Source organism: Lithobates pipiens, unplaced genomic scaffold (assembly GCF_037356315.1).
Source record: "Lithobates pipiens isolate NorthernLeopardFrog02 unplaced genomic scaffold, aLitPip1_a1.2 Scaffold_13, whole genome shotgun sequence".
In the NCBI taxonomy this organism is placed as follows: domain Eukaryota; kingdom Metazoa; phylum Chordata; class Amphibia; order Anura; family Ranidae; genus Lithobates; species Lithobates pipiens.
Window position 1 is genome coordinate 248504787 of NW_027507718.1, and position 121896 is coordinate 248626682.

General features: G+C 44.2%; 1 protein-coding gene across 2 annotated transcripts; it reads left to right on the forward strand.

The window, feature by feature from the left end:
* The first annotated feature begins 37076 nt into the window (after nucleotides 1-37076).
* On the forward strand, nucleotides 37077-119906 carry LOC143974771 (putative E3 ubiquitin-protein ligase HERC6). Of its 2 annotated transcripts, XM_077476490.1 has the most exons (23): nucleotides 37079-37378; nucleotides 62826-62985; nucleotides 63246-63322; nucleotides 64246-64473; nucleotides 64555-64649; nucleotides 67124-67251; nucleotides 69344-69495; nucleotides 71848-71924; nucleotides 72971-73089; nucleotides 73966-74025; nucleotides 74699-74792; nucleotides 75226-75415; nucleotides 78812-78948; nucleotides 82214-82330; nucleotides 89066-89173; nucleotides 90877-91047; nucleotides 91355-91498; nucleotides 94298-94464; nucleotides 101606-101669; nucleotides 109281-109351; nucleotides 112024-112207; nucleotides 115817-115919; nucleotides 118717-119906. In XM_077476490.1, exons 1-23 carry the CDS (start codon nucleotides 37153-37155, stop codon nucleotides 118926-118928), a joined length of 3084 nt encoding a protein of 1027 aa, XP_077332616.1. In that variant the 5' UTR covers nucleotides 37079-37152; the 3' UTR covers nucleotides 118929-119906. The 2 variants fall into 2 exon arrangements, 1 of the variants encoding a protein (XP_077332616.1); XR_013272279.1 differs by lacking the exons at nucleotides 115817-115919; nucleotides 118717-119906 and adding an exon at nucleotides 105578-105737 and having other exon boundaries at nucleotides 37077-37378; nucleotides 112024-112082.
* Nucleotides 119907-121896: the final 1990 nt, after the last annotated feature.

Genomic DNA, 121896 nt, shown 5'->3' on the forward strand with positions numbered 1-121896 from the left:
CAGGTGATGTGGCAAGTCACATGGTAAGTGGACAATCCACAACTTGTGGCAGGTGATGTGGCTGGTGACGTGGCAAGTGGACAATCCACAGCTTGTGGCAGGTGATGTAGCAAGTGATGTGGCAAGTGGACAATCCACTTGTGGCAGGTGACGTGGCAGGGGACGTGGCAAGGGACGTGGCAAGTGGACAATCCACAACTTGTGGCAGGTGACGTGGCAGGTGACGTGGAAAGTGATGTGGCAAGTGGACAATCCACAACTTGTGGCAGATGATGTGGCTGGTGACGTGGCAAGTGGACAATCCACATCTTGTGGCAGGTGACGTGGCAGGTGACGTGGAAAGTGGTGTGGCAAGTGGACAATCCACAACTTGTGGCAGGTGATGTGGCTGGTGACGTGGCAAGTGGACAATCCACAACTTGTGGCAGGTGACGTGGCAGGTGACGTGGAAAGTGATGTGGCAAGTGGACAATCCACAACTTGTGGCAGGTGATGTGGCTGGTGATGTGGCAAGTGGACAATCCACATCTTGTGGCAGGTGACGTGGCAGGTGACGTGGAAAGTGGTGTGGCAAGTGGACAATCCACAACTTGTGGCAGGTGATGTGGCTGGTGACGTGGCAAGTGGACAATCCACAACTTGTGGCAGGTGACGTGGCAGGTGATGTGGCAAGTGATGTGGCAGGTGATGTGACAAGTGGACAATCCACATCTTGTGGCAAGTGACGTGGCAGCTGACGTGGCAGGTGATGTGGCAAGTCACGTGGCAAGTGGACAATCCACAACTTGTGGCAGGTGACGTGGCAGGTGATGTGGCAAGTGATGTGGCAGGTGATGTGACAAGTGGACAATCCACATCTTGTGGCAAGTGACGTGGCAGCTGACGTGGAAAGTGGTGTGGCAAGTGGACAATCCACAACTTGTGGCAGGTGATGTGGCTGGTGACGTGGCAAGTGGACAATCCACAACTTGTGGCAGGTGACGTGGCAGGTGACGTGGAAAGTGATGTGGCAAGTGGACAATCCACAACTTGTGGCAGGTGATGTGGCTGGTGATGTGGCAAGTGGACAATCCACATCTTGTGGCAGGTGACGTGGCAGGTGACGTGGAAAGTGGTGTGGCAAGTGGACAATCCACAACTTGTGGCAGGTGATGTGGCTGGTGACGTGGCAAGTGGACAATCCACAACTTGTGGCAGGTGACGTGGCAGGTGATGTGGCAAGTGATGTGGCAGGTGATGTGACAAGTGGACAATCCACATCTTGTGGCAAGTGACGTGGCAGCTAAAGTGGCAGGTGATGTGGCTGGTGACGTGGCAAGTGGACAATCCACAACTTGTGGCAGGTGACGTGGCAGGTGATGTGGCAAGTGATGTGGCAGGTGATGTGACAAGTGGACAATCCATATCTTGTGGCAAGTGACGTGGCAGCTGATGTGGCAGGTGATGTGGCAAGTCATGTGGCAAGTGGACAATCCACAACTTGTGGCAGGTGATGTGGCAAGTGATGTGGCAGGTGATGTGACAAGTGGACAATCCACATCTTGTGGCAAGTGACGTGGCAGCTGACGTGGCAAGTGACGTGGCAAGTGGACAATCCAAAACTTGTGGCAGGTGACGTGGCAAGTGACGTGGCAGGTGACGTGGCAATTGGACAATCCACTTGTGGCAGGGGACGTGGCAAGTGACGTGGCAAGTGGACAATCCACTTGTGGCAGGGGATGTGGCAAGTGACGTGGCGAGTGGACAATCCACAACTTGTGTCAGGTGACGTGGCAAGTGGACAATCCACAACTTGTGGCAGGTGATGTGGCAAGTGATGTGGCAAGTGGACAATCCACTTGTGGCAGGTGACGTGGCAGGGGACGTGGCAAGGGACGTGGCAAGTGGACAATCCACAACTTGTGGCAGGTGACGTGGAAAGTGATGTGGCAAGTGGACAATCCACAACTTGTGGCAGGTGATGTGGCTGGTGACGTGGCAAGTGGACAATCCACATCTTGTGGCAGGTGACGCGGCAGGTGACGTGGAAAGTGGTGTGGCAAGTGGACAATCCACAACTTGTGGCAGGTGATGTGGCTGGTGATGTGGCAAGTGGACAATCCACAACTTGTGGCAGTTGGCATGGCAGGTGACGTGGAAAGTGGACAATCCACATCTTGTGGCAAGTGACGTGGCAGGTGATGTGGCAAGTGACGTGGCAAGTAGACAATCCACAACTTGTGGCAGGTGATGTGGCAAGTGACGTGGCAGGTGATGTGGCAAGTCACGTGGCAAGTGGACAATCCACAACTTGTGGCAGGTGATGTGGCTGGTGACGTGGCAAGTGGACAATCCACAGCTTGTGGCAGGTTATGTGGCAAGTGATGTGGCAAGTGGACAATCCACTTGTGGCAGGTGACGTGGCAGGGGACGTGGCAAGGGACGTGGCAAGTGGACAATCCCCAACTTGTGGCAGGTGACGTGGAAAGTGATGTGGCAAGTGGACAATCCACAACTTGTGGCAGGTGATGTGGCTGGTGACGTGGCAAGTGGACAATCCACATCTTGTGGCAGGTGACGTGGCAGGTGACGTGGAAAGTGGTGTGGCAAGTGGACAATCCACAACTTGTGGCAGGTGATGTGGCTGGTGACGTGGCAAGTGGACAATCCACAACTTGTGGCAGGTGACGTGGCAGGTGACGTGGAAAGTGATGTGGCAAGTGGACAATCCACAACTTGTGGCAGGTGATGTGGCTGGTGACGTGGCAAGTGGACAATCCACATCTTGTGGCAGGTGACGTGGCAGGTGACGTGGAAAGTGGTGTGGCAAGTGGACAATCCACAACTTGTGGCAGGTGATGTGGCTGGTGACGTGGCAAGTGGACAATCCACAACTTGTGGCAGGTGACGTGGCAGGTGATGTGGCAAGTGATGTGGCAGGTGATGTGACAAGTGGACAATCCACATCTTGTGGCAAGTGACGTGGCAGCTGACGTGGCAGGTGATGTGGCAAGTCACGTGGCAAGTGGACAATCCACAACTTGTGGCAGGTGACGTGGCAGGTGATGTGGCAAGTGATGTGGCAGGTGATGTGACAAGTGGACAATCCACATCTTGTGGCAAGTGACGTGGCAGCTGACGTGGCAAGTGACGTGGCAAGTGGACAATCCAAAACTTGTGGCAGGTGACGTGGCAAGTCACGTGGCAGGTGACGTGGCAAGTGACGTGGCAAGTGGACAATCCACAGCTTGTGGCAAGTGACATGGCAGGTGGCAAGTGATGTGGCAAGTGGACAATCCACAACTTGTGACAGGTGACGTGGCAAGTCACGTGGCAAGTGGAAATCCACAATTTGTGGCAGGTGATGTGGCTGGTGACGTGGCAAGTGGACAATCCACAACTTGTGGCAGGTGGCATGGCAGGTGACATGGAAAGTGGACAATCCACATCTTGTGGCAAGTGACGTGGCAGGTGATGTGGCAAGTGACGTGGCAAGTGGACAATCCACAACTTGTGGCAGGTGATGTGGCAAATGACGTGGCAGGTGATGTGGACAATCCCCAACTTGTGGCAGGTGACGTGGCAAGTGACGTGGCAAGTGGACAATCCACAACTTGTGGCACGTGACATGGCAGGTGACGTGGCAAGTGGACAATCCACAACTTGTGGCAGGTGATGTGGCAAATGACGTGGCAGGTGATGTGGCAAGTGACGTGGCAAGTAGACAATCCACAACTTGTGGCAGGTGATGTGGCAAGTGACGTGGCAGGTGATGTGGACAATCCCCAACTTGTGGCAGGTGGCATGGCAGATGACGTGGAAAGTGGAGAATCCACATCTCGTGGCAAGTGACGTGGCAGGTGATGTGGCAAGTGGCGTGGCAAGTGGACAATCCACAACTTGTGGCAGGTGACGTGGCACGTGATGTGGCAAGTGGACAATCCCCAACTTGTGGCAAGTGACGTGGCAAGTGACGTGGCAAGTGGACAATCCAAAACTTGTGGCAGGTGACGTGGCAAGTGACGTGGCAGGTGATGTGGCAAGTCACCTGGCAAGTGGACAATCCACAACTTGTGGCAGGTGATGTGGCAGTTGGACAATCCACAACTTGTGGCAGATGACGTGGCAAGTGACGTGGCAAGTGGACAATCCACAACTTGTGGCAGGTGCCGTGGCAAGTGACACGCTAAATACAAGTACACTGCAGCTCTCACAGCTGCTGCTACTCACTCTGGTCTTACAAAATTGCTGAAATAGTTAATAATACTGTTTTTTTGAGCTGGGGAGGGTCTATGATGTTAGCTTAACTAAACGCTTCTAGACGCAAACGCGGTAAAACGCCGCTAAATCGCGGTAAAAATCGCGGCAAAACGCGCGTTTCTAAACGCCGGTTTCAACATGTGTCCATGTGTCCAACAGCGTTTGCATCTGCGTCTCGTGTGCATGAAGCCTAAGGGTCCTTTCACACGGGGCGGATCAGTTCTGATCCGCCCCGTGGATGTCCGTTTGCTCAGCGGGGATCACTCCGCCGATCCCCGCTGAGCAGGGAGATGACAGGTCTGTCTCTGCACACTGCGCAGGGACGGACCTGTCACAGCGCCGCTCTCCCCTATGGGAGATCGGATGACGACGGACCGCAGTGCCCGTCGTCATCCGATCCGATCCGCAGACGGATGGAAAAATTGCTTTTTCCTCCGTTACACTTTTTCGGATCGGAGCGGGTCGGATGTCAGCGGACATGTCACCGCTGACATCCGACTCTCCATAGACCTCTATGGAGCACCCGTTCAGGTCCGCCTGAAAAACTGACAGGCGGGCCTGAACGGGACATCAGTGTGAAAGAGGCCTAAGGGAAATTCTCTCCTGTAACTTTATATTTTTTGTTTCACTAAAAACCCCAAATTTTCTAAATCCAATTGTCATTGGGACATAAAGTGAGGTGAAATCTTCTGAACAGGTGCGCACAGACAGCAAAACAAATTATACAGGGGTGATAACCCGTCCCTATATTTTGCAAAAAGCTTAAAAATATATTTTAAAAATGTACCAGTTCAAAATTACAAACAGATTCTACTTAAGAACAAACCTACAGTCCCTGTCTTGTTTGAACCGCCTGTATAAGGCCTGGGGGCCCCACGCCTTTCCTTTTTTTAAATTTGGGTGCAGGGTTCCTCTTAATATCCATACAAGTCTCAAAGAGCCTGGTAATGGACTGGGAGGGGGCTATCCATGCCTTTTTTTTCTCAATGATTTTCATCCATATTGCCGGGACCAGCCGCAAGCACTTTTAAAAGACTTTTATTCCTTTAGAAATGTCATTGTGTGCAGGGACAGTTCTAAACACGGGAAACACGTGCCACTTTACAGGCAAACTATAGACACCCCCCAGGCACGATATTTAAAGGAATATTTAAAAGAATATTTGACTTTTATTTTTTTCACTTTAAGCATCATTAACCACTTCCCGACCGCCGCACGACGATGTACGTCGACAGAATGGCACGGGCAGGCATATGGGCGTACCTGTATGTCCCTGCCTTCCCGCGGGTCGGGGGCCCGATCGGGCCCCCGCCCGGTGCCTGCGGCGGTCGGTATTCGTTCGCGAGCGATCCGGGATGAGGGGGCGGCCATTCATTCATGGCCACCCCCTCGTGATCGCTCCCGACGAATAGAAATCCTTCGTGACATCACTTCCTCTCCTGTAATGTAAACACAGGAGAGGAAGTGATGTAATCTCTCCTCCGTGTCGGTATTTTTCGTTCCGACACCGAGGAGAGAGGATCGGTGAGTTGCACCAACACGACACTTCACAGTAGAACATGCCAGGCACACTCACACCCCCCCCAGATCACCCCCCCAATTACCCCTGCCCCCCAGTCACAGTGACACCAATGTCATTTTTTTTTTTTTTTTTTTTTTTTTTGCATTGGTGTCATTTGTGACTGTAATAACTGTTAGGGCAGTTAGGGTTAGCCCCCTTTAGTTCTAATGTACCCCCCTAACCCCCCCAATAAAGGTTTAACCCCGTGATCACCCCCCGTCGCCAGTGTCACTAAGGCTGGGTTCACATTGCAGCGGTTTATGAGAACGAATGTGATTCGCACCGCACTGCAGTGCAAATCACATCCGATCTCTGTGCGATTCGAGTTCAGCCATACAGATAGTATGGCTGAATTCGCATCGCACCCACCGCACCCGCCGCATATTCGCACGGGACCCTTTTTTTGGCCCGCAGCAGAATCGGATCGCATGGGTGTTCACACCATGCGATCCGAGTTTGCAGATCGCACTGCGATATGCGAACTGATCTGGGGGTGTCATTAACATTTCACTGACACTCCCAGCAGTTCGCATAGGGCAGTGTGAACTGCCGCCGGGAGGCATGCGATGCGGGAACCCGCCGCGGATTCGTGGCGTTCCCGCATCGCTCCAGTGTGAACCCAGCCTAATAAGCAATCATTTTTCTGATCGCTGTATTAGTGTCACAGGTGACGCTAGTTAGGCAGGTAGGTATTTAGGTTCGCCGCAGCTTTTTATAGCGCCAGGGACCCCCATATACTACCGCATAAAGCCCCCTGATTGCCCCCTAGTTAACCCTTTCACCAGTGATCACCATATAACTGTTACAGGTGACGCTGGTTGGTTAGTTATTTTTTTATAGTTTCAGGGCACCCGCCATTTATTACCTAATAAAGGTTTAACCCCCTGATCACCCGGCGGGTGTCATTTGTGACTGTAATAACTGTTAGGGCAGTTAGGGTTAGCCCCCTTTAGTTCTAAGGTACCCCCCCTAACCCCCCCAATAAAGGTTTAACCCCGTGATCACCCCCCGTCGCCAGTGTCACTAAGGCTGGGTTCACATTGCAGCGGTTTATGAGAACGGATGTGATTCGCACCGCACTGCAGTGCAAATCACATCCGATCTCTGTGCAATTCGAGTTCAGCCATACAGATAGTATGGCTGAATTCGTGTCGCACCCGCCGCAAACTCGCACGGGACCCTTTTTTTGGTCCGCAGCAGAATCGGATCGCATGGGTGTTCACACCATGCGATCCGAGTTTGCAGATCGCACTGCGATATGCGAACTGATCTGGGGGTGTCATTAACATTTCACTGACACTCCCAGCAGTTCGCATAGGGCAGTGTGAACTGCCGCCGGGAGGCATGTGATGCGGGAACCCGCCGTGGATTCGTGGCGTTCCCGCATCGCTCCAGTGTGAACCCAGCCTAATAAGCGATCGTTTTTCTGATCGCTGTATTAGTGTCACAGGTGACGCTAGTTAGGCAGGTAGGTATTTAGGTTCGCCGCAGCTTTTTATAGCGCCAGGGACCCCCATATACTACCGCATAAAGCCCCCTGATTGCCCCCTAGTTAACCCTTTCACCAGTGATCACCATATAACTGTTACAGGTGACGCTGGTTGGTTAGTTATTTTTTTATAGTTTCAGGGCACCCGCCATTTATTACCTAGTCTCACTAGTGTACCCCTAAATTTAGGGGTGTCTACTTTCCAAAATGGGGTCATTTGGGGGGGGTTTGTGCCATCTTGGCATTTTATGGCCTTCAAAACTGTAACGCCCTTAGAAAGCCTGAAGGCGGTGCTTGGTTTTCGGGGCCCCGTACGCGGCTAGGCTCCCAAAAAGTCCCACATATGTGGTATCCCCGTACTCAGGAGAAGCAGCAGAATTTATTTTGGGGTGTCATTTCACATATGCCCATGGCATGCGTGAGCAATATATCATTTAGTGACAACTTTGTGAAAAAAAAAAAAAAAAGTTTGTAATTTTCCTGCAACTTGTGGCAAAATATAAAATATTCCATGGACTCAACATGCCTCTCAGCAAATAGCTTGGGGTGTCTACTTTCTAAAATGGGGTCATTTGTGGGGGTTTTGTGCCATCTTGGCATTTTATGGCCTTCAAAACTGTAATAGGTAGTGAGAAGTGAAGTCAAATATTTACGCCCTTAGAAAACCTGAAGGCGGTTCTTGGTTTTCGGGGCCCCGTACGCGGCTAGGCTCCCAAAAAATCCCACACATGTGGTATCCCCATACTCAGGAGAAGCAGCAGAATTTATTTTGGGGTGTCATTTCACATATGCCCATAGCATGTGTGAGCAATATATCATTTAGTGACAACTTTGTGAAAAAAAAATTAAAAAAAATTAAAGTTTGTAATTTTCCCGCAACTTGTGGCAAAATATAAAATATTCCATGGACTCAACATGCCTCTCAGCAAATAGCTTGGGGTGTCTACTTTCTAAAATGGGGTCATTTGTGGGGGTTTTGTGCCATCTTGGCATTTTATGGCCTTCAAAACTGTAATAGGTAGTGAGAAGTGAAATCAAAAATTTACGCCCTTAGAAAGCCTGAAGGCGGTGCTTGGTTTTCGGGGCCCCGTACGCGGCTAGGCTCCCAAAAAGTCCCACATATGTGGTATCCCCGTACTCAGGAGAAGCAGCAGAATTTATTTTGGGGTGTCATTTCACATATGCCCATAGCATGTGTGAGCAATATATCATTTAGTGACAACTTTGTGTAAAAAAAAAAAAAATATTTTTTTTTGTCATTATTCTTTTCAAATGTTTTTATTGAGATTTTTAGCAGAGTTAGTTACAACAAGGGTTACAAAACAAAAAAAAAATAATATATAGTAATAAAAGTAACATAACACAGTATAATGTAGTGACAGGGTTTTCTCAGCACAATATAGCATATAAACAAATAATCCACAATAAAGAATAAAGTAGTATTTCCAAGTATCTAATATTCATAGTCATAAAGGGACTCGAACAAGAGTAAGTCTCTTAGAATTTGTATAATAAAGTCCGTAATATAATTATTGTAAGATTTATAAATAGCGATAATGGCCACTTCTGGACCCCAAGACACCCCTCACAGGGATCTATCTGTGTCTTGGAGTACCTAGGCCAACATCCTAAAGGAAATTCAAACACAGTAGTTATCTTTTATGAAGGAAAATAAAGATCTATTCTTACTCCGCAGCTCAATTCAGATAAACAAACGTGATATATTTGTCACTTTTGTTATGAAATTATTTTTAAAGCCATCCAAAAAAAAATAGTAAAACGCACAGGAGTTCTTTCTTCTATATGATTAAAGAATCAGCATTATCTAAATTGTGGAAGTATAATTTTTGTACCATGTACTCCAAGGTTCCCATAGTTGTTGTTCCTTAATATATAGGGATTTGTCATTAGGAAATAATCATCATTTTGAAAGCTGCCAGGCGACCAGCCCATGTAAATTCGAATTTACTAAGTGTTGTCAGATCTGTTTCAAAATGTTTCTTAAATGGTAAAAAGTTTGTTTTAAATAACTGTTTTGTTTTGTTAGTGAGAGTGATTCCTAAGTAAGAAATCCCCTCGTCTTTTCAGTGGTAGGGGTATTTATTAGACAATAACTGCCTGGTTGTGTTATCTAATCCTAGGTCTAAAATATTGGACTTAGTTTCATTGATTTTATAATATGATGCTGCTCCAAATGTCGTTAGTATATTTTGGAGATTCGGGAGAGATGAAATAGGATCAGACACTATAAGCACTATGTCATCTGCGAACAGACTTATTTTATTATCTATTTGCCCAATTTTTATACCAGATAGTTTTGTGTCAGATCGTATACGTTCTGCTAGAGGTTCGATGGCTAAATTAAATATTAAAGGAGATAAGGGGCAACCTTGTCGTGTTCCATTCGAGATGCCAAAGGGCCTAGACATCATATCATTTGTGTATACTCTCGCTAAGGGGCCCTTATACAGTGCTTTTTTTTGTCATTATTCAATCGCTTGAGGCAAAAAAATAAAATATTCAATGGGCTCAACATGCCACTTATCAATTTCCTTAGGGGGTCTACTTTCCAAAATGGGGTCATTTGGGGGGGTTTTGTACTGCCCTGCCATTTTAGCACCTCAAGAAATGAGATAGGCAGTCGTAAACTAAAAGCTGCGTAAATTCCAGAAAACGTACCTTAGTTTGTAGATGTGACAACTTTTGCGCAAACCAATAAATATACAATTATTGACTTTTTTTTTACCAAAGACATGTGGCTGAATACATTTTGGCCTAAATGTATGACTAAAATTGAGTTTATTGGATTTTTCTAATAACAAAAAGTAGAAAATATCATTTTTTTTCAAAATTTGCAGTCTTTTTACGTTTATATCGCAAAAAATAAAAATCGCAGAGGCAATCAAATACCATCAAAAGAAAGCTCTATTTGTGGGAAGAAAAGGACGCAAATTTTGTTTGCGTACAACATTGCATGACCGCGCAATTACCAGTTAAAGCAGCGCAGTGCCAAATTGTAAAAAGACCTCTGGTCATTTACCAGCAAAATGGTCCGATCTGAAAGTGGTTAAAATCACTGCTCCTGAAAAAACATCTGTTTTTTTTAAAACTTTTTTTTGCATTAATACATGTACCCTGGGGCAGGACCCGGGTCCCCAAACCCTTTTTAGAACAATAACTTGCATATAAGCCTTTAAAATTCGCACTTTTGATTTCTCACGTTCGAGTCCCATAGACTTTAACGGGTTCGAATGTTCGTGCAAACTATTGGTCCCTTCGCAAGTTGTGGTGCGAACCGAACCGGGGGGTGTTTGGCTCATCCCTAGTGAGGGCACCCGGCTGTGACAGCTTGCAGCTTCACAGCCTGGTGCACACTGCGCAAGCGTGAGTCGCGCTGCAAATCCTGAATGGCTGGGAAATCATATGGGACCTGTGACATGTCCCAGAAGATTGCAGGGGGGAAGGCAGCACGAGCGGAAGTGGGAGCTGGGAAACTGTCCCCCTCCCCCAAAAAAATGACATGCCTAATGTGGCATGTCAGGGGGTCAGGAGTCCTTAAAGTCCTTAAAGCAATCTAAGTGCAGTATAAAAGTGATTTTAATTGCACGAATAAGTAGAAGGTCTCACAAAGGTGAAGTAATGTGTACGTATAGTGGGTACATCTGTAGGTCTCCTCGCTGGTGGCTCAGAGCGGGCCGCGCTGGTGATTGCCAAAGCTTCCTGAATCTGGAATACACAGAGAGCCAGGGGATGACATCACTTCCGGGACACGATTGACCAGTAGGCAATGCGTTTACAGAGCTTGAGCTCCTTCTTCAGGCCTAACGGGGGCCATCTTGAGTGTGGACTTTTATACACTGTTGCCAGGTCATATGCCCCTCAGTGCTCTCCTCCACCACCACACTCTTCTGCCCCCCCAGTGCTCTCCTCCACCACCACACTCTCCTGCCCCCCCCCCCCCCCAGTGCTCTCCTCCACCACCACACTCTCCTGCCCCCCCCAGTGCTCTCCTCCACTACCACACTCTTCTGCCCCCCCCAGTGCTCTCCTCCACCACCACACTCTTCTGCCCCCCCCCCCAGTGCTCTCCTCCACCACCACACTCTTCTGCCCCCCCAGTGCTCTCCTCCACCACCACACTCTTCTGCCCCCCGTGCTCTCCTCCACCACCACACTCTTCTGCCCCCCCGTGCTCTCCTCCACCACCACACTCTCCCCCCCCAGTGCTCTCCTCCACCACCACACTCTCCTGCCCCCCCCCCCAGTGCTCTCCTCCACCACCACACTCTCCTGCTCCCCCCAGTGCACTCCTCCACTACCACACTCTCCTGCCCCCCCCAGTGCACTCCTCCACCACCACACTCTCCTGCCCCTCCCAGTGCACTCCTCCACCACCACACTCTCCTGCCCCCCCGGTGCACTCCTCCACCACCACACTCTCCTGCAGCCCCCCCATGCTCTCCTCCACCACCACACTCTCCTCCCCCCCGTGCTCTCCTCCACCACCACACTCTCCTGCCCCCCCCCCGTGCTCTCCTCCACCACCACACTCTCCTGCCCCCCCGTGCTCTCCTCCACCACCACACTCTCCTGCCCCCCCCAGTGCTCTCCTCCACCACCACACTCTTCTGCCCCCCCAGTGCTCTCCTCCACCACCACACTCTTCTGCCCCCCCGTGCTCTCCTCCACCACCACACTCTCCTGCCCCCCCGTGCTCTCCTCCACCACCACACTCTCCCCCCCCAGTGCTCTCCTCCACCACCACACTCTTCTGCCCCCCCCCCAGTGCTCTCCTCCACCACCACACTCTCCTGCTCCCCCCAGTGCACTCCTCCACTACCACACTCTCCTGCCCCCCCAGTGCACTCCTCCACCACCACACTCTCCTGCCCCCCCCCACTGCTCTCCTCCACCACCACACTCTCCTGCTCCCCCCAGTGCACTCCTCCACTACCACACTCTCCTGCCCCCCCAGTGCACTCCTCCACCACCACACTCTCCTGCCCCTCCCAGTGCACTCCTCCACCACCACACTCTCCTGCCCCCCCCCGGTGCACTCCTCCACCACCACACTCTCCTGCAGCCCCCCCATGCTCTCCTCCACCACCACACTCTCCTCCCCCCCGTGCTCTCCTCCACCACCACACTCTCCTGCCCCCCCCCCGTGCTCTCCTCCACCACCACACTCTCCTGCCCCCCCGTGCTCTCCTCCACCACCACACACTCCTGCCCCCCCCCAGTGCTCTCCTCCACCACCACACTCTCCTGCCCCCCCCAGTGCTCTCCTCCACCACCACACTCTTCTGCCCCCCCAGTGCTCTCCTCCACCACCACACTCTTCTGCCCCCCCGTGCTCTCCTCCACCACCACACTCTCCTGCCCCCCTGTGCTCTCCTCCACCACCACACTCTCCCCCCCAGTGCTCTCCTCCACCACCACACTCTCCTGCCCCCCCCAGTGCTCTCCTCCACCACCACACTCTCCTGCTCCCCCCAGTGCACTCCTCCACCACCACACTCTCCTGCTTCCCCCAGTGCACTCCTCCACTACCACACTCTCCTGCCCCCCCAGTGCACTCCTCCATCCACCACCACACTCTCCTGCTCCCCCCAGTGCACTCCTCCACTACCACACTCTCCTGCCCCCCCAGTGCACTCCTCCATCCACCACCACACTCTCCTGCCCCTCCCAGTGCACTCCTCCACCACCACACTCTCCTGCCCCCCCGGTGCACTCCTCCACCACCACACTCTCCTGCAGCCCCCCCATGCTCTCCTCCACCACCACACTCTCCTCCCCCCCGTGCTCTCCTCCACCACCACACTCTCCTGCCCCCCCCGTGCTCTCCTCCACCACCACACTCTTCTGCCCCCCCCCCAGTGCTCTCCTCCACCACCACACTCTCCTGCCCCCCCCAGTGCTCTCCTCCACCACCACACTCTCCTGCCCCCCCCAGTGCTCTCCTCCACCACCACACTCTCCTGCCCCCCCAGTGCTCTCCTCCACCACCACACTCTCCTGCCCCCCCCCCCACAGTTCTCTCCTCCCCTGTTCTTGCTGCCCCCCCTGCTGTCCAGCTCTCCTCATCCTTCTCTAGCCACCATCCCAGTGCTCTCCCCCCTGTTCCCCCCAGTGCTCTCCACTCCCCCCAGTCCTCTCCCCTCAGTGCTCTCCCCCGTTCTCCTCCTCAGTGTTCTCCCCCCTGTTCTTTCCCTCCAATGCTCTCCCCCCTGTCCCCCCCCCCAGTGCCCTCCACTCCCCCCTGTTCTTTCTCCCCCCAAGTGCTCTTCAGCTCTCCCCATCACTCTCCACTCTCACTGATGTGGGGGGGAGTGAATACGATAATGTAAGGGGCACTGATATAAAGGGTTTCCTTCTTATATTAGTAACCCGCCCCCCTTACCTTAGAGTAATACTCTCTTCATCAAATGTGCTTTAAATTTTATGGTTTTCCCTTTCATGAACAAGAAAATAATGATGTTATGCTGTTGGGCTGGTATGAAATTTTTTCCAGGGCTGACTTTTGAAAGCATGGGGCATCTGCAAGGTTACTCAGGTGGCTGCGTACCATGCCCATATAGCCTAGAGAATGTACATCTTTTTACATTGCAATACATCTGTTGCCATATATATTTTTATCTTGATGAAAACAGCCTATACAGTGACAGTATGAGATCAAAATTAGGCCAAGCTTGACTACGTAGACACAAAACTAGACAACTACGTAAGCAGCGGAAATTAGTAATATGGTAAATAACATATGCATAGCGTGCAGCAGTGATAAATACGTGGTAAATAATAAGATATTAATATGCCACTAAATTGATAAGTGTGTTGAAAAATTAACACAGTGAAGTTAATTGCATGAATAAAAATAAATAAAGTGAAAATACGGTGACCATACAGTGTAATATACCCTCAAATAAATATGTGATAATACCAGGAATGTAAATCCATAAAATAGGAGATATTACATAAATAAATAAATATTAAATAAATCAATGTGATAATTATTACCCAAGAAAATGCATATAAATCTCAAAGTTAGCCCCAGATAATCTATTAAGAGCTATAAATGCAGTCCAAAAAGTGAAAAAATATATTACTAGAAAAAATTAAAAAATTTGTAATTAATAAGTCCACAAAATCTTCACAGCAAAAAGAGTGCAGTAGGTGGAAAAGTGACTGGTGCCCAGGAACAGATTTTCAGGTGACTTTCGTGCTCGCCCCCTTTAGCTCCCCACTCACCGAAACTATGAGCCCACACAGGGCAGTCAGGCCCGTAGATATCACACTGCTGACGTAGATGCGCTGATGAGAGATTATTTGCAGAGATTGTAGTCCACTCAAGTCCCGATGAGCAGGTGAGACTGATATTGTATTGGAATATTGGTATTGGATATTGGAATACCGATGTGTGAATAAAAGTTTATGGTTTTTTAAAACGACACACCTTTGTTGGAATTACTACACTATGGAATCCTCCCCCCTTCTTTTTTCCTTGAGGAAACTCTGAATACCAATATCAGTCTCACCTGCTCATCAGGACTTGAGTGGACTACAATCTCTGCAAATAATCTCTCATCAGCGCATCTACGTCAGCAGTGTGATATCTACTGGCCTGACTGCCCTGTGTGGGCTCATAGTTTCGGTGAGTGGGGAGCTAAAGGGGGCGAGCACGAAAGTCACCTGAAAATCTGTTCCTGGGCACCAGTAACTTTTCCACCTACTGCACTCTTTTTGCTGTGAAGATTTTGTGGACTTATTAATTACAAATTTTTTAATTTTTTCTAGTAATATATTTTTTCACTTTTTGGACTGCATTTATAGCTCTTAATAGATTATCTGGGGCTAACTTTGAGATTTATATGCATTTTCTTGGGTAATAATTATCACATTGATTTATTTAATATTTATTTATTTATGTAATATCTCCTATTTTATGGATTTACATTCCTGGTATTATCACATATTTATTTGAGGGTATATTACACTGTATGGTCACCGTATTTTCACTTTATTTATTTTTATTCATGCAATTAACTTCACTGTGTTAATTTTTCAACACACTTATCAATTTAGTGGCATATTAATATCTTATTATTTACCACGTATTTATCACTGCTGCACGCTATGCATATGTTATTTACCATATTACTAATTTCCGCTGCTTACGTAGTTGTCTAGTTTTGTGTCTACGTAGTCAAGCTTGGCCTAATTTATAGCCATCTTTTGTGGTACCTGATTGGCTGTGTTCAGGAATTGTTGTATAATATTGTTGGCAGTGTGTCTCTATTTTCTATATTCTGCATATTAGTAGTAGTTAGCTTTAGGGGGGTTATATATGTACTTCCCTTCCCTCCTGTGTAATTCATATGGTGGAGGCGTACCTCTATTTTATGTACACACCCCATTTGAGCAAATTTACAGTGGCGCCGAACCCCTTTTATAAATAACCTCCTCTGATTCTGGTTGCATCCCCTTAGGGGGTAGTAACTTTTAGGGTTGGCGACATTGGCGACATTGGTTGTGAGTCCTTCTATTTTTAGCCTACATCTCATTTGAGCCTCCGTAGCGCGGCCTGGGATCTGTAAGGTCTGAGCACACATTCTTTTGATGAGATCAAAATATGGCCACAACAGATGTATTGCAATGTAAAAAGATGTACATTCCCTAGGCTATATGGGCATGGAACACAGCCGCCAGAGTAACTTCCAATACAAAGTGAAGATGAATTATCTGTTATATAACACATATGTATTACCAGTGGAAAGATTTTCATGAGATTGTCGAAAAAGGGCAGAACATGAGTGGCCTTAAAATGATGCCCCCCCCCCCGGAAAAAGTTCTGCGGACGCCCATGTATAGGTGTACAGTATATAGGGTTGTACATGTATAATCTACTTTCTTTCAAATATAGAAAGAATATTATATTTGACTGCTGCCCGATTCTGCAGCTGTCTTTTATCAGTGGAGGGACTGAGGGACAGTCTGCAAATCACTAGCTACTAGATCCACAAAGGTCCTTTTAAGGACTGGTATAGGTGTACTATTTGGTGTGCAGTATAGCTGTGTAATACATGTATAAAATACTTGCACACATAGAAAGCATAGTATAGTGCATTTCCACTGTGCAGCATTGTGACTGCTGAGTGGTTCTGCAGCGATAGTACAAAGCACGACAAACGCAATAAAAAAAAAGTATTATATACCTTCTTCCACATACATACTGCACTTCTCTAGAGACTTTTGTCACAGGGTCATGTAAAAAATGACAGGCAGAGGAAGAGGCAGGCCCTTCCGCAGGGGTGGTAGGGGTAGGGCAGGAGCAACAGACTTGAGCCAAAGTGGCAAATTGTAGAAGGTGCGTGCGATTACGTCAAAGGACGCACCAGACTTGGTTGAGTGGCTCACTCAGCCTTACTCTTCTGCACCCTCCTCATCCTCTCGATCTACACCCTCTTCACTCTCTGCTGTGTGCACCCCCAAAGACGCTACCACCAACACCACCATATACCTTCCGCTTGAGTCACAGGAATTATTTTCCGATCCATCACAAGACATTGCCGATGCGCAGCCACTCTTGGCATTGGATCAGGAAGAGGAGGTAGCAACAACCGCCACTCAGCAGTCTGACGACAGTACCCAGATCAGCCCAATTAGGAGGTTGGTCCCCGGTGTTGCTGCCTACTCCGAGTTCTCTAATTATAGCGGTGGGGAAGGTGACGTCCATGATGACGTGTCTAGTGATGTCACGTGGGTGCCCACAAGAGAGGAAGAGGAGGGCAGTTCAGAGGGAGATATGGACCAGCAGATAGGGAGGAGAAGCAGGCGGAACTTAGATTGCACAGGAGGGACAGAGCAGACTGCTAATGTATCAGGAGCGAGGCATCAACCATGTTGGCACATGGCTCCGCAGTGTGGGCTTTTTTTAACGTGTCCGCTGCTGACAATAGTGCTGCCATCTGCAATCTTTGCAGTAAACGCATACGTCGCGGTAAGCCCAACACTCACCTAGGGATGTCCGCCTTAAGAAGGCACATGAGCTGCCATCACCGAGCCCAGTGGGAGCAATGGAACCCACAAAGCCACACTCCAGGGTCTCACCGTCCAGCCGTGTCTTCTACTTCTCCTTCTCCTCTCTCCTCACAATTGTCCTCCACTCCACCTTCCATCATGCCATCCTCACATTTTTCTGGAAAAAGGCAGGCTTCCGTGGGCCAAATGTTCGAGAGTAAAAAAATTATGACGCCGGATAACCCTCTTGCCCAATGGTTGACTGCTGGCTTGTCAGAACTGATAGCCCGCCAACTACTGCCATATAAACTGGTGGACTCGGAGGCCTTTCGAAAATATGTGGCCATTGGAACACCACAATGGAAGGTCCCAGGAAGGAAGTATTTCTCACAGAAGGGCATCCCAGAGCTATATGGCCATGTTCTCTGGCACATAGTGTCAGTGCCAAGATACATCTGACCACAGACACGTGGTCTAGCAAACACGGGCAGGGAAGGTATATCACATTTACTGCCCACTGGGTGAACCTTCTGACGGCTGTCAAGCATGTAACCCGTGGCACCTGTGTAGATTTGGTTTTACCGCCACGGAATGCATGCAGGCCTGGCTCTTCTTATCCTCCTCCTACTCATAGTTTCATAGTTTCATAGTTAGCAAGGTTGAATAAAGACATCAGTCCATCCAGTTCAACCTGAGTGAGTGTCTACAATTGTCCCTATCCCTGTACATTGCACACTCACATTGGTCCCTACCCTCAAGGAGCCCACAATCCAAGGTCCCCATTCATATACTAGGGCCAATTTTGGACAGAAGCCAATTAACCTACCTGCATGTCTTTGGAGTGTGGGAGGAAACCGGAGTACTCGGAGGAAACCCACACAGGCACAGAGAGAACATGCAAAATCCAGGCAGGTAGTGTTGTGGTTGGGATTTGAACCAGCGACCCTTCTTACTGCTAGGTGAGAGTGCTAACCACTACACCACTGTGCTGCCCCATCCTCCTCCCTCTCCTCCTCGGCTGACTCCTCCTTTTCCGCTGCTAGCGTCTCTTCTGCTACACCGCCCAAGCTCCCCAGAACCTATTCGACTTGCCAGGTGAGACGTTGCCATGCTGTGCTGCGTCTGTTGTGCCTGGAAGCCAAGAGCCACACTGGCCCTGCACTCCTTTCAGCTTTGCGTTCACAGGCAGATCAGTGGCTAACACCACTCAATTTGACAGTTGGTAAAGTGGTGTGTGACAACGGTGCCAATCTGCTTAGCGCATTGAAACAGGGCAAAATTCCGCACGTGCCATGCATGGCACACGTCTTAAACTTGGTCGTGTAGCGATTCGTTGTCCATGACATCTTGCGGCAGCCAAGAAAAATCTCGGCCCATTTCAGAAGATCTTACACGGCCATGGCTCACCTTGCTGAAATTCAGCGGCGACACAATCTGCCGGTCAGACGTCTTATTTGCGATTGCCCGACGCAATGGAACTCAACCTTCTATATGCTTGATAGGCTGCTCCAGCAGAACCGTGCAGTTAACGACTACCTGTACAAACTCTGCAGCAGTACAGGTTCTGGGAGATTGGTTTTTTTCACCGCGCCAGTGGCTGCTCATGCGAGACTCATACAGACTTCTGCAGCCATTTGATGAGATCACCAAACTGGTCAGTCGCAGCCATGGCACCATCAGTGACATGGTACCTTATGCCTTCTTTATGGAGCGTGCATTGCGTCGTGTCATTGAGGAGCAGAAGCAGGAAGATGAGGAAGTCGCAATGCTGGATAAATTCCCAGGGGGGGCTACTCTATCTGAGACAAGTCAACAACAGGAGTCTGAGGAGGATGGTGCCTTTTAAACCTTTCTGAGATCCCTGTTGTGCGTGGATGGGGAGAGAAGAACGAGGAGGACGACATTATCCTGGATGATGAGCAGGAGCCAGGCCACCACACCGCTTCCAGTTTAGTGCACCAGTGTTTTAATAGGGACCCCCGTATAAAAAGCATAAGGGTCAAGGACCAGTACTGGGTGGCAACGTACTTAGACCCCCGGTACAAACACAAAATGGCGGAAATGTTACCACTGTCACAGAGGGCTGTCAGAATGGAGCACTTACAGACCTTGCTTCGACAACTGCTGCATTCTGCTTTTGCCTGCGTTGGCAGAGGAGGAATTCCCACTCCCAGAGAAAAAGTTGCGGGTACCAATCAAACAGCGCCTGCAAGAAGAGGGTGGTTTGAAGATGTGTTGGTGACTTCTGATATGAGGTCATTCTTTCAGCCGACCCATCGACAGGTGTCATCTGGATCCAGCATCAGGGAACGCCTAGACCGACAGGTGTCCGACTACATCAGGTTAACGGCCGATGTGGACACCCTGAGGAGTGAGGAACCCCTGGACCAGTGTTGCCAACCGCCCGTAGATTTACGGGCAGCCCATCAAAACAGGGCACTTTTCCGGCACCCGTAAATGTCCGTGGGAGCCGAACGTTGCCAGTAAAAATGGCTGTAACAGGCTCAGATGAGAACTGCGCATGCGCAGCGCCAACTCCGGACTGGTGTCAGGAAATCCCAGAGATTGTCCGATCATGAGCCGGCCCCACGCCACTTGGCTCGCCTCCGTGCTGGTGATGTCATACCGCAAGCCGCGCAGCCGAGCGGGAAATCCGAGTGGACTGGACACGGACATGCAATTGAGGCTGAGGCACCAGCAGTACCGAGAGACGGCGAGAGATGGACAGCGCAGGGCACTGCAGACACGGCTGACCCCCTGGATGGACACACAAGTCCCCCTGACCAGTGCCACTGACCAGCACTGAGGGCCACACCCTACCCTGGCTGCAGCCCCCTGGTTAGTGAGTAGCATGTAGCTGTGCATGATGCATTGCATACATAGTTAGTAGCCAACTTGTTTTGAACTGTCTGTAGCCTCTAACCACCTCCTGTATTCTGTCCATGTGCTCTGACCACCTGTTCCCTGTTCATATGCTCTGACCACCTGTGCCCTGTCCATATGCTCTGACCACCTGTGCCCTGTCCATATGCTCTGACCACCCGTGCCCTGTCCATATGCTCTGACCACCTGTGCCCTGTCCATATGCTCTGACCACCTGTACCATGTCTGCAATCTCTGCCCATCTCTTGTACCATGTCTGCAGTCTGACCATCTCCTGTACCATGTCTGCAGTCTGACCATCTCCTGTACCATGTCTGCAATCTCTGCCCATCTCCTGTACCATGTCTGCAATCTCTGCCCATCTCCTGTACCATGTCTGCAGTCTCTGCCCATCTCCTGTACCATGTCTGCAGTCTCTGACCATCTCCTGTACCATGTCTGCAGTCTCTGACCATCTCATCTTTTATCATGTCTGCAGTCTCTGAGGAGGAGCCTGGGGAGGAGTCAAGAGTAGGAGCGCCACCAGATTGGGCATCACGAGATAAGTCAAATGTTTGTGGACTGTGTAGCGGAGACTATAGGATAAAACCAGAGCCGCCAAGCTGGAGTTGCCTGACTGAGCCCTGCACGGTGCACCTGAGAGGAGGTCAGTCTGAGGGGGGGTCACTGATGTAAGGGGGGGGGAGTGAACACAATAATGTAAGGGGGCACTGAAATAAAGGTTAACCCTTATATCAGTAACCCCCCTTACCTTAGTGTATTCACTCTGCGGAAGGTAAGCTCTGGTCACCAGAGTCCCCCCTCTCAGAGTTCCCAATGTTCTCCTTTACATCAGAGTTTGTAGGATTTCCTCTTATAGTGCAAGGGAGAACTCTGCGGACCCTGATGTAAAGGACAATGCTGCAGAGTGCAGACCCTGATGTAAGTGGGAACTCTGATGTAAATGGGAGCGCAGAGCCCCCCCTTAAATCAGAGTTTCCCTTTAGATCATGATCTGTGGCATCGTCCTTTACATCAAGGTTCACAGAGTTCTCCCTTGCACTGTAATGGGGAACTCTGTGCTGGCTGCGTTATATTAACCTGACCTTCATGTAAATAGAGAAATTTGGTTTTTGACTTTTGTTTAACTTAAACACATTGCCAATAGCACAGGCTATATGTTTATAGTTTAAATACTAATAGTTGCACAGTTTAGCACAGAAAACAGCCATTTTAGGTACTTTTTTGAAGTGCCAGTAAAAAATTTGTGCCGTTTGTAATTTTTGGCGTCTTGCCAGTAAATTTCACTTGGTGGGGTTGGAAACTCTGCTCTGGACTACTGGGTGGGCAGGCTTGACCTCTGGCCAGAGCTTGCCCAATTTGCAATGGAACTGTTGGCTTGCCCCTTGTCCAGTGTCCTGTCCGAAAGGACGTTCAGCGCAGCAGGGGGGGTCGTGACCAATAAGCGCACTCGCCTAGCTCACGACAGTGTTGACTCAATGATATTTATAAAAATGAATGAGGCATGGATCTCAGAGGAATTCAACACATGTGACCAGTAGACCATGTATATGCATAACTCTAAATTTATTTAATCCCTCTATTTAATCGAGCACACTGACCTTTTTTCTACCTTTGGCTCACTTTGTTGTACAAAAAAAAGCACACCGTACTATATGCCCGTACCCTCCTGTTTGAAGAGGTTGAGCGGTGTCATATTTTTGGGTTCCGCAGCGAGTTGCTGGTATCAGTGCTGCTGTCAGTGCTCTCTATCTCGGTGCTGGTGTCGGTGCTCTCTCTCTCTCTCTGTGCTGGTGTGGTGTCAGTACTCTCGATCTCGGTGCTGGTGTGGTCTCAGTGCTCTCGATCTCGGTGCTGGTGTGGTCTCAGTGCTCTCTATCACGGTGCTGGTGTCAGTGCTCTCTATCACGGTGCTGGTGTGGTGTCAGTGCTCTCTATCTCGGTGCTGGTGTCAGTGCTCTCTATCACGGTGCTGGTGTGGTGTCAGTGCTTTCTAACTCTGTGCTGGTGTGGGGTCAGTGCTTTCTAACTCGGTGCTGGTGTCAGTACTCTTTATCTCGGTGCTGGTGTCAGTGCTCTTTATCTCGGTGCTGGTGTCAGTGCTCTCTATCAGGGTGCTGGTGTGGTGGCAGTGCTCTCTAACTCGGTGCTGGTGTCAGTGCTCTCTAACTCGGTGCTGGTGTCAGTGCTCTCTAACTCGGTGCTGGTGTCAGTGCTCTCTAACTCGGTGCTGGTGTCAGTGCTCTCTATCTCGGTGCTGGTGTCAGTGCTCTCTATCTCGGTGCTGGTGTCAGTGCTCTCTATCTCGGTGCTGGTGTGGTGTCAGTGCTCTCTATCACGGTGCTGGTGTGGTGTCAGTGCTCTCTATCTCTGTGCTGGTGTCAGTGCTCTCTATCTCTGTGCTGGTGTCAGTGCTCTCTATCTCTGTGCTGGTGTCAGTGCTCTCTATCATGGGGCTGGTGTCAGTGCTCTCTATCACGGTGCTGGTGTGGTGTCAGTGCTCTTCATCACGGTTCGGGTGATCATCTCCTGCACCATCTTCATAGCCTGCCCTGACCTTTCCTCTCCTCCATGCGCTTCATGCGCTCCTGAATTGTCGAAATTTCACAGATAAAAAAAGAATGCTTGTCATTGTCGATCCCATATTCACTTAATACTTTTGTTATGTCAGTGTCCATGTGGTGGGACTATGTGTGCACATCTAGTAAGTATTTTGTGGCTGAAAATATGACCTGCAGGTTTCTTAAGGTTTGCCTGCCATTAAAGTCAATGGGGCCCGTCGTGAACTTTGCGATTCGCGAAGTTTTGGCTGCGTTCACCGTTTGCAAAATGTCCCATCAGAAGTTCGTCCATCACTATTTGTAAGTTACTGAGTTGGGGATGTGTATCTTATGTTTTTAAACATGCCTGTTTAGCCCCAAAAAAGGCAAAATAATGGCAAACATACATGTTATACACCAAGATGTTGATGTTGGTTTGTTCAAAAACCTTTTAGAACGCACATGTGAATGTGCTTGGAGTAAAATGTTTTATACTAAACAATGTGTGGCTTCTTATTTTAATGCTCAATACCAGTGTATTTGTTAGGTTGGTGTAGTTACAGGGACAATGTGCTCTAAAATGATGGAAACTCAGGCAATTTAATTTTAGGGCCTCAAAGCAATTAAAGAAGAGTTGAAAGAGTTGAAAGGGTTGAATATTTTTTTAACATTAATGCATTACATACATTAACAACAATAACATTGTGTGTGTCTCTGTGTGTAGCAGACCCACAGCACAACATAATAGTTAACTGAAGAAGAGATTGTCACCTCATGGAGCAAATAAGTTACGTTTGCACTATTGAAGAAAATTGCCAAAATTAAGGCCATTTGAGAACCTAGGAGATAGATAAGAAACACAAACAGTAATTCAAGTTAAATAGGAGTTTAGTATCAAATAAAATATTTATTCCTGATCAGCAACATTTTGCTGCAAAACCACTGCCCCTCTACCCACAAAGTAGTCCATATACTGTTGCCGGACATCTTGGACAGTTTGGGAGGGCAACCCAGCACGGCCACTTTCCAGAGCCGTCATCACAGCAGGATCAGCTGGGCCTGACACTGAAAAGTCAACCTTACTTTGAAGTGAGGCAAGGTAGCTGTTTGCATTCCTATGTAAGTAATTGTGCAGGATGCAGCAGCACAATACAACATGGTTTAGCTTGTATTCAGCCAGGTTAATTGATGTTAGAAACAGCCTGAACTGACTGGATAGTATTCCAAATGTATTTTGAACAGGTGTGGGTGGGCCCAGGATAGCATTCTGGGGAGGTTAGTGAAGGCAAATATGCATGAAGGACAAAAAAAAGGAGCATTAAAAGCTTACAGCATGCATGAGGACAAAGAGGACATTCATGGCATATTACAATAATTGAAATTATGGAATGAAGAAATGAATACAATACATTAGCAAATGTGAACCTCTTCCGGACCAGCTCACGACAATATACATTGGTACTTTGAAGGGAGATATCATTGTTATGGCATAACCCCAGTATCCTCTACCTCAGGGAGTCGTCCGGTTTATGATAAAAGTGGTCTCTGCGGCAGATTCGCCGCAAGATCACTTTTATTAGCGGTAGGAGAGAGCCCCCCCCCTCACGCCGCAATCCGGTGCCCTCCGCCACTTACTTGTTGCCATCAGCAGCGGCGGAGGCGATTGCGTCTGTCCCCTGCCTGGGTATGGAGACGAATGAGGGGAAGATGGCCCCCACCCATCTCCATATCACTGCAGGGTGGAAGCGACGTCAAAACGTCACTTCCGCCCATAGCTTTTAAAGGGCCATAATTTTTTATTTATTTTTTATTGCATTTTAATTAGTGATGGCCGAACGGTTCGCCCGGCGGTCGTTTCGCGGCGAATTTCCGACTTTCGCCGTCCGCGGGTTCGAACGCCTTTTTCCGTCGTTCGCCCCGGCGGACTTACGTGTTTAATGTATACAAGAACTTTAACCTTTCGTGACACGTTTATCATGTGTTACAGGACAACCAATTGAGACATGACAGCTCATGGACACTTGGACATTCCCCTAACCTATAAATACACCCGATCCGGTGGCCATTTTACATTCTTTCTTCTGTCACTGTAGGGAAAGGATCCTGTGTGGAGTAGGGACAGAGAAAACGCTAGCTATTTGGTACACAAAAGTTCTTTTCAGGACTGGTATAGGTGTTAGGTCAGCAGCCTGAGTTTCTTTTGTCAGTTTAGATAAAGGGACAGAGCGCTGTATGCTGCTATTTTAGGGACAGCTCAGCCAGATTAGTCTTTCTTCATCATCATCATCATCATCATCATTAGCTGTTACTATCAGGTCCACAAAAGAGCTGTTCCAGCTAATCGTTCCAGCCTACTCTTTTTTGCCAATTTGTATAGGGACAGGCAGGAAGCAGTGTGTCAGGCAGTGAGGATAATTTTAAAGACTTGCTGTTACTATTAGTTCCACAAAGGTTCTTTTCAGGACTGGTATCAGTGGTACGGTAATAGGCTTGTACACGTATAATATTCTTTCTTCCAAATATAGAAAGAATATTATACTTGACTGCTGCCCTTCTGCTGCAGTCTGCTAATCATTCACAACTCACTTGTTCCACAAAGCTCTTTATCAGGACTGGTAACTTGGTCTGTCTAGGGTGCTACGGTACATAGGCTTGGGTGCGGTACAGTCTGCTGTTCTGTAAGGACCGCTATCGGTCCACAATAGATAGGGTTGCCGTGCACTACTGCTGACCGCTGCCCTATACTGCAGCAGTCCTTCAGCGGTATAGGGACTGACGCACAGTCTGCTAAACACTAATACACAACCTGCTTGGTCCACAAAAGTTCTTATAAGGACTGGTAACTTGGTATAGGGTGCTACGGTACATAGGCCTGAGTGCGTTACAGTCTGCTGTTCTGTAAGGACCGCTATCGGTCCACAATACATAGGGTTGACGTGCACTACTGCTGACCGCTGCCCTATACTGCAGCAGTCCTTCAGCGGTATAGGGACTGACGCACAGTCTGCTAAACACTAACACACAACCTGCTTGGTCCACAAAAGTTCTTATAAGGACTGGTAACTTGGTATAGGGTGCTACGGTACATAGGCCTGAGTGCAGTACAGTCTGCTGTTCTGTAAGGACTGCTATCGGTCCACAATACATAGGGTTGCCGTGCACTACTGCTGACCGCTGCCCTATACTGCAGCAGTCCTTCAGCGGTATAGGGACTGACGCACAGTCTGCTAAACACTAATACACAACCTGCTTGGTCCACAAAAGTTCTTATAAGGACTGGTAACTTGGTATAGGGTGCTACGGTACATAGGCCTGAGTGCGTTACAGTCTGCTGTTCTGTAAGGACCGCTATCGGTCCACAATACATAGGGTTGCCGTGCACTACTGCTGACCGCTGCCCTATACTGCAGCAGTCCTTCATTGGTATAGGGACTGACGTACAGTCTGCTAATCACTAACACACAACCTGCTTGGTCCACAAAAGTTCTTATAAGGACTGGTAACTTGGTATAGGGTGCTACGGTACATAGGCCTGAGTGCGTTACAGTCTGCTGTTCTGTAAGGACCGCTATCGGTCCACAATACATAGGGTTGCCGTGCACTACTGCTGACCGCTGCCCTATACTGCAGCAGTCCTTCATTGGTATAGGGACTGACGTACAGTCTGCTAATCACTAACACACAACCTGCTTGGTCCACAAAAGTTCTTATAAGGACTGGTAACTTGGTATAGGGTGCTACGGTACATAGGCCTGAGTGCGTTACAGTCTGCTGTTCTGTAAGGACCGCTATCGGTCCACAATACATAGGGTTGCCGTGCACTACTGCTGACCGCTGCCCTATACTGCAGCAGTCCTTCAGCGGTATAGGGACTGACGCACAGTCTGCTAAACACTAACACACAACCTGCTTGGTCCACAAAAGTTCTTATAAGGACTGGTAACTTGGTATAGGGTGCTACGGTACATAGGCCTGAGTGCGTTACAGTCTGCTGTTCTGTAAGGACCGCTATCGGTCCACAATACATAGGGTTGCCGTGCACTACTGCTGACCGCTGCCCTATACTGCAGCAGTCCTTCATTGGTATAGGGACTGACGTACAGTCTGCTAATCACTAACACACAACCTGCTTGGTCCACAAAAGTTCTTATAAGGACTGGTAACTTGGTATAGGGTGCTACGGTACATAGGCCTGAGTGCGTTACAGTCTGCTGTTCTGTAAGGACCGCTATCGGTCCACAATACATAGGGTTGCCGTGCACTACTGCTGACCGCTGCCCTATACTGCAGCAGTCCTTCATTGGTATAGGGACTGACGTACAGTCTGCTAATCACTAACACACAACCTGCTTGGTCCACAAAAGTTCTTATAAGGACTGGTAACTTGGTATAGGGTGCTACGGTACATAGGCCTGAGTGCGTTACAGTCTGCTGTTCTGTAAGGACCGCTATCGGTCCACAATACATAGGGTTGCCGTGCACTACTGCTGACCGCTGCCCTATACTGCAGCAGTCCTTCAGCGGTATAGGGACTGACGCACAGTCTGCTAAACACTAACACACAACCTGCTTGGTCCACAAAAGTTCTTATAAGGACTGGTAACTTGGTATAGGGTGCTACGGTACATAGGCCTGAGTGCGTTACAGTCTGCTGTTCTGTAAGGACCGCTATCGGTCCACAATACATAGGGTTGCCGTGCACTACTGCTGACCGCTGCCCTATACTGCAGCAGTCCTTCATTGGTATAGGGACTGACGTACAGTCTGCTAATCACTAACACACAACCTGCTTGGTCCACAAAAGTTCTTATAAGGACTGGTAACTTGGTATAGGGTGCTACGGTACATAGGCCTGAGTGCGTTACAGTCTGCTGTTCTGTAAGGACCGCTATCGGTCCACAATACATAGGGTTGCCGTGCACTACTGCTGACCGCTGCCCTATACTGCAGCAGTCCTTCATTGGTATAGGGACTGACGTACAGTCTGCTAATCACTAACACACAACCTGCTTGGTCCACAAAAGTTCTTATAAGGACTGGTAACTTGGTATAGGGTGCTACGGTACATAGGCCTGAGTGCGTTACAGTCTGCTGTTCTGTAAGGACCGCTATCGGTCCACAATACATAGGGTTGCCGTACACTACTGCTGACCGCTGCCCTATACTGCAGCAGTCCTTCAGCGGTATAGGGACTGACGCACAGTCTGCTAAACACTAACACACAACCTGCTTGGTCCACAAAAGTTCTTATAAGGACTGGTAACTTGGTATAGGGTGCTACGGTACATAGGCCTGAGTGCGTTACAGTCTGCTGTTCTGTAAGGACCGCTATCGGTCCACAATACATAGGGTTGCCGTGCACTACTGCTGACCGCTGCCCTATACTGCAGCAGTCCTTCATTGGTATAGGGACTGACGTACAGTCTGCTAATCACTAACACACAACCTGCTTGGTCCACAAAAGTTCTTATAAGGACTGGTAACTTGGTATAGGGTGCTACGGTACATAGGCCTGAGTGCGTTACAGTCTGCTGTTCTGTAAGGACCGCTATCGGTCCACAATACATAGGGTTGCCGTGCACTACTGCTGACCGCTGCCCTATACTGCAGCAGTCCTTCATTGGTATAGGGACTGACGTACAGTCTGCTAATCACTAACACACAACCTGCTTGGTCCACAAAAGTTCTTATAAGGACTGGTAACTTGGTATAGGGTGCTACGGTACATAGGCCTGAGTGCGTTACAGTCTGCTGTTCTGTAAGGACCGCTATCGGTCCACAATACATAGGGTTGCCGTGCACTACTGCTGACCGCTGCCCTATACTGCAGCAGTCCTTCAGCGGTATAGGGACTGACGCACAGTCTGCTAAACACTAACACACAACCTGCTTGGTCCACAAAAGTTCTTATAAGGACTGGTAACTTGGTATAGGGTGCTACGGTACATAGGCCTGAGTGCAGTACAGTCTGCTGTTCTGTAAGGACCGCTATCGGTCCACAATAAATAGGGTTGCCGTGCACTACTGCTGACCGCTGCCCTATACTGCAGCAGTCCTTCATTGGTATAGGGACTGACGTACAGTCTGCTAATCACTAACACACAACCTGCTTGGTCCACAAAAGTTCTTATAAGGACTGGTAACTTGGTATAGGGTGCTACGGTACATAGGCCTGAGTGCGTTACAGTCTGCTGTTCTGTAAGGACCGCTATCGGTCCACAATACATAGGGTTGCCGTGCACTACTGCTGACCGCTGCCCTATACTGCAGCAGTCCTTCATTGGTATAGGGACTGACGTACAGTCTGCTAATCACTAACACACAACCTGCTTGGTCCACAAAAGTTCTTATAAGGACTGGTAACTTGGTATAGGGTGCTACGGTACATAGGCCTGAGTGCGTTACAGTCTGCTGTTCTGTAAGGACCGCTATCGGTCCACAATACATAGGGTTGCCGTGCACTACTGCTGACCGCTGCCCTATACTGCAGCAGTCCTTCAGCGGTATAGGGACTGACGCACAGTCTGCTAAACACTAACACACAACCTGCTTGGTCCACAAAAGTTCTTATAAGGACTGGTAACTTGGTATAGGGTGCTACGGTACATAGGCCTGAGTGCAGTACAGTCTGCTGTTCTGTAAGGACCGCTATCGGTCCACAATACATAGGGTTGCCGTGCACTACTGCTGACCGCTGCCCTATACTGCAGCAGTCCTTCATTGGTATAGGGACTGACGTACAGTCTGCTAATCACTAACACACAACCTGCTTGGTCCACAAAAGTTTTTATAAGGACTGGTAACTTGGTATAGGGTGCTACGGTACATAGGCCTGAGTGCAGTACAGTCTGCTGTTCTGTAAGGACCGCTATCGGTCCACAATACATAGGGTTGACGTGCACTACTGCTGACCGCTGCCCTATACTGCAGCAGTCCTTCAGCGGTATAGGGACTGACGCACAGTCTGCTAAACACTAACACACAACCTGCTTGGTCCACAAAAGTTCTTATAAGGACTGGTAACTTGGTATAGGGTGCTACGGTACATAGGCCTGAGTGCAGTACAGTCTGCTGTTCTGTAAGGACCGCTATCGGTCCACAATACATAGGGTTGCCGTGCACTACTGCTGACCGCTGCCCTATACTGCAGCAGTCCTTCATTGGTATAGGGACTGACGTACAGTCTGCTAATCACTAACACACAACCTGCTTGGTCCACAAAAGTTCTTATAAGGACTGGTAACTTGGTATAGGGTGCTACGGTACATAGGCCTGAGTGCGTTACAGTCTGCTGTTCTGTAAGGACCGCTATCGGTCCACAATACATAGGGTTGCCGTGCACTACTGCTGACCGCTGCCCTATACTGCAGCAGTCCTTCATTGGTATAGGGACTGACGTACAGTCTGCTAATCACTAACACACAACCTGCTTGGTCCACAAAAGTTTTTATAAGGACTGGTAACTTGGTATAGGGTGCTACGGTACATAGGCCTGAGTGCAGTACAGTCTGCTGTTCTGTAAGGACCGCTATCGGTCCACAATACATAGGGTTGACGTGCACTACTGCTGACCGCTGCCCTATACTGCAGCAGTCCTTCAGCGGTATAGGGACTAAGAGTTTTGTCACAGGGTGATTTAAAAAATGACAGGCAGAGGAAGAGGCAGGCCCTTCCGCAGGGGTGGTAGGGGTAGGGCAGGAGCAACAGCCTTGAGCCAAAGTGGGAAGTTGCAGAAGGTGCGTTCAATTACTTTAAAGGACGCACCAGACTTGGTTGAGTGGCTCACTCAGCCTTATTCTTCTGCACCCTCCTCATCCTCTCGATCTGCACCCTCTTCTTCACTCTCTGCTATGTGCACCCCCAAAGACACTACCACCAACAACACCACCACCACCACATACCTTCCGCTTGAGTGCAAATGGGGGCCTTCATGCTCCAGTGTTTTAATAGGGACCCCCGTATAAAAAGCATGAGGGTCAAGGACCAGTACTGGGTGGCAACGTACTTAGATCCCCGGTACAAACACAAAATGGCGGAAATGTTACCGCCGTCGCAGAGGGCTGTCAGAATGCAGCACTTCCAGGCCTTGCTTCGAGAAATGCTGCATTCTGCTTTTGCGTGCGCTGGCAGAGGAGCAATTCCCACTCCCAGAGAAGGATTTGCGGGTACCAATCCAACAGCGCCTGCAAGAAGAGGCCGGTTTGAAGATGTGTTGGTGACTTCGGATATGAGGTCATTCTTTCAGCCGACCCATCGACAGGTGTCATCCGGATCCAGCATCAGGGAACGCCTAGACCGTCAGGTGTCCGACTACATTGGGTTAACGGCCGATGTGGACGCTCTGAGGAGTGATGAACCCCTAGACTACTGGGTGGGCAGGCTTGACCTCTGGCCAGAGCTTGCCCAATTTGCAATCGAACTGTTGGCTTGCCCCTCATCCAGTGTCCTGTCCGAAAGGACGTTCAGCGCAGCAGGGGGGATTGTGACCGATAAGCGTACTCGCCTAGCTCACGACAGTGTTAACTACCTCACATTTCTAAAAATGAATGAGGCATGGATCTCGGAGGAATTCAACACATGTGATCAGTAGACCATGTATATGTCTATAAACAATTTTTGGAATCAAGCACACAGACCTTCTTAATTCATTTGGCTCACTTCCCTGACCCAAAAAAGCACACCGTACTATATGCCCCTACCCTCCTCTTTGAAGAGGTTGAGCGGTGTCATATTTCTACTGGGGCTGCTTATTATGAGGGGTTCCCACCATCCCTGTGCTGTGCTGACTTCCTCCTGGGTGTTCTTATTATGAGGGGCTCCCACCATCCCTGTGCTGTGCTGACTTCCTCCTGGGGGTTCTTATTATGAGGGGCTCCCACCATCCCTGTGCTGTGCTGACTTCCTCCTGGGGGTTCTTATTATGAGGGGATCACACCATCCCTGTGCTGTGCTGACTTCCTCCTGGGGCTGCTTACGGTGCTGCTGTCAGCGCTGTATGTCACGGAGCTGCTGTCAGCGCTGTATGTCACGGAGCTGCTGTCAGCGCTGTATGTCACGGAGCTGCTGTCAGCGCTGTATGTCACGGAGCTGCTGTCAGCGCTGTATGTCACGGAGCTGCTGTCAGCGCTGTATGTCACGGAGCTGCTGTCAGCGCTGTATGTCACGGAGCTGCTGTCAGCGCTGTATGTCACGGAGCTGCTGTCAGCGCTGTATGTCACGGTGCTGCTGTCAGCGCTGTATGTCACGGAGCTGCTGTCAGCGCTGTATGTCACGGTGCTGCTGTCAGCGCTGTATGTCACGGAGCTGCTGTCAGCGCTGTATGTCACGGAGCTGCTGTCAGTGCTGTATGTCACGGAGCTGCTGTCAGCGCTGTATGTCACGGAGCTGCTGTCAGCGCTGTATGTCACGGAGCTGCTGTCAGCGCTGTATGTCACGGTGCTGCTGTCAGCGCTGTATGTCACGGAGCTGCTGTCAGCGCTGTATGTCACGGAGCTGCTGTCAGCGCTGTATGTCACGGAGCTGCTGTCAGCGCTGTATGTCACGGAGCTGCTGTCAGCGCTGTATGTCACGGAGCTGCTGTCAGCGCTGTATGTCACGGAGCTGCTGTCAGCGCTGTATGTCACGGTGCTGATGTCAGTGCTCTGTATTACGGTGCTGCTGTCAGTGCTCTGTATCTCCTGCACCCTCTTGTTTGCCTACCCTGGTCCCTGACCTTCCCTCTCCTCCATTGCCTTCATTAGCTCCATAGTCCTGAATTGTCAGAACAATTTCCCAAATAAAAAAAAAATGCTTGTAGTTATCGATCCCAAATTCACCTCATACATGTATTATGCTATTGTCCAGGTGGTGGGACTACGTGCTACCCCCTAATAATTACCCCGTGGCCGCAAATTCGACCTAAAGGTTTGCGAAATTCGCCTCCCATTGAAGTCAATGGAGCCCGCGGCGAACGGTCGTTTTCGCGAACGTTTGTGCCCGTTCGCGTTTCGCGTTCGCGAAACGTCCCGTCGGAAGTTCGTCCATCACTAATTTTAATATGAATATGAGATCTGAGGTCTTTTTGACGTCCTATCACGCTTTTTTCTATTACAAAGGATGTTTACATTCCTTGTAATAGGAATAAAAGTGACACAATTTTTTTTTTAAAAACCGTGTAAAAATGTAAAAAAAAAAAAGGTAAAATAAATAAGAAAATTATTTAAACTCTCCCCGTCTTGACGAGCTTGCGTGCAGAAGCGAGCACATATGTGAGTAGCACCCGCATATGAAAACGTGTTCAAGCCACACATGTGAGGTATTGTCGCGATTGGTAGAGCGAGAGCAATAATTCTAGCCCTAGACCTCCTCTGCAACTCAAGACATGCAACCTGTAGAATTGTTTAAACATTGCCTATGGTGATTTTTAAGGGTAAATGTTTGTCCCTGACATTAGAGGAATCGACATTAAAAATCACACATACAAGGTCGCAGCGTTTGCGGACGATATTCTCCTCTTCCTCTCCGCCCCACTGACGTCCATCCCCAACTTGTTACAAGACTTCTCGGACTTTAAGATGCTTTCTAACTTACAGATCAACTTTGACAAATCTAGCGCCTTGAATATATCATTGCCTGACTCGTTGTGTTCGTTATGCCGTACTAACTTTTCGTTCAAATGGAAAGAAACTGCAATTACTTACTTGGGAATCCAACTCCCAGCCTCTCTAGCAAACTTATACTCCCTAAACTATGCCCCGTTGATACAAAAGATTGGGGCCGATCTTCAGAAGTGGTCCCCGGAAAAATTTTCTTGGTTCGGTAGAATAGCAATAATCAAAATGAACATTCTCCCACGAATTTTATACCTATTGCAGACTATCCCTATAAAACTTCCTCCTACATTCTTCTCCACATATCGCAAAATATGTACACAATTTGTCTGGAACAAACGTCGTTCACGCCTAAATTTCTCCAAACTTACTTTACCTAAATTGAAGGGGGGTACAGGCCTCCCAGATATTTACAAATACCAGGTGGCTTGCCACCTTACCAGGATTATCGATTGGCATATACATGCCCCGTTCAAGGATTGGGTTCGTCTTGAACAGGCTATGTCCCCTAACCCATTAACTTCTCTCCCGTGGCTAGATCATACCTATCAAAAGCGAACATATAAGTCCCACCCTCTGATAGCTCCAACACTACACTCGTTCCATTGGGCGAACACTCACCACCACATCTCTTCCACAAAAGGTCCAATGACCCCCCTTCGCGGCAATCCAGATTTCCCACCTGGTAACCTCCCATCCTTCCCTACACTAAGGTGGCCATATAAGACGGTCAGAGCAACACATTTCTTCCGCAATAATGTTATCCTCTCAAGGGAGGATTTGGCATCTCTCGTAGAGCAAGAAACCTTTCCATTATGGGCATACCTACAGATCCACCATTTTCTACTTAATCATACAATCAGACCACAATGGTCCAGAGCTTTGACTACTTTTGAAGAATTATGCAATAAGGAAGAACCCCAACGCCACTTAATCTCGCACACATATTCACTGCTGTTTCAGGACAGCGCTAAGCACAACCTCCATATACAGCAAAAATGGTCTACTGACCTTCAAATGGAAGTTTCTGAAAGTGATTGGGATCATATATATAGATGTGTCCATAAGGGTTCGGTTAATGCCAACACGCAAGAGACTGCCTTTAAAATAGCTTCCAGGTGGTACCTTACGCCACACAAACTTCACATAATTAACTCCTCCATCTCCCAGAAGTGTTGGAGATGCAACACGGATACTGGAACCTTTTTGCATATTTGGTGGTCATGCCCGGCCATACAAACATATTGGTCGGAAATACATAAAACAATAGAAGAAGTCACGACTTACCATTTAGAGTACACTCCGGCCCAATTCTTACTACATCACTCAGACCACTCACATAGTTCCTACCTTAAGTCTCTAGCCATGCACATGGTCAATGCTGCCAGAGCTTGCATTCCACGGAAGTGGCGCTCCCATGATACCCCCCTACTCAGGGATTGGCTTCAATGCATTAACAATGTAATGGCTATGGAGGACCTAATACACCAGGCCAATGATACCCCTGCAAAGTTCACAACTACATGGGCCTGTTGGATTCACTTTCAGACCTCTGATAAGTACAAAAGTCTTATGCAGACCTGAGAGCCAGGAATGAGGCATGGACCTCTTTCATAGGAATTTAACCCCTTGAAATGAAATCATTTATTGTATCACAGCATATAACCTCTTAGACTCCCAGGATTCAGAAGTCTATAAAACCCCCTATATATCTTGCTACATACTCATGTTGATAGATTACACACACACTTTCCAATAGTTAATCACATAAATCGCTTTATTCCTCTGTCTATACTTTTAATGATTAATGTGCCTTGGCAGGGATGCCCAAATCACACAAAACATCCTCAGAGACTCGATTAAACACCTATGATCCACAGGTAGCAAGTTAGATACCTTATAAATGTCACACGATATATTTTCATTTGCTAGTGCACCCCTTTATAGTCACGCATAGCATAATGTTGTCTACTATTATAACTTGTCTTTCATTCAAGGCGCCTATGTTCGCCTATAAGTTGTAACAAATGCCATTGATTTTACACTGTTTGTACTTTTTGTATTGTGATTTGAATCTTCAATAAAATGTTTTTGAAAAAAAAAAAAAAAAAAAATGTTTGTCGCCATTCCATGAGTGGGCGCAATTTTGAAGCGTTACATGTTGGGTATCAATTTGCTTGGTGTAACATTATCTTTCACAATATAAAAAAAAAGTGGGCTAACTTTACTGTTGTCTTAATCTTTTTAATTCATTTTTTCCAAAAAAAGTGCGCTTGTAAGACCGCTGCGCAAATACGATGTGACAGAAAGTATTGCAACAACTGCCAGTTTATTCTCTAGGGTGTTAGGATTTCTTTTTTTTTAATGTTTGGGGGTTCTAAGTAATTTTCTAGCAAAAAAAACTGTTTTTAACTTGTAAACAATAAATCTCAAAAGGAGGCTGGGTCCTTAAGTGGTTAAATGTGATGTTAAAGGCTAAAACTTACCCAACGATAGTCCTTCTGCAGGACTTGGATAATGGCAGAACAGGTCTCTGGAATAATGATTCCCAGAGTCTGAGGGGTGATCCCAGATGTGAACTTCAGATCCTGGAGACTTTTCCCCGTCGCCAAGTACCGCACGGTGGCGACGTGCCTTTGCTTAGGAGTAAGGGCTTGCCGCATGCATGTGTCCTGCTTACTAATATAGGGGTAATCAATGCTAATAGATGGTGAAAGTAGGGGTCAGTCATCCTGAGATAATCATCAGGATTATTCTCCTGGAGCTCCCGCCGCAAAGGCATATGATAGAATTGGTCCCGATTAAGCAACCAATTCTTGGTCCAAGAACTCCTCCTCCTCCTGTTCCTGGACTGGACTTGGGTGAAAGCAATAACTCCAAGCTCAATAATAGCACAATCTCTCCGACGAGAACGCCACATGGCTAGTAGACGAACGGCCGTTCAGAAACTAACTGACAAGCATGAGCTGAAAATTAGAAACGACCCGACAAGCACGCACTGAAAAACAGAAACAAACTGACAAGCACAACCTGAAAAACAGAAACGAGCTGAAAAGCGAGAATCGACACACAGCAAACTTCTACTAACACAAGATTAGCAGAAGGAGCCCAAAGGGTGGCTCATAGTATGTCTACTACGTCACTACATTCATAATTGTTGGCCAACAATTGTCTGGCTGTGTGTATGCAAGACAAGTTTGGGCCAACGCCCTTTGGACAAAATTCCACGGTTTTGTTGTGTACGAGGCTTAAGCCCTTGCTCACACTGAGTTTGCAAATGGCCTCGAATTGATATGGACAGTGCCGTTGCTGGCAATAGTCTCCGATTTGGCATGCGATTTAACATGTCAATTTGGCCCAGTGTGAACGAGGGCTTACTGAGCCAAAGCTCCAATCAGCGCTTGATGCTATCAGGAAGTACAGCAGCATCTGATTAACCTGAGCAGTCATCAAGTCTGTAAACAATTCATTTGCTCACACGGATTTTCTTGTTGCTGTGAAACTTTCCAGTTAAATAAAGTACAAATATGCAAAGAAAAAACAGGTAGAGCACAAAATGCACAAAACTGCATCAAAAACACAAAGAAAAAAAAATCCTCGTTTTAAGATCCTGCATGTCACCAGATCATTATGTCTCTGCACTTCTTTCTTTCCTCTTACTATGTTCCATCCTTGTTAGTTCTGTAGTCACACATCAGGCATTTTCATAATAAAGTAACTTGTAAACTAAGCCCTGTGAGGTGGAGTCTAGATATCAGGCTGCTGAGTCACACATACACTCCTCTCAGTACCTAGGCAAGCTTCTCATGGATCAGATCTGTCTAGCTGGCACTGATGTATTGCTGGGGAAACAACAAATTTGGCCAGCTGGGCCTTGCTGGCCAAGATAATGAAAACATTCACTTTACAGAGAATGATGGCTTTGATGGATATGCAGGGGTGCAGAAGGTGGCATGTGGTGAGGTGCACACCCTATTTCTCCTGCAGGATGGCACCATGCTCTCTTGTGGTCAAAACCTCTGTGGGCAGCTGGGCAGAAAGTCTCCTGGAAGCGGTGTGGGTAAGGACTAATATTGATAAGATATTGATTTCATTAGATATTTTTTTTCCTGATGTAGCAAGGCAATTAATGAAAAAGCATCACCATTAGTTTTAGAATGCTTATAATAGTTACATCTACAAGATATGTTTTAAGAGCAACACACACACCTTGCAATCTGATTGTACAATTTACTTTAGATCTAATAAAAACGTTAGTGCAAGGGGCTGTTTAATTGGATACAGGTCCTCATATTACGTAGTTTTGGTAAATCTAATTGAAGGAGTTGATCTGAAACATGTAGTGTTAATGCAATTACAAGCAACATGACCCCACCCCCCCCCCCTTTATTTATTTGTTCAAATTTTTTATTTATAGTTTGGTATTCTTTGTGCATGTTGATTTCAACAATGCTCATATTTCCCTGAAGGCTGTTTTCTTTGCTAAGCCCAGGGTGAGTTGAGTTTCATTTCCTAGCTGCGGTGATTTTAGTTTCACTTTCGTTTACTCCTACAAGGCATGTCCATGATATGTACTGCTGAGGCTGATTTACTTAGAGGGATTCCACCTACAAAAAAAATATATTATAAGACAGCAGCTATAAATACTACAGCTGCTCACTTATAATAAATGGACACTCGCCTGTCCCAGGGTCCAGCAATGTCGGCAGCCGAGACCGATCGATCGTTCGGGTTTTGGCTGCTGCCGCCGACATTCTAGGTGAGGGAATCAGGAAGTGAAGCATTGCGGCTTCACTTCCCGGCTCCCTACTGCGCTGCACTGGGACCCGTGTGTCCCAGCAGACAGTGCGGTGGGACAGGAAACGGCATAGACTTCCGTGGGAGTCTATGCCCGGAAGTGGGTGCAAATACCTGTCTTAGACAGTTATCTTCACCCCCCTGAAAGGTGCCAAATGTGACACCGGAGGGGGGGAGAGTTCAGATGAGCAGAAGTTCCACTTTAGGGTGGAACCCTGCTTTAATACAACAGAAAGGTGCAGGAAAAATTATACAGGGGTTCAGATTATTTTGCATGCCTGTGTATACGTGAGAAAACGTGCGTGACAAATATCTAAACACTTTAGGGCCTCTTGCACATAATACTCCTGTTTGAGCATCTACTTTTTCAGACATTTTTCTTTTGTATGTATTTACTCACACTTTTGCGTATATGCATTTGCGCAGTTTGGAGTGAACATGCGCATTTTTGCACAAATGGGCGAAACTGTATGTAACGAAAAATGTAAGCGTAGGATAGTTTTGCCTTAGTGAGATTTGATGTGATCTGTAGAAGTAGTGTAATTGTAGATGCAGTTTAATTCTGGGTTATTAAAAATCCAGTATTCAATATCAGTCATGCACAAATGTTCTTTCATTAGCATTTGAAAAGGACAGAGCCAGTTTCCTAGGATCGAAGTGACGCCTAGATGCCAATAAAAGTTCCCATTAGAGTAAACGTAGATTGCCACCTTCTTGAGGCCTCAAAGAAAACTGTTAGTCATTTTGGCTACACAGATCTGCAGGGGGCATTCACAAGGCCCCGGCTGGTCTGCAAACTTTGATTAATATCAACAGATCTAAGGAACCTAGTTTATCTCCCATAAAAGCTAAAATATTATCGACAGAGAGATGGAAATAATTCCTTTTGATCGCACACGTGATGGGTTACGTGTACATGTAACTGTATTTTTAGCATGTGTGGAATCTTAGAGAAGCACACAAAACCGTTATATGGCGCCTGATAATGGCAGGCAGGCAGTGATTGGTACTGTTGTGATCGGACTGATGCGCTGGTATCGGAAATTCTATCCATGACCCAGCAATCAGCACTGTTCTTGGCCAATTCAACTCTGATAATTTCAGAACACAAGACATCCTGTGGATTCAGACAGGAACACCCCCCAGGGTTGAATGGCCAAGGGCTAAAGTCCAGCCCACATCCATATTTCAATAAATTGAGTAGCCTGAGATATGGACATCGTTCTTCCACAAAGGGAGTTCCCACATGTTTCAGTATGCTTCTACTAATGGATAGAGTTCTGTAAAATGTATTGCTGTTTTTATCCTCTTTTTATTTTCATAGCAAATTGCCAATTGTGTTTCTTTCTGTATTTTTTGTATCTTTTTGGTAACTCCTTTTTCTTTGTATATCATTTATGCGCTGCCCACTTTCGGGATATTAAATGATAAAATGAATAAGTGACTTCTGTGTACTAAGCTAGGACTCGTATCTCTGGAGAGGTTGTTGTATTTTAGTGCCTAAGTACTCGGTCTAAGTTACGTGCCAATCGGTATACAATTGCACTGCGTGTTGGCAGATTGTAAGCTAACAGATCTGCTGGACAGAGATCTGTGTATGTGTGGTGGCTCAGCAGACCAGTTTGCGGACAAACTGTTGGGTGGTGGCAGGCTATCGTTTGTGTGTGGGTGTGGGGACAGTGGAGACATTGGGGTTTAAGCTGGCAGGATAGCTAGAGGAACTCTAGAAGTGTGTAGTAATTGCTATACTGCTTCCCAACCCTTAGCCATTGTACACACGGTCGGACATTCCGACAACAAAATCTGGCGGATTTTGTCCGACGGATCTTGTCCGTAACTTGTGTTGCATACACACGGTCGGACAAACTTGTCAGAAAATCCAATCGTTCAGAACATGGTGACGTTATTTAGTTACAACGGGACTACGTTCAGGCTAGTAGCCAATAGCTTTGGTCTAGGAATTTGATCTGAGCATGCGTGGCACTTTATAAAGAAAATAAACCGCGCTTGAGTAAAACAAAAAAAAGGATGCACAATACTCTAAAATGAAGGCCGCAGCTATAAGTGAGATACACACACCAGAAAGCAATAGAAAAAAATTTAAAAGCTGCGCCAACAAAGAAAACAGTTTATATTAGCTACCCTAATGGAATATAAAAAATTATGAAAGTTATAAATAAATATCACATTCACTATACATTAAATGAAAAAAGAATAACGAATATTGTGATTTCCCAACTGGAGAGAAAGGAACGAACAAAGTTCATCAAAAGTCCATAAGAAATCCTCAGTTGCGATCCTTATCAGAACACCACGGTGATTCCACTCAAAAAAATGCACACAAGTGCCCGTCACCAAGAAGTGAGTGCACTTACCAGATGGAAGCTTAATCAAAGCCTTGTATGCAAATCCTCAGTATCCTCCTCCTTACAACTTGTGTTCATAGATCAGCTAACCACAGTGAAAGGCAGCGTTCACATAAATATGTATCTCGTTCAGCGATCCCAAAAAATGCTATCAATGGATTGCTATTTGCCTTTGCAGGATTGAAAGCGTTGGGACCCAGATCCGAGTGCCATTGTCAAGTGTGATTGTTTTTTTTCCTTCCTTATCCGCGTTCCAGATCTATCTTAAGATTGAGCCCAGCGAGTACACCATCCAGAAATGGACCTTTTCACACTCTGTGCTGAGGCGTCTCTCTTCTACTCAAACAGATCCTTCCTTAACAGGATCTGTTTGAGTAAAAGATAGACGCCTCAGCACAGAGTGTGATCAGAGCTAAAAATATCCACTGATCCCTGTATAAATGACACTGGCAGGGAAGGGATTAACACTAGGGGGTGATCAAGGGGTTAAGTGTGTCCTAGGGAGGTGTTTCTAACTGTAGGGGGAGTAGACTAACAGGGAGTACAGAAAGATCGCTGTTCCTGATCACTAGGAACAGACGATCTCACTGTACTCCCCTGACAGAACAGGGATGTGCTTTGTTTACATTGGCAGATCCCCGTTCTGATTCTCTGAGGCACGATCGCGGGTGGCCAGCGGACATCGCAGCCGACGGACCCGAGCATCCTGCACTATGCAGCGGGCGCGTGCTTTCATTTTAGTATTTGATCACCTCTGCGTTCTTTTTTTTAAAATTTTTTTTTTTTTTGTTTGTTTTTTGTTTGTTTGCTATAAACAAAAAAAAAAGTAACACTTAATCTGGTGTATTATTTCTTACTATCTAATAAAAAAATATGGAAAAATGTCTTCATCAATTTAGGCCAATATATATTCTGCTAAATATTTTTGTTAAAATAAAAATCACAATAAGCATATAGTTATTGGTTTGCGCAAAAGTTATCTACAAACTATGGCATAGATTTATGGAATTATTATTTATTTATTTTTCTATTAGTAATGATAAGAGACTTATAGCAGGACTGCGACATTTCGGCAGACAAATCTGACACCAAGTCACAGTGCAGGATGAGATACAGTGAACATGTCCAGGGGAGCCGCCTTGCCGCTATATAAAGTATATGCAGTATATGGTCGGCAAACAGTTAATACCAAACAGAATCACTTATAACCATTAAAAGACCAACATGCTTAGTCACCATGACTTTGACAGTATTATCTTATACCAAACAAACTACAGCTTATAAACTGTGTTAATTTTGCTGATGAAAATGCAACTAAAACTAAAACAATTCAGATGACTAAAATACTACTAAAAAGGCATATTAGTCAAAAGACTATGACTAATTAGAAAATGGATGTCAAAATGAAAGGGGTTGTAAACCCTTGTTTTTTCACCTTAATGCATTCTATGCATTAAGGGCCGGTTCACACTGCAGGCGAGGCGAGGCGACACCGACTTGCCTCGCCGCGACCTGCCGCGACCTCAGCGGCAACTTGCAGATGACTTCTGTATAGAAGTCAATGCAAGTCGCCCCGAGGTCGCCCAAAAGTAGTACAGGAACCTTTTTTCTGAGTCGGAGCGACTCGAGTCGCTCCTCTCAGAACGGTTCCATTGTACAGAACGGGGGCGACTTGCAAGAGTGAGGCGAGGCGAGTCGTGTCGCCTCGCATCGCCCGCTGTGTGAACCGGCTCTAAGGTGAAATGCATAGAATACATTCACTACTGTCAATCAAATCCAGTGTCTGTGTCAATAGACGCAGCAGCAGGACACGGGAGCACGCCCGCAAGAGTGCCTCGAGGCAGAGCGGCTCTCCAACGGGGCACTCAAGAAGAGGAGGAGCCAGGAGTGCCGCTGATGGACCCCAGAAGAGGAGGATCGGGCCACTCTGGGCAAAACCAACTGCACAGAGGAGGTAAGTATGACACAGGTTTTTTTTTTTTTTTTTTAAACAACCTTTACATATCCTTTAACAGCGCTTACCAACCACTGTTGTCTCACAAAGTGGGCAACATCACCCCATAAAGATTAACTGTGACAAAGGCCGAAGATAATCTAGAGGCGAATCCAGATGACAGACCTGAGGTAACTGCTGACCCCGCCCAATGACAGGAGAGGATTTACAAGTGAAAAGTTACACTCATTGGCTAGCTGTTTCACGCCAAAAGATCTCTTACTAATCCAGCACTCAGCTAACCGAAGCTCTGCCTAGAAACTGAGGTAAATCTTCCTAGAACTAGCAGACAACTTGTAACCTGAACCAACAAAGCAGCCCCAGAGTGACATGGACTTAACTCCTTCATGATGAAGGCCCTAAGGCCCCTTTCACACGGACGGATAGAATGGTGCTTTTAGCTGCAGATTTTCTAGTTTTCTACCGCAGCTAAAAGCAAACAATACTTTCCTAGGGCCCCATTCACACACAGCGTTTAGCTGCGATTTCATTACATGCGGTTCGGTGCGAATAGAAAAAATAGAATTGAATGCGTCCAGGTGCGATGTAGCGCAGCTATATGCACATAACCGCAGGTAATCGCAGTCTTTTGTGTCAACTGCAGATAGCAGCGTGAGAAGGGATTCAAGGGACCAAAAAAATATTTCAAAAAGGGGTTGCTATGGGAACGACTATATTAGATAACTGCAGCTGGACGCAACTGCACAGAAACGCACATAAACGCAGATAATTGCACTGTACAAATGCAGCTGATCGCTGTGCATGGAGTCTTGAATTTCACAGAAAAAAAATAAACATTCTAAACTGTGGCAGAACAGCCGTCCGTGTGAAAGGGGCCTTATAAGCATATAATTAATTTAAAAAACAAATGGGCAACAAACCCATGGGTTCACTTTTCTAGTTTATTTTTTTCATGCCCCTATCATTCCAAACAGAACCCATAGAAATATATTTTCAGGATATTCGCACATGCAGTATCTCCACACAAGTCCCAGTACGCATATGACCCTGTATGCGAGTACTGCTCGGAGTAGCATATAGCCACCATGTATATATATATATATATATATATTTTTTTACACTGTATCACTGTATGGGGCAAACCGCACATGTATATAAGGCCTATATTGGTGTGTACATGGATTTACACTTGTTTATTGCATATTTACTTGCATTTGGAAAACATTTGGAGAGAACACTGGCATGGTGTAAGATCCTCAATAAAACGTAAGCTGAACTCCGGGTAGAAACTGCATAACCTATCAGTATTGATGCTTTTATATCTCGCTGCAATATGCTTGTGGTTCCCTTCATCTGTGAGAAATCCACTGTGCATTATTTAAATCATGGCTTATTTCTTTGTGACATCCGTGTTGTAAGACCAGTTGCCGCTATGTCATGTGTCCCCCTGGCCACTGGTCTTGTCTTTGCCCCATTGTAGTTCTTTCCAAACAAGCAATGATGAAATTAGCCAGATCTGAACCACCCACTGATGCAGCATCACGTCTTTGACGTGACCGGGGGTTCCAGGTCTGTCCCACCTCCTATGACTTCACACAGTGACTGACAGGCCATGACCGTCACAGCTCACCAGTGTGCAGAAGAATGTGAGGGCACTGCCAGAGGTTCGCAGGTTGCGGAACGGGCTCATCAAGTCCAATAACATGATACAATTACATGATAACTGTACCTGCCCACAATTAAGACTGAAAACTATAATTGCCACTTCTTGATGGGAACTGTAGTTCCTGTGCCATATGAGAATGCAGGATGTGATATCTGGATGTGCACCTCCTCCTAGAGCTGGCTGAAGTTATTTTATGATTTGATCAATTTTCTACTAAATGGTGAGGTTTCTAAACGAAACTACTTTATGGTTTACTTGTGATAAGTGTTTAGGCCTGGTTCACACCTATGCAGTTTGCTTCTGATCCATTTCTTCAGTGCTTTTTGCAGCACTTTTTGCACATGTGTTTTTGATGCGTTTTTCACGCGTTTTGCATTTTTTATGCTTTTTTTTTTTCTTTGCCAATTTGATGTTGGGCAAATTAGGAAATGCAGAATGCAACAAAAATGCTGCAAAAACACACTACATGCCTTTCTGCAGCTTCTCTGTTTTGAAGTCTATTGAACCAAAAATGCACCGTTCTGCATTTAAAAAAGTCCCTGAGCCTTTCCAAAAACGCAGAAGCTGAAAAAAGCATAAATGAACATGCCCCATAGGAAACCACGTTATATAGACTGTAATGCGTTTTTTTTTTCTTTTTGTAGAAACACATATGCCTTAAATCCAGACCAACAGGCACAGCTCTTTGACACTGCCAACAGTTTTTCAAGGGCAACTCTCTTCATCAGAACTAACTTTTTCTCGCTAATAATAACATAGGACAAAGGCTCAGGTGGCTGTAAGAAAGGATACCTCTGCAGCCAGGGATCATAGAGGGCAGTACCCAGGGCTGGACTGGGACAAAAATTTGGCCCTGGACTTCATGCAGACTGGCCCACTTTAATTTTGCAAACACGCAAAAAACAGTATATAAACTGTACGCAATTGCGCAAAAAAGCCCCCAGAGTGCCCCCCCACTTACATCAGGGTCCCCAGAGTGCCCCCCCACTTACATCAGGGTCCCCAGAGTGCCCCCCCACTTACATCAGGGTCCCCAGAGTGCCCCCCCACTTACATCAGGGTCCCCAGAGTGCCCCCCCACTTACATCAGGGTCCCCAGAGTGCCCCCCCACTTACATCAGGGTCCCCAGAGTGCCCCCCCACTTACATCAGGGTCCCCAGAGTGCCCCCCCACTTACATCAGGGTCCCCAGAGAGCCTCCCCTTACATCAGGGTCCCCATAAAGCCTTCCCCTTACATCAGGGTCCCCAGAGAGCCCCTCTTACATCAGAGTCCTCAGAGATCATCCGCCTTACATCAGGGTCCCTAGAGAGCCAACCCCTTACATCCGGGTCCCCACAGAGCCCCCCCCTTACATCCGGGTCCACAGAGAGCCCCTCCTTACATCAGGGTCACCAGAAAGAGGGCAGGTAGTGGGCTGGGACCCTGTGGTTGGGGACTCCTGGACTGACTCGGGGCTATGGGCCCCAGATTCGGGGCTATAGCCCCAAAAGTCCCCCCCAGCGATGCCACTGGCTGTCACTGAAACCGGCCCACTGAGCCATCGGCCCACCGGGAAACTCCCTATAGTCCCTATGGCCAGTACATGCCTGGCAGTACCCCACGCATGGAAGTTTGTATAGTTGTGTCTGTGACTCTATTATAGAGCTTAAGAATCTGACCCCCAGAATAATTTAATAGGGCAGGAGACCCACCAAATCTGCATCATTGTACCTAGGTGGAGTAGTCATCGGTCTGACACAGAAGAGTAGAAGAAATGAGTCTCATGTGCCTTTCTGGCTAAAGATAAGCACCGAGATAGCTGGTGCTCAATATTTGGGGTGGGCGGCAAACCAACGCCCACAACCCCTCCCCCACAGCTGGATATGTACAGGAATGCGGCAATCCCAAAACAACCCCCCCAGGATATGGACGTGAATACGGTGGGGATAAGAGGCCTCCTTACCTTAGGAAGGACGCAGATCAGGCAGACATGGATCCTGGCTGCAGCTCCTCGTTCTGGGGCCATTGCTTCTCTTCCAGGCCAAACAGGAAGTGGGTCCTATCTGAGACCTAAGACTCCCTGACCAATTGGGTCTCAGGAACTGCTTCCTGATTGGCCCGGAGGAGAATAGAGAGGATAATAGCGAATATTGATTCGCTATTGTCACACAAATGGGTGGACCCACTTCTCCGCAATCTTGGACAGCACTGTCCCCGGAGAGATTTAGTGAAAGCCATTGAAAAGTACAGTGTAATGCTATAGTTAGGAACACGGAAAAAAAAATCATTGCAGTATAAAACACATAAATATTTATTATATGTGAAAATAAGAAAGATGCACACAAACGAAATAACCAGCAGGGCAATAAGTCCAAGTTTATGGAATGGGTTCTGGAGGGTTTGCTTCTCACAGGGACGGGAGATTCTGAAGGTAGCCTGCCCAGGTTAGCAGATAACAGCACTTCGGGGTTTAGAAGAGAAGCATACCTGTGCAGAGAGGAAGGAATCCCACCTGCTGTCAAACAAGGATCCACCCACTGGTATGATGTCCGTGATTGTCATGTTCCGGAGAAGCCATCAGATGTGTTTTTTGTGGTGGGGGGGATCCGCTTTCTTCAACCCTACTGCTATGGTTCGGGTTTAGAGAATGTATAAGAACCTTGAGATAATGTCTGTTTTCAAGGCATTGATCCTACCAAACCATGAATATATCTTACAATCATAGGTCTTTAAATCCCCCAAAGTCCTCTGGATTGAAGATGTGCAGTTAAGAGTGTTCAGTTGGGTAAGGTAGGCTAGAACAGTGCTTGAATATAACATTTTCCAGAAGGGCAGTGATTTGTAAGGACAATAGGAAGACATTCAGGATTTCCGATTTGGAAAAAGTTTATAAAAAAAAAGATAATTTTGTCTATCCTGATGCCAGAAATAGAGGGATTGTTGTGGTTGGGCATTGGCTAGGTCAGGAGTAGGCAACCTTAAAGAGGTGGAGCTCTACCAGAACAACATGGGAGTAGTCAAAGATCACTAGGCACAGTGTCACCCAGTGTTACCTCGTACCTGATTTAAACCTCTAATTGCCGTAGTACCATGTTGCAATCATGTGCATTGCATGGCAATCATGGTTTTAAATCGGGTGGTGAGGAGGAAACATATCGCCTCCTTGCCACCTGTCAAACACACTCGGATCAGTTTTCATAGGAGCAGCAGTGCCTGCTGCACTTGTGAATGAGCCCTTAGTTGCATTCGGCAGCGGTATCCTTTGGGTTTGTTCATGCATAAAGTTGGGGGTGGTAAAACCATGCTGTTGCAGTTTTCCCTCCCCCCAATCAATACGAGGCAACAGCCAAAGGTGTACACATGCCGCAGCAAGAATTAAGCCCCTTGCTGCTTGTGGTGGGTGCTACCGCCTGCCAATCGTGACCCATTCAAGTAAATGGGGCCACTCTGCAGGTGCCCTGCAACTACATGCTTCTACAGGGTCTAAAGGGTTAAAGCAGGTGGTGAGAAAGCAAAACAATGCTGCCTACTTTAACCCCTTGTTTGCTGCACTGCACAAGGTTGCAGGGCACTTGCAGAGTGGCCCCATTCACTTTAATGGGTCATGCATAGCAGGTGCTACACCCACCAATAATGACAGGGTGTATAACTTCTGCGATGGCTGCAACATGTGTACACCCCTGGCCACTGTAGCTAAACTGGGTGCGATTGGGGCGGGGGTGGAAAAAAAACACATCTTAACTATGGGGTTTTACCACCCCTCAAACTGCAAATGTAAATGAACCCTTAATGTTCTGTGCCCCCGATAAGGCTGCTTTCACACAGATATGCTTTGATTTACCTGCACCACGGATGCAGCGCAGTGCATCTGCAACTTTCCTGGGCTATCTGCGCTTTGCCATGAACTTCTATTATATCCTGCATTCTTCTATTAATCCTGCATTCACAAGTTTTGGTGCGCTTTCAGAAAGTGCACCAAGCCCGCAGGATATACTGTAATAGAAGTCTATGGGTAAGAGCAGCAAACCCGCAGGAAAGCTGCACTGCACACACAGTGTGGGCAGGGCTAGATTAAGAGCATCATGGGCCTGGTACTGAGGATTTTCAGGGCCTTTTTTATAGAAATAAATAAAATGAAAACACAAAAAACTTTTTGTTGAAGCAAACAAAATGACAGCGGAGCAGTGCGGCTCTCGTTCTGGGTGGACATCATATGACGTCGTCCCAGAGGGGCCGCTTTGGCGTACATGGCGTAACCCCGATCTCTGTAAAGAGCTGATGGCACAGCTCTTTAACCAAGTGATCGGCTGTGTCCAATCACAGCCAGTCACATGTAAATGCGGAAGTGCTGTTAATTGACTCTCATCGCCTCACACTGACAGAGTGTGTGTGTGGCAAGGAGAGCTGATTAGTGTTATCTCCTTAGCAGGGGACACCAAGACAGGTAATCAGGGCACTGATCAGCAGTGCCCTGATTACAATAAAGCTCCATCAGAGCCACCAATCAGTGCCCATTAGTGATGTCAGTCAGTGCCTTCTCATCAGTGCTGCCCATCAATGCCTATCAGTGTGACCCATCAGTGCTGCCTATCAGTGCCCACCAGCGCCGCATATCAGTGCCACCTATCAGTGGCCATAAGTGCGGCATATTAGTGCCTCCCCATAAGTGGCGCCTCATTAGTGCCCATAGGTGATACCTCATCAGTGCCCATCAGTACAGCCTCATCAGTACACATCAGGGAAGAAGAAAAATTACTTATTTGCAAAATTTACTGATAGAAACTAAGAAAAACTTTTATTTTTAAATTTGCAGTCTTTTTTTGTAAAAAAAAAATAAAAACAAAGCATTTACGACCACCCAAAAAAAAGCTCTATTTGTGTGATGATAATGATAACAATTTCATATGGTTACAGTGTAGCATGACTGCACAATTGTCATTCAAATTGGGACAGCGCTGAAAATTGGTCTGGGCAGGAAGGGGGTGAAAGTGTCTGGTATTGAGGTGGTTAAAGAAACAAATGTCCTCATATCCAATTATTTACTCTAACCTAAGTGGTGGCGCAGAGGACTACAATATATATTTTTTAAATGGTGACAGCGAGTTCAGGGAGAAGATCCTCCACTTGCTGTCACTAGATCGGGGAGATGATGCAGGAGTGGGAACATAAAAAACATAAAAAATGGGTGGAACCTGTAACATGTTTTATTACAATTTTTGAAAAAGGTACAAAGGTAAAAAAAAAAATGAGCCTCTGGGCATACCCCAGCTTGCAAAAATAATCGAAGATCAAACAAGAAAAAACATAGTAACGACTAACTAAAACTAAACATCCCAAGGAACTTGCTGCTAAAGGCGAGGATTAATGAGTGCTCAAGTACACAGAAGATGGGGTAACATGGCCAGACCAGTGACACCATCTGTCTGTACCGTCCCAACAGAACCATAAACATGGGAGAAGCTCATCTAATAGGACAGGCTGTACAGTGTGTTATCCATGATTACACTATTCGTCTAACTAAACACAAAATGATAGTGAGTCAGTTAAGATGTGACAGTTCCTGAGTTAATGTGTTTATTAGTAGTAGTATCAGACTCCAGCTAGATGTCCCATACTTTGTAAAATTTCTTTGGACATCGCCTATGCAAATAAGTTTCCTTGCATAGGGGAATTGCCGAAATGACAATTGACTTCCACATTTTCAGTGTAGATGCAGAAGAAACTTTCCACTTGAGTGTGATGCTATTCCCAGCGTAAAACAGGAGTAGGCCTAGTAATGTACAAACAGCTCTGGAGGGGGCCAGAGCATTCACCAGTCCCAGAATACACACATCAACCGTGTTAGGGATAGTAGTTAGGCCAGTAATGAATGTGAGTACAATAGTGCAAAATACCTGCAGGAGAGGGCTGAACCAAATTGTGTATATAATTGGCCAATTCAGCTTGGCATTGCCAACAACGTGATGTACAGTCTGAATATATTTTATGCAATCTATTTGGTATTTGTGAAGAATTTTAAATGGGATCAAACAATTTCTGGAGGATATGAGGTGAGAGAAGGGTAATTCCCACACTTCCTCTCAATCCTCTGTGTCCCGCTCCGGAAGCTCCACCACCCAAGAAGAACGAAGATTGTCCATCCCATGGTGCACCGTTGGTTGTAATGCTTTATAAATTGCTGATAAAGGTTGCGTGAGGGATTCTTTGAGGCACGGCTCCATATGAGCTTGATATAGAAGCAGTGGAGGTGTTCCAAATTGTGCAGGGAAGGAGTGATGCAGCTGGAATTACCGGAAATAGTATGAGTTGGGTATTTCAAACTTATGTTTAAGTTAGGGAAATGTTTGCAATGCGCCACCCTCACAAATATAAGACAAATAATGGACACCCCGAACAGCCCATATGGAGGAATCCGGAATAGAGTAGAACTCCAGTAGAGGGGTTTAACCATAAAGGAGAATTTGGAGAATAGTGTCCTGATCACTGTCTTCATGGAGATAGTTGGAGGATATGGATCTTTAATGCCCCCAAAAAGTGCGTTCCGCAAACCTCCAGGGCAACTGCAGAATTAGAGGCATCTGATATAATACAGTTATGGGCATGCAAAAGCATTGCAGCTAAAATGTACAAGAAAAAAAATCAGGGCAGGCGAGGCCTCCCTGAGTCCAGAGTCTCTGCAATATTGAGAGTCTGAATCTAGGGGGGGTGAGAACCCCATCGGAAACTGCTAACATGTGAATTAAAGTGCTTAAAAAACTATTTGGGGATCCATACCAGAGAGTGGCGCATTACATAATATAGGCAACAACTTCATTTTGAGTAAATTCATTCTCCCAATTAACAATAGGGGTAGGTTGGCCCAAGCTTTCAGTCTAGTTTTAGAAACCTGAACTAGGGGAAAGAGGTTAAAGCCCCACACACACCATCAGATTTTCTGCTGATTTTTGTCTTCAGATTTACCAAAACCATGTAGTGCAAGGGCCTGCCTGTTTGCATACAAATTGAAACTCCTAAGGTGTGACCTCATATTATATGGTTTTGGTAAATTTGAAGACAAAAATCAGCAGAAAATCTGATTGTGTGTATGGGGCTTTAGTGTGCAAAAGTCCTGGACTTTGAGTGAAATATGCACCCCAAGATATTTAATCTTTTCAGTCCATTTCAGGGGAAGAGACCGCTCTGCCACCTGTACAGCACCAGGGTCAACCGGGAGAATCAAGGATTTGTCTCAGTTCACCTTCAATCCAGATATAGAGGCAAAATGTGATAATAGATCCAGAGCTGCCCAGAGGGAAGGACCAGGATCCGGAAGTAAAAGAATGTCTTTGGCACACAATGCTAGTTTTTCGTAAAGGGATCCGACTCTAGCCCCCCCGGACCGCTCCGGTGGACCCAATGGCCGAAGCAATGGGTTCCACTATAAGGGGAAACAGACCTGGGGATAGAGGACATACCTGCCTCATGCCTCACTTGATTGGGAAGGGAGAGGAAAGCTCTCCGCCAAGTTTAATTTGGGCCATTGGCTGATGGTATAAAAGTTTGACCCATGTACGGAAAATAGGACCAAAACCATACTTTGAGTACCTCCATGTAAATCCAGGCAAGAGAATCAAATGCCTTTTCCAGATCGAATGCAAACGGCACCCTAGTACCCCGTTCATCAGACAGAGTTTGCAAATGGGTAAAGACTCTATGGCTATTGATATTGCCTGGCATAAAACCAGTTTATTCTATGTTCACCAAGAAGGGAAGGATTTTCAATCTGTAGCAAGTATTTTGGTCAAAATTTTTAAATCACAGTTTAAAAGGGATATGGGGCGATATGCTGTGGTGTCTTTCCCTGGTTTAGGGATAAGAACTATATGAGCTTTAGACATGGACTCTGGCAACTGTCTCTTCTCCACACAGATGGCATACAACTGTTGGAGTCTTGGAGATAAATCAGCAATATACATGTTCTACCAATCTCCCAGTCATGCAATGCTGTACCCATGACAGTTTTATCAATTTTTTTTTCACATAAATAGAGTTTTATTTCATTGGTATTTAATCACCACTGGGGTTTCTTTTTTGCCAAACAAATTCAATTTAGAAAAATTTTGAAATAAAATGTTTTTCTTAGTTTCTGTTTATAAAATTTTGCACACAAGTAATTTTTCTCCTTCGCCGATGAGGCTGCACTGACGGGCACTGATGAGGCTGCACTGACGGGCACTGATGAGGCTGCACTGACGGGCACTGATGAGGCTGCACTGACGGGCACTACTAATGGGCACTGCTAGGCTGCACTGGTTAGAAATCACTGATAATGGGCACTTGAAGCCCATTATCTGGACACTTAATAACACATTAGTGTTAATGGGCACTGATAGGTAGCACTGATGGGAATTGGTTGGCACTTATGGGGCTGTATTGATAATCAGGGCACTGATTATCAGTGTAGATGTCCCCTTTGAGGATTGGCAGTACCAGCTCTCTTCTCCTCACGCTGTCACAGCCTTTGAGGAGAAGACTGTCAATAACCAGCAAAGCTGTTTACACTGTGATCAGCTGTGATTGGACACGTGATTGATCATATGGGCGTCAATCGCAGAACCAGCCGACCACGCTGTAACCGTCTTTTGTCTATAGCGCGGTGGCAAGCAGTAAAATAATTAAAGACACTGTTTGTAATATGCAGCAGGAAGGGGGTTAGTGTACTGTCCTTGATGCATCAGTGGCAGTTAATTAACCCCTTTGTGCTGCATTAGTCGCACCAGTGTCAGTGTTTATAAACCTCCTCATGCAACATAGTGGGGTTAGTTAACACTGATGTGTGCCACTGCCATGAATGCAGCACAAATGGGTTAATTAACTGCCACTGGTCACTAATGCATCAGTGACAGTACAAATAACCTTTTTCCTGCTGCATATTTCAAACAGTAGTGTTAATTTACCTGCCTCCTTCCCTCCCCCAATAGTTAACTCATTTCAATTCATACTGTGCTGACAGCCTGACGCATCATTGGATTGCCACGAACAGCCCAGGACCCAGCCCTTTAGTCATTGCTCTTCTCTACTCACTTGTACAACAGTTCCTTGTTCGCAGAGCTGTCAGCACTCCTCTCCCATCGAGACTCCTGAGCCGGCCTCTGAATGACCTCATCATGCAGGCCGAGACTAGGAAGCTCCTGTCGTATGGAGATCACTCTGTCTGACAGGGAAGTCCCAGAAGTGAGTTGATTCCACAGGAGGAGCGCATTTAGCACACTAGTAGCGTTTGTAGAACTGGAGAAGCTATGCAACTGTCTCTATAATACAGTGTAGCTGCCGGTGAATGAGTGCAGTGTATGGGCCTATATGGAGGTAGGGGCCTGGAGCTGCAGCTCCAATGGCCCCTACATTAATCCGGCCCTGGATGTGGGTAAACCGTAGCTCATCAATGTGAAAGCAGCCATATACTATTATGCCCAGTGTATTGCTTCACATTGACCCGAAGATCTCTTATTTTCTGCTGCTGGCAACACTCTGGAGAATGCTAGTCAGGAAAAGAGGTGGAGTGCAACTGGTATCACTGCATAGGACAGGAGCCAGCACTACAGAGGAGACGTTGGCTTATGTGGCTCTTGCTCCCTATGTAGAGCTACCCCCTGCAGAAGCCGCTGGTGAATGTTCGTTATCTCCCACCCTGCATAACCAGGCACATGAATTTACCAATCAATCCTGAGCCAAGAAGCAGTCCTTGCAGCTTTGTTTTATTTTTTTAATTTAGGGGAATTGAACTTGGATGGGGAAGGGTTATTATGGGATGCCCACTTGATCAGTAGAAACTCTTCAGGGACACTAACTATATACATCCTGTATACACACACTCCTCCGTAGTCAGTGGATCTTACCATCTGCTACGCCTGCTACGTAGACTCATCCTCTTCATTCCAGAAGAGGAGAAAGCAATAGTAGTGGGAACCATCATCAACTCTCGACTCGACTACGCAAACTCTCTCTACATAGGACTACCTAAATTCCAGATTGCACGCCTACAAGTCGTCCAAAACACGGCAGCAAGACTAGTCACAGGAAAAAAAACCTGAAGCCGCGTACACACGGGCGGACTGTATGGCCTACTTAGTCCGTCGAAACACATTTCAGCGGACAGTCCGCTCGTGTGTGGGCTTCAGCGGACTTTTTCAGCGTGCAGTCTGGCGTACTAAGTATTTCGGATTTTTCGAAATACTGTCCGTCATACTTTGGTTTCAGCGGACAATCCGCTCGTCAGTAGGCTAGTTTGACGGACTAAGAATGGCGCATGCTCAGAAAGGATTTACACGGCGAAAGGTTGCATTGCTGTGTATTGGACTTCCTATTTCTAGTCCCGTCGTACGTGCTGTACACGTCATCGCGCAAGCTTTCGACGGACTGTTTGTGCATCCGTGTGTGGTCAAGTCCGTTCATTCGAAAGTAGGACGGACTGTCCGTCGGATTGTATGATGGACTAAGTAGGCCATACAATCCGCCCGTGTGTACGCGGCTTGAGAATTCAACTCCCCCTCCCTGAGGATCCTACACTGGCTTACCGTAAAGGATCGGATCACATTCAAGACCCTCTGCCTGACCCACAAATGCACACAAGGAAACGCTCCTCAATACTTATACGAAAAAAATAAAACACTACACTCCCAATCGCAACCTCCGATCAACCAACCAAAACCTCCTCCTCATCCCCAAGTCCCGGTACAAATCAAGGGGAGAATGAAGATTCGCAGTCCAAGGACCACGGCTATGGAACGCTCTACCCATGAACATCCGCTTGGAAGGAAACCACCGGGCCTTTAGGAAAAAACTCAAGACCCACCTCTTTTAAGAAGTATCAACTCAGGTCGGATCAATCGCCTTGAGGCGATTCTGTTCGTATTTGCAGCGCTATACAAGTCATTCATTCATTATTTTACCTCTAGCATAGACTTGCTTGTAACACTACAACTCCCAGGACCAGCTAGCACTGATGCCCTTTGCAGGCAGGGACCGCGGGCCCCTTTAGTAATGTAGCAAAATCAAGGTCTTTGGTGCTAGCTGTCGTTTCCTGTGCCTACTGCTCCCAGTACCACCTCTTCAGGCACTGCCAGCCTGCCTGGCTGCAACTGCCCCTTTCGCTATCCCTCCTGGCTACTTCTCCACAGTCCTCCCAGACTGACTCTGCATCCATCCCAGACTGCTTGCACCCAGTCCCTTCAGGCATACCTCTGTCCTCTGACTGCAACACTCACCAGCCCACGTGGCTGTCCTTCTCCCTGGAGATTTGCCCGGCAGTGCTCTTCCTTTTTTTTTTTTTTTTTCACTTAATCTCCATCTTCCACTCGGACTCCACAGTGCCCCTACTGGGCTGACTCTGAGTATTTTAGGGGGCTTGCCCCCTGCCAACCCTTCTGTTGGGGATTGGTTAGGGCCCTCAGAATACTCCTAGCAGCTCCTCCTAACTGCTTCTGGTACCTTCTCCAAGTTTCCATCAAGCTGGGAGGAGTTACCAGAGAAGCCGCTGCTGATTCATCCAGCCTATCTGAGGCACTCGCCAAACCCAAAAAAACACATAGGCTTGTCCACATATCTGGGAATTTACAAAAAGGTGCACCTGGGCCCAGGAGCAAGGGCATCCCATAAAAATACAGTTTTGGAAGGGGGAAAGGGAACAAACTGGGACGGGCTATGTTACAAATAAATTACAGTATCAAAAATATACACAATATCTTCACAGTAAATAATTTACACCATATATACACAATATTCACACCCTGGCTACAGGTCCCTGCAGCTACCCTGTTTCCCCTAAAATAAGACCTAGCGTGATTGTCGGTGATGGCTGCAATATAAGGCCTACCCCCAAGTAAGCCCTAGTTAAAGTCCTTGTAGGTCTTATTTTCAAGGTAGGGCTTATTTTCGGGGGAAACAGGGTAGAACTTATTTGGGGGGTAGGGCTTATATTGCAGCCAACAGAGACAATCACGCTAGGTCTTATTTTAGGGGAAACAGGGTAACACATCAACTTCAACAAATATACAGTATCATGTGGGAACTCCTCCCCCTCGAGGGAAATCCTCCTACAGCTGGAATTCTTGAATCTGCCTGGAGCAGGCTGAACAGCTGTTCATACCGAAACCTGCAAACAGAGACCTAAAGGACACCATCCTAACACTAACATCTAACTAACTATACATATTTTCTGTCAGTAGGGGGTTATGATCCCATTGACAGGCAATAGCAAAACACACACATTCTTTTTACCATTCTGTCAACAGGGAATTATGATCCTGCTGACAGAAAAGAAATGTAAAAGTTTGAAGTGAATAGTTCTCTTTAGAGTCCCTGGTGGGAGGGGCCCTTACACAGATTATCAGTCTCCTTTCAAAGAGTTAGTCAGGACCTAGGCCTCACCCAAAGTTCAACAGTGAGAAGTGTTCATCCAGCTGGCACAGGTCAAGGCGGCAGGCCGACCTAGTCCAGAAAGTAAACTGAGAAGCAAAGCACAGACTGCAATCTCCCAGCAGTCCACGCAACAATTTACACTTATGAGCTGCACACTCCAGCAGTCCCTCAGGCGTAGAATTGCCATCAGCTTTTCTGAAAGCGATAGAGTGGCTCCTAGCAGGCTGTCCTGCTTTCACAACCACCGCTGTCATTGTGGATTGCTCTCCCCAGCCTCCATTCCTTCTGAATGTCCTAAAACTGGGCACAGGTCTCTTCACAATCTGGCACCTGCAGAGGCTTAGGCATGTGCGTGTACTCCCACACCAGGTTATCCTCCCACTCTCTCTCCGGGAGTCCTCAATGATGTCCATGATGTCGGGAGGGACATGGGGGTAGTCCAGACCCCACTCTGGAGCTGTTCTGTGCTGAACCTCCCGTTGTAATAACCAACCTGCAAAACCTGGGCAGTTCTCTAGGCTTCCCTTTTCCTTGCAGGACACAAGCGTTGTGGGAACTCTTGCCCCACTACTTGAATTCATCTGCTCTGGGTGGTGGAAGGTCTATTGTAGAAAAGTTTTCTTGTACTGATAGGTTTTCCTGCGATGACTCAGTTTCCCACAGCAGGATCTGGCACATTTAACACCTCAGACTGGATCTCTTCCTGGATCAGGGAACCTCCCATCTTCCATTCCTCCTCCGAACTACTGTGTGACGACCAATCCACTATCTCATCTTCCAGGGAACCAAATTCTACCTGCAGTCGGGGGGAAGCTCAATCAATGGCCCTGTCTCCGCTTTCCCCTTCTGGCTCACCTGAGGGCACATCTCTCTACTACACTGGCTCCTTCCGGATGGGGTCAGCAGAGCACATAAGTGCAGCCAGCATTTCAGGGACATTGTCTGGTTCCTGCCGGGAAGTACTTAGTTACTATACCTAGAGGTCGACCGATATGGGTTTTTCTCTGGCCAATGCCGATATTTAGAAATCATGGCGGCCGATAGCCGATATATGATGCCGATTTTTTTTTTTGGGCTGATATGTTAGGCCGATTATTATAATTTATTTTATTTTTTATTTTTTTCCTTTTTTATTATTTTTTTTTTTTTTAATCCCCCTTGATCTAATACACCTTTCCCACTGGGGCGTTTTTCAGGCACTTTTGGGCTAAAAATAGAGCCTGTAAAGTGCCTGCAAAATGGCTCCCCTGCAGTCTGTGTGAAAGACAGAGTGCTTTCACACTGAGGCGATGCACTGGCAGGATCTTAAAAAAAAAAGTCCTGCAAGCAGCACGTTTGGAGTGGTGTATACCACTCCTGCCCATTGATATGAATGGGCACCACTGCTGAAGCACATGCAATGCGATTTGGCAGCAGTGCTTCATGGGCGCATTTAACCTCTTCCTCGGCCGCTAGCTGGGTTATATGTGCCCCACTAGCAGCCAAATAGCACCGCAAAAATGATGGTAAAGAGCCGCTAAAACTTGCGTTTTACCATCAACGCCTGCCCGCTCCAGTGTGAAAGCAGTCTTCATAAGTGATACAGAAAATTTCTTACATTTAAACATTTATTAAACAAAACAAACCTCCAATCAGTTTACTTGTGTGTATGATTTAGATTTAAAAAAAAAACCTATATATTAAATAAAAACAGGTAGTCAAAACTTTTGGACGAAAAAAAAAAAATGGGCTAACTTTACTGTTTTTATTTTATTTTTATTTTTTAAATAGTGTATTTTTTTCCCAAAAAAATGCATTTGAAAGACCTCTGTGCAAATGCCGTGTGACATGAAATATTGCAACAACCGCTATTTTATTCCCTAGGATCTCTGCTAAAAAAATATATATACTTTTTGGGGGGGTCTAAGTGATTTTCTGGCAGAAAATACAGGATTTTTACTTGTAAGCAACAAGTGTCAGAAAAGATTTAGTCATTAAATGGTTAAACTGAGAACTTCTACACACAGAGATGAGTTCATTCATTGAAGTGTAAACATTGTATCTTTCTGTTCTTTTCTTGGCAGCCTGCCCAGAGAGGAGGAAAGACGTTACTATGACAACTCAGGCAACTTACACTGACTTCTACAGAAGTCATTTCAAAGTCGTGCTAATCGGCCGATGCCGATTATTTAAAAAACTGCAAATATCGGCGGATATATCGGTCGACCTCTAACTATACCCCCACCCGGGTCACCAGGCTCTGATGCGGCCCCCACCTTGTTCGACTGATCCATGGGTGCGATCACCCTCTGTGGTTGCCATGGGTGACAGCACATGGTAAAAGTTCACTGAATAGCAGGTTTGAGCACAAGTGTACATCCCAGTCACAGTTGGGGCAACTGGGTAAGCAAGGCAGCAATAACTTGACAGGCAGCTTCCGCTGGTTGCTATGGACAATGGCACTTTTTTTTTTAAGTACCACCCCCACAGGAGCCACTGGTGAATGTTGGTTTGCAGGCAGGGACCGCGGGCACCTTTAGTAATGTAGCAAAAATCAAGGTCTTTGGTGCTAGCTGCCCTTTCCTGTGCCTACTGCTCCCAGTACCACTTCTTCAGGCATTGCCAGCCCACCTGGCTGCAACTGCCCCTTTCACTAGCCCTCCTGACTACTCCTCCACAGTCCTCAAGACTGACTCTGCATCTATCCCAGACTGCTTGCACCCAGTCCATTCAGAAATGCCTCTCAGTCCTCTGACTGCAGCACTTGCCAGCCTACATAGCTGTCTTTCTCCCTGGAGATTTGCCTGTGTGTTCTCCTGCTGTTCTCTCCTTGTTCCCATGCCACTTGGTCAGAATCCCTCCATGTGTCATGAGAAGGGGGCCCTTCCGCATCCGAACCCAGGCCAAAGATCTCCCCCCTCCCCAAACTGGAGAGCTACTCTTAAAGGCCTTTGATAGCCTAACGCTCCACCTGCATCTTCCACCCAAACTCTGCACCGCCCCTACTGAACCTTAGTACTGCTTTGCCTTAGTCTTAGCACTGCCTTAGTATTTGAGGGGGTGTACCCCCTGCCAACCCTTCTGTTGGGGATTGGTCAGGGCCCTCAGAATACTACAGATAGTACTCCTAGACTGTCCATAACTGCTTCTGGAACTTTCTCCAAGTTTCCAGGTAGCAAGTTACCAGAGAAGCTGCTGCTGAGTCATCCAGCCTACCCAAGTCAGTCACCCGACCCAAAGAGAAACACAGGATTGGCTGCCAGCCAGGTCTGAACCTTTACCTACACTAACATAAACATCCTACTGTAGCACTTTAGCAACGCTAGGGGGTTCTACACCTACTACAGTTCCAACTTTACAATTAGTCCCTCTGCATTTCACGCTGATGCTCTGGAATGGTGGGTCATCAAGCCCAGACCGCAATCTACCAGTCACCTTTCCGTGATCTGACCCACGGGCTTGGTGCTCCATCACTTGCACATAAAGAAGGGGACATGTGCTTTTACCACTACTTTTCCCTTTGAGACTTCCAAATGCAAAAATAAAAAAATTGGATAAAAGATTTATTCATGTAAAAAAAAACTTTTTGATAGATAAGGCCCCTTTCACATGGGCATTTCAATCAGGTCCACCTGTTTTTGCTTGATCATAAGGTCCATTCATCCCTATGGACAAGCGAAACTTGCATCCATTTACAACCGCTTATGTCTGGGTCCAATCTTAAAAAACCCAAAGGGGACTCTGTCCTCTTCTGCTTAGTAGCGCATCGGAGGTAGGTCACTGTGTAGGGTCCAGCATCTAATGTCAAGGCCTCCAGCCTAAGGCTGGAGACTGTTGGTCTGTGAGCTTTCACTATTCGACCAGAGCAGGACCCTGCTGCATGTTCAGCCTGGTGATCAAAGCATCTGGCAGATGGAAATCCAGTGCCAACTTCCTTTGCAGTCCTGAGAGGCACTAAGATATCTGATTCTTGAAAATAAAGGGAAAAAGTTTGTCAAATAAGACATGCTCTTTAAGAGCATGTCGTGGGATCTCAAGGGAGCCAAGCAGAGCAGCCAGAGCCTTGTGTCCAGGTCAGGAGCAAGGCAGGCCAGAAGCGGGACTGTCAGTGCTGTTTGGACTGGAGGGACTACCTGGCTTGGAGAGAAATTGTCACTGTGACTCAGTCACTCGCTGCACTGCGGGGGAGCCAATGCTCATGGCCCACGGTCGTGATGACCGCCGGCCACATGTGATCGTGGGCACGAGAGGCAGAACAGGGACGTGTGTGTGTGTGTGTGTGTGTGTGTGTGTGTGTGTGTAAACACACAAATCCCTGTTCTGTTCTGTGAGGAGAGACAGATTGTGAGTTCCTAATAGCTAGGAACCACAATCTGTCATCCCCTCTAGTCAGTCCCCTGCCCCTACAGTTAGAACACACAGTCTGGGAAAATGGTTAACCCCTCGATCACCCCCTAGTATTAACCCCTTCCCTGCCAGTGACATTTATACAGTAATCGGTGCATTTTTATAGCACTGATCACTGTATAATTGTCAATCGTCCCAAAAATGTGTCAAGTGTCTGATGTGTCTGCCATAATGTCGCAGTCACAATAAAAATCGTAGATTGCCGCCATTACTAGTAAAAAAATAATAATAATAAAAGTGCCATAAATCTATCCCCTATTTTGTAGACGCTATAACTTTTGCGCAAACCAATCAATATATGCTTATTGTGATTTTTATTCCCAAAAATAGGTAGAAGAATGCATATCGGCCTAAACTGAGGAAAACATTTGCTTTTTTTTTTTTTTAAATTGGGGATATTTACTAAAGCAAAAGGTACAAAATATTTCTTTTCAAAATTGTCACTCACACAAAAATAAAAACCGCAGAGATGATCAAATATCACCAAAAGAAAGCTCTATTTGTGGGAAAAAAAGGACGCCAATTTTGCTTGGGTACAGTGTCGCACTTCCGCACAATTGTCAGTTAAAGCGATGCAGTGCCGTATCGCAAAAAAGTGCTCTGGTCAGGAGGGGTTATATAGGGGATCACTTCCTAAGACTTTGTCTACCAGTGTCCTTTAACCTGGAGATGGTGTATAACCCAGTAGGTAATGAATATTAGCCTAACTATGTGTCCCATGATGTTCTCAAAGAAAAGGATTTTACAGGTAAGTATGATGAAAAAATCCTATTTGGAACAGTGTACACTGCACATGAAATGCATTGTGGTGTGCTATAGTGTGAACACATTGCCCAGTGCTTTAGTAGCGTTGGGGCACCATGCAAAATGAATGGCACTGCACCACAGTAAGCCATTTGTGGAGGCAAAATCCACATTTTGCTACACATTACCATACTGTAGGTGAACCAGTGTTTCTCACACACACACAGAACAAGGTAGCAGGTTCACTATGACTTATGCCGCGTACACACGAGCGGATTGTATGGCGTACTTAGTCCGTCGAAACACATTTCAGCGGACAATCCGCTCGTGTGTGGGCTCCAGCAGACTTTTTTAGCGTGCAGTCTGGAGTACTTAGAATTTAGTTTTTTTTTTAATTCTGTCCGTCAAACTTTGGTTTCAGCGGACAATACGGTCGTCAGTATGCTAGTTCGATGGACTAAGAATGGAGCATGCCCAGAAAGGATTTACACGGCGGAAGGGTGCTTTGCTGTGTCTTGGACTTCCTATTTCTAGTCCCGTCGTACGTGCTGTACACGTCATCGCGCAAGCTTTCGACGGACTGTTTGTGCATCCGTGTGTGGTCAAGTCCGTTCAGTGGAAACTACGACGGATTGTCCGTCGGATTGTATGACGGACTAAGTACGCCATACAGTCCGCTCGTGTGTACGCGGCATTAGCCCTCCTCAGCAGCATGTCCTTACCTTCCTTCACCTTCACTTCCAGCAGTTTACTGCTAGCCAGATGGGTGTATCTCTTATCATTTAAGAGGCAGAGAGGAAATGCGCACAAACACAAGCATAAATCTCACTAGAATCCTATGATCTCCTGTGAAAAGAAGTCTGATCTGAGAATCAGATGATAGCTGGTTGGAAGTGAACTTTGTTTTGCTCTCCTACCTGCGTGGGGAAACTCTGAATGCACGAAGCACCGGCTGATGATGTCACAGATGTAATGTAAGGTGAGCGAGCTATTACAACAGTAATGTAGTGGTTTTAATCAGTTTACCAAAGAGAGCAAGAAAGTGATCACTGATTATGATCCTGGAGTTGGATTTTAAGACCATGAGACAATTGTTGTTCTTTTACAACCTGTACTAGAAAAATGGCTACTGGAATGTTAGCATCTACAGCTATATTTTTTATCTCAATGAGAATCATTATTTTAAGTGTCTGTATTCATTTTATTTTATTGACAGAACCAATCCATGCTCTGGAAGCACAAACTATTATTGACATGAGTTGTGGGTCAAACCACTCTGTGGCAATATGTAGTGAAGGAAACATATTTACGTGGGGCAGTGGATTGCATGGAGAACTTGGGTCAGGGCAGGTGCCTCAAAAAAGTCCCATCCCAAGGTAAGTTATGTTTATGCAGATTTATTGATAGTTGAATGATTGTTGTTGAGCAAAACCTGCCCAATTTACAAGATACCTAGCATACAATACAATCTCTAGGACACGTATGCTTTTATTCATTTTTACACAGTAGTGTTCATGAGTCTAGATTAGACCATCTAACATACAGAGAATTTTGGCATGAAAATATAACTCAGCAAGAGGTTATATTGTAGAGGACAAGTTCCAGGTACTAATGCTTTTATTCTTTGATCTTACAGGAGGATCACTGGGCTCTCGGACATAAAAATCATACAAGTAGCTTGTGGACATTACCATACGGTTGCTCTTTCAGAAGGTAAACAGTACATGAACATAAACTGTGCTATATATTTTTAAAACCTAAAAATCAGCAACTATGACTGTATATGCAGTCTCAAATAAGCAGTTGTAGGTAAAGTTGCGCTAAACCACAAACAGAAATATGTAACAATAACATAATACAAAAATTTGACCAAAAGAAATGAACCAATCAGTGAAAATAAAAGTCCCAACATGTATCAACGGTACGTAGATGATCAAAGTTGAATAGTGCAAATCGTGATCGTAAATATAAAAGAATCCCAAGACCAAAACGTCCTTACAGTGATGACGAAACCGTTCAACACCTCAAATAAAGTGACACCTCCACCATAAGAAATGCCTGATTACCAGCTAGTGTGGACCCCTATCACAGGAGGTCTATCAATGCTCTGGGAATGTTTTGTCATGTATTGAAAGTTATTTTTTAGATTTAGATGTGGTGAGGGATTAGAACCAATGTCGGGTTTCTATTGCTATTGGTGTCCCAGTTAAGCTGGTCTCCTGAGGAGCCATACAAAACTTGCTATGTCAGTGTCCCTGTTTGCCAGGTCCCCCTGACATACAGTACGGTACTTTGATTAAAAAATCGAAGGAGTCGGGTGGAAAATTGTTGGCTGAACAGATGCTGCATCCAATCAGGTACACTGTTCAGTTATTCTAACAGGCGCTGTGGTTTTGCCCTTCCCTCACTTCCATCAAAAATGGAAGAAAAAAAAAACATTGTCACTTTAGATATACTTTAAACAATGTACATAAAACTGACCAATATTATTATAGCTTCTTCTTGACAACCTCCATCTTATAGCATAAAATAGATGGAAATTTGAAGTGAAGACAGCTTCAGTGATCTGACACTTTAATGACGTGAATTATTTGTAGGAAGCTATTGCTGAGACATGTTCTTGATTTCCTTTTTAGACAGCAGTGTGTTCTCATGGGGAAAGAATACTGCTGGTCAGCTTGGCCTGGATTATAAAACATCTGACACCGCAAGTCCTCAACTTGTGAAGTCCCTTAGAGGAGTCCCGCTCGTCCAGGTCACTGCAGGTGGTTCTCAGAGTTTTGCATTGTCTATGTCTGGAATAGTCTTTGGATGGGGAAAGAATAATGCTGGACAACTAGGATTCCAAATGAATCTCCAGAGAGGTAATTTGCAGTTAGTGGTACCAGGGTAGATGTGAAACTTTAGGAAAGCAAATTAAATGGTTATTTTTACTCTTTATTCAGCAGGAATATTTAAACCACACGCAGTGGCCTCCTTGAGAAACCTCAGCGTTACTTATATAAGCTGTGGGGATGAACATACAGCTGTTCTAAGCAAGGTAAAATTAGTGCTTCTTATTCAGGTAATTACTGTAGAGTAAAGCAGAAGAAATATAGGGTAGTCGATGTTATAACTGATACACATGTTTTTTCTGTCCATCCTAGGGATGGCATACCATTTGTCAGGCATGTATTTTTGTTAATGGCACTTTTTAGCCAGTTCCTAGGGTGACAAGTTTACATTTTACAAATCATGTTAACGTTTTCGTTATTTTGAATAAACCGTGTATTTTCCCTCTCACAAATTGGTGTCATAGCGGGGATTAATTCCTCCTTAACAGCAGTCATTTGATGGCCGTTCTATTGAGATCTGGCATAAGCACACTGGGAACCTTGAAGGTTGTCATCTCCCTAAAGCTCTAAGGAAATATCAATGCAGGTAGAATAAATTGCTGATAACGTGATATGTTCTATTTGCTAGAAAGAAAATATATATTGGAAACAATAGGGCTTGGAAGGTTTTCAGATACTGGAAATCTTTTATCACTGTCTGGTTTTATCGTTACATTTGGGAGATTTCCACTCACTTCCAAGAAATTTGGTGGGTTTCAGATTGAACAGGAAGGAGGAGAGAAATTCAACCCCAAATGGAACAGTATTCTAGTAAATAAAGGAAGAATAAAAACCTTGGTTAGGAATGCATACCAGTTTGTGGCCTAACCAGGTATATGGCCTCTCTCTTTGGTCCTAGTAACAGGAGTTCTGACTTTATGCAGCATTGTACTTAGTTACATAGTTAGTCAGGTTGAAAAAAGACACAGGTCCATCCAGTTCAACCAAAAAATAATAAAAAATACAATCCCATATACACAATCCTATACCCACAGCAAAGCATGATCCAATTTGCTATAGCAATGGAAAAAATTCCTTCTTAATCCCCTGAGAGGCAATTGGATTTTCCCTGGATCAAATTTATCTATAAATGTCAGTACCCGGTTATATTATGTACATTTAGAAAGAATCCAGGCCTTTTTTAAAGCAATCTACTAAGCTTGCTAGAACCACCCCTGGAGGGAGTCTGTTTCGCATTTTCATAGCTCTTAGACCGCTTTCACACTGGGGGCATTTTGCAGGCACTAAAGCATTAAAAATAGTGCCTGCAAATGGCCTTAAAACAGCCGAGGGCTTTCACACTGGAGCTATGCGCTGGCAGGGTGTCAGAAAAATCCTGCCAGCAGCTTCTTTGGAGCGGTGAAGGAGCAGTGTACTCGCCGCTCCTCCCCATTGAAATCAATGGGGCAGTACTGCTATACAGTGTTTTGCGGGCAGATTTAACCCCTTTTTGGCCGATAGCGGGGGGTTAAAACCTCCCCACTATCGACCGAATAGCGACGGTAAAGCAGTGCTAAAAATAGCGCTGCTTTACCGCTGACGCTCCGGCGCGGCACAGTGTGAAAAGGCTCTTGCTGTAAAACATTTCCGTATTTGGAGATGAAATCTTTTTTCCTCTAGACGTTAAGAGTGCCCCCTTGTCCTCAGTGATGACCTTAAAGTGAAAAACTCAACACCATGTTCATTTTATGGACCACTTATGTATTTGTACATGTTGATCATATGCCCCCTTAATCCCCTCTTCTCAAGAGGGAATAGATTTAGTTGCTCTAATCTTTCCTAGTAGCTGAGCTCCTCCATACCTCTTATCAGTTTGGTTGCCCTTCTCTGCACTTTCTCCAGTTCCCCGATATCCTTTTTGAGAACTGGTGCCCAAAACTGAACTGCATATTCCAGATGAGATCTTATGAATGATTTGTACAGGGGAAAAATTATATCTCTCTCACTGGAGTCCATACCTCTCTTAATACAAGAAAGGACTTTGCTCGCTTTGGAAACCGCTGCTTGGCATTGCATACTATTATTGAGCTTATGATCTACTAAAACCCCCAGATCATGCTCCACCATTGATTCCCCCAATTGTACTCCCCCTAGTATGCATGATGCATGCATATTCCTAGCCCTCAAGTGCATAACTTTACATTTATCAACATTAAACCTAATTTGCCACTTAGTTGCCAAATTAGACAGCGCATTGATGTCGGCTTGAAAATTGGAGACATCCTGTAAGGACGTTATTCCACTGCATAGCTTAGTGTCATCAGCAAAGACAGAATTGTACTTTTAATCCCAGATCCTATATCATTTATAAAGATATTAAAAAGTAAGGGTCCCAGCACTGAACCTTGGGGTACACCACTGATAACCTTAAACCATTCAGAGTAAGAGTCATTAACCACTACTCTCTGAATCCTGTCTTTCAATTTGTATGCAATCAGGCAGGCCCTTGCACTACATGGTTTTGGTAAATCTGAAGACAAAAATCTGATAGTGTGTATGGCGCTTAAGGTGCAGTTTGGCATTTCATGGTGTTCGTAATTCACTACAAACGCAGTACTTATTTCTTAAAAATGAGAACAAATTTGTGGACCGTAGATGACAATTTGGTATTTATAGTAGATTTTTTATTTATTTTTTGTAGGATGGTACGGTATACACATTTGGTAATGGCAGCCATGGACAGCTAGGAAAAATTGTGGAGGGTAACACAGCAGAACCTCAGAAGATTGAAGAATATGAAAGACAGGTTTCACAGATAGCCTGTGGAAGGTGTGAAGCAAACTATGATTTATATTTTTTTAAGAAAGGACACATTTTGGTATATAGAGAAAAGCAATTTCTGTGGGGAGCGCTACTGGTTTCTCTTAGACCAGGTTGTTCTTTTACTAAGTTCTTGGACACAATCTGGGAAATTACCTATGCTTCCTGCACCATTGTAAGCTGTCAGGAGTGGTGTGCACCACATTACCCAAGCAGATAGACTTGTTTCAGAAATAGGAGGGTTTGCCTCAATCAATTGGCCTAAAGATAGGGGCAGGTACCATCATCCTTTGTAATAGGATATTGGAAGAGAATACCTGGGGCTGCTCCAAACATGCCCCCCGCATATTAGAGAATTAGGACTATCTCGGTAGACTTGTTTCAGGTCTATTTATACGACATGTCTGTTTTCATTTCAGAGTGAAGAGACAACGACAGGTATACACCAAATTATCCCTATAGAAAGTTGCTGCAGATTCCCATCAGGTCTGGCCTGGCAATACAGGATGTGAGCTGTCAACAGACAGCTTACATACCTCTCTTTGCCCATGCACTGGTTACATTACTTGAGCAGAGAGACTGCACGATTAACAAACTTCCTCCTCCCATATGCTCTGAGCTGAGAGATCAGCATGCAGCTCCAGCTCTCTTGATCTCTGCGCTGTGTCTGTCATAGACATGGCAGAACAGAGAACTGATTGCTCTTATTTAACAAAGGACTTGCACCCCTTTTTGTTAGGAGCATAATTTTCTCATGTTTAGAAGAGTGGTGCAAGCATTAAAGTAGAAGTAACCCCTGTTTGTGAACTTGTAACCACAGGTAACCCTATAATAAGGCTAACTTGTAGGTACAGTGAATATCTCCTAAACATGCATGTTTAGAAGATATTAACTCTGCATGCAGCTGGTGAGGTCAGAGCCGCATGTGCTCTGAAGGGACGGCATACCATGCTGTCGCTTCAGAGCTCCATGCCACAGTCCGTAACTCCCGAGGGCATGCGCAGGAGTGACGCCATCGCGGGCCGGCCAATCAGAAGGTTGGAGGACGTGAACCCGGTTTGAAGACTGGTTGGAGATGGAAGCCCTGTCAGCGGTGAAAGCTTGCGGCTGCAGGGCTTCATTCTAAGGCAAGCATTTCATAATGTGCTAGTATGCAATGCATACCAACACATTATGCCTTTACCTTGCAGGTTATAAAAAAAATAGACTGTGGTTTACTACCCCCCAATAGTTCTGTAGTCTTCTTAAAGATTTTGTATTCTTAAAGTCCTTAACACTCAACCTCCTTCCACTACTACCACTGACCGGTACCCCTAAAATAAGTCTAACACTAACCTTACTGAACACCTAGGGGTTGATTTACTAAAGGCTAGATAGACTGTTCATTTTGCAATGGAAATTGCACTTTATAAGGGAATTTTCTTCAGACCCTAGTGAATGTTGTGAAATTTCACCTAGCAAGAAATAAAAAATTAATGTAAAAAACGCATTTTTGCTTGCACATGATTGGATGATGGTCAGCAGAGCTTCTGCTCATTTAGTAAGTTAAGGAAAAATAACTTGCAAATTGAAGTCACTTTGCCTTTAGTAAATCAACCCTCTAGACTTAAGGTAAAAGAACCTTTCAATGTCGGCTCCTAACAGCCCCCCCCCCCAAATACTTACCTAAACCTACTCTCAATCCAGTGCTCTGCCCACCTGCAGCAGCACTGCTCTTTTCTCCCCTCTTCTCTTCTCACAGGAGGCTTGGCTGATGGCTCCTGCTGCTATCAATCAAACCTGTGAGCAGAGAGAGGGGTGCGGGATGATCTAGGCTCTATGTGTTAGGGGATGATCACAGCCCAGGAGCAAACCCGCAGGTATGCCCCATAGCTTGCTATAGGGCACACTCAGAGAAGTACCCTAGAGCACCTGCAAGGGACCCCAGAAGAGGTGATTTGGCGCCGCTCTGTGCAATACCATTGCACAGAGCAGGTAAGTATAATATGTTTGCTATTTTAATTTAAAAAAGGTACCTTTACAATCACTTTAACTACTAATTTGTTCTAAAGGTAAGTAAAGCAATGACATTGTTGAGCAGAACTATGTTTTATGGTTGCAGCTACCACACGCTACTGTATGTCTTCACGTCTAACTGCATTGTGTCCTTTGGTCGTGGGCTGCAAGCAAAACCAGAAACTTCCACCACTGATAAAAGTCGACCTCCACAGGAACCAGGGAAATTAGACATTAGTTGCCTAATTTGTCCAAAAGGTACAACACCATTGCTTTCAGTGTCAAATATATATAATTATATATCATACATTTTCACACCAAAAGTATTATATTTTGCAACAGAGCCTATAAATCTTGTTTTTTTAATGTCAGTTATTTCAATTGTATGTAATATTGCACAAGGAAGTAGTGTGGTAATTGGCCAATTCATAATTTAAAATAATTTAGAAAATTGGCAAAAATAAATGTCAAACTTGAGATTACTAGAATTATTGCAGTGGTTTGCATAAACACGCACCCCCTTGGATGTTTCTACATTTTGTACTGCTTGGATCTGTAATTAAAAGGGGCTTGAATAAAATCGAGATTTTTCTTAAAAAATGTTTTACAAAAAGATTGACTTGGTTTCACCAGAGCTTACTTTATGGGTTTCACAGAAAAGAGATTGACTGCTTATGAAACCAACTGCCTTGAAAAGTCACATCAGTGGCTAAACATAATCCACTTGTTTGGTTAAAGTGTCACATGATCTCTGAATAAATATTCCTGTTTTGTGAAAGCCTTGGAGTCTGTTGGGGATCATATGTCGACAAACCGAATGAAGGCCAAAGCAAGTTTGAAATAGTTATAGAGAAGTACCAATTAAGGATGTGTTAAAATATAGCAAACTTTGAATATCCCTCAGAGCACCATTTATTCCATTATTGTTATAAAAAGGAAGCAATATACCACAGCAATGACCACAATGAAAGATTTCAATCAAAACTTAGTGACTAGATAAGAAGTAAATATCATAGCAGTGGTGTACCTAGCAAATCTGGCACCCAATGCCAATCATTTTTTATACCCTCCCCAAAATGGTCTGAAGAACTAAACTGTAGGTGTACCTCGATTGAGTTACAGTAACAGTGTAAGAGTGTCCGGAAACCAGATATGAACCTGCGACCTCTGCTGTGTCTGGTAGTGTCTCTTCTTGCTGAGCCACCTGAGATGCTGGACAGCAAACTGATTCATTGTACAATCCTGCTTTGTGACATGTTTCTACTGAACCTTGTCTTCCTTGCTCCTCCCATGAACTTCCATTTTAAGCCATGCCTTTGCACTTCCTGTTTGCCAGATTATTCTGCCCCCTCTAGCCAATATTTTGCTCTGGTCACTCCTACTGCCATCGACTACTACTTGTTACCAACCTTTGGCTTGTTCCTCAACTATGCATCTGCTTGATCCCAACCTGCAACAACTTGTTACTGACCTTTGACGTGTTTACTGACTATGCTACTGCTTAATCCCTACTTGTTATATCTGCTACTGCACCCCAGCTTGCTCATCTTCTGGAGGAGCAATCCTGAGGACCGAAAGCTGGTACTAACATGCAGCAAAACCCATATCCACCATTGGGAGCTCTGGTGAATATCAGTTAGTACATAGACCCCCCCACCATGGGCGAGCCTGCGTTATCTGCCAGGGTAACCCCTGCTTTTTCATTTATCCAGCTGGTTGGTGGGAACCTCTCTACTGCTATAGCTTTTTGTGTCTGTCTGACCCCTGACAATGTCAGAGGGGCTTAAAGGGGCATAGTTAAATAAAGTAAAACTTTGGATTGCGAGTAACTTGGTCTGCAAGTGTTTTACAAGACATACCAACATATTTTTTAAATACAGTTTAACTTGATAAACAAGCGAGGTCTTGCAATACGAGTAGCGTCACGCCACAACAGAGTATAAAAGAGAAGAAAGGTGCCTCCTAAGTATAGCAATATGGTTACATTTAAAGAAGGTACAACATTTAGGCTTGGTTCACACTGCTGTGACTTGTGATCCGACTTGTGAGACTTCAAGTCGCGTGACGTGAAATCCCATTTTAGTCAATAAGAGCTGTCTTAATTAGCACTACTGAAGTTGCTCCGAGTTTTGAAAAGGTTCATGTACTACTTCAAGGCGACTTCTTCTTGCCTCCAAGTCTGATCCTCATCTTAATTGATCTGATTTGGATCTGACATTACAGGGAGATTACCCAGGCTTTCCCTGATGTTGGCTCAAATCCGCATTGCTATAAACTTTTTAAATGGACTATAAACTAAAGGACTTATGAATAAATGGTTCTGAAACAGATCATCTGAGTTTCCATTATTTCTTGGGGGGAAATTTGCTTTGATATACGAGTGTTTTGGATTACACACACATTTCCAGAACAAATTATGCTTGCAATCCAAGATTTTACTGTAAAACCTAAGCCTACTTCCTCTATAGTCAGCACAATCCAGCTTCTGCAAAACTGTTCCAGATTCTGGCTGCCCCGGTTTTGATCAATTCCCCCTGTATCCATAGTGCAGGGGTCAGGAGTGTGTAATCCATACTTGAAATACTTGACATTGTAATTTTTCTCTTTCAGACTTTGAGAATATCCATCTCAAACGGATCTTTGCTGGAAACTATGTCAGTTTTGCAACATCTTCGCTACAACCACAGGTTTTGTTTTCAAATGTTTTCTTTTAAATGTTACCTTTTTTAGGGTTGTCATACATAGCCAGATAATTGCAATTCAACCATCACCTTTGACTTCTAGACCATGAGATTTATGAGTTCATATGTCCCATAGTGTCTACAGTAAAAATCTTTGTTTTCTGAAAAAAAACAAAAACACTTATTAACACGATTTGGAATCACCCGTGCACCTAGAGTAAACAACTAGAAGAGAAGACAAACTGCTGCCTTAAGCTAGCTATACACTAGTATGAATAGATTTTCCAGAATGAAAACTACATCTTGCTCCTTCAAATTTTCTTGTAATTCTGAACAAAAATAAACGTTCATACCAATAACCACTAGAAAATCAAACAAACATTCCAAAAACATATGGCCAGCTGTGAACTGTAAGCACACCAAACTTTATTCTTTCAACAAGAGTGTGCAAACTGTACAGGAACAGTAATGCTAGCAATACATATCTTGTCGACATTTGAGCCATGAATGGCTCTCTCGGCACCAACCAACCCACTGATTTTTAAAAATCAGCGTAGCCATGTGGACAATTCTTGGCCAAAACAAGTGACTGCATCCAATTTTTGGGAATTCAGTCAGCTGTCTTAATACAATAGTATACAGGGGAGATTCGTCCATCTATGCTATTTAGAGGGTATGGGGGGGGTTCCAGTAATTTCCTCTCATTCAGATTACGAGGCTGAACAGGGAAATGCTTAACATGTATAGCTAGCTTAACAATGAGGGCACAGCTAGATTGCACTAGCAAGGAGACAGTTTGCAGTATTTTTTTATATGTGGGACTAGATTACTGACTGTAAGCAACATGATATATAACTGGCTATGTGCCTCACCTTGCAGGTTGGCCACCCTGGATCATGAACTATGTTGTTGATGTAGGAATCTGGCGCTGCCTGTCATGCAACCTTCGACATTCATTTACACCGGTCTTTTTCCCCTGCACACAAAATGTATTTTTTAGCATCAATTTAAAGGTGTATTTTTTAATTAAAGTTCTAATATTCATTTCATAGAACCACAAAACAACAACACTGACTGACAACTTGCAAAAGATCTGTCAACTTGATAAAGACATGGTAAATGCGTGGACAGACCCCATTTCTGGAAGAGAGAAGAACCACAAAGCCAAAAGGTCTCTGTAATATCAAATGAAAATAAAATAATTTCTCACTGGTTATAGACTGAGGAAAGGCACTGATTCATTGACAGGCCACATAGGCTACTCTGTTGTACCTAACATTTAAAAATCTCATATAGGGGCAAAATTCACATGAAATATTGTTTTTCATTTTGCACAAAATTGCACAGTAATATTATTAAAAAAAAATCCTTTCTTGTGTTTTTTTTTTCTTTTGTTACAAAGCACATTTCATAACATTATTTGATTCTATTTTTAAATAGATATTTTATTTAAAGTAGATAACAAAGAAGTCCATCTATCAGCATACAAGTATTAACAAGCAATTCTTTAAGGCAACATTGCAGTCCTATTGCACACATAGCATATTAGAATGACTCTGTATTACTGGCCTGAATGGCATAATAAGTTTAAACTGGCCACTGACTTCTTTAACCTTTTTAAACCATTTTGAAGTGATCACTTATTAAGATTGAAAATGCTTCCTTAAAACGTCCTAATTTTCAATTTTAACCAACAGGTAAATTTAAATTTTTAATTCCATTTTAACTAAGATTATTTTGTATGTATTCTTTATTTTCCAAAATGGAATTATTTTGTAACATAAGATTACATTGTCTATTACAGATTGGTACGTTTAGTAACATGGAATTTTATATTGTGCCTTTTTTTTGTCTTTTGTAACATAGCACCAACGTGAACATGACATATTTTTCTAACATAGATTCTGTAGCATGACACCTCTGGTAAGATAGAGGCTTTTGTAACATTGGTAAAATGGCTCTTGGTCTAGCTATAATATCATGGTTGTAGCCTGGCTAGTGCATGCTATGGTGCTTAATGTGATTTGCTCTATTTCTATTTTTTTAGGCTAATAACGAAAATATTTTCTTCACCTGCTTGCCTCGCTGCAAGTTTTCTGAAACACCGGTAAGTCTATAGTAAAAATCTCACAAAAGGAAATAATGCTTAGATTTCTTGGTGTTCTTCAGACTGGGTTCACTCTGGTGTGATCACAGATATCGCATGTGATTCGCACCGCATTTCTGTGCACATCACATGCGATGCAAATTCAACCAACTGTATGGCTGAAATCCCAACGCATTTGCACCAAAATGGTGCAGGACCCTTTTTCTGATCTGCACTGGAATCAGTTCGCATGGGTGTAAACACCCATTCCATTCCAATTCATGTACCATTTGACAGTTTGCACTGTGATCTCAAAACCGATCTGGGAGTGTCATTAACTTTCTATTGACACCTGCAGCGGTTTGCAGAGGGCAGTGTGAACTACCTGCGAGTGACCAGTGATGCGGGGACCCCCACAGGAATCTCGCTGTTTCCTGCATCGCATATATGTGAACCCAGCCTTATGGATCATTATGTGCTTTTGTGGTCATGAACAGGCCAGTTTCCCACCATGAGAATAAGCATGGCCTTGGTCACCCTGCTATGGTTGCATCTTGGTGAAATCCTGCCATTGTTAATTCCCATCCGTATATAATTCTGGTATATATAAGTCTATTAAACAATGCCTTGTTACAAATTAGCATACTGGTTAACCATCTATATTAAAACAGTTTTTATTACCTCCAAATTTTAGAGCCTGTCCATCGGACACATCTCCAATAGTGGACCTTAACGGTGCAAGTGAATTATTTACAAAACTATGTCAATGCAAATGGATTGTGGATATTGTAAGTATCTGAGCTCTGACATTTAAAAAAAGGCATTTGTAAAGATGTCCGCAGGCAATGATCTTTGCATCTATCAGCCCCAACAAAACATGCCAGACATTTTTAGGGGAAATGGATAATTTAGCTGATTTGTTATTTTTAGTTACTCCAGTGCTGAAGTGTGTTAGAACTATAGACCACTCGCTCTTTTCTCATCTCCATAACACAGGTGAAATTTTATGTAGCATTAATCTACTTCATGATCACATTTCTTAATATAACACTAAAATGTTCACACTGGACAGCACTGCATTTCTGCATTATTTTTATTTTTTACTTTCTGAACCAGGAATTAAGTAATTCTGATATAAATGAATATACTTTCAAGATACAACAGGTTCTTGTCTGGCAGACCACAAAAAATCAACATAAAGTTTTCTCTACTTTCTTTCAGTTATGCTCCGTTTTGAAAAATGATCTGATTCCGGGCATTGAATCTATTCCAGCTCTCTATGAGGCTTTGTCTATATACCTTCTACTTCCAGAATTCCCCATAATGTATGATGTGAACATCTGCTTACCATTAGTAGCTCCCCTTGCTTATGCTATCAACAATCTCCGCTCTAATGCCCAGAAGATGTTGGGTAAGATCTTCTATATGAAGGTTATTTAGTACAACCTCAAGCAATATAAAAATGGAAATGCTGTTACATTGGTGGCCAGATGGTCAGCAGTCAGGGCAGCGGCTAATCCAGGAGCTTGGCCTAAAGCTATCATGGCAACAGGCTGAACTTGAACGGCCAGAGTAGCTGGCATGGAAGCAGGCTGGTTTGAGGCAGCGGACATGGAGGCATGAAACAGGATTTGTCTAAACAGTGGTTGAGACAGAAGTGTACAGGGACAGAATATTCTGGATTGGGAAAAACCGTTTGCTTCCTTTTAGGCTTGGACGCTGGAGTCCTGTGGGTGATTGCATTGTTTGTCTAGAAAATGTACTGCATTGATACAATCCAGCAGGGATTCTCAGAAATATACTGAATAATGTTCTAAAATATAGGGTTCATCATCTTTCAACAACTATGTGAGAGACCCAACCTGAGACACATTAAAGGGAGGAGAAAAATTATCAGTGCCAGAGTTAACGCGGACCTTCAGTAATTTTTTCATCTTTCCACCTATTAAATCTTCTGCCCTTGTTGTTTTAAAGTGGTTGTAAACCCTTACAACCAGCTTTGACCTACAGGTAAGCCTAGATTAAGGCTTACCTGTATTTCCAAGAAATATCTCCTAAACTGTAGACAGCGGTGCGCAGGCGCACTGAGCGCGCTGCGGTCAACGGCGATATGCCGCGAGTGGCGGCTCCCGTGCGCATGTACGGGAGTGACGTCATCGCGGCTTCGTCGAAAGATAGCGGCGGGGCAGGAGACCCACCGAGAAGATGGATGCGCCGGACTACAGGGGACAGCGGTGACTTCGCTGGCTCCTGTGTCAGGTAAGTGACACATAATGGACTACTATGCGATGCATAGTAGTCCATTATGCTTTACCTTTGCAGGGAATGAAAGAGGAAGTAAACCCATCAGGGTTTACTTCCTCTTTAACTTTGGATAGTAAAACATTTTTTTTTCTGCAGGTAAATACCTTCTACAGATCACTTCCTGTTTCTTGTCTGGTAAAAAGCCTAGGCTTATGACATCATGCACAGCTCTCTCTCTTACTCTCTTGAGAGTTTTCCAGGAAGGGAGAGGGTGAGTCATAAGAGGGCCAATGAAAGCTGCAGATCTGGATGTTTGTGTCTGTGTAAATCTGGGAAGTGAACAGGCAGCAGCTTCAGCTTCCCACAGTTAAAATGGTTGCAGCCAGACTCAGTAGAGGGAGATTTCTGCAGCATATTTGGCAAGTACAGAATCACAGTATATATAAAATAATATGCAAAGTGGTTGGAGGGAAGCTTCAAAATAACAAACATGTTTTTATTACAAATTATGTGAGCAGACTGCAGTTCCTCTTTAACGGGTAAACCCAATTTAGAGCAAACCTAAATCGGGGGATGAACTTCTCCAAATAAAACTCTGCCCTGATCAACAAAGAATGAGTTAGATGAACGCATTCCAACAAATGTTCACTAGTCTGCTCTTGTAATATTCCCTTTCCTCTGCTGATAGCAAAACATTTAATCTGGATGCATCTTGAACAAACAAGTGGATACAAAGTAACAGATCCCCTGTGCAGCCAGTCTGGTTTCAGTGTTATGTTGGCATATCATATATTAGTATTTTGTAGAGCAGGTGTGACCAGTTATGTGTGGATATGCACAGAGTACACCAGACTCAAAACTAACTAAAGTAAAAAGAAATGTGGGCTCCGCTGGAGTCCACCTGCTTAGTGGGGAATCTCATCCCTGCTGAGCAGGCGGATGACTAGTCCATGTTCGCTCCGCTTATGCAGGAATGGGTGAAGATATCCAGGAATGGGAGATTATGCATGAAAGGGAGAAGATATTCAGGAGCAGTTGGTCTCTGCCTGCTTGTAACTAAGTTAAAAGGTTAAAAGGAAAATAGCACGTGGGCACACAGGAAAAACACTGCAGCTCTGTGGAAAGCTAGAGCAAAGCTAGAGGAGGAGCTAGATACCCTCACAGCAACCATCATTTAGATGCATATTAATTCCTGGCACCTGCTGGCTGCTGGGAGACACCCACTGGTTGACACTGGAACTACAACTTTCAGGTCTGAGGACCACAGTTCCACCAGCAGGTATTCTGGTTCCTTGTCAGGACAAATGGTCTCTCTAAATGCCACTAGCACATTTAAGTTTAGAGTAAATGCCCCTGCTATATTTTTCACCAGTGTAAATGTCCTCTTCTGTGTATTTGTGATCAGAAAAAATGTCCCCATTACATTGGTGCTCAGTGTAAATGCCCTCTGTTACATTGTTGTTCTGTGTAAATGCCACTGTTACATTGATAGCTATAAAAAAAATGACCCCATTACATTTATGGTCAATGTAGATGGCCATATTACATTAATGGTCAACGTATATGTCCCTTTTACCTCAGTGGTCTGTGTAAATACTGATATGTTGAAGGCCACTGTAAATGTACTGATTATCTACCCTTGGTATATTAGTGGTCATTTTAAATGCCCCATTTACCTTGATGGTCAGAGTAAATGCCACCATACTATTGGTAATCAATGTAAATGCTCTGTTTACACTGGTGCTCAGAGTAAATGCCTTGTTATATTGGTGGTCATTGTAAATGCCTGCTAGGATAGTTGTCAATGCAAATGCCCTCTTGACCTTGATGGTTGGAGAAATGCCTGTATTATACAGGTGGTCAGTTTATTGCAGTGAAAATTTTATATTAGTGGTCTGTTTAAATGTGCCCCTTACATTGGTGGTCAACCTAAATCTCACATTGCCCAGTTACATTAGTGATTTGTTTAAATGTTGGTTTTACATACGTGGTTAGTGTAAATTCCCCCTTGTTACATTGGTGTTCAGTGTAAACCGCCCCATTACATTGTTGGCCACTGGTAGAATTGAACTGGCTGGTCCAGAGTCAGATTTTAAGTGAATGGGTATGAAGCAGAAAGGGAATTATCTCTATCTCCATTTTCAGCTCACACATTGAGAAAGCGGAGCATTTGGTTATCCTAACTTGCCCTGATCTAAAGCTCCATACACACTATCAGATTTTCTGCAGATTTTTTTTCCATTCCTTCAGATTTACCAAAACCATATAATATGAGGTCAAACCTTAGGAGTTTCAATGTGTATGCAATCAGGCAGGCCCTTGCACTACATGGTTTTGGTAAATCTTAAGACAAAAATCTGCAGAAAATCTGATAGTGTGTATGGGGCTTAAGCCTTCCCTACACAATCCCAACTGCCAATAGGCCACTAAATGCAGTTTTGGAGGTTATGTCAAGTGATAGCTATTTTTTGGGGGTCATCATATGTCTGCCTAAATAATTTTATGCTTTAGTGTCTCAATTATTATTCTAATAATTACTAAATGTTTTAATTTAATTTACCAGAGTCAGCATGGTCTTCATTACCTGAAAACTCACTGAAAAAGCTTATTCATATGTTTAAAGTTTCCTTGATAGTAGCGGTACACACTCGAAAGGATGGTACTAAAGATTTACTAGAAGTTCTAAAAAAGCTGCACAAGGTAAGTAGTTCTCAGTGTTCTGACTACCACCTTTTCAGGTGATAAGCACCTAAAACATACCTTTACTACAGAAGTGTGCGTCTCTGGTTACTGCTATTGATTTACCTAGTACTGCACATTCACATGCTGAAAAAATAAATCTGAAAAATCTATACCCAGAAAATTCTAGTTTGACCTCTATTTGTTCTGTCTCAAGTTTTGTGATGAAAAAGCAAAATGTAAAGGACACCTGTGTTAACCCTGACTAATGCTCACCTCCTTCTAAAAATGCTAGCTTCCTGGCAGTCATGCCTATTCTCTGCCCTGAGTATTTGAGTCACTGAAGTGAAGCAAATGCCATATTCAGAGAGAGGCGAAATCTCCAGTTTAAGGACTCTAAGGCTGCTTTCACACTGAGGCGCCTTACAGGCATAGCGCCTGTAAAGAGCCTGTGCTTTCACTAAGGTGTGAAAGCCCTCGGGTTTTCACAGTGGATCGGTGCGCTTGCAGGACAGTAAAAAAAAGTCCTTCAAGCAGCATCTTTGCAGTGCTGTAGGAGCGCCCCTGCCCATTGAAATCAATGGGCATCACCGCCGGCAAAGCGGGCGGTTTTAACCGTTTTTCAGCCACTAGCGGGGGTTAAAAGTGCCCCGATAGCGGCTGAACAGCGCCGCTAAAACAACGGTAAAAATAGTGGTGCTTTACCGCTGATGCCCCCAACGCCTCAGTGTGAAAGCACGCTTAATTATATAATATATCAGCATAACAGTCAGACAAGTAACCTTTTCAGAAAGAGACGTCTGCAATGGATGCCTACATATTCCTATACATATAATTTCTCCTTAAGGTTTCTTTAAAGAGTACAGCAGACAAGTGGATACAATTGATATTTATTCATGACCTCTATTACACACCTTAGCCTCTGTTCAAAATGGGCCTATAGCACCAGGCAAAGCACCTGCATTCTACAACTAGTCCTGAAAATCTCATTCACATGTTTTGGACATTTCCTCGGATACTTAACTGGTTAAAAATACATTACTTTTCACATACAGATTTGTGCTTTAATGTACCCTATGCTCCAGAGACACTTCTACTGAATACACTGAATGACTATATGCATACCAGAACAAAGTTCCTCCATATCTGCTTCTATGCCTGCAAGGCAATTGTTTTAGTGTAAGGACTTGCCACCCACTTATAATACATTTTAAATTTAAAAAGTTGTGCCCTTGTAAAGTAAAAAAAAAAAAAAAAAAAGGTCCCTGGTTAGACCACTTTTTCACTATTAGTACGAGTCCAGTTTATAGTACAGCGCTTGATTCTAAAAATGATGATTTGCAATTCTAAAGATCGTTTTTTGTGGTTTAGGCTAAATTTTGGGCTGGGGTATAGCTTGAGATGTTCTTGACTTGCTTGGTTACGAATCTTTATGACTTTTATGTTATCTTGATTTTTGCTGCAACCCTAACCAGCTGGACTTTTGTTTTGTTTTTTGAGAATAGGTGCAGGTACCCCTCTTCCAGGTCACCCCTTGTTCCCGCCCTCTATCCACCTCCAGGTACCATCTCTTGGTTCCACCCTCTACCCACCTCCCAGTAGTACCCCTTTACCCCTTTTAGAGAACACAGAACCAGGTATCATATTTTGATATCATCAATAGATGCTCCAGACACCCCAATTCCCCTTGTCGTTTAATACATTCACTGCTTGAGGTGCCAGAAATGCTTTACCCCACATTCCCGCTGAAAATGAGTGTTTAAAAAAATGTAAAGGCCCTTCATTTAAAAAATTTGTTAAAGGTAAAGTAAATTCAAAAAGACTATCTAGAAGTGTTTATTGTTTCTAAGCAGTATACTGAAAATGTATCTTTTGTCTGTTGGGGCTCATTTACACTTGCTTCGGCTTCAACACACATTAAAGCTCTTACTGCTTCAACAAGCTTTTATGATGTGTTTTTGATGCTTCGGTTCTGCTCTTTTGAAGCTTTGTTGAAGCTTGGGAGATGCTCTGTGTGTGTGTTGATATTTCTCCAAGACAAAACAAAGCTAAAGCTGAATTAAAGGCTCTCCAAAACTCCAGGTGCATCAAGTGAGCTTCAAACGAGCTTAGTCATAGAGCTCTAGGAGGCTTTGAAGACACTTTGAAGCACCACTAAAGCTACATGGGGTATAATTTTTGAAGCAAAGCCGAAGCAAAGAAAATGCAAGGTATAAACAGGACTGTAAGCTAACCATTTTATTTAGTGACATGAGCTTTAACAAAGCGTTCCCAAAGCCTTGTTTTGAAGCAAGTGTAAACTAGCCCTAATTCCTACTGAAAAATAGCCATGCAGTTTCTAGTCTGTAAGGGTGCCTAAACCCTCCTGACCCTACAGTCTCAAAGCTAAGGCTCTTCTGCCTCTGACTGCTAGTCTCAAGTAATTCGATTTGAGGTTTGACAATGTAACTTCTGTGCTGCTCATGGCTCGCATTGCTGGAGACTAGTGCATGGGAAAGCAGAGCCCTACCTCTGCCAAGATGGCTGCCTCCATAGAGTCACAGTGCAGAACAAGGCATGGTGGGTCTATAATGGAAAAAGATTATCTGCAGAACTAGTCCTTTGTCGTCTGCCTACTTTATCGTGGGCACATATTTCAATGTAAATTTTTTTTATTTTTTTTTTAAAAGGTTTCCAAATTTTTTTGTGCTGTAGTGAAACACTAGGTGAGCATGCCATTCGCCCCAGCTACCCCAGTTGTCCATGTCACACATTCCAGGAAGCAGGGCTTCAGGTATGGTAGTCCCAGATCTCAGTATGTCTATGATTGTGCAGGTAACTCCCTGCATGTATGCAGATGTGCTGCAGTCTGGACAGAGCCCTTCAGCATATTTACGCACTCGCTAGATTATCAAAGATGGTGGCAGCTGGGGAAAGCAACATGCTCTATAAGCACCTATGTGCCTGTACACACCCGCAGTAGCATCTAATAACCTGCTTTTATAGCTAAATGGTCCAGGTAATTCTGATAGGCAAAAGTCTGACACTTCCATATACCCCACCACAGACACACATTCCTTATGTCCCTTCACAATGATGGGTTGCCTGACTGTCTTGTAGGAATGTATAGGAGGCAGGAAGGGTGGGCAAGATTTGCCACATCAGAATTGTGTGCCTGGGTTACTGCACTTGAGAATCAACACTTAATATAAACTCTTTATTCAATGAGACCACTAAAATATTTTGGATTTTGATGCATTTTTATTCTATAGGTTTATTTTAGGTAATTCATATTTTTGTGTTGCAGGTAAACATAAAAGCCCATTTTAAAGTTCCAGAAATCCACTTTTGTGTTCCTGAGGTTTCTGAGGTGATCATTGTTCCCGTGGATATTCGCAATTGGCGCACATGGCAAAAGCAACCTGTGAGTAAAAAACGTCATTAATTATACATACTGCTGTGCTTGTCTTTCTGGGATAACATATAGCTCTCCTAAAATTGAAACGCAGTTGGATCAGTGATTTAGTTCAGTGCGCTCTTTACTTCTTGTTCCTGCTCTTTTCTGATTTGAATTAGTTGCTGCAGTGGCAGACCCAAAGACTTGGATTGCGGCCATTTATTCCATTAGAAAAAAAATGGCAGGAAGTGGAGAGCACACAGATACTGAAGTATTGAACTGAGGGCACTGCTACACTCTGATCCCAGTTTTTAGAGTATTGAATTTTGGAACAAGTAGGTGTAACAAGGGGGGAAGACCCCTTTCACACTGGGGCGCTTTGCAGGCGCTACTGTCTGAAAAATAGTGCCTGCAAAGCGCCCTGAATCAGCCGCTGCAGTCTTGATAATGTGAAAGCCCCAAGGGCTTTCACACTGGAGCAGTGCGCTGGCAGGACGCTGAAAAAAATCCTGCTAGCAGCATCTTTGGAACGGTGAAGGAGCGGTGTATTCACCACTCCTTCATCGCTCCTGCCCATTGAAATCAATGGGGCAGTGTGGCTATACTGCCGGCATAGCACTGCTGCAGTAGCGCTTTGCGGCGGTTTTAACCCTTTTGCCGAATAGCGCTGCTAAAAGGACGGTAAAGCGGCACTAAATATAGCCCCGCTTTACCGCCGACCCCGCCCCAGTGTGAAAGGGGCCGAAGTGTAACACAATACACCTAACTTTTGCTTTCCCTTTCAGACATAAGTGTAAAATGTATCTAGGATATGTGTAAAAATAAGTGCAGTGCTAAGATGATATCAAATGTAGATAAAACGTGATGAAGTAAACCAATAGCATATATAATAACTGAAAATCATATACTGTGGCATGTAGCTAAAAATCGTATACTGTGACATATAACATATTAGTTCAAAAAGAAAGTCCACAATAAAGTGTATCTAAATCTAAAAACAATAATGTATTAAATTGCTGCTTACCAGTCTTCAAATATTGTGGCATTCTTTTCTCTTTTGCTGGCTTTTTTTTTTGCTTAAACTTCATCTGGCGATCCTGCCCGTAACACACTTCATTCCTCACTTACCTACTCACTCACTATATCTATGGAGGAGCAGCATTCCCAAGCTGCTCCCCTTATTTGAACTACAAATATATTCCCCTCGCCTCATCTCTAATATAAAGGAGCATTGCTTTGTAGTTCAAATAAGCTAGATGCCTGAGAGTTCAGTTTAGTGCACAGAAAGTTACGAGGATAACAGATTTCTTGCAGGTTTCTTGCAGGTTCAACAAGAATTTTTCTGTTCTTGCAGAAAATGTTATTGGCCTAAAAAAAAGGGAAATTATAATGCAGCCACTACATCCGAGGACTTGTAAGTTGCAAAATATTCAACTGTAGTGCTTGGCTTTAGCTATACTACTACTTGGCTATTAAAGTGGATGTAAACCTTCACATATATCCAGTAAAATGAACAGCCTCAGATGATACACAGAGATGAAACAAATGTCCCTACATACGTTTTACATGCATATGTGCTGTCTTCGGCTTTATATATTCTTTAGAAAGTGCACATTGTTTTCGAGATTTTCTCTTCCTAATCCACTGGGAGTGGATTATTGGCATACAGCGAAGACAGCTGATTGGATGAAAGGCACCACCCCCCTCCACATAGGCCAAGGAATGTGCAGAGCTGTGCCGTGACAAGACAAGCTCCCTGTTAATCTATTTATAGCAACCTCCCACGACACAAATTTCAGTTTTATCTTGGTTGACGGAGAACTTTTCAGAAGTTATCATGCTGATAACAGAAGAACGAAGCAACAGAACAACATGGGACTTTGGTGAGAGATAAGAAAACACTACAGATGTATTTGCTTAGGTCAAATTTAATGAATCCAGTTTACATCCACTTTAATTCAACATAACTCCATCTTGCTTTTTCCCAGTTACAGGCCTACAAGAAACCTCAAACAATTACAGTATCACCTTTTAATGGTTTATGGAGTGTGTTTATGATATATGTGAAAATTCTACTTTTGAAACATTTTTTGATATGGCACTCATTTCTATTCAATTTTCTTCATCCACACATGAATTGTTAATTTTCTCCTACGAAATAAGAATATGACCACTTTATCATATTCATCCCAACCACTGTGGACCAGCTTATTATTTTTCCTTTAAAGTCTAGATGCTTTTCTTAGCTTTTTTTTTACTCCAAATAGTGACACATTCGTCTTCTACTGTGCTGAACATGTTGATTCTGCAAAAGAAAGCAGTCAGCACCTGTGGACTGCAGACAGAGGGGTTGAATTACTAAAGGAAAAAAGGTCTGTTTGCACTTTTCAAAATGCAGTTGCACTCTGCAAAAGCAGTTGCTTTGTGACCATCATCCAATCATGTGCACAAAAATGCTGTTTTCTCTTATATTCACCGACTGACACAGCTTCTCTCTTTCGACCATTGGGTTGTTATGCCACCTTCAGGAGAGGACTAAGCATTACATGTTAACATGTGATAATAAAACTAAAACTTTCTAGTTCCGCCCAAGGGGCGGTCCCTTAGGTAACAACCCCTCAGCATGCTACTGCAGCATCAGTTTTATTTTGCCTAGTGAAGGAGAAGGAACTAGGAACCCTGACTGGCCCATCAGTCTGTCTTTTTTTCTGCAGAAGCTTGGCTTTTTGCGCAAGATGATAGATCCAGTGATCTGCTATCAACAGCCGGCTGGGTGACAGGCTGGATACCCTTATCCTTGTAGTTTCCGCAGCCTGGCCATCGAGCTTGTGCAGGTCTCTGCTCCGCGCTAGGCCCGCCACGATGAAACCTCATCTCCAGAGGTGGTCGGTGAGCTTTTATGACCAGGCTACTGATGTCTCCGTCAGTGTGCCGGGCCAGCAGCCACCCTGTACTGATCAGAGAGTGGGTCTGTAATGGAATGTCTCCCAGCTCTTCAGGACTGGTAAGTACAGCTCTCCCTGCCTCAGTGGGGCTGAGCAGCTGGGAGGTTGATTCAGGGGTCCCTCACCTCCCTCTCTTTTCTCCCTTTCCCTATCTTCCCTCCCCCCTCCCTGTGGGGGATGCTGCAGAGCAGCGTGTGTGTGTCTGTGCAGGGGCTCTCCGGGGGGGCTCTCACCTGGGGGGGCTGCGCTGGCTGGCTGTGTCCTGAGTCCTGTTTTTCATGTCCCTGGAAGGTGCAAGTGAGGCTGTACCTGTGTCTTTTGCAATGCTGTTTCCCCGCCATTTGTTGCTCTGTCCCTCATGGTTTTTGCATTAGCGGCCATCTTAGGTGTGGGCAAGGGAAAGCATGCTCTCCGGGGCTTCGGCGGCCATTTTCCTTGTGATTTGTCCTTATACTGGATGCCGGCGGCCATTTTCTGGAAGCCTGAACACGTTTTTTCAGCGTTCTCTAGCGGCAGCATGTGCCCCTGTGCTCTGACGGCCATTTCTCCTGTGTTTTATGTCCTTATGCTGGACGCTGGGCGGCCATTTTCTTTGAGCCTGAACACATTGCAGAGCAGTTTCAGTGCCATTAGCTGCAGCTTCCACCGACACAGAGCTGATTCCTCTGCACCTGGGAACCAACAAAGACCATAGGCACTACCTGCTGGATAGAGTAGAGCCTTTCAGGGTGGTGAGTCCTACGGGAAAGAGCCCCTCAGCCAGCAGCAGTAAGGAGGGTGGGACTGTCACTGTCCTAAGTCCCCTTCGGGTGGCAGACAGGGTATGGTCAGCATGGCTTCAGAAACTGGTGTTTCTTTGGTGGTCCTCAATCGGTGGTTCTCAGTTCGTTCGTTGCCAAGATGGAGGCGGTGCGTGGGCGCAAGGTGCTAAAAAGCAGCCCCTGCCCCTCCCTCCGTCCTCTGGGGAGAGCTCTGCCACAGACTCGGACCCTGCTGAGGCTGGTAAACCCCTGTTCTGTTGTTTCAGATGGCGCTGACAGGACCGTTTGGACAGTGAGGATGAGTCCCCATCTGGGTCCGTGCGCAACTAAATGCTTGTTGGAGCACTTATCACAGCTGTGCATGATACCCTGAAGATTAAGGAGCCAGCAGATCCCTCTGCTGATGTAGTGGTCCCTTTTGGGTCATGTAAGCCAGCCATTCACCTAAGGTGTTCCCGTATCTGACTTATTTTGACAAGTTCATTTACAAGGAATGGGGTCGACTGCAACGGACCTTTTCGGTCAAATACATGGCGGTATGTTGCCCCTTTGAGGAAAAAAAGTGGTTGGTTCCTCCGGTCGTGGACCCCCCAGTATCCAGGTAAAAAAAAAGTAACCACGATCCCGATAGAGGGGACTCCTGCATTTAAGGATCCCACGGACAGGAAGTTAATGCACTGTTGCATTCGTTACAGCAGTTTCTGGTGCGGTTTGAGGGTGTTGCTTCTCCGTTGAGGAGCACCCTGTTTTTTTGTGGTGGTTTTTTCCACACACTGTAGTTTTTTTTTTGTTTTGTTTTTGTGGGTGAAGTTTGTACTAGCTCCCACATGCCATGGTGGATGAAGTTTTATGCTGTTTTCCCACCCCTCGTTTTGGCACTGCTTGGGGACGTCCCAATGGTCTAAAGAGAGAAGCTTTGTCAGTCGGTGAATATAAGAGAAAATAGGATTTTTTTGTACTCACCGTAAAATCCTTTTCTCTGTAATTCACCGACTGACAGCACCCGCCCCTCATATTGAAGGTGGGGGGGCCGTGCGGCCCCCTTCCCCAAAGCACCCCCCCATGTTGAGGGCACGCGGTACGGCTCAGGAGGGGGGGCACTCACTTGTCCCCACCCCTTTCCTGACCGGCCGGGTAGCGTGCTCGGATAAGGGTCTGATATGGACCTGGGGGGGGGACCCCCACGCTGTTTTGTCAGCATAGGGCTTCCCCTTTAAGTCCATACCAGGTGACTGGACCAGCAACGTTGACTTCCTTCGCTAGTCCCGGCTACCTGGAGCCGCGTTCAAAATGAACAGACTTTCCTCCGCGTGTGGCCAAGTCCGTTCATTTCAAAAGTACGGCGGATAGTCCAGCGGAGCAGTGTGTGGGCAGGTCTGCTCGTTCGGACAGTCCGGCGGACTTTACAGCGGTTTGTCTGCCAGACTAAGTCCGCCGGATAGTCTGATCATGTGTACGCAGCATAAAACCCCTCTGGCCACTGTGTTATTTTAAAGTCAATGATAAGAGGAGGGTTGTAAAACAGTGGCTCAACCTCCTTTTTTTTTTACTGCCCCCAACTGCAAGTAAAAATGAAAAGTAAGTGGGTGTGCTCCAGCACCACTCCTAGTGACTATGCCTGCATCAGTGGCAGTTATTTGCTTTTACTAAGGCCGCGTACACACGCGCGGACTGTTCGCCCAACTTTGTCCGCTGAACAGTGTTTGGGCGGACAGTCCGCTCGTGTGTGGGCTTTCAGCGGACAGTTTCAGCGGACAGTTGGACGGACAAGGTTTTTCGGAAATTCCGTAAAACTGTCCGCTGAAACCTTGTTTCAGCGAACAGTCCGCTCGTGTGTAGGCTTGTTCGTCAAACAAAGTTGCGCGCATGCTCAGAAAGGATTTTCACGCCGAAAGCTATAATGCAGTGTATAGGACGTCGTATTTTTCGTCCCGTCGTACGTGCCGTTCACGTCATCGCGCACGGTTTCAGCAAACTGTTCGTCCGTCGTGTGTGGCCATGTCCGTCCATGCTAAGTTTGAGCGGACTGTTTGCCGAAACTGTTGGACGGACAAAGTTGGGCGAACAGTCCGCGCGTGTGTACGCGGCCTAACTCTTTCCAACACATATCATATACTTTGCATTTTGCTAATCAATAGCTATGATGTTATAAATGTAACATGTCATTGGTTTTAAAAGAAAAGCTTCCAATAAGAATTTAAAGGGTTACTAAATCCAGGATCCTGCATTCATTATATCTGGTCTCCCACAGTACACAGAACATGGAAATGCAATCCTTTTAGTAAATAGAAACTGCTAAATATCCTTTCTCATCAGCAGTATGTATCAGTCTTGTGACTTCTATCAGTTCCTAGTTAAAGCTTGTAGGACAAGTTTACTGCACTGAGCTGTCCTAACAAGATCCAGGACCCCCGATCCTCTATCTGGACAGTGCTGATTGGCCCTGTACTGATCACATACACCCTCCCAAGAAAAAAAAATAAGTCTCTAGCAATACACACCAAACTGAGCATGTGCAGCCTGACTCCAGTAACTCTGTCTTATCCGGGCCTGTTCTGCAGTCAGTGGAAGAAGAGGAGAATCTGTGCATACAGAGTCAAACAGCCTTTTTTACAAAATGCAGAGGTTTAACCCCTTAGGTTCCAAAGTGAGTATAACAAGCATACTTTACTGCATATGCAGACTGATTTTACTGTTGTGGGTTTATTAACACTGTAAGAAAATGACACTGCAGGAGCTTTGTCTGCAAAAGCTCTGCGGAGTGTGGGGCAGAACCATACAATGGAGATCTGGGGCTGAGAGTTAGTATACAAGTATGTGGCTAGAGGGTTGGGGGGAATTTTAAAGGACAATTGTACAAAATGTACAGTACGTGTTAACAAAAGTGGACTTTTCTTTTCAGCATGGACTGTTATACAGTATTGTAGCTTGTGCAAGAGAGCAGGCAAGGTTCACAGTTCTGAGCTATAGTAAATGTACAGAATATTTGGTTGAAAAATCTCCTGATTAGATAACTGCAAAAATCTTCTGAAATTCTTTTTCTATCTCATCTGTAGGATGCTGAAGACAGCTCTGTTCCTGCAATATTTTGTCGCTATCCATATATCTTAACATTTCCCACCAAGGTTAATTATCTTCACTTTGATGGAGTAATTAAAATTAATGTGAGTATTAAGGTAACATTTGGTCATATGGCTCAGCTCAACTTATACCTAGGAACCTCATTCAATTCTCAACATGTAAACAGAAAGGGACTTAAGTTATAATTTTTTTTTTAATTGTGTTGCTTACTCAAATGACTTTGCTGCCAATATAGTGTGACCTCTCATTAGACTTTAAAATTAGACACAACTATGCTTTGACCATAACTGTAATCTGTCGGCACAAAACCTTTGGTCCCTGAAACCTATGTTAGGATCATCCTTTGGCGCAGAACATTTTCTTGCCTTATTTGTCTTACCATTGCTTAGAGTAAGGTTTCTTAAAGGGTAGTTCCAGGCTTTTTATGTTTATTAAAAGTCAGCAGCTACAAAAAGTGTACCTGCTGAGTCTTAGTAAACAAACACTTCCTTACCTGTTCCATGGTCCAGCGATGCGGCCGAACAGAGTGTCGCTCCTCTCCCCCTCCTCTCCGCCGGCGCCTCCATTGCCACTCACAGTTTTTGGCTTCATGGCCGGGCACGCACGACGCATGCGAGAGTATTGCTGCGCTCCTGGAGTGGACAGGCGATCTCCTGGGACCTGTCACGTGTCCCAGGAAAGTGCCTAGAGGGAGGGGCTGCCTAAGGCGAAAGGAGGAGTTGCCTTGGCAGTCCCTGGGCGGAAGGAGGAAGTGGGACAGGATGTCCCACTCCTAACGAAGCCCCCACTCCCCCCCAAAAAAATTATGTGGCATGTAAGGGGGCGAGGAGTGCTTAAAGCAGGAAGTTCCACTTTTGGGTGGAACTCCGCTTTAACCAGGGTTCCATGGAACACTAGGGTTCCTCTAGAGCAGGGATATGCAATTAGCGGACCTCCAGCTGTTGCAAAACTACAAGTCCCATCATGCCTCTGCCTCTGGGTGTCATGCTTGTGACTGTCAGAGTCTTGCTATGCCACATGGGACTTGTAGTTCTGCAACAGCTGGAGGTCCGCCAATTGCATATCCCTGCTCTAGAGGTTGCTAGGGGTTCCTTAAGCAATGAACAATTTCTGCCTCTCAGATAAGTTCCCACTGACATCATTGACCTAAGAGGGGATTCTTCCCGATGACCACAAGTGTAATGAGCATTCTTCTCACTGACCATCACACTAATGTGTCATGAGTTGTAGATGTAGAAATTTTTGGCAGGGGTTCCTTGAGACTGGAAAGTTATTTTAAGGGTTCCTCTGTGCTGAAAATGTTGAGAGAGGCTGGCTTGGAGTATTGTGACAATGAATAAAAAGGCTCTATGTGATGATTGTATATCTGTTTTATGATAGAAAAATGTTGCATGTCCAATAAATATATAGAGAAAGGGTGTCTCTTTGCCTCTGCTGCACATTGCATCCATGCTATATAGAACACTAACCAGACATCGTTTAGACCAATTTTAAAGCCCAATCCCAGGTCCATGGCCTTACATCCATTCAATCATTCCGTCCAAACCTCTTTGTACCTACCTGAATCTGCTGTCCTTATGCCTCACCGGTTCTGATTGTTGGAACTGGTGATCCAGTGGTGTAATCGCTGCCCCTGCCAATTGATCCCCTAATGCTGACATCATCACACTGCTTATGATAAAAAGGGGTACACTGAACGTCTCTTAGTTTTTGGTAATAAAAATATTATCTCGCCCTCATCATTCTTTAATACAAACAGGTTTATATATCTGTAATTCTTTCCCAGGATGCCAAGCTTCAAGCTCAACAAGTGCTGATGATGAATAGAATGCAGGGCATTGGTGAAACTCCCAGGATACCATTGTTGCACCTCAAAGTGCGACGTGATCATCTGTTGGAAGATACCCTGCATAAACTAAGTATCATGGAAGACTGTGATCTCAGAAAGGAACTACTGGTATTTTATTTTTATTTTTTATTTTGTAATCTGGTAAATGTATTCTAGATTATGTAGAAATCTTAAATTGTCTAGAAAAACATTATGGGGGAGATTTACTAAAACTGGTGCACCTGTGCATAGTAACCAATCAGCTCCTAAATGGCAATGACAATAGTTACTGTTATTGAAAATAAATCCTGGACGCTGATTGGTTACTCTGCAGAGTTGCACCAGAGTCTGTGTACACCATTTTTAGTAAAGCCCCCCCCCCCCCCCTATATGTGCTGATAAATGGCAAGAGTCTAAGTTCATGTTGACATGGCAGGTGGAATTCCATGGTGAGACTTCAGTTGATCCCAGAAGTACTCTTACCGAGTTCTTTCTCAATGTGGGGGAGAAGATGGTTCATCCTGATTATGGATTATTCACTTGCACCGACCCAATGTTGCCAGTATGGTTTCCAAGTCATGTAAGTTTTCCTTTTTCTTTGTTATTAGGAATTATGTTGCCAGTGACCCCTTGTATTCATTTTTTATAGATATTATCCCCTCCATATACTGTATGTTTCCACCCCTAGTTAATCCCAATGATTGGTTTATTATGGTGAATATAACAGCACATAATGAGAGAAATACGAGGGCTGCAATTGTCAACCCCTTTCTGAAAATACTAGTTCCTGGCTGCTATCTTGACCTTTTGGCTTCAATACATAAATCAGCTAGAACAATTATACAGATCTGTCTGGGAAAAGTCAGAAGTCCTTACCTCCATGTTGGTCGTGAGTTAGTGTTGTAACCAAAACTGAAGCAGACAGAATCTGGAGCACTGTACATGACAACCAATCATCTTCTACCTTCAGCTTGTTAGGGTAAGCTTTGAAAATGAAAGATAGAAGTTGATTGATTGCACAGCTACTCCAGATTCTGCCTGCTCTGGTTTTGATAAATTTCCCCTCAGTGTCAGTCTGACAAGGCAATAGCATTTTGAGAAGATAAGTTTCATATTTCTCCCATGACCGGTTTCCCTAAGCAGTATTAAACCCAATAGCAAACATTTATTATATTGCAGCTTACCAATTCTTCATGTGATGGCTGCATTAGTTTTCTGCTTAGGCTTTCTTACGCCTATTTTCATCAGGAAATCCAGCCAGTAAGTCTGTTTTTTTGTTTTTTTTCAAGAGAACAAGCTCTCCAACGGAATATATCAGTTTACAGGGATGGGACAAACCATTTAACATTGGCAGGATTGCTTACAATGATCAGCTCAATCATCAGGGAAAAAACGAATTATAAACTGTTAGATGGAGTTCTTAAATTTTGTTAGTGCATCTAAATCTTCTAGTACATCTAACACTACCCGCCCTCCCCCTTCTAAGACTGACAATTCTGCTCTCTGTTGTGCCCCCGTGCTCCTTTATCCAAAGTGGGGGCATTGTAGTACAGGAGGTGTGTTACCTGCCAGATCTGCAGGTGAAAATAGAGGAGAAAAGCCTAAAATAAAAGAAAACAAATGCAGCCACCACATCTAAGGATTAGTTAGCTGCATGATGCAGCCTAGTGCCCCCCTATCCTTGACCATGCCAGGCCACATGCCCTCAACATGGGGGGCTCTGCCCCCCTGCCCCAAAGTACCTTGTCCCTGTGTTCATGGAGACTAGGGCCTTTTCCCGACAACCATGGGCTGTGGGATTCTGCATGCAGGGGCTTTTCCGAATCTAAGAAGGGCCCCCACTCTCCCATGTCAATGAGTATGGGGTACACTGTACCCCTAACCATTCACCAAAAAAAAGACATGTATCGGTGCAATAGCCAAGAGTCGGTTTTTGACAAGTCCTTTTTTTTAAAATGAAGAATGTCTCCCGTTCTAGCTTCAACGTGTCTTCTTTCTCCGGTTCCACCACTGATGCCGACTTCCTCCAGTCTTCTCCCACCACTGACCCACTAAAAATAAAAAAAAGTTCCTCCTCCAATGCTAGCTCCCACCGTTGTATCAGAGCCGTTGTCTGTCAGTTCTTATATAGCTATGAGGCGTGGCCATCCTGTGACATCACCCAGAGACCCCACCCCCTTGTGAAGTCATGGACATAAAATTAAAAAAAAAAACTGTAAAATCAGGGAAAAACAAAAGGCAAGATACAATCGGGAAAAAAATGGCATGGCCCCCCCCCCCCCACTTCCATACCAGACCCGTATCCGAGCATGCAGCCTGGCAGGTCAGGAAAGGGAGGGGGCGAGCGAGCGCCCCCCCAGAACCATACCAGGCTGTGTGCCCATAACATTGGGGGGTACTTTGGGGCAAGGTTGCTTTGAACCCCCCCTCCGCAAAGGGCCTCTTCCCCACGACCCTGGGTGGTGGTTGAGGGGGTCTGTGGGTGGGGGGGCTTATCAGAATCTGAAAGCCTCCTTTAACAAGGGAGCCCCCAGATCCCACCCCCTAATATAAATGAGTAGGGGTACATTCTACTCCTACTCATTCACCCCAAAAAAAGTGTCACAAATAAAAAATATAAAAAAGCAGAGTTTTGATAAATCCTTTATTTAAAAAAACAAAACAAAAAAAACAATCCCCACTGCACCACTGGACCCAAATAGGTAAGGGACGGGGCCACCTGGTGGCCCTGCCCCTTTGTGGTGTCACTGAGCCAGCATGCACCAGCCAATGGCGGAGAGCGCTGATCAGAATGTTCTGGTTGGGGTCTGTCCCCCCGTCAAAACACAACAGCTCAGTGGGGGGAGGTAGCTTTATTAATATTGGATCGTTAGTACAGCATCACCAACTGGAGCTGACAGGTTTCTTTTCGTTCAACCCGCTGGGTTGAATTGAAAAAAAAGTAGTAGTGTGTACCAGGCATTACTGTGCGGTAAGGATGTGGAACTCCCTTTCACTGTTGGCGGGGCTGGGAGTGTTTGTTAGCAAAAAAAATGTACAGGGATATGGAAAATAGTAGTGACATAAACACTCAGGTTGAACTGTATGGGCCAGCGGCTTTATAGAATCTTGCCAACTATGCATCAATGTATTGGAATGTACTTTTGTTCTCTTTTTTTCTTTTTTGTATATGTCTTGTCCGATATGTCATGTTTATTTTTATTTATTTTTTAAATCAGATTTTATTAAATAGTAAAAAGGACTGTCTAACCTCATTTTTACGAGCAGGGGTAATAAAGTCTGAAATAAAGGATTTGCCTATCTGTAATTATTTTTAGTAGCCTTGACATGGTGGTCACATCAGCAAGGTCTTAAATATTCAAGTATTTCCCAATTGCAGGCATTAGCAGAAAAGAAAAAATATTATTATTATGGAGTACTTTGTGGCCTGGCAATCTTCAATCAATGGGTCATGTATCTTCCGTTTCCACTTGCCTTGTTTAAGAAGCTTCTGGGCAAAAAAACTACTCTGGATGATTTAAAAGAATTGCAACGTACTTTGGCAAAGTAAGTCGGTTATCGAATAAGATTATGTAATCCCCCAATGATAAACTTCTCTTATTTGGTCCCTTTTTGGTCTGTTAAATATAACATTGAAAGTGTTCTTTTATATCTTTTGGTGTGTGCAAAATACCTGTTGATCCTGCCAGAAATCTTGTAATCTAAAATAACTTTCCGTGCTCACTACCTGTGCAACACTGTAATTAGTCATATTGTTCCCAGCTATCTCTGGGGAAAATTGAACACTCCTCCTGTAAAGGCCCGTACACATGGGCCGAATATTAACTGGTATCAGCTGGTTCAACAGAAACCCGTGTGTACAGCAGCCTGTCCAACCCAAGCTGGTGGAACGTCCAGCTTCTGTCGAAGGGACATGGCCGAAAAAGATCTGCCGATCAGCATCCAATCAGCTCTCTCAGACAATGACCAAAAGCACTCACTGGTGTATTCTTGAGCAGAGGCAGTCCCCTGTAAGGACGCAATAGCTCAGCGAAAGATTGCTGTACTAACATTGGATAGCTAGTACACTGTCGCTCCTCTTGAGGTGTACCTAGCTTTATGGAGATGGGGGGGAGGGTGAGGCATTTTGAAGTCCAAATCAAAAAAGCAGCCTAGGGTGACAACATTGCTTCCTTGTATTAAATAGAGGACTGGAGTTAGGGACTTTAGATGAAGGTATGGCCTGGTAAGGTCAATTCTTCCATCCCTTGGGACTTTAAATGAAATTGTGGCCTGGTAAGGTCACATATTTCCATCCCTATACAAATCAAGAGGGGAGAGCGAACAAGGATCCAAGAGGCCCGAGGCTTTGCAGGCATTACCCTTTATTATGGTTTTACCTTAAATGTGTTTTTGGTGTACTTCGGAACATGATTGTTTTGCCATTATGTGTATACACAAGCTTGTATTCAATATGTATTGTCTTACCCATGCATTATTTGAACGTATTTGTACATCTCATACTTTGTATACCCTGGCAACCAATAAATCCTTATTATGATCACCAAACTAATCTACCGCAACCTTGTGCTTCATTTAAAGTCCCACCCCATTGTTCGCTCTCCCCTCTTGATTGCTTCCTTGTAGATAGTATAGTAAGCAATGTGACTCTAGGACAGGAAGTGTGTTACTGGTGGGATCACCGGGAGGGGAAAAAAAAGTGGAAAAGCCTGAAAAAATAAAGCTAATGCAGCCACTACATTTAACTGCATCTGTATTGCATACTTACTTACATCAACACCAGATTGACACAAAGTAAGTTAGAATATGTCATACCTGATGGGTTGCTGGTGTTATGACTAATTTCTGATTGGGACTCTAAAACAAAGTTAATACTGCAGCTGCAGAAACAGATTCACAGGACTCAATCACTGTGTATTTTATACATAGATAAGAAAAAGGGGTGGTGTGAGATGTTGTTAAAAACTAACAAATAGAAATATGTTATTAAAAGCTAACAAATAGAAATATATTATTAAAAGCTAGCGAATAGAACAATTGCAAAAGTAAAACATTGAGAAGGGAGGGGGGAGTAGAGAGTGTTTAGTAGGAGATGTGTCTGTGTGTAAGAGCCGGTTCACACTGCGGGCGATGCGAGGCGACACGACTCGCCTCGCCGCAGTGTGACAAGTCGCCCCCGTTCTGTACAATGGAACCGTTCTGAGAGGAGTGACTTGAGTCGCTCCGACTCAGAAAAAAGGTTCCTGTACTACTTCTGGGCGACCTCGGGGCGACTTGCATTGACTTCTATACAGAAGTCATCTGCAAGTTGCCGCTGAGGTCGCGGCAGGTCGCGGCGAGGCAAGTCGGTGTCACCTCGCCCCGCCTGCAGTGTGAACCGGCCCTTAGGGTGAAGGTTACAGAAAACATTTCAACAGTGAGAACAAAATGGAGTCTCTTGTGCTTAAATGAACAGTACAGTGAATGTTCATGTCATTTCCCTCCTTTTGTTTATTTGACACCATTCTTCTCTGAGTTACATTCAGCCGATTGCTGGTAACTCCTGTTACATTGACGCAGAGAGACGGCGTCCTGTTCAGTTCAGTTCCTAGCTTTCTCACAATAATGGGTTCATCAGGGCTGGTGGACCATTTGTCGGTACAGCGGGTAGTCACACAGAGGCACAGCCTGGTGATGAAGTAAATAACAAATATGGGAAATAGGAACATCACAATGCAAGTGCCTAGATTCTGTAACCATGTTACTATGCCATATAAAAAGTCACCAAAACCTCCTAAACCCTTAAAAGGGTTCCATCCATCTTTAGCAATATCTCTGGCCTTATTCTGTAGTTCTCTTATCTTAGCAAGATGCCCTTTTAATAATTTCCTCATTATCAGAAATGTATATACAACAGTCGGTGCAAAATAACTTACACATCTCACCTTGAGCTGCAGTGAGAAAATTCAGGGTTAATCTGTGCTCTAATACTACTTCTTTTCTTTCTTCACTTAATAAACCTATATCAGTGGTAGTAAGGTTAATAATCTCATCTACAATTCTAGTGTAATTATTTATTCTTTTCATTGCTTCAATTCCCCATCCTGTCCAGGAAGGGAACCATGACCATGCCATGTCACCTTCAGTGAGCAGCTCTCTTCTGAACACTAAAGGATATTCCGGACTTTGATCTGGTCGCACTGTATCTTTGCAAACAGTGAAAGCAGGTGCTAACTTCCTAATATAAAATGTACCTGTAACATTAGTAGGAAGCCAGGCGTAAGCTTTATTTCCACATATATAATATAACCCTCTACGTATGGATGGTATACCTGCTCTTAAAAAACTGGAAGCAATAACATGGAATCTCAGGTAGCCGATATTTTCACATATTGGGAACTGTGAGCAATTTGTACTATAAAGGGTTCTATTTAGTTCTGGGTCTGGGATATAATAATATTGACCATGGTTTCCTCCATAAACTGTAATCTTTGCTCCAGTGCAATCTGAATTACCCAACCGTGTACATTTAGCTTTAAACGGGCATGTAATGTTTAAACAAATCTGTGGAGTGTCTATCTGTTTTGAAACCATCAAAGTTACTGATCTGTGCTCATTAGTTGTGGAGACGATGTATGAGCCATTTATTCTGGTCCTGTTTAGATCAGTGAATTTGAGAGGCATTGCTATCATGGGTATTGTTCCTGTTTGGGGATGTAAGAGAGAACACACCCAGCAATCACTAGCGTTGCTAAGGGTTGCATACAATTTTAACATTTGGATGAAAGGGTTATTTTTCCATGTCTCGGTTCTCACAAACAACAAAAAGAAAAGAAACATCATCATAATTTTTTCAAAAGCTTTCATCACTTCAGGATTTTCTTGCAGTGACTGGCGTGAATCCAGGTGGACTTTCCTTCCAACTTGACAGCGGAACCGGTTGTCAAAAGCACCAAATGTGGTCCGTCAAATTGTGGTTCTAGCGGCTTTCTGACGTGTCACTTGACCACCACCCAGTCATCTGGTTGGATTCTGTGAATACCTGAAACAGAATCTGGGTCGGGGATAGATTTATAAACACCCTCATGTATTTTATTCAATGTTATTTGCAAAATTTTAACATATTCTAACAGACTAGAGTGAGAAGCCTGCAACTGTTGGGGAAAATATAGCCCTGTTTTGGGTGGCCCTCCAAATAAAATCTCATAGGGGGACAGCCCATGTGGTTGTTTAGGGGTAGTTCGTACAGAATATAGGGCTAATGGCAAAGCTTCCACCCATCCTTTTCCTGTATCTGCTTTCATTTTTGCACGTCTGTTTTTCAAAATTCCATTAAGTCTTTCAACTTTACCACTACTTTGTGGATGATAAGGTGTATGGAAAGCTTGCTGTGTGTGAAGGGCTTCCACTACCTCTTTCATTACTTCCCCAGTAAAATGGGTTCCTGTCACTCTCAATAGGTTCAGGAACTCCATATCTACAGACTATTTCATTCAAAATTTTCTTTGCTGTTTTGCATTTGCTTTGGCTACCGGCCAGCACTCAGGCCAACGCACACTAAAGCGTACTAATAGGTGCCTATTCTGGGCATCTGAATGTAGTCTATTTGAATTCTTGGAAAGGGAAATCTGGCTTAGGAGAATGTTTTTGGGGAACATGGACAGGCCTCCCTGCATTGTACAGAGCACAAATGAGACACGAAGCACAATACCTGGCTGCAAATGCACTAAATCCAGGTGCTATCCAATTTCATACATGGATAAGAAAGGGGTGGTGTGAGATGTTATTAAAAGCTAACAAATAGAAATATGTTATTTAAAGCTAACAAATAGGAATATATTATTAAAAGCTAGCAAATAGAACAATTGCAAAAGTAAAACATTGAGAAGGGAGGGGGGAGTAGAGAGTGTTAAGAAAAAGTTAATACTGCAGCTGCAGAAACAGATTCACAGGACTCAATCACTGTGTATTTTATACATAGATAAGAAAGGGATGGTGTGAGATGTTATTAAAAACGAACAAACAGAAATATGTTATTAAAAGCTAACAAATAGAAATATATTATTAAAGAGGAAGTAAACCCATATTCGCCGTTGACGGTGCCGCGTTCAGTGTGCCTGCGTGCATGTGCACTATCTGTTTGCCTGTCTTTCGGCAAATATCTCCTAAACCATGTAGGTTTAGGAGATATTTCTTGGACTTACAGGTAAGCCTTAATCTAGGTCAAAGTGTGTTGTAAGGGTTTACAACCACTTTAAAAGCTAGCGAATAGAACAATTGCAAAAGTAAAACATTGAGAAGGGAGGGGGGAGTAGAGAGTGTTTAGTAGATGTGTCTGTGTGTTAGGTGAAGGTTACAGAACACATTTCAACAGTAAGAACAAAAGGGAGTCTCTTGTGTTTAAATGAACAATACAGTGAATGTCCATGTCATTGGGGAAGCTGGAAATCATTGCAGTAGTCAGGGCTATTACAGTGATAGCTGCAATCTTCTGGGTCCTGCTGGGGTCTCTTCTAATTCATGGAGTTCAGCGTTAATGCAGCATTTATGAACTCTAAATATTAAGTATTTTAGGAATTTTATAACACCAGCAGCTGTTTTTCAAATAGGGTCACTTATGGAATTGCAGGGAAACCGCCAATGTGGAAACTATACACAGCCATATTCAAGGATGGACAGAATCAGGTCAAAAATATGCAAAGGGGATGGGAACTAGCAAATCATGGAAAAAAACAGAGCTGGACAGTACTGGATACAAGCAGAACAAATACAGAATTGCGAGAATAGGCAACAAAACAGAGAGAAGGAAGTAGATGTAAGCTAAGGTGCCTGATTGCTGGTAAAGGGGGAATATAAAGCTTTCAACTATGCAGTATGATAAATACCATAAGCTGCATGGAGGCACATGCTGTTGGCAACTGAAACCACATGGGCAGAGTGCCACTAGCAGGTTCAGTAGGGAACTAGCAGGTTTGTGCAGTATATTACATGTTCTTATCTTCTAAATGTATGCACCAGCAAACTTTCCAATTTTAACAAAAATATACTACAAACATCAGAACCAATCGTTCCATGATATTATATGTCAAATTACCTGGATTTGTACATCTCATTTCACTATAATTATTGATGCCAGCAGGGGGAGGGGGCAGGCACAGACAGGAATTGACATTTCCAGGAAGTGGTCAGATTTCTACAAAAATGGCACAGATCACAAGATGAGAAAAAGTATTTTTAAATTGGGGAACCATGCATGTGCTTTGCTTATTCTATACTGTTGCAAGGTTTTTATTTAAATGAGGTCTGGTGACAGGGACTCTTTACATTTCTATAAAGAATATTCATTGTGAAATTGTTAGCCTCATCTTCAAGGCATTTGTAAAGTCAGGTTTGTAAGATCCCTGGTGGCTAGACATGATTAACCCTTTTATCGCTAGCAGATCCTTGCTTGGCTGGAAATTCATGGCAATTATGCTGATATCCTGCAGATAGAAAAGGGGGAACGGATTGGTGTCCCCAGTAACCCACTTCCATCCCTGTAACATATAATAAAAAAAAGGGATCTTATCTGCTTATCTGCAGGATATAATAAAACAAAGGGTTCGCCCCTGGACTTTAAATGAAGCGAGTACCGTTTCCATCAGTAAACAAAACAGTAGTAAATACAGGATATGGTTTATTCAAGTACCATTGTTTACACGCATAGATATCACCAACAATTGCCAATGTAAAAAAGATACATAAACAAGGAATATTGATACATTGATGTAATAGCAGTCATAGTACACGAGCATCATACTACCTGACACGTTTTGTGTGATCCAGCTCGCTCTTCAGGGATGGATGTGTGTAAAAATGTGCCTGGGATGAAAAAGTATATATTTGGCAATATGGCATAGTATTAATTATAAAGGCCCAGGGTAGGAGGGGGTTGTGGGTCACCATTCTCACCACTGAGCTTGGCCATGGCTACTGGTGTGCAGCTCCAAAACGCAGTATATATATATATATATATACCAAATATATACTTTTTCATCCTAGGCGCATTGTTATACACAGCCACACCTGAAGAGCAAGCTGGATCTCGCGAAAAGCATCTGGTAGTATGATGACCGTGTACTATGACTGCTATTACATCAATGTGTCAATATTCCTTGTATATGTATCTTTTTTTAAATTGGCAATTGTTAGTGATATCTATCCATGTAAACAAAGTTACTTGAATAAACCATATACTGTATTTACTACTGTTTTGTTTACTGACGTAAACAGTACTCGCTTCATTTAAAGTCCAGGGGCAAATCCTTTGTTTTATTATATCCTGCAGATAAGAGCTGCCAAACTGTTTAGCTCTCTCTGTAGCCTGCCTGAATCCCCATATCTGCCCAAGTGATCACTGCTGGGGGGGAGGTGGTAGGGTGAGAGATCTGTGCCCGGCATGGTCCTGTGTTGATGACCCTGCCCGGCAGCACTGCAGTGGGAGCATCTGAGCTTTGAATATCCTGTCCATGACAAACCTTGATTTTCAAGAGGGAGCCTGGGACAAGGTTGGGCCGGGACAGGTTTTCAAAATCCGTGAGTGTCCCAGACAGATCAGGACAGTTGGCAACTATGTATGCGTTTATGATGGACCTCTTGTTGCATTTTATACCTACAGTATCATGATTTTATGCAGGCAGATCTGAAATGATGTTTCCTTATTTTGTAGAAGTCTACAGATCATACTGGATGCTAAAGACGATGCAGTGGAAGCCCTTGAACTGTATTTTACTGTAAGAAACTGGTCTTGATTTATTATTCTAATGAGTGATATTTTCATAGATGTTACGATTTATGGATATATATGTAAAGGCCAATAATGAGGACTGAACCACTTTGATAGATTTTAAGGTGTATCCTATGATAGCTGTAGTCCAAAATTATCTACCATGCATTCCAGGTAGCCGTTGGAACTCTCCTCTAGCTTTCTTTTAAGATATGCATAGCATAATATTAATATATTTAAATGTAGTATGTACTCTGAGCTAGGGGGTAGGCAGTGAAGGCATCCTTTTTGAGAATAAATTACCTGTGAATGAAATAAGGTGTCTAAAAAAAAAAAAAAAAGTCTAACATAGCACACCCCCTTTAGACTGGCCTTAAGACGCCTGATGCAGTTCTATCAATTGCAGGCAATATTCGCCAAGTTCTAATTTCCTATGGGACAATATTATCAGAGGTGCTCAATGTACGAAAAATCTTCCATCCCTGGGCATTAAGGCCCTTTCACCATGCTATGTAGAAATGTTGAAGAGGAATGTACTGCGCCTTTGATACTGGCAATCTACAACAAGATTCACAGCTGTTCCCAACTAACACAACATTTTAGGGAATTTTTAGTAGCTATACAAAGAATTCAGATGTAGAAATATAATGCATAAGACCTATAGTAATGTGTTCATATTAATAGCTGCAGAAAGAATAAGTGCAGTAATGCAAAGAATCAAGTCAATAATATATGTTTAATGTACCATTTTTTGTAAAAGTGAGAATCTTATCTGTTACTGTGAGCTACTGCAAATTTCTCCTATCTTTGTTAAAAAAAAATCCAATCCACTTGATTTTTTTTATAGTAGAATATTACTTACCATCAGCAAAATCCTACATTTAAAGTTGACAGTTAGATCCTAAGATACAGGTAACGAATAATGTCTTTATTTAAAAAGTTGATCCTGGCCCCCTAAGCTGCTCTTGATGTCATCTAATCTAATGAACGCTCCTATTGTGTATTGACACAGCCCTTCACAATAAAGAATCCGCATCTTAAGTTGCCTCTGTTTTTGGATCTGATGCTCATTTTGCCATGCTGTTCACATACATAATCTCTGTTTTTCATTATATTATTTAGGTTGAATTTTTAAGTTTTCAACTATTGCTCTACAGAAATGTCTATATGAACATTTTTCAGTGGCAGATTGTAAATATAGTAGATAATACACTGCCAAATCCCTTTATCAAACTGTTGTTATATGTTACCTGTTTTATACAAATGCTGTATTGGAGTATTTTCTATGACGCTGCACCATAATATCATCTGCTTCGAAGTAAGCATAATTTATTTTTAGTGGTAACAGATACCGACATCTAACCTTTTGGCCTGCTCAGCTAACTCAGTCTTCCATGACATCATTGATGTAATCTTATTAAGAGATTCTTCTCTACACTGCGTACTCTAATTTCACAACCGCATTCTAGGCGAAGAACAGAATAAATGTATAATATATTGCATAAACGTCAAATATAAAAGGAAGTCTGCTCAAAAACTGTATAAGGTGACCTATTGTTGTTGCTCCAACAATAAAGTGAATTAAAAAGTGAAGAATCAAATATATTGCATTAAAAAGGGGTTTCCATTTGAAAAAAAAAATTAAGTCAGCAGCTACAAATACTGCAGCTGCTGACTTTTAATAATCGGACACTTACCTGTTCCATGGTCCAGCGATGCGGGATTCCCCCACCTCCCAACTGTGGGCACCCGGCTGTGGCTTCACAGCTGTGCACCCACTGCGCATGTGCGAGCGGTGTCGTCACGCGTCCCAGACAACTGCGCCGAGGGGAAGTGATGTCACCAGCCCAGGCACTGAAGGAGGCAGACTACGAGGGACCCCCTAGCAACAGGCATTTAGAGGTAAGTTTTTGTTTTTTTTAGGAATTTTAATCCTTTTTTTTTATTGTGTGCAACACCACTTTAAGTAAAAGTCCATTTTTGACATATCCCAACACCAATCTTGTGCTTTTATTTAGTCATGTCTTCCAAATCCGCTAAAAAATCGCTATTGGAAGCCCCATTTGTTCCTCAGTAGCACCTTGCCATTCCAAAGATCCCTCAGGTCAGATTATGTTGTACATGTAAACTCCACAGGAGACCTAAAGAAGTAGCTCATAGTGTAGTAGATTTATTAATCGTGTAAAATAATGAAAACAAGTTTGCACTCACATGTAACAGTGCCTGTTTCCCGGCACTGGAGAAATACAGCATGTGCAGATGGGCCGGTCAGGCCTCGCTCTCAACAATGCCCTGCTTGTGACGAAATGCACAGGGAGGAGGAGAGACGCACTGACATCACTGATATACGCTGTAGTCCCGGACGTATCAGGCTTTTTCGAGGCCGGCCAGCTCGATTTCTTTTATGCTGAATTGTATTCATTTAAATGTAAGTGCACATTTGTCTTTTGCTCTAATTTAATAAATGCTAAGGGTTTTTACGCTATTGTGAGCCTTTATCATTTTATGTGGATGCTGTTGCTGTGCTTGATTCAATTTGCGTGGGGACCATCACCGCTGAGTTTGAGGAGTTAATTGCACTACAGTGCATTCCATAAAGATCCTGGGCTGGGGTGATAGCCATCTGCATATTGTGGTCCCCTTTAATAAGGGACCACTACCATCTGGTAAGCTGCAGTGTTTGCTGTGGTGGAGGCACTTATATTTTTGTCACATTTCTTTGGGATGTTTTCAATTTCCTCACTCTTGAAGAAACCACTATTCACTATCAACCTATATGGACTTTTCTGTTTAATTTCATTTTAATTAAAACATTAATGTAATCATTTATTAATCCCGCTTTGGGTTATTATCACTAATATTGGACTCAAACCACTTACATGTTTACGTATGTTTATATTTGCACTTTGATTATGTAGATACTAATATATTTGTGAACTATTTTTGTGATTTTTATTTATCACCTCATTTAGTTATTTCATTATTTGAATACCTGATATTGTTTCATAGGTATCCATTTTTTGCACATATTGTTGCACATATCATTCGTGATTTTGAACTACTTCTTTATATCCCCCGTGGAGTTTACTTGTACACCATGATCTGACCTGAGGGATCTTGGGAATGGCAAGGTGCTACTGAGGAACAAATGGGGTTTCCAATAGCGATTTTTGACCTCCTGTAATTAAGGGGTCAAACGCCTCTGGTGAGTTACCATCCATTTACTGAGCACCTGTGGTGAAGAATTTGGAAGACATGACTAAATAGAAACACAAGATTGGTGATGGGATATGTCACAAATGGACTTAACCACTAGCTGACCAGCTGCCTGCTTCTTGGCGGTGGACCCGATGCTCTTGGTCGGCGGGCGTGATGTCTGCAGGTCACGCACGATCGCAGGCACAAGAGCCAGAATATGGATGTGTGTGTGTGTAAACACACACACATCCCTGTTCTGACAGGGAACAGTGATAGGAATAGCGATATATCTCCTCCTCTAGTCAGTCACATCCCCATACAGTTAGAAACACACAGGAGGGAACACATTTAACCCCTTGATTGCCCCCTAGTGTTAAGCCCTTCCCTATCAGTGACATTTACACCGTAATCAGTATATTTTTATAGCACTGCTCACTGTATAAGTGTCAGTGGTCCCAAAAATGAGTCAAAAGTGTCGTTTCTGACCGCCGCAATGTCACAGTCCCATTAAAAATCTTAGATCGCCATCATTACTAGTAAAAAATAATAATAAAAATGCCATAAACCTATTCCTATGTTTTGTAGACACTATAACTATTGTGCAAACCAATCAATATGCTTATTGCGATTTTTTTGGGGGGGGATATTTATTATAGCAAAAAGTATAAAATATTGTTTGCATTTTTTTTCAAAATGGTTGCTCTTTTTTGTTTATAGGGCAAAAATTTAAAACCGCAGAGGTGATCAAATACCACAAAAAGAAAGCTCTGTGTGGAAAAAAAGGATTTCAATTTTGTTTGAGTACAGTGTCGCACGACCACGCAATTGTCAGTTAAATCGACGCAGTGCCATCGCAGTTGTCAGTTAAAGCGATGCAGTACGTATCATAAAAAATGGCATGGTTAATAAGGGGGCAAATCCTTCTGGGGCAGAAGTGGTTAATGCAATATATCTGATTGTTCACTTTTTAATGCACTGTATTCACTTTATTGTTGGAGCAATACGTAATGTACAGGTCACCTTATACAGTTTGTGAGCGCCGACTTCCTTTTTATATTTGATGTTTATGCACTAAAGATGGATCATTCAGCTTTTTAAAGGGGAAGCTACACAATTTTCACTACACATTAGAGCTGCACAATTAATCGTTAAGAAAATCGTGATCTCGATTCAACCCCTCTGACCATCTCCTATTGCAGAGTTTGCTGATTCTTTCATATAACAAGTGGAGAGACTTATCTGCTCACTCAGCTGTCAAAAGAAAACATCTGGGCAGTCTGCCATGTTTTTAAAATGAAACATTGTAACTAACTTCCTTCTTAGATAAAAGGGAAACTTCTGTGTGTAAAGAAAAGAATCCAGGCATTCTGCCAAGTTTTTAAACAACTAAATGCAGGAAGTTTAACCACTTAAAGTCTAAATCTTTTTCTGACACTTGCTTCTTAAAGCGGAGTTCCACCCTAAATTGGAACTTCCGCTCATCGGAACCCTCCCCCCCCTCCGGTGCCACAATTGGCACCTTTCAGGGGGGAGGAGGGTACAGATACCTGTATACTACAGGTATCTGCACCCACTTCCGAGCATAGATATACGTAAAATTTGCGGGTATTGACGCCACTTCCTGCGGGGCTCCCACTGTCTGCTGGGAAACATATGGATCCCAGAGACAGCAGGGACTGTCCTTATTGCGCAGCTCGACTTGTGCATGCGCAGTAGGGAACCAGGAAGTGAAGCCGCAAGGCTTCACTTCCTGATTCCCATACCCAAGACTACAACTACATACCCAAGACTACAATTACAACTACAGGGTGGTTGTTTAACTCTGAGAGGCCGTCATATGACTTCCTCCCAAAATTCCGCTCTCGCGCGCCCCCTTGGGCACGCACTCGAGAGCGTCCGTGACCGTCGGGTCCACAGAACCTGGCGCATCACAGATCACGGTAAACGGCTGCTCATCGCAGCCGTTTACCACGTGATCGCTCCATCAAATGACGGAGCGATCACTTGTAAACAAACCGGCGTCCTGTTAAGACGCCGGTTCCTCCCTCCCCTCTGTGTACCGATCGGTACAGCGGAGGGGGAAGAGATCGGTGTCAGCAGCGCTGTGGGCTGCATCTGCAGTGCCCACAGTGCTGCTCACCGAAAATTAACCCCTCAATTCCCTGCCAATACTCTGCAATACCCTGCAATACTCTGCAATACACAATACCCTGCCAAAACTCTGCAATACCCAATACCCTGCAATACTCTGGAATACCCAATACACTCTGCAATACCCTGCAATACTCTGCAATACCCAATACCCTGCCAATACTCTGCAATACCCAAAACCCTGCCAATACTCTGCAATACTCTGAAATACCCTGCCAATACTCTGCAATACCCAAATACCCTGCAATACTCTGCAATACCCTGCCAATACTCTGCAATACCCTGCAAGACTCTGCAATAGCCTGCAATACCCTGTCAATACTCTGCAATAGCCTGCAATACCCTGCCAATACTCTGCAATACCCTGCTATTTTTTTATTTTTATTTCAGGCTTCCCAGCTTAGAGGTGAGATGCGGGGTCTTATTGACCCCATATCTCACTGTAAAGAGGACCTTTCATGCCATATTCCTATTACAAGGGATGTTTACATTCCTTGTAATAGGAATAAAAGTGATCAAAAAAATTATTTTTGGGGAAAAAAATGTCAAACTAAAATAAATAAAGTAAAATGAATAAAAAAAAAAAAAAATGTAAAGCACCCCTGTCCCCATGTGCTCGCATGCAGAAGTGAACACATACGTAAGTCCCGCCCACATATGAAAATGGTGTTCAAACCACACATGTGAGGTATCGCTGCAAACGTTAGAGCGAGAGCAATAATTTTGGCCCTAGACCTCCTCTGTAACTCAAAACATGTAACCAGTAAAAAAAATGTAAACCGTCGCCTATGGGGATTTTTAAGTAGCGACGTTTGGCGCCATTCCATGAGCGTGTGCAATTTTGAAGAGGGACATGTTAGGTATCTATTTACTCGCCGTAACTTCATCTTTCACATTATGAAAAAACATTGGGCTAACTTTACTGTTTTTTTTTTTTTTTTTGTTCTTTTTTTAAGCACAAAACTGCTTTTTTCCCAAAAAAAAACGTTCGAAAAATTGCTGCGCAAATACCGTGCGAGATAAAAACTTGCAACGACCACCATTGTATTCTCTAGGGTCTTTGCTAAAAAAACATATATAATGTTTTGGGGTTCTATGTAATTTTCTAGCAAATAAATGATGATTTTTACATGTAGGAGAGAAATGTCAGAATTGGCCTGGGTACTCCAGAACGCCTGATGGTGCTCCCTGCATGTTGGGCCTCTGTATGTGGCCATGCTGTGTAAAAGTCTCACACATGTGGTATCAGAATGTGTTTTGGGGTGTAATTTGTGGTATGCATATGCTGTGTGTGAGAAATAACCTGATAATATGCCAATTTTGTGAGAAAAAAAAATGGAAAAAAAATGAGATTGCAAAGAATTGTAGGAAAAAATGACAACTTCAAAAAACTTATCTTGCCTCTTACTAAATACCTTGGAATGTCTTCTTTTCAAAAAGGGGTCATTTGGGGGTATTTGTACTTTTATGGCATGTTAGGGTCTCAAGAAATGAGATTGGCAGTCAGTACTTCAGGTGTGATACATTTTCAGATATTGGCACCACAGCTTGTAGACTCTATAACTTTCACAAAGACCAAATAATATCCACCAATTTGTACTTATTTTTACCAAAGATATGTAGTAATATAAATTTTGGCCAAAATTTATAAAGAAAAATTACTGATCTGCTAAATTTTATAACAGAAATGAAGAAAAATTATTTTTTTAACAGAATTTTCGTTTTTTTTTTTTTTTTTTTTATAGCACAAAAAAATAACAAAAACCCAGCGGTGACTAAATCCCACCAAAAGAAAGCTCTATTTGTGTGAAAAAAAGGACAAAAATGTCATATGGGTACAGTGTTGCATGAGTAATTGTCATTCAAAATGTGAGGGCACCGAAAGCTGAAAATTGGTCTGGTTATTAAGGGTGTTTAAGTGTCAAGTGGTTAAAATCAATATTTTTTTCTAGAAAATTATTTGGAACCCCCAAACATTACATATATATATTAGCAGAGACCCTAGGGAATAAAATTATGTTATGCAGTGAGAATCGTGAGAGAATCGTGATCTTTCTTCTAAGCAAAGAAATTGTGACTCCCATTTTAGCCAGAATCGTGGAACTCTACTACATATATAATGATTGAAATTTGTTAGCGGGCGCCATCATTTGTTTTAAAATCAATATAAATATATTGCCCACCAATCCATGAGAAAGCTGATTGATAGACATAATTAAATATGTTTTCTTCACTCTGAACAACCAGAAATATTTAAATGTACTTTTAGATCACCTGGGAAAACCAAACAGTGGAACTCATTCCAAATGGAAGATCAGAGCGTGTGACCGGTGTAAACAAGTATGTATGCTTGTTCTTGAAATTTTAAAGAGTTCTTAGTTTCAACCGATCATTACATTTACATGGGATTATAATTTGCATTGTGGGATTTGGGAGCTGCATGTGCTCTTGTGCTTCCCCGGTAGTGGGCCAAAAAACAAGAATTTATTTTCATTATCCATTGACTTGTGATCACGCAGGGGCTTAAAGTTAAAATCCAGAGTCGATTAATATTGTCTAACTACAAGAGCCGCATGCATTCCCCAGGTCACTGCTGGTTTCTCTTCTTGTGTAGGATGACTTGAATCCATTACCTGTAGCTTTTTGCAGGCAGTCTGTAGTAAGAAGACATGCTGGGTCACAGCTCTGCTCTCTATGCAGGATTTGTGAAGCACAGTGATGATTTACAAATTTACTTTTTCAAAGTAATATCTGGGTTGGTCAAGACATTTGCCTGTGGGATCTTCACTCAAGAAGAATCTTCAGATTTCACATGCTTCTGGGTGTGTCACATGCCTTCTGCCATGCTGTGTGGTACCTCTTGCTTGTCCCCACATTAATTCTGTGTCCTTTAGTGACATAGGGGTCAGGCGGAGGAATCACAGAATATAATGGGGAATGTTGGCATCTTATACACTTGGAAGTGTGTCGGATATGAAGATTCTGCAAGCTGTTGCCCAATGACAAAAGTATGAAATGTCTTCTTTTACAAGTGCTTTTTGTTTGCATATGTGTGTGTGCATGGAGAGACAGGGTTGCTTTTCCTTTTCCTTTTTATTTTTTTATGATAATTCCATTTTTTAACACTTTTTTTTGTTTAACTTGTCACAAGGTAGCTAACAAATCTCCTATATGATAGCATAGACAGGTGACAAGCCCTCTTTTTGGAGACCTCAGGGGTCTTTTAGACTCCCCTGCTCTCTACCTCAGATAATCAAGCACAGTTCTTGCTTATTTAGCTGATTCCCTAGCCACAGAAGCCAGGGAATGACCGCTCTGAACCCAGAAGTGACGAAATGCAGATGATCCTTTCATGGTCAGCAGCCTGACAGTTTACGGTCCCCTCTAAAGGAACAGGATGGTCCAGAAACTATGGTGGGCAGTGGCAGGTTGTGGCCCTTTTACAGTCCAGTCCAAGTAATCGGGTGCTCTACAGCCAGCTGGATCACTTTTACTGAAAAGCTGGCCACCAGGTGAAATAAACAGACTTCAGTTCATGGCTTCTGCCTTGAGCCTATTTTAACCACTTAAATTCCAGACTATTTGTAGCCTATGGACAGCAAGTGGTTAATAAGCTTTTGCATTGACCTACAAAACAAGGGTCGACAGCGGGGTCATTTTTGACCATAGAGGTGCTTGGGTCAGACCCTTGTGTCAAAGTATCATAAAGCTATTTAAAGAAAACGGTTACAGTCCCAGAACGTGGTTGCGCTCTTAACCAAACTGTCAAACCATCAAATGGCTGGTGTCATAACTTATCACATTAAGACCCCTTTCACTCTGGGGAGTTTTTCAGGCGCTAAAGGGCTAAAAATAGCGCCGGTAAAGCGCCCGAAAAATGCCACCCCTACAGCCACAGTGTGAAAGTCCAAAAAAATCCTGCAAGCAGTATCTTTGAGGCGGTAGAGGAGCCACCGCTTCTGCCCATTGAAATGAATGGGCACCACTGTCGAAGAGCCTGCAAAGCGATTCGGCAGCGGCGCTTTTCGGGTGCATTTAACCCTTCGGCCGCTAGCAGGAGTTAAAAGCGCCCGGCTAGCAGGCAAGTTGGCTAAACTGCTAACTCTGCCCGCAGCTCAGTGTGAAAGGGCTCTTACAGCATCATGGCAGTTGAAAATCAGACAGGCTTCCTTGGCTAAAAATGATAGGGGGGGTTTAGTTAAACCATGAAGGCCATTAATCATTTTTGATGCAGTAATACTCCTAAGTATTCACTCCCTTAGGCATAGATCCTCTATGAACATATGCTGCCTTAATTAAGAATAGAAAAATAAGAAAAAAATGATAGTTTGTAAATCTTGAGGTTTAGGAGTACCCCTTCGGACCCTGTCACCCGAAGCCTTGGCCCATTCATTTCATTATGGTAAATGCAGGACTGCCTTCTGGATATATGCCTATGAGTGTAGAGTAGGGATGGCAACAAAAAAGTGATAGCAAGCAGACACTGAAGCCTCAATATACAACAGGATATAACACATTTAGAGGAAAGGCAAATAACTAAAGTTAGCCATAGACAGATCGAAATTTGTCAAGAATTTTGATCCATCTATGGGCAGGCTAACTTATGTTTGCTGTCAAAGGCATAACATCCAAGGAAGTGAGATGAAAGGTAAAGAGGGAAATAGGGGACAGACTGAGGTAAAATTAGCTAATATACAATGTAAGACCCTAGCCTTAAGGCTGTTACCCCTTTGTTAGGCTGGGTATAGACTAAAGGTTTTTTTTTTCTTTCAATCCAGCGGGTTGAACGAAACAAACTCACAGATTGCCATACTAACACAAGTGATGTTAGTGCAGCGATCTCCGCCCCGCCAGAACACATGGTTTACTAATATAGCTATCCCACCATCAGTAAATCACTCCCCCCTGTGTGAGCTCGAAGCAAAGATATATTTGTGATACATAATCAATAAAAGTGGGATGAACTTAAAAAATTTAACCATTTTTATTTTTTATTTTTTGCTATCTTAAAGGCACAACTATGTGAACAAGTACGTCGACTACATTTTCAACACCTCTGTGGCCGAGACTTTTGAGGAGTTCAAGTCAGGACTGCACAAAGTTTGTGACAAAGACATTCTGTCATTTTTCCAACCAGATGAACTGATGGATCTTGTTGCTGGTCATGCAAATTATGACTGGAATGTATTTGAGCAGGTGAATTCTGACCTATTTTGGTATTTGACCCCTGTAGTAACAATGATAGAAATAATACTTGTGCTTACTCCCCCTAACTTAAGAACTTGACAATGAGGGACACTATGGAGATGATGACCTGCAAAAAGCGAGCATGAATAAATTTACTGAATACTGGGTGTGCCATAATAGTCTGATTAGAAACGCAAAATAAATACCACCTGGGAATTATTTCAAATTAAATTCACATACTGCACATACTGCACCACTTCCTGCACACAGTGCCCTACTCCCTGTATAAACTGCCCCTTGTACAGACTGACCCCCCTCCCTGTACACTTTGCCCCACTTCCTGTACACACTGCCTTTCTTCCACACATTGCCCCCCTCCCTGTGCACATTGCCCTACTCCCTGTATACACTGCCCCCGCCTGGACACTTTGACCCCCTCCTACACACCGCCCCCCTCCCAGTACAAATTGCCCTACTTAATGTATACACTGTCACCTGCCTGCACACTTTGTCCCCTGTACACAATCCTCCCCCTGCCCTGGTACAAATTGTCCTACTTCCTGTATACACTACTCCCTGCCTGCACACTTTGTCCCCCGTACACACCCCCCCCCCCCCCCGTACAAATTGCCCTACTTCCTGTATGCACTGCTCTCTGCCTGCACACTTTGCCCCCATTCTCTGCGCACACTGCCTCCCCATACACATTGCCACCATTTCCCTCTGCACAACCCATCCCCTACCTGTACACATTGCTCACCTCCCTGCATATTCTGCCCCCTCCCTAACGCACTACCCCTGCACACAGTGTCCTGCCTGGACACTTCTTTCTCCTCCATGCACATTGCACTCCTCCTTGTACACACTGCTCCTACCCCTACTCATTATTTTGTCTGAGATACCAGATAGTTGGGACATTGAATTAAATATTGTTCAGCCTGGCAAAGGTTAAAGCAAACACACATTAACCAGTTGCAGACTGGAGCCTCTGCTTGGCTTTTTCCCCTAGGGTTCTTGCGTTCCTGCAAAACTCTGATAGCGATCAGACTGCTGCTTGCTTGCAATCACTCTCAGCCACACCTCCCAACTTTCTGAGATGGTGAAGGACACCTATTAGCAAACGTATATAGGCATAGGACATGCTCCCTGCCATGCCCCCATTAAAGTACAATTGTGGCTTTTGGAATTTACAAATGGAGAAATTTAGAAATGGGATAAAAGGTTTAGCACTGCAAAACACTTTTTGATAGCGAAGTAGTGCATTTTATGTACAATTATATAGATCAGACCAAAATGAGGAGCAAATGAGGAAGAAAGGGGGTCAGAGTGACTTTGTTCCAAATCAGGGACAGTTGGGAGCTATGCTCTCAGCCAGTGGTGCTCAGGTGACTGGGGCATGCCGACTGTTAACATGTAAGCATTGTGGCGGCAAGGGCAGGCAAGCAGCAGTGCGATCCACATCCACACCAGATTAACAGGATGCCAGAATTGTGTTGAAATGCAGCGACAGTTGGGAGGTATGCCTGTGTCAAGCCACCTAAATAAAAGATGTACCTTTTTAACTATAAAATATTTTAAAATATTTGGTCTCTACTTCTCCATTTCTATGTTTTTTTTTTTCCGGGACCACAAAGCTTTATTCTGATCTAGCTGGTACATGTATAAAATCTCTCAGATTCTAAGCTTTACAAAGAAAGTATACCTATTTTATAAAAAAAAAAAAAAAAAAAAGATATATATATATATATATATATATATATATATATACATTATAATTACAATATGATGATTTATATTCCAGCTTTAAAAATGTAACATTTAACTATCTCCTTTTTTGCTCACATCGTAAAACCTATTTTTGAACTATATATAATAAGTATTTGTTCTTTGTAAAAAGGAACCGAATTCATCCAAAAATGAATTTGCCCTTGGACTGTTGCATTGTACAGTGCATCCGGAAAGTATTTACAGCACTTCACTTTTTCCACATTTTGTTATGTTGCAGCCTTATTCCAAAATGGATTAAATTAGTTATTTTCCTCAAACTTCTACAAACAATACCCCATAATGGCAACGTGAAAGAAGTTTGTTTGAAATCTTTGCAAATTTATTAAAAATAAAAAATGAAAAAAATCACATGTACATAAGTATTCACAGCCTTTGCTCAATACTTTCTTGAAGCAGCTTTGGCACCAATTACAGCCTTGAGTGTTTTTTAGTCGGATGCTACAAGCTTGGCACACCTATTTTTGGGTAGTTTCTCCCATTCTTCTTTGCAGGACCTCTCAAGCTCCATCAAGTTGGATGGGAGAGTCAGTGCACAGCCATTTTCAGATCTCTCCAGAGATGTTCAATCAGGTTAATGTCTGGGCTCTGGCTGGACCACTCAAGGACATTCACAGAGTTGTCCCATTGCCACTCCTTCGCTATCTTAGCTCTGTGCGCAGGGTCGTTGTCTTGTCGGGAAGATGGACCTTTGTCGCAGTCTGTGGTCCAGAGCTCTCTGGAGCAGGTATTCATCAAGGATGTCTGTACATTGCTACATTCATCTTTCCCTCGATCCTGACTAGTCTCTCAGTTCCTGTTGCTGAAAAACATCCCCACAGCATGATGCTGCCACCACCAGGCTTCTCTGTAGGGATGGAACTGGCCAGGTGATAAGCGGTGCTGCCTGGTTTCCTCCAGACACGATGCTTGCCATTCAGGCCAAAGTGTTAAATCTTTGTTTCATCAGACAAGAGAATTTTGTTTCTTGTGGTCTGAGAGTCCTTCGGGTGCCTTTTGGCAAACTCCAGGTGGGTTGTCCTATGCCCTTTACTGAGGAGTGTCTTCCATCTGACCACGGTACCATACAGGCCTGATTGGTGGAGTCCTGGAGAGATGGTTGTTCTAGAAGTATCTTCTCTCTCCACAGTGAAACGCTGGATCTCTGTCAGAATGACCAACTGGTTCTTGGTCACCTCACTAAGGCCTTTCTCCTGCAATTGCTCAGTTTAGCCAGGTGGAAGAGTCCTGGGGTTCCACTCTTCTTCCATTTATGGATGATGGAGGCCACTGTGCTCATTGGGCCCTTCGATGCTGCAAAAAAATGTTGTACCCTTCCCCAGACCTCTGTCTCGATACAAACCTGTCTCAGAGGTCTACAGACAATTCCTTGGACTTCATGGCTTGGTTTGTGCTCTGACATACACTGTTAACTGTGGAACCCTATATAGACAGTTGTGTGGCTTTCCAAGTCATGTCCAGTCAACTGAATTTACCACAGGCGGACAATTAAGTTGTAGAAGCATCTCAAGGATGATCAGTGGAAACAGGATGCAGCTGAGCTCAAGTTTAAGTGTCATGGCAAAGGCTGTGAATACTTTGCACATTAAAAATAAAAAAAAATCACAAGTACATAAGATTTCAAACAAATTTTTTTCACGTTGTCATTATGGGGTATTGTTTGTAGAATTTTGAGGAATAAAATGGATTTAATCCATTTTGGAATAAGGCTGTAACATTACAAAATATGAAAAAAGTGAAGCACCGTGTAGACTTTCTGGATGCATGGTATATCTTAGAAGAACATATCTGTTCCTATTAAAAATGTCTACTCTTATCTTGTGTTCCCTGCAGAATACTAAATATGTGGGGAAATACTCACGAGATCACCCAACCATTATCATGTTCTGGAAGGTTTTCCATAAACTGACACTACCACAAAAGAAGAGCTTTCTCTGTAAGTAAAAAATGTAAATGTCTTCAAAAGCAGCCCGTTTATTGACTAGTGAAATTATATGAAAGAGAAATGTGTGCTTATGTGCATAAGTCTACCAGTGTAGGTGGAAAAAAAAAAATTCTCGTCATCTGTCATACGAGAACATACAGATGTCAGAATACCTCCCGTTAGTTTCCAGTGTTTCTATGAGATTCATACCTCTAATGATTAAGTGTTTAACTGGGATAGTTACATTTATTAATTTGATGCAACCACAGTTTGAGTTTGGGACATACTTGAATAATTTTAAAAAATTTAATTAACAATATCTTAACAAAACCAGTCATGACTGAGCTTTTACAAGAATCAGAATATGTATGGTAAACTATTGTAAATGCGTAGGCTTACTATGAGAGATTTATATGGATTCTTTTTTTGAATGTAACCTACTCTGTATAAGGATGACGGTAGACCTTTAGCGTCAGTGGTCCCCTGGTGTCTGACAACTTTTCCAAACATCTATCTATGTGAATTCATAGTAATATGCCATATAAGTGTCCTGTAGTTATTGTAGATATTCAGGCAATTGACAAGGAAATAACAGTCAGAGCTCGGGGGCCTCTTAATTTCGACTTTTGGGTCAAAATGTCATCCTCATAAATTAATAGTTAATGAAGGGGTATATAAAAGTTTCGTAGCTATGCCTTTACCATTGTATTAATTTAAAAACTGAACAGATTCTTGTATAAGCCTTATTGTAATCCATTCTTTTTTAAACAATGATATTGTTACTGATGCTGACCTTTTGTGAAAAAAAAAAAAAAAATTAATGAAAAACAACAAAAAGGTTGTCATATGCCATTAAATATGTACTAATAACAGCAAAACTTTGAATTGTATGTTGATATTATGAGAACCATGGTGCCCCCTAGGGGTATAAATTGGGGCACAATCTAACAGAAGAGCCTGATAACATTTTCATTAAAGAGGTAGTAAAGGCTAACGGTCCCTAACCTCTCTTCCTACCTACCCACATACACTGTTCAAAAAGATCCGTGTACTTACCTATTTTTAATCTGGTTCGGTCCAGTCACATGATTTAGCAGCTCCAGATACTCTGTGTATAGGAGCACTGGACAATGGCTGTGAATTCCTGCAGCCACAACGTCAGGGTTGCCAACCTCCCGCAGCATTTTTTACTGACAAAACCTGGAAAATTTACTGGCGGAGCACATTTTTTACTGACAACCTGAGAAGTTACAGAACCCCTATTGAAAACGAACACAGTGAATATTTGAACAGTATAAACATGATATGGAAACACTGACAATACCTATAACAAAGTAATTTGCTTGATTTACCCTTAAAAAGTCAGCATGAACTTATCAGCCCCTGTTATTTACTAACAGTTGTAAAAAAAATCACAGATTTTTACAAACTGTCAGTAAATTTACTGGCAGTTAGCAATTCCGCACAATGTCATCCAAAGGATCCCATTGTTCAGCTGTTATCAATGCTCCCTCTTCTTCTCTGCAGCAGTCGCTCCCTTACACAGGGAAACCAGGGCTGCTAATTCAGATGACTGGATTAAAAAATAAAATATAAGGATCCCCATAAATGGCTGAGTTGCACTCAGATTTCCTATTCCTGGAACAAAATATAGTCGGGCTCACTGCTGGAACACAGTGCTGTATATTGTATGTAGCTGATTCTACATAAACTTTATATAGCACTCTCAATGAGCGCATCTGTTAGTCAAGGAAATAGTTTGGGCCAGTTTGGTGAAAACAAACTATTTTAAGTAAACCTAGAATTGGGCATTAAATCAATGCAAAACATTTGACCAGCACAATAAATAGCCTAAAAAAGCAAAAATCTTCTTGCCCCTTCACTCAGAACAAATACAAAAATGTTCTAAAATGTTATATACAGGCATACCCCACTTTTAAGTAAGCAATAGTAGACTAAAGCTGAAAAGTGCAAAATCAGGCTTACTTCTGCATAGAGACCAATACGCTTCTAACCCCAGCTTGTTCAATTAAGCTTTGGTAATAAAACCTGGAAGCTCATTGGTTTCTATGCAGAAGCGAGACTGATTTTGCACTTTCCAGCTTTAGTAAATAAACCCCATTGTGTACATAAAAGTGGGGTATGCCTGTAACCCATAAAGTCTGCTTTTCTGGCATCTCCCATTTAGTTTCCGAGTATACACCCATCCCTTTCAAAGCACTCAAGAGCTTCTCATTTACTACTTTTCACCTTTTCACCCATTTATAAAGAAAAAAGATAATCGGAAATCATACTGTCATTAACGTATTCAAAATGGTTGTTTAGGATCTGATATTATACTCTGAAATTCTCTCATAAATATACTGTTAATCTACAAGACAATTAATGCTTCTAAATACAAAAAAAAAGTGGCTAAGTGGTTCTGCCTAGCAGTAATAGGGTCGTTGGTTGTGCATGTAGGGTTACTGATTTAAAATCTTACCTTCCTTGGGAGCAGGGACTGCTGTGAATGTAAAATATATATATATATATATATATATATATCTATATATATATATATATATATATATCGCTTTGTAAATTGTCAGTGCTATATAAATACCCGTAATAAATATTCCCTACTTTTCTTGGACACACTGTCCCCTTTTTAGATTTAGTTCTCACCCCTACTGTTCCCTGTGTTGTGTACTTTAGAAAATCATGGTCGCTATATATCTTCATTTGATACAGTGCTGCAGAAGAAAATGAATAAAATAGTATTTGTGGCATGCTGACTAACCTGATTTATACATCTGATATGTATTTTTAGATTTCCTGACCGGAAATGATAAAATTCCTGTGTTTGGTTTTGAAAACACATGTATGAAAGTCACCTCATTTGGTGTTCCAAAAGAAGACTATCTCCCAGAATCTCAGACATGTTCGCAGCTACTACTGCTCCCCGAATACTCCAAATCTGCAATGCTCCGCAAGAAGCTGCTCCTGGCTATAGAGAACAACAGAGGACTTGACAGAATATAGAAACCTATAACCATTGCCCATCACTCTATAATATGTTTCATCTCCAGATTTCAGAAACCCATTTTCTGACTAAATAATTGTTATATTTATAATTAGTGATCTGTAGTTAGTCAATATATTAGGACTACCAGATTTTTTTTTTATTTTTTTTTTTTCGTTTTTTTTGTTTTTCTGCTATTAGGTCTGTAGAAAATACTTTTATGTTGTTTTACCTGCGTTGTCATGGTATATGTGTTTATACATGTTCAGCAATGATCCAACTCAATGGATATCAGATCAGAATTATTTCACAGACACTTCTGTAATAGTAAGATTGGGTGGATTTCAAAGCCAGGGCTAGTAATATAAATAAATATATAAATATAAAAATTATATATATATATATATATATATATATATATATAATTATAATCACACACTTTTTTTTTGTAAGAATGGGTAGTTTTCATTTATTTAATAAAGAGCCGACTGGATTGGCATTCAAGAAGTAAGCATTTACATGTATATTATTAATATAGTTATTCTTTGAGATACAAATAATTAGAAGATACAAACTGGCATAGAATTGCTGAAATTCAAATGCAGCATTAAGTGTGTGTTTGTTTTTTTTTTAGATCCTAGCAAACACATAGTTTTACCTATAGTCCAAATGACACTTTGTTTCTACAATTCTGCAGATGCCCCTTAACAACTTATCAGTATTGATATAAATGATAGATAAAACAGTATACTAATGCAGCACAACATAACGAACTGTACATGAGGCCAAAATGTTCAGCTAACCATACAATGGGGGCTCTATTATCTATCACTGTTTTTATTTAATGATCTTTTTTATATCCTGACAACCAACATAAATGCTTCTTGTAAATGTTTCCCTGCTGAAAACATAAAATAATTTACAGTTCTGTAAGCCAGCGTATTATTCGTTTGCTTGGAAAATGAAAATGTCCAAATTAAAGATTATTTCAAAATAAACACATATCCTCATATTCCCCAATCTTTTTGGCACCAGCGGCCTGGTCTAGCGTAGTGTTTCTCAACTCCAGTCCTCAAAGCGCCCCAATAGGTCATGTTTTCAGGCTTTCTATTGTTCTGCACAGATGACTTGATCAGTTTCACTGCCTCAGTAATTATCACAGCTGTTTCATCTGAGGTAAATCCTGAAAACATGACCTGTTGGGGTGCCTTGAGGATTGGAGTTGAGAAACACTGGTATAGTTCCACGGACTGGAGGTGAGGGATTTGGCCTTGGGGGAGGGGTTCACGGGGTCAGGATCAGGAAGATCCCAGAATTTTTTGGGCACTTTATTTCTAAACAAACAAGCATCCAGTGAAGAGCAGAAGATCCCGGGAGCCGCATATAAGAACAAGACCTGCTGTGTGTAGACAAGTGGCAGTCTCAGACTGGACCCCCACCAGGTTACACAGCCAGTGAAGTCAGAGCTCTCCTCTCCTATGAGAGTGGGGGACTCCAAAGTATTTTGCTGATTAATAGCTTCCTAAATACTGTAATGCTGCATATACAGCAGTGGTGACAACAAGACCTTGGGTCACCAGTGTGCGCTAACATGGGAGCTAAACTGCACACACAATACCTGAGTAGGGGCCATGGCAGTGTCCCATTCTTGCTAATACCCTGTCTGGAGAAAACACGGCCACTATAAAGTTGAGCTTTCCTCTCTGTAATCTCAGACCGCCTCTGTCCCCTGTCCTGGAGCAGGTGTATCACAATCACCAGGAGTGGAAGCCGCTGGGCGGGATACCTGGGTGAAGGTGGAGATTGATGCCAGGCACTGGGGTGGCTCTTACTAGAGGAGGCGGGACTGTGCAACGCTCATTCATGTACACAACAGGTGTCCCAGAGGCCATTCACTTCTCCCGCGATCATCCCCAGCATCCTGTGTGTAGGTGAATGGCTGTAAATTAAATATCAAGCCTCTCTGCTCACCTCCTGCAGGGCGGTGCTGCAGCCCATTGTCTATCAGACCACCAGCCAGTACCGGTCCATGGCCTGGGGGTTGGGGACCCCTGACTTAGTGGTCTCCTGCTGCTTCCAGTGTGATTATATCACTTAAGAGTTACTGTAAATTTCCCCATTCAGGGCAAAGTGACAGTGATGCCGCGTACACACGATCAGACTATCAGGCGAACTTAGTCTGGCAGACAAACCGCCGGACTTTCCGAATGAGCGGACCTGCCCACACACAACCGGACTTTAGTCCGCCGGACTATGGCGGGAGTCCCCGTACTTTTGAAATGAACGGACTTGCCCACACACGAAGCAAAGTACGTTCATTTCTAACGCGGCTCCAGGTAGCCGGGACTAGTGAAGGAAGTCAATTTCGGCAGCGAGATTGTCACATCTCTGGCACCGTCACCTGGTATGGACTTAAAGGGGAAGCCCTATGCCGAAAAAACGTCATGGGGGTCCCCCCCATGGTCCATATCAGACCCTTATCCGAGCAGCCTGGCCGGTAAGAAAAGGGGGTGGGGACGAGCGAGCACCCCCCTCCTGAGCCGTACCAGGCCATGTGCCCTCAACATGGGGGGTGCTTTGGGGAGGGGGCGGCCCCCCCATCCCACAGCACCTTGTCCTCATCAACATGGGGACAAGGGCCTCTTCCCGACAACCCTGGCCATTGGTTGTCGGGGTCTGCGGGTGGGAGGCTTACTGGAATCCGGGAGACCCCTTTAATAAGGGGGCCCCCAGATCGCGGCCCCCCACCCTATGTGAATGAGTATTGGGGTACAATGTACCCCTACCCATTGACTTGGTGAAAAAATATTTTTAAAAAACACAACACAAGGTTTCAAAATAATTTATTGCACAGCTCCGGGGGTCTTCTTCCGTCTTGGGGATCTTCCCACCGGACTCCTCTGCTATCTTCTGCTAGCTCTTTACTAACGGAGGAGCCAGGCTTTCTTCTTCGTCGCCGCCCCGGGGGTCTTCTTCCGACTTCGGGGG

Bases quoted from the DNA above. Each gene is read 5' to 3' on its own strand.
- LOC143974771 (XM_077476490.1), top strand. From the start codon at position 37,153: ATGTATTGCTGGGGAAACAACAAATTTGGCCAGCTGGGCCTTGCTGGC. The intron at 82,331-89,065 runs GTGAGTAAAAAA...TCTCATCTGTAG, and splicing joins GCACATGGCAAAAGCAACCT to GATGCTGAAGACAGCTCTGT. The intron at 89,174-90,876 runs GTGAGTATTAAG...ATTCTTTCCCAG, and splicing joins ATGGAGTAATTAAAATTAAT to GATGCCAAGCTTCAAGCTCA.